Below are 135,483 nucleotides of genomic sequence, written 5' to 3'. Positions count from 1 at the left end.
ACAACGTTAAACAGCTAAATGTGTATTTTGGATGTTTTCTTTCCACTAGTCTGAAAGAAGATAAATTGCCTGAAATTGACCAGTGCATGAAAAACAACGTTTTTGCCTGTGTTGTCTCACCTTGAGATCGTATTAGATGGATAAATGAAGAAGTTGAACATTGCATTGAAAAATTGAAAATATGACTTATGTGAATATGTATCGCCTTTTGTTTTTGTTGAATACAACAGTGGATTTTAAACTATTGCGACTATAGGCGACGTAGCTCAATAACTATTAAAAAACTTTAAATCCATTTTTTTCATCTAACCCCTGGTCAAACAACTCACAAGTGTCCTGGCCCACTTTTTAAATTGTAAATTGGCTAATCCAGTCATTGAGATAGTCTATGCGTTTGGGAAATGTGAGGTATTGCTTCTCAAACTGTTCAGGAGTTAAGATTTGAGAGGATGCCACTTATTCTCAGAGGCAGAGCTGGCAGGCCAGCAGCAACTGTAACAGTGCTCCTGCTGCCATTCATCATGGGAAAATGGCAAACACAGTACACATTAACTGGCATAAAAGTACGTGCTTATTTTCAGCTCGGCGGCTCAGAACTGAGTGTGGAGCTAACATGGCTGCCAACAATAAGACGTGATGACATTGCCCCGTTTGCACGCTGGAGGCCTCCCAGTTAGGTTCTCTTGAACTTCTTCAGTGTGACATGGGAGCCGGGCCTGCAACCACCAGCGGAGTTGAGCAGAGCTGAGCTGCGGAGCTGTGTTAGAGTCCTGCTGAGACCTGCCAGACCCACAGCTTCCCCTGCCAGGGGCCTCGGCTCACACTCGCGCTGAGTTACAACCAATGCTACCGACTCACACATGCTAATCCTGAAACACATACAGATAACTTCAACGTGTACTGTACACGCACACGCACACGCACACGCACACACACACACACGCACACGCACACGCACACGCACACACGCACACGCACACGCACACACACACACACACACACACACACACACACACACACACACACACACACACACACAGCGGAGACACATGCGCAACCTAAAAACCAATACACAGACAGAAAAAAAACGCTGTATAGCATGCGGACAAATGCAAATGTATGCACAACCACATACTCAAACATAATGATTCTCCAGTGAGTGAAGCACCATTGGACCACATGAGGAAGGCCACTGCATGCACAGTTACTGATATAGATACATGCATACGAAACAAACGCAGCAAAGCGAACATGTCCTCGTAGAGGAGCTCCGTCTGTCAGGGTTGGTTGAAGGTCAAGGTCCGGCAGCTGCTGGATCAGCTGGATCGACATCAGTATGTGATGTGTGATATATATATATATATATATATATATATATATATCCAACAGATCCAACAGATCTCAGGAACAACATCTGAAGCCTCAGTCCAGAAGAGTGCAGTCCTAGGAACAGCCAAGATACTGCGCAGAACCCTAAAACTCCCAGGCCTCTGGTAGAGGACCCGAGCTTGAGGATGACACAGATACCACCCCACCAGGGGTGAGAAGGAGATTTTTTTATTATTTTTTTTTATACTGTATATACTGTGTCGAAGTAAAGATGCATCAGGTGTGTATTAGGTTCAAGGTTTTAGGATCACCTACATCCCGTAAATGAGTTGATGATGAAAAATGTATTTATCCTTTATTTATGAAGGGAGAACGTATGATTTATTAACATCTTTTTAAGATTTGATTGTTTGTTTGTGAAATGATGAATGTTTACAAAAGAAAAAGATTTGAGTCTTATTGGTGATGTAATGAAAATACTTGTTTCCTAACTTAAGGCAAAGAAATTCCAGTATGTTTAAGTGCCATTTTAAGGGTTTTAAGCACATTTTGCGGATTATCGGGATAATATCAAAAATTGCAGTTATTTACGCCAGGGTAATCGTGACTAGAAATTGTAATATCGAACCATGCCTAATCCCGTCTCAAGATGACGAGCTGAAGCGGTCGAAGTTTAGAGAGAGGAATCCATCCCACAAGCTCCTGGTTTAGTGCCCATGTTTCAGATTTCATTTCATTTTTTACTGGAAAAAAAAATACTTCCAATAATTGGAAGCCAATAAATTGTATGTTCTTAATGCTTCATTGTTCATCTATGGTGATTTCCATGTTCACATTGTACAGTTACATAATTTCCTATGAGTTCAAGCAAATTCTATGACATCACATCCTTGCAAATTAATTTAATTTTAAAAATGAATTAGAGACGGGGCATTCAGGGTTTTTTTTCTTAGCTCACATAAAGTAGGAGGTAAAAGCTTTCATAAATAACGCCAGTGTTTGTGCCTGACAACCATGTTTATTAAGGAGAATGTATTTTATTGTACATACTATAATACCGCAGGGCACAATGACACGACCGTCATTCATATGGGGAAATGGGCGCATAAATGTACCAACAAATCTCCCCAAAGGCACGGTCATGGTGTCTACGAACATCACAACGTGACTAAACTTTTTTCCCCACGTCTCATCAACTTTCAAAGCCCATGTGTTTCAACAAATTCTTTGTCCCAACATTCACAAGTGGCAACTGTAGTATGGAACTTTATGGTTTAAGTGTGTGTGTTTAAGGCAAGGGGAAGACCATAATTATGGTAAATACATGACATTGTTAGGTTGGTTAAAAAAAACCCTCTTGGTTAAAGGGGAACTCCATAGATTTGTCTGTTTACAGGTGTCTGGAGGTACATATGCATGTGTGGGAAAAGTTGTATAAAGCCTTTAGTGGCTCCAGAGGGAGATGCTTGAAATCTTGACTCAAGTGATGCCACTTCAAATCGGCGGAAGTCGGGGTTATGAGAGTTAACTCGACAAGACAAGTTAGAAAATGAAAAAAAAAAAACATTCTGCGGATGTGGATTTGGGAAGAAGTGATCTTCTGTAGCCCGCTCCTCATCTCTGCTTGAAGCTTGCAGCTTGAGGCTCCATGTGGCCCCACTAGCGTCACACACTTAAATCTCCCAACAAACTGTCAGTGGTTGAACTGCATTGTGGGGAATGTAGGTGCCAGGTTTCCTGTCAAGTCTGGAGGTCCCAGCTTAAATTGAACTTTGCACAGATCAACAAGGCTCTGTGATGTTAAACAGCCAAACATACTGTATGACCATGACTGTAGTCTATCAGGGCCTTTAAACAACAACATCAATAAGAAACTTGAAAATGTTGGAGGCAGGCATCAGACCTTCAATTATTGAATAGTTTATAACTGTGTCTGGACAATATCGAGCACTAACATGGCTGCTGATTAACCGTATTTTTGGCTGGCTGTATCTCATGGCAGTAATGTGTGTATGGGTAGCTATAAGAGCTTGCGTCCACATTAATCTCAGGAATGTAGATGGTGGTCCAGGGTTTAATAGAACAAGTCTTGGGTGTGGACTAAGAGTCCCCCGGAGCAGCGTTAACGTCTTTAAAGTACTAAAAAGCTCTGACCCAGACCCCACGCACCCACTCACAGGGACTCTGACAAACATAGAGGAAAGAAAGACAACAAGGATGTGAACTGAAAGAACTGGCATACTTTTCTTCAGATGAAGATGAGCACAAAATGTACCCGGCCACAGATGTCGACGGGTTCGCTCTCCTCAGCTCCAGCTAACACACACACACACACACACACACACACACACACACACACACACACACACACACACAGAAAGCCAAACACATCCCTGTTGTGTTGCTCGTCATGCAATGAGGAGCACATGACTTAAATAAGGTGTGGTGCGTGACCTCTTATCGGACAAAAGCGTCCCACAGAGAGAGCTGAAGGGGGGGGACTGCGCCCCCCGCCTGTCCTGTCTCTCGGCAGTCATGAGGTCTCCATCCTGTTCGCCACGCTGTGTCTCGTGGTTCAAAGACCATAAAATGTTGGCGGCATGTTGTCAATAATCAGCTGCTTAGCCTGAGGAGAGCGGCATTAATCGGGGGAGGGAAGTGCAAAATACTTCTTTTTGAAGCATGTTTTGCTAGAATGGCCTGTGATGCCTTTTTTCTCCTTGTTGCGTCCTATAAATGTCTCACCTAGAGGGCCTGTTTCATCTCATTTGCTGATCTCTGTTCAGTGTCTTACTGATGAGTTTGTAGGACACTGCTCAAAAGCATTAAGGGGACACTTAAATCACACATCAGATTTTGATGAAGGCATTGTTCAAGTTGAAAATCTTTACTGATTTACATTGTTTAGTTTGTTAAGAACAGAATGACATGACATGGCAGTCAATGGACTCAGTAGTGTTTAGCCCCTGTGTGCCTGTATACACTCCTCACAACATCTGGGCTACTCCTAATGAGTCGGAGGATGGTGTCCTGGGGGATATCCTCCAAGACCAGGATCAGGGCATCAGTGAGCTCCTAGACAGTGTATGGAGGTACTTGGCAACGACAGATGCACTGATACATCACATCCCATAGATGCTCAGTTGGATTTAGGTCAGGGGAACGTGAGGTCCAGTCAATGGCATCAATGCTGTAGTCATCCAGGAACTTCCAACACACTCTGGCCAGATGAGGCCAGGCTAGTCGTACACCAGGAGGAACCCAGGGTCAGGCCCTGGAAGTGCTCCTTGTCCCTCCTCCACAAAGGGGCAGATACCGGTCCTGCTGCTGGGTTAATGCCCTTCTACAGTCTTGTCCAACTTTCCTGGTTTAGGTGCCAGTCTCCTGGAGGAGCTGGACTACCTGTGAACCTGATTGGGCTGCAGGTACCGCCTCATGCTACTAAGCAATACACAGAACTAGAGTCACTATCAGTCAGGAAGGAGAATGAGCTGTGGCCACCAAATTAAAACCATTCCCTTTTTGGGGATCGTCTTCCTTTTGCCTCCATTGCACCTGTTACATTCATTAGCACCAAAGCAGCTGAAACTGGTTGACTAATGGTTCATAAATGACTTTGTGTTGATTGGTGTTACTGTGATGATTAAGTGTTCCCTTCATTTCTTTTAACAGTGCATTTAACTTTCATTACAAGATAACATCTGTTCGTGTAATAAGTCCCATGACTCATCATAGAGGGATTGTTTGTTGTCTGCTCAAGGATTCTAGCCACCAGTTCTGATGTTTTCACAGAAACTTCTGAAATAGTTTGGAAGCTCAACGGGGCTAACATGACCCTGCAATCGACATGGCAGAATTAATATGCCCCCCCCCCCCCCCCAGACAATTCAATATGTCACATCAGAAATATTGAGGGATGAATGGTCAGTTATTAATATTTCACATCATTAACATCGTGTGACGAACATCTGCTCCAGTCGCAAAAAAATCTGTCTGTGCGAATGCGTAAGTTAGTCGTTTAATATGTCTGCCCCGTCATAAGAGCACTACTAGATCTGATTGATTAAATTAATGATTTTTCCTCCGGTGGTCCATTCCATAAATACCGAACGGTCTATTAGTCGTTTTTATGTTTGACATATTCCCAAAACCTCTTGAGCACATCTCTGGAAAACAGAGCATTTTAAACGGTGTGTTTGTGTGATTATTTGTGGAGACACAGTTTTACAGATATGTTGATTAAAAACTTACCGATAAGTCAACAAAAAATCAGAGTGTTTGCTTTTGATTTTGGACAGCCCTCTAAAAATGCTTCTGAAGATGTTAAAATGGCGGATTAATCAAATGGTTCCACACTCAAGGGGGTATCTTTTAGAAAATCAGTGAAACACGCTGCGTGAGGCCAGTGCGAAGGAAAGCAGAGGAGATGAGGGTTATAAAAGGTTACTACTGAACATCCTCTCAGAATGTCCCCTCTTTGATTTGGTTTCATAGCTGAAACAGGCTGGCAAAGTGGAACCAAACGGGTGAAATCAAATTGAGCAGAAATATCTGAGGATGTGTAATTGTGTATGGGTGTGGTTGGCTGTCACATCACAAGGTAGCGTCACTGAGAGACAGCGCCTCCCAGGCAGCTGGCCACGGCCCACTTAGGACACTTTAAATCAGGGTAGTGTTCACGAACACAAGTTTACTGGGTTTGTTCACAGTTGAGACGTGAAAAGGAGCGATTGTCTAGTGCACTGCTGATGGCTGCATGAAAATCAAGCGAAAAAAGGCTTTGAATCGCAGGCCTATATGTGACCGTGGCTAATTGTGGAGTGAACTGAAGGATAAATGGAGGGGATGTAAGGGCATATAGATGGCTGCAAAGATGGCTGTCTCTTTGAGTGACGGCTCCCTTCAGGCAGGAGTTAATGTGACTGTGTGGTGTACACAGTGTGAAAGGAATGAATGGAGTAAAATAGGCTTTGTAAAATGTTTTATTCTCGTATACTTCTTATGTGTAATGTGTTGAATAAAGATTCTGTTCAAAAGTTATTTTATAACTGTTGTTTTTGTGAAGAAAACTACTTATTGTGTTGGTTATATAATTCTGAACAAAATGGAAAATGTCTCAATTGCCCCTTATTGTGATTATTTCTGCTTTTTATACATGCACACGCCAAGCTGTGTACTATTGTTGGAAGTAGCAAACCAGACTTTTTGAGGACTATTTGGATTGATGAGTTTGAGCTCCATGTCACAGAGGAATAAACTACATCAGGTTTGGTTACACAGATAATGCTTAACAGTTGGATCAATTCATCGTACGTTTAGTCATAGTCATAGAACTTCTCGACAATGAGGAAAATAAAAAATACTGCCAGACCATCATTACAATAATTCCCAGAAAAAAAGAGCACCACGTAACAGGAAACAGCAGAGCATGCAGACACAGCCGCCAGCAGCACCTCTGAACTTCACTACATGTTTGTTTTAATTTGATGTCTTTCGTGAAGCTCTTAGGGCAGAAATACACTCATCAACATCTGTAAAATAACTTGGGCCTTGGATTAAGTGCAGCTGACCTTGAGGCATCTTGAGCATCTTCCTGATCACCCTGCCAAACCGAAAGCCACGATAGCGGAGTCAACCGCCCCAGTCGGGATGGAAGCTAAGCTAATCCAGTTAGGACCTAAGGCTACGCCACTACCCAGACTCCTCCTGCCTGATGTCTGGGCGCAGGAAAATAAGGTGGATGAAATGAGGCTAACCGAGCAACGGGAGGTCGGGGACTGTTGTGCACACATATTGACCCTGCTCCATCGTGGCATCCTGGATCAAGCTGCACTTGATGGGCACTCTGTGGAGACTGGAGGAGGTGGATCCTGTGTTTACATCAGTGGTGCTTGGTGCTCACATATAATCAAAGTTGACGGAAAATGTTTTCGTAGTTTAGTTGATTTTATTTATTTTAAAACGGTGGCCAAATTCTCTCCCCAGAGAACTGTTTTGTTTATATTCCTCCTGATGCAAGTTAAAAAACATGCACGACAGGAATACCAATGTATTTCATTGGGCAACCCTTTGTTGTATAATGACAATATATATTATCCTTGAATGTGACCAGCTTCATGTGAGTAAATTCTACTTCTAGTCTCTTTATTTGCTGTGCGTGATAACTGGTCTGAAATGTGTGTGTCCTGCTGCTAATAAATACAGTAAGACAACAAGTATGATTAATTGATTTCCCTGACAGTGCAGTGTTAAGTTTCCCATTTTTACTGTGAACGGTCACAAAAGTATTTTCGTTTCATTCAGAACATCTGCTGTGGTCGAAACCCTGAATTAAACATTGAACAACTCGGGAATTGTTTCCAGTGTAACACACACAGACACAGAGTATAGTATATCTGAGGTAAAACCAGATAGCTTCTACAGTTCCTGCTCAGAGGGGAAAAAAACACGTCATCAGCCTTCAACTGCTGTCTAAAAAAAGTAGTTGGGCCCTCCATTCTTGACACCTAAAGAGACATTCCCTTGATCTCAGTTAAATGATCTAACTCACCTTGTTAAACTTCTCTGAGAATGTGACACACACACACACACACACACACACACACACACACACACACACACACACACACACACACACACACACACACACACACACACACACACACACACACACAGGAGTAATGAGTCAGACATTCCATGCATATAAAATAGTCCTCTCTCTCTCAAATGGTTGATAACGTAGGTCATTGTGTTGGAGTTTCTGTGGTATGTTACATGCTGCCGTTTGCCAGAAAAACACTTTTCTCAGAGTAAAACTTCAACTCAAAGATGTTTTAAAATAGACGAACCCTTAAATGCAGCAGTTTGCAGTGCCTTATCTGGTATGTGTGGATATCAACGTTATTCATGTCTAAAGAATCTGTGGTGAGGGGTTTTTGTGTGAGTCTATTTGTTTTTCTGAGGCACATTTTGGCAAACCACAAAAATTCCTTCAAATCCCCCAACCAAATTATTAACTGCTCTGAACAAAGCAATTTGTAAACTGCATAGAAATGTCACATGAATCCCAGTATGTGTAAAAAAAATACAGCTGATGTACACAAGCAGGATCTCATCGGCCTGACGTGGACAAGCATCGTTTTGATTTAATATCAATCCTTACTCAATTGTTATGAAACTTTATGAAACCACTGTGGGAAATCACCTGCCTATTTACTTAAACATTTTTAAAAGGTAGAAAGTAGTCCAGCATGTCACCGATAGACCTGCACCATGTGACCCATTAATAAAGCCTATGAGCCCAACCCTGTTGCTGCTTCTTAAGGCCTCCCCATAATTCCTATGAGCCTGACCCAGGAGCTGCATCAGGAGGCCCTCTCTTACAGCCTTGCTATCCACACCCTGGAGCTGCTTTGGAGGAACTGCTTACACAGTCCAGTGGGACCAGTCTAGGATTTGCAAACAAGCAGACACGCCTTAACTATGAACAGTCACTGAATAGTCACACGCAGATAAAACAGAAAAAGGCCCAAAGCCAGATGAACTCACACCTACGAACTTTAAATACAGCTCCTCTCTCCTCAGCTCATATGCTGCAACACCTGCTGTCAACAATAGCTAAACGTGGTTATAAGGCTAAAACTTCCACGGTAACTTGTATATTTTTCATGGGTAAATACACACAGCTGTTAGTGTCCAGAGTAGATCAGGAACAATGCTGGCAGCTCCACACCTCCAGCACAAGGGACACATTAAGAGAAATAGTAGGAGGAACTGGCCCACTCACTATACAGGCCAGTCTCTAGAGTGTGTGTGTGTGTGTGTGTGTGTGTGTGTGTGTGTGTGTGTGTGTGTGTGTGTGTGTGTGTGTGTGTGTGTGTGTGTGTGTGTGCGTGTGTGCTTGAGTGTTTAGTGTTAAATGTCTTATAGCTAGTCACAATGAGTACAAGATGCCTAGTCTCAAAATAAAAGTGAAACATGAACTAATGCAGGAGTGGAATAAGATCCATGTGAAGCCAATGAATTGAATGTGCATTTCATTTCATATCCTGCATATGTATCAAGTGCTTGAAAGAAAATGTCACACTCTTCGGTCCAGCTTCAAGTTCATGTTCAGTTTTGAACTTCTCTTAGATTCAGGCCACTTTAGAGCTGCCTGTGTATGCGCGCTTACTAGTGTTTCAACGTGCTAAGTTCGCTTAAAAGCATCAAGCATGATGACTCATGCCTTTGACCATCATATGTTTTCTTGCTTGCATTAGTCAAGTCCCACAGAGGGAGATGAAGTTTCAGATGCAAATAGAGAGAGATGCCACACTCACTCACTGGCATGTTCCATTGCCCGACCTGTTGAACGGGCTCTTTCCCAAAGGGCCTGAAAGCATATTTCACTATGAGCCGGTTCTGTTAAAAGCTGCTTTGTGTGCCAACTTCCCCGAGCTGAAGGGATATACATTTATGTTTTGTAAAAAAAACCCACAAGCGTCGCAAATTTTAGGTATCAAACATGTACAAACCACATGATCAAGTTTGTGCAAATCAGCTCCCACACTGAATCACCACAAAAAGTGAGCAGAGTTTGGAGCCGCAGGAAGCAAATCACCCTATTTTTGCTTTATAAAAGCAAGATGTCGATAATGATGGAGGGGGAAAGGCTGAACTGACAACAAGTCATTGCCAGAGAATGAACTTGAGTTTTGCAAGAGTATGAAATCTCTAATTTCAGCAGCAATCCCTATGGCCTACAGCGACACATGACCCCACTTGGTCAATGCTATGGCTGGCTGTGAACACACACACACACACACACACACACACACACACACACACACACACACACACACACACACACACACACACACACACACACACACACACACACACACACACACACACACACACACGGAGATGTTTGCATGCACACATACACAGGAGAACCCCCACACACTCCCTCGGAAAGCAGTCCGTCTTAGCGATCCCTCTTTTTTTCCCTGATGGCTGTCGCGAGTAGCAGACGGTTTTGCCATCCCTCTCCCAAAATAGCCATCCGTTAGCACAGCCAGGTCAGATGGTTTTGAAACATCCATGGCAAACGGTGCTGGAGGGGACAACAAGTGCATGACCACCTCTTGGAGAGCTCCAGAGAGGCGGTCATGGGTGGGCCTCAAGTGGAGGTTTCTTTCACACTTGGGTGACAATGAGTGCTGAGGAACAACGGAGGGGTGTCTAAGAAAAACTGGTGATGTGTGCGTGGATGCAGGCAACAGGTGGAGGGCGTTTGATTTATAACTTTGTAAGATATGGATAAAGAATTCCATTTTCAGTTTTTTTTAGCTGTAATATTCAATATTCGTATTGTCACACACAGGAGAAACATAGTTCACACTGAGCAATGAAATTCTTATTTTGCAGTTTCCCTTCACACAGTGACCTCAAATAGAAAATACGATGGAAAAGTATAAAAACATATACTAAAAACAAAAAGGTATAAACGTATAAAAATATGAATAAAAGAACAAAATCGATACAGTTCAGCAGCAAGTTTTAGGCCCGGAGTATATAGGGATATAGTGAATATCTGCTATCTGATAACCGTTAGATCTGTACTGACATACAGATACAGTATGTCTAACTAATCATGGCAGGGTAATTTCATATCTGGATAACAATATATATTTTCTGGTAGTCCAATGAATAAATAGCTGCCTTTGTCAAGGTTGAAAGGAGGAATAAAATTTGCTGTTGTGATTTGGACTACAGGGCCTCCGTGTTTTTGTTTCACAAATATAGGGGCAACTCAACCCATTCACACAACATGAGTAATTTATGTCAGTGAACGCTTCAAAAAATACAATTAGCGTGAGAATCAAACGTATGAAGAAAGAAATGAAGGCCTTGAGAGTCAAAATCTGTTAAAGCTCAAGAACGTTTCAACAAACACGGACAAACTGTGGTCTCAAAGAAACAACTACAAATTAATCTGTGTTTTTACTGAGTGATCAGAACCACGACAAACTGGTTTATGAATGTCAATTTCACAAAACGCTGCCGTCAAATTTACAAGCAGTAGTGAGCCATCACATGCACCATCTGGTTTGATGTCGTATCAGAGTTACTTTTAGCCACGCTAGCACACACAATCTGCGGAGGAGTTGGCCAACAGTCAACATGATCTGGAGCCAGGCAAACCAGTACATGGATCTTGCCTTCTGTACGTCTCTTTCACAGGCAGGAATTTTGGATTATTGATTCATCAGAAAAGTGGGCCGAAGCTTGACATAGCAACCGAACATGCAGTCTCCTAATGACTTAACCACATCAACTCTTTTCCTTCTGTTCCATTCACCCTCCCTCCATCTCTCCCTTCAGGCACCAACCGTGGCTTGAACACTGTGAGTCACGTTGGAACAAAAAGCCCCATTCAAAAACACACACATACACATGCACGCACACACACACACAAACTCCTGATCAACTCTAGGAGGCCTGCTGTTTAATAAAACGTCTTCTCTTCTTCAGTAACCTCCCCCAACGGCCATCTCAATGCAGAACCAGATCAGCATGGCCAAAACCCTAAGAGCAAACCAAATCTATTTTGATGTACTATGACTTCCTTCCCCCTTCAAACAAGGCTACAGTTGCCTTTTTTTGTCCCACATGACACATCATCATGGTCACACACTGGCCTTTTACAGACCCATGCTCAAGTCAAGATCTGATTCATTTTTTTGGCTTATTGTCACAATGTTGAGAAATACTCAGCATAAAATAGCATACAATTATTTTTCCCTTTGGCAATATTCAAGCAATCCCAAAATTAATTTGTGTTCTCACGTTTTGTTTCTTCTCTTGTGGTTTATAGTGTGTATTTTCCTCAATTGTTGATTCAAGTCCATGCACGGCCCAAGTATGGAGTCTTGTATGGTAGCTGGAGAGGTGCCAGTTTGCCTCCTAGGCACTGCTGGGTGCCCTTGAGCAAGCCACTGGCCCCTCAAACTGCTCCCCCACATCTCCCAATAACAGGACATCTTCAATACAGAGGCTGAAGTTCAGTGTGTTGTGTGCAATACAATATGTGACAATGCAAGTTGATTATGAGCTGATCTCTGTGTGCAAGCAACTGAAGATAATGAACTGAATAAGAAAAAAAAATGAATGTCAGTGACGGAAAAAACAGCTTACTCACAACCTCTACTTGAGTAAAAGCAGCAAATCTGCACTGTACAAAAAAGTAAATGTCCTGTATAAGACCAAAGCAAACTCATATTATAAATATGCCAGGGAAATACTTTGTCTGAATTAAAAGCATTTGTTATGCAAAATAGCACTTTTCATAGTGTTAAACTATTATTATATTCATTTTATTAAATCAGTGTTTTACTGTTGCTTGTTGAGGTGGAGCGCTCAATAAAAGTGGAGTAAAAAAACAACAATTCTCTGAAAAAAGGAATAGTAATTAAAGCAATAGATCTTCAGGATCTCCACCATGTTGCCTGAACACGTTTATCATGAACGCAGCATGAAGCATGTTTTCTCTAGGCACTGTGCCAGTATTCACACCAGCAGGCTACATCGGAGGAATCTCTCTGCGGGTCACAGAGTTTGAGTCACACACAAGTGCGTGTGCCATGTATAGACTCTGATAATAGGTTCATAAGAGACAGTTCACTGTCAGCTTTCTGGCCTTTTGATCTCATGATTGTCTCTACCTCGACCCTCTCTATGGTTCAAAGCTTGCCTTCATTTTCAAGCAGGAAACCTGGCAGATGGGAGTTGGTGAAAATGTTATTCTTCATCAACAGGTTTTATTAATGTCACTTTTGAATGTGATGGCAATTTTCAACTCAGTTGTTTGAAAGTAAGAGCGTGTTCCCAAGGGAGACAGCCACAATGAAAAAATAATATGACGAGGCACAGAGGCAAGGTGAGAGGCCTCTGCAAGAGTTCATTTAAACTAATTTGCCTAGAAAAGCTTCCTTCTGTGCACGATTGTTCTCTCCGGGCATAGACGTCAAGTTCCCAGGCAAAAAGGGAGCAGATTATTCAGTATATTTGGGTTTGATATTGCAAGGATGAGGGCTGGGGGGCAGGCGTGATCCCTGGTGGAAACTGTCTACCTGTGAGATATTAGACTATTATTCAAACACACAAAACTGCAACAAAAAATATCCATAACTGTCCAAATATACAAAAAAACTGGCCTATAGACATCTACTCTTATGCAGGTAAAATACTACTAATATTCATATGATGCTTCATATGAAAGAGCATTTCAATTAAGTCAAATCTACAAATTTAAGTCAAGCTTCCCCACAGTAGATTTGCATACAAAACAAGACTCAATATGCTGCGGATCAAATGCCAATACGTACATTAATGATATGATGTGTGACTCCAAGTTATTTCAGATACTTCCCTCAGCTCAATGAACTGTGTTGGCACAGCCAAACATATATTTACATTGGCTATGGGCCAATGTACGCACAGCCTTAGAATCATAGGTTATAAAGTTATGGGCATGAATGGCATGTCCTTTTACATCATGATGTTTCTTGCCCGGGGCTAGTCAATTCTAATAAAAATGAAAAATGTAATCGCAGAAGATCTTACTCAGGAAAATAATGGTTTAATACGGTATGTGTGCAGTTTATTGTAAAATTTAAATGTATGTGCCAGGATTGTGTATTCTTGTAAAGCAGTCCAGATATTCAAATTTTTATTTTGCTAGCTGCCCTGGCAGGCTTTACTTAGGCACAGCGGTGCGTTGAGCTAAATGCTAACATAGCAGGCTAATACACAGTGACATGCTGATTTTCGGCAGGTAATGTTTTCAGTATGTCAGTGTGCACGCTGACATACTGAAAACATTACCAACCACAATACAAAGTACAACTGTAGTTGGCAATGTCATTAGATTAGCAGGTATTTGGTCACAAACCAAAGAACAGACCCTTTGACAGCTGACATCATGATTACATCACAGGTTAGTAGGGAGTATTATTAGTCTAGTGCGCTAAAGTTACAGTTGTAAATGTCATCTTGCTGTGCTACCGGATGCCAAAATCAATACTGCATACGTGTAAGATAATAAACTGTGATTTGAAAGTCTTACAAACTATTATATTGGTGAAGCTAACCTAGCCATGTCTATATGCCACCAAGGAACTACCCATAAGACTAACCCATAGACTGTAGTGGACGTAGTCATTGTGATGTCACACATTGGTTTGTGGACAAATTTAAAAAATGCACTTCAGGAACGCACTACTGTTCGGTCTTGTTTTTCTTCTGTAGAAAATGGGCTACATCTGTATTTCCTTGTGCATCCCTGTTAGCATTAATGGCAATAAATTATCCTACAAATCTTTCAGAGATGGAGGGAAAATAATGCTAATCCTTTAGCTGAGCCTTCTGCTAACCTCCTCCTCAGCCTCTAATTATTAGAGAGATGGAGAAAAATGTTGCTTGTAGTCTAAACTATTAAGAGAGATGAAGAGATGCTCTGGTTTATATTCTGTAACCACCTGTTGCTAATCCCACCGTGCTTTTATGCTACATTGGTTATGACACCAACCGCGGGCTAGTGGCAGTTCCTCTGCCCCATTCCTCACTGCTAGGAGACTACTTTGCTGTGAGGAGAGCAGGTGGAAGCTCCGGCAACCAACTCGCTAACTAGTCAGATCTGGAGATAGACAAGCTAGCTAACTAACCAACCGTCCTCTTAGGAGCTCCATCTGCTCTCGTTCCAGGCTAAGTAGCGTGCCAGCAGCATCAGCTTCGGCTAACACCAGAGAGACTGACTGACTGTACATATTGAGAGGACCAAATGTCATAGCAATTTAATAGTTTTTCTGACATTTCACATAAAACCACAAATGTGAACCTCATGAGAAACATGAGTGTCTGTCCAAAAATTCATGGCAATTCATGTGGCAGTTTTTAAGATAATTCAGTTTGAAGAAATGTACACTGCCATAGAAGGGGCCTACAGTTTGCAACGTCAGAGTAGGCCTATTGCTCTATACACAATATAATGGCAGCACAGTATTGTTTGAGTGAAGCTGGCAATCAGAGAAACTGTGTGGTTGACTTTTCATATTTTCCTGGTGAACCCAGACTGATTTTTCAGACTATTGTGTTTGCTTATCTGCAGTTTGAGTTGCATCATTTGGAGTTGTACAATACACATGATGCAACTCTCTCCCTTGGCATGAAAAATGACATATCTACAAGCTACAGTATATTTCATCCTTACATAGCAGGGCTACAGGAAGGCTTTACGTCTTGTGTTAAAAAACAACATTACACATGCCAATTTTCTCAGAATATTTGAGGCACGTTTAATCTTCCATTAACTCTCAACTGGGTCCTGGCCCAGATTTAGAGAGAAAAAGCCCGTAGGGGCCTGTGTAGACCTACAGCACAGTACAGTTCAGTGTGTAACACTGGCAGGAGCCATGATGTACAATTCTAATAAAGAGGATAGCTTAGGAAGCAAGGATGACTCAGTGTCATCACCCAGACTGTACAAAAGGGTGGGGGTTAAAACCTGTCTCCCCCTGCCCACGCTACCTCCCTCCCTCCGGCCAGACAGGGTGAGGAGGAGACCAAGGCTGGTGGACTTCACCAAACCCAGATTCAAACCAAGCCAATATCAACTTAAGTGTGAGTCACAAAGGAATTTCCCTGAGATAGATTTAACCAAAGACACTGAGTTTTTTTGCTTTCAAAATGGACATGAGTGGCATCAAGTGATCTAGGGCATGTGCAGAGAGGCCTACGCGTTTCGGCTTTCCTAAAGACACACCTTTATCGACATTAGCAATCCTGTAAATATGTAAAAATCTGTCACCGCTTGGTTTTATATGATTATGTAGTGCTTTAGACAATCAATTACTCACTAGTCTTAATCCACTGAATGTTTTCACTCAACTTGCATCCCTTCCCAGACATATACGCTTACTTCAGAGCAGCCAAAATGTCTCAACAAACCACCGTGCAGTGTGATTGACAAGAAAACCTGTCTGGAATGGACAAAGAGCAGATAGTGAAATACCAGCAGCTTCGTTTGATTTTTTTCCCCTCTTAGTCTCTCAGCCTTTTTTTTATGCGAATGAGATCAGAATAGTAGTGTGTGCGTGTTGGGGATGTGAAAGTGTGTGTGATTACAGGCTGAAGGGCAATGAGTTGAAGTGGTGTTTGATGCCAGTCTCAGTGGCAGGCTTCAAACAAACTGTCGCTCTGCTTCTGTCTAAGGCATGCACGTACGAGCGCACCACACACATGAACACACGCACACACACACAAACACACACAGTAGGGATTTCTACTAGCAACTATGGTGACTGTATGAAACCTCTCTGAACCGGCTGCGCTCTGTGACACACATGCAGTAACACACATGCAGTAACACATGCGCAGCAGTTGCACTCGCATGCCTGTCAAAACACTAGGGGTGTGAATCTTTGGCTTCACAGCGATTCGATACGATTAATGATACAGTAGTTGGCGATTCGATTCAAGGACAACGATTCGATTCAATTCTGTAAACCACGATTAGATTCAGTAGCTTGTAACCAAAATTCTATATCCATGAAATAAACATGCAATAATGCGAGTGAGACTATCTGTATTCTTCTGAAAGGTGAAAAAATAAACAGACAACAGAATTAATTATATAACATATTTATTCTATAAAAAAGTAGTCCTGCATAATATTTTATGCTGAATCCAAAAATGTAATGTAATGTTATTTTCTAACATTTTTCAATGTCTGGACTTCATGCTGGCATTAAAACATTAATCATAATTAAGAATCACGATTCAAACGATTAAACGCATTTATTTATTTAGCAGATCGATTTAGTTGAATCAATAGGACTGACAATCGATTAATCGATTAATCGAATGAATCGTTACACCTCTAAAACACACACACACACACACACACACACACACACACACACACACACACACACACACACACACACACACACACACACACACACACACACAAAAGAGACCAAATCAGGTCTATTCAAATTTGAGGATAGAGAACAGATGAACAAGCAACCTGTGACTTGCTGGTTTTCATTTGTGATTCTGTAAAGTATCAGACAAAAGACAACCTACAAATAATTAAGTTACTGTAATAAATATTTGATATTATGTCACATTTCCATTATTAAGCTGACATAGTGTCTTAATTACTCAAAATATAAGCAGACTAAAAATGGCAACCATATTTTGAGTTGTGGCGATGAAAAACTTAGTGTTAAGCCCTGCAGTGGGTCATTTCCTTAAACAGATTTATCACCAGTGCCGATGAGCTTGGTGCATGACTGTGTGTGTGTGTGTGCGTCCTTTGTAAGCGAGTGGCCGACTGAGCTCCTGTGATAGTCTCTCTGTGGGTGTCTGCCTGAGAGTCCACAGCAGTCGGCCGTAGGCTCAAGCTATTAAGACCAGTAAAGTGGTTAGATATTTGATCTGAAGGAAGATACTGTGAACAGAGATCAAAGCAGATGCTATTACAGAAAGGAAACTGTGTGGGGCCAATGTAAAAGCCCTGGGGGACCCCTCAACAATGCTAGCTTTAGAACAGTTAATGTAGCTCGGCCAAATATATTAGAGTCAACAGTTAAACCTAATACACACTAAAGTACTGTCAAGATAATCTGCTGTGCTTTTATTGCCATGTTTAACCATCTGTGTGCAGTGTGTTCTAATATTATATTTTTTATTTTTCATCCAAAATTCGAATTCACAAAAACGTATTACGGTGTCCCAAGAGATGTGGCAAAGAGTTGATATTTCTGACCAGAACTATCGGGGGCTTTTGATTATGTTGTATGCATAACATGAGAGGTGGGTGATGAATAAAGGAAGAAAATGATTGATTAAGCAGAGTAGAATCAAAAGATAAACAAAGATAACGGCAGCAAGATCATGAGACAAAGATCTAGTGGGATTTTGTTGTTGTTGAAAAGCTAAGAAATTGAGAAAGATAAGATAATTTAACACAGAGGAATCCAAAAAAAGAGGAGGAAGGAAGTCAAGTAATTCAGTGCTAAACACGTACATAACGCATACCATCACTCCGCTGATGGCTCAATGTCAGACGGCTGCCAGAGATCTTTAAAAATACTTCACTAAGAAAAGCCAATGTTCGAGAGGCCAACATTTAGACAGAAATGCCAAAACTACCATTCTAATGTCCTGGAACAGATTAGCCACAGTGACACACAAAACCAGAATGCAAAAGCCAAGTGGTCAAACAAGAATCAACAAGAACCAGAAGTCATCCACAAAACGGTTTGTGAGTCATTGCGTAAAGTATTTAAAATCCCTCACATGTTAATTCAACTTTTAGTTTAACTTCTGGCAAGGCTTGAATTACAGTCAAGCAATACATTTTTATTAATCATATATCTAAATGTAAAATGTGTGTATAATGGGGGAACACATTGCAAATACAATTGCAAACTGTACTTTGATAATAATAGCTTATATATAAATCAAAGGACATTAATTAATAAATGGAGCTACCAAAGGCCCATTATTTTATTTATCTATTGTTAAGTATTACTGTGCTTCTTTTATGAGTGATTTGATTTAAAACATTAGACTGAGATCATTTTCATTTTAAAAGGAAAGCTAATTTGTGAAACAGATATAAGGAAACTTTGTTTTACAAGTGAAGAAATTAACATTTTAAAATTCTGCTTCACATACTGGATTGTGTAATACGTTTCTGGCTTTTAAATTGTTTCCACATTTAGCCATTAGTCATCTGAATTTATAACGCGACATGACATTAATTTGGAGCCGATTATGTTATTTATTGTATTAAGTTTCTACTAAGTTCTTATACCAGCACCTGGGTTTAAATCTTCAGTATAATTAAATTAACTTTTCAATTAACTTCTGTTAATAACAGATAATACTATGTTGAAAAGTGGGATGGAATCAAACAAATTAACTATTTTATTTGAATTAATATTAAATAACAAGCATTTTGTTGAAGGAGAGTGACACTTTGGTTGGAAGCCGTTTTAACAAAACAATGTTACTAATATGATACACCTGTTTTATAGTCCATCATAAAATGTATAACAGAAGGTAAAGCAAAATGTACTTGAAAACACAGAAATCAATGTGTCCGAAAATTAATTCTATCTAAGTTAAAAATGTAAAAAAGAGTTAGTTCAATCTTATCAGCCAGTTTTTTTCAAGAACTCACAGTCCAACTGTGCTACGATGTTTGCAACTGTGTTTGGCAGCAACATGCTGCCTTCAACCGGCTCCGGGGTGACATCGCAAGCACAATACAAGTTCAGAGATATGAACCCATGTGGTCCACCTTCAACAGATCTCTCTTTTATTGTACTTATTGAACTGGTTACATCTGAAATAGCTTACGGCCTTAAACAAGCCAATGTCTTATAAAGGAATCTTCTGTCAGTTTCATTCCATTTTCATCAGACCGCTTTGGCAGCGGGACCCGAGCCAAGCACATTTCTCTGAGTCATCGGGGGGGGGGGGGAAGAAGAAGAAGTGGGGGAGGAGAAGCAGGAGGTGGCAAGTCTGGAGTTTCCCTCCCGCTCTTTGCAGGCAAAAGCCTACACTGAGCAGCAACAAGCTGAGAAAACCGTGCTCTATTGTTTCAGGCCCGCTGGCAAAGTGAGCCTTCCTGAAACTCGGCAAACAACTATCACACACACATATACACACATGGGGAGACCTGCCAAAACACTGCTCACTGAGAGACCTGCCAAAGTGGAAGAAAGCTGTTGTGTGAGAAGTTTACTTTCGCGGAATCTGTTGTTTTCTTTGCCTGGCAGCCGGACAAAAAAAAATAATTCCAAAAAACAAAATTGACGAGAAGGAGTGGTGTAAGCGATGTTCTCGGAAACATTTCACTGAAAGGAAGATATAACCTATAATAACCAATGTGCCTCTAACTCGGTTATGATCGTATTGCCTCTGTGAAACAGTGATAGAGGGGAGATGGTGCGTTGACAACCTGAAATTATACAATAATCCTCAAAAATACATAGCTCCAAGAAAACAAATGAGACCTTTGTGGTTGTAATATGACTTGTCCCATTAAACTGCATACTTTGTTGCTAAAGTATATCATTTAAGTGCTGCCTGTTAACACTGGCAGCATCCCAGCTTACTACTAGAGGCGGGGCCCAGCAGCAGTAGGTACTACTTGGAAGAGGAAAAAGACAATGTGGTCACATGATCACACAAACCATCGCGGTTTCTAAGAAGTGGGCGAATATCGCTCACCTTCTAGGAATCATTGCATCTTAATTTAGAATAGTTTAACATGAGAGGTTATACCGATTGTAGCAGGATACAACATATTACATACACACCCTGAAAGAAACTGAACCATCTGACAGCTTGGCATCTTTGTACCAGCTGAGAGCGTCTATTTACGTGGATCAAAGTGATGTATAGTAGCGGGTTGTAGACGTACGAGGGAGACTCAGTCATGGCGACAGACTTATTGCCCCGTGTGTCTGGCAATAGGTAGAAGGGGGAAGCAATGACAAATGACTGACATGGCAGGAAGTGGATGAAGCACAATCCTTCATTTGTCTTCTTGGGCTCTGTTCAAACGGTCCGCAGGTTCTCATGTCCCCCTGGACCTGTCAGACAGCTCCGCTGTTTGTTTTCCACTCCAAACGTGGGGACGGGGCGACAGCGGAGTCTATTTTCTCCACCTGGAAGCATGAAATGGAGGGGAGGGGAAACTCAAGACTGGTTTTACCCGCTTCCTGGAAATGGTGAAGCAAGCAGGAGGCCCCGCTGTCAGGGAAAGGGGTAGAGAGGAGACTGTGTGACAAAGAATGGGCAGAGAGCCTGAAACCTCTGGTCAACAGATAAGCAATATGTGTGAATACGTGTGTGGGAGTGTTTAAGTGCCTGTGTGTGTGTGTGTGTGTGTGTGTGTGTGTGTGTGTGTGTGTGTGTGTGTGTGTGTGTGTGTGTGTGTGTGTGTGTGCAGTAACAGAAGAATTAGAATGGTATAGAGCATGTGCTCCAGCCAGAGGATCTGCTGATGCCGACGAAGATCTGTTTACAGTGAGTGCCCCTGATGACCCCCCGGAGGATGCAGGAGTCACTGCCAACATGCACGCACACACACACCCACATCACCCAGGCCACATTTCTCAGCAGACATAGATACAGGGGTGCCTGAGGGCACCTGTTAGAAACATCCGGAAGGCTAGATTCCAGACAAAGCATGCATCCCTATCATGACCCTAGAGACCCAGCCTGGAGGTAGGCGTTAAGGGAGGTGTGATAGAGAAGGAGCGAGAAACGCCGCTCAAATCCAGCAGACGACTGGAGCCCTGCACACAATTTGTGACTGAATTGCATTGCAAGGCTGCACATGAGTAGATAAAACAAGCGAACAAAACTCCTGCAGCAATAGAGGCCAACAAGGAATGTTGAGTGTGGGAGTTTAAAGGCTTGTTCCAAGGCCTGAAGGTAGACAGGCCAGAGAAAGGGAGATTTGTGCGAGGAGAGACGGACAGCAACAAGAGCGCTGGGCTGAAGAACAAGACGGAGGGAGAGTGAAGGGCAAAGGAGGCATGAATAGGGCTGCGCAATAACCGCAATAATGCAATGCTATTGACAAGCCAACCACATGTTCACATTTTTTATTTTTTAAACTCTTTGTAACAGGAGCGGCGCGTATTTACACTGCGCTACAAACGCCTGCAGCGTGACAAGGCGAAATAGTGTGCATGCTCTATCCAAAGTTTAAGAATTCTGTCCAACAACACCTCTGAAGCTCGCCAATAAATAATCTTGTCAAAGTGAAGTTTGCCAGGCAACCAGTGGAGACTCCAGGAAGTCAATGCATGCAGCTAACAGATAGCCTGTAAAACAACGCCATTTTCACACTTGGGCTTTTGTATGAATTAACCAAATGAGATACTGCGTATTAAATGGTGCTGGTAGGCAAACGTTGTGACCTTCGAAAGAGAACTAGGTGTTTATTAGGAAACTTCACAAGTATACGCAGTTCTATGAACAATGCACAACTCAAATTCATGGAAATTGCCCTATGTGTTGCTAAGAAGTGTATCGCAGTATCATGGAAATCTGATTCCCCTCCTCTTATTGACAGGTGGTTTTCTGAGATGAATAGTTGCATCCCCCTGGAAAAAATCACTTATTGTCTTAGAAAACGATATAACGCCTTTTTGAAAATATGGCAGCCATACCTAGACCATATCGGTACATCTGTGTCACCAAGTACTTAGTCGTTTGTATTGACCTTGCACACTGACTCCCCTTTTTTTTTTTTTTTTCTCTCTCAGGGTGGGTGGTGGGGTCACGGAGTAAGGTTATCCTCCATGTTTTGTGTTATGTCTTTATACTGTTGGTATACAGATGTTTGTTTGTATATTGCATTTATATATATAAAACTGGAAAATAAAATATTACAAAAAAAAAAAAGAAAGAACTAGGTTAGTTGTATCCACCTGTTTCCAGGCTGGGTGCTAAGCTAAGCTAACTGGCCGCTGTAGCTTGATGTGTATTGTGTACAGGCGCGTGACATTGGTATTCAACTTCTTCTCTTGGAAGAAATAAAACAACACAAATAAGCGTATGCCCCAAAATGCTGAAGTATTCCTTTAAATCCTCACCTACCACTCACTTTTCCTCTCTGCCCTCCACAGATCAGCACTGCTGTGCTTCTCACTTTTGCACATGACGGTCAGGTTTTAAGCCTGCCTGTTACATTGCAGTGGTTGACACACATGGACGTGCACGCCCGCTGACTCGCCAACCTGCTCGCTGCCGTGGTCGTCTGTCACGGTGATTAAGTGAGATCAATGCTGCGAGGCAACCGTGGCTGCGTTAATGTACAATAATATGGTCTGTACACACAAGGACCTGGCTGAGGTGAATGAAGGTAGAAGAGAAAGTCACAAGTAAACTTAGCATAGGCTCTAAATTATAGACGATGCTTTGATGCTATGTAATGAACGCGGTCAAGGTCCAAGGCGTTTCCATATGGTGGTGTGTAGGCGCACTAAAGTACACAACATGTAGACTGAGTGTAGAAACGGGGAGAATTTAACTGTATCGATGCGTCCATGGAAGTACACTGTACTGTGTATTGAAACGTGTCTGTGAGTATGATGGAGACAGAAAGAAACAGACAGAGAGAGAGAGAGGGGAGAGAGAAAGTGGGACAGACAAGCTCCTAACTTCATCCTCCCCTCGTTCTCGTCTCCCTTTCTGCCACTGAGAGGAAGCGAAGGAGGTCACCCACTCCTACGAGCATTCAATCAACCTGCGCCGGTGACCTTGCTTGTCCTGGATACAGTATGCCCGCTCCCTCTGTCTGCCTGCCTGCTAAGCTGCCATTCCGCCTGCAGCCGGTGCCAAGTTACCCCGCCAGGAGGTGCCACTCCACCAGATGCACCCTTTCTGCCCACCTTGTGCCAAAACTGTCAATAGACGACTGCTCTGCTTTTCGTCAACGCGTCGCGCTGAGAGGTCTTTGACAAGGATCATGATGGAGCGTGCCCAGGTTAATTAGTATGAGGGGGGTCTGCTCCTCCATTACATGTGGCGGTGATGTACTGCTGGAAAGGGATTTCTTCATTATGAGGGGATGGTTTTAAATAGAGTGACCACGTGTATATTAAGCGTCAAGTGAGGACGCCATTCAAGAAATCCCGTAACTTACACATGAATGAGTTACATTGTGTTGTTGATAACCAAAGAGAAAATTACAGAAAACATTTTATACCTAAATAGTTTAAAATGCACATGAAAATGTGTTAAAATTGAGAAGAGAATTGAGAGAGAAGCTGTAACTCCATCCACCTTACAAAACACTTAATTGTTACAGCTCTCTATGGCACAACATTGGTATTCTAATCACTTGTTAAAACATTCAAAACTCCCAAAACTATTCCAAGAGAAAACCAACAAAAGCTCACATTCAACCAGAAAATATTTGGCATTTCTTTGTTTGAAAATCTAAATAAACGATTAACTGATTATCAAAATAATTGCAGATCGTCAGCCCTAAACAAAATCATTACATTGATAAACTCCTCCACATATCATCCTGAGAAGAAGAGTCAAATTTAACAAAACAAAGGTGTTGTGTGCCAAAAGAATGATATGACAGCTTTACTTTGGGAGGAAGTGTCACCGCCAAAACCGGGCAGCATCCCAACACAGCAGAGGGCCAACATTATATTGGAATGATGTCATTGCTAAATGAAAGGTGCAATTTCCCATCACCACTGAATTAAATATCTAATAAAATTATGAATTTATATGAGCTTCATTCCCATACCTCTCCTCCTCCTCCATCGACTTGAATTACAAGACCATTAGCCAATATGATAATAATGGAGACAAACAGCTGAACTCCAGCTTCTGCCAGGGTGCAAATTAAGACACAAAGCTGGCGCAGATATCTATATCAGCTGCGACAGTCACATTCCTTTGTTGTGTGCTGTCAGATGGCCCTTCCCCTATGGAAAGTTAGTTATAACCGTCGATACAGCTGCAAAGATGTCTCCGCTACAGAAATGGAAACACGTGGGCCGAGACAGAAGGAAGGGGCGGTAAAAAGGTTACGCTTTCCTTAATGGATGGCAGGACAAGACCCCTGGACTTGGTCATGTATCAGCCTGCTTAGTTCATACATTGTGTGTGTGTGTGTGTGTGTGTGTGTGTGTGTGTGTGTGTGTGTGTGTGTGTGTGTGTGTGTGTGTGTGTGAGAGAGAGCGTGAAAAAGGGAGTCAGACAGAGACAGGAGAGTGAATGTGATTCCTCTTTAAAAGGCCAGATTCCTGGGTGATGTATGGTGTGCAGAGTGTGAGCGTGTGTGTTTGTGTATTGGAGAAATAGGCGTGGGAGGTGTAAGCTAGCTAGCAACAACTCCTCTTATCGCTCCACAGAGCAATGTGGAGAATGAGAATTCTGGGTTCAGTCCTGCTGATCAAAAGACACACAGAGGCTGACTTAACCGTCTCTTTCATACACACACAGAATTTCAAGCTCAGCAGATAGCATGTAGGCTAATGCTATGAGCGATCACTCTACACTGCATAAAAGGCTGACAGAATTTAGCTAAATATGTGAGTTGGAGAATACCACCTGTTCTAGCTTTAACTAAGTCCGTTGTACTGTGTATTAAAAAGTCAGTTGCATCTCACTGCTGCAGGAATGACTAAAACACGGAAATGTGTTTGCACCTCCGGTTCCCTCGACTCGAAGTCAGTGGGTTTTTGGTTCTATGCCTGAAATTAAGTCTGGTTAACACAAGCTGGAGAGATTTTAACGTTTTGTTCTACGATACAAAATATGTGTTTTACAAGAAGCAGTTCCTCACAATGTCATCCGTCCGCTTCACAGTTATATATACTCACTAATGTGACTGTGGTGTAGTTGGTTTAAAGCCTAATGTTGATGATCACTATTTAGCCAATAAAAATGTCAAAATTCATGAATTAATAATAAGTAAATGAATTTATTGTTTCAGCCCTAAATATATTACTTAGAAGCATAGCTTTATATCATGCCTGGTTTCTGAACATTCATATGCACAACGAGACACTGCAGGCCCAGGTTGCCTGATGAGTTATGTATTATACAAAGCACAGAGCTGGCAATTTGTAACTCCGACTGCAGCACTTTTCACTAAATGGTCTCATCTGTAATTCAGATGCAGGTCTCATCATGATGACTGTGCGGGAGACCCAGGAAGTCTGATAGTACATGGACTGCCTCTGTGGGTGTGCATGCGTATGAGAAGGTTTGAGTAAGACCGAGCGTGTTTTTATGCATATTAAGTCCCTAAAGAGTCACTGTTCTGCGCCCATACTAACAGTACGTCTGCGTGTTAATTCAATAAAAAGGGAACAGCAGCGGAATTAAACTATTTCTTTCACTCACTCCGCTTTCCCACCTACCCATCTGCTTCATCCTCCCTTCATCATCTCCCTCTCCAATGCATCTATTAGTGTTCATTCCTTCCCTGCCTCTCGCCCTCTTACTGTACGCACTCCCTCCCTATTCCTGTCCTTTTTTTCTCCATTTATCTCTCCTTTTATCCATCACAGCGTCCCTCCCCCTTTCTCTCACCCTCCCTCCCTCCCCGTTCTCCGTTCTTGTATGCGAGTGGTGGGTCTGCGGGGTCCTTGTTATCCAGCACCTATCCAGACATCCCTCAGCTGGGGAGCCAGACAGCCAGACAGAATGACAAAAGACGACCAGAGAGGAGGAGAGACTGACAGCTCGGTAGCTACTGCAGCAAGACTGACGGGCAGAAGGAAAGGCACACACAATAAAAAAGGCATCTGGATGAGAGAATACCAGAGAGGCAGCATCGAGGCGCCCAGGAGAGTAGTTTGACAAGAAGACAGAGAGGCTGTCAGTTAGAGGCAACTGAACAGGTAGGAAGACGGATATAGGCAGGCAAGTAGAAGGCAGACAGGTAGGCAGAGCAGCCCGACAAGCAGGTCGTCACAGGCCGGGTAGCAGCCAGCCGAGCTACGAGCTCAGCATCTCAACAGGCCAGAGGGTCATTAGCTGCATGGCTGATAAACACTGCCTCTGCCTGGGCCTGGCAAGGTACTGCAGGTTTTATATTATTCCCACATGGAGACGAATAACCCTTTAACGCGTGTTCAGCCAAGCATCCAATAGACGCCATCTCCACCTCAAACCACGAAGTAAGGCTTCAGACGAGGATATTGGAGGAATATCATAGAAAACATGTTAACTCAACTAGCTGAAATGTTGAGGCAATTGATCAATTAGTTGATCGACAGAATCTACAACAATTTTGATGATCTAATTGCTCTTTAGGTATTCTGGTTCCAGCTTCTTAGATGGGAGTTTTTGCTGGTTTTCTTTGAGCAAAATTAAAATCTTTTGGTTTTAGACTGTTATTTATCTCAATGTCAATTAGGTCAATAAACCACAATGCCCCCGCAACTGTGATGTACGGCATGATAATTGCCGTGAGATGCTTTTTGAAACCATCAAAATCTGACTCAGTCCACCAGTATGAGAGCATGTTAAGGGAATTGGTGGGCATTTTACATGTTGAAAGACTGAGATACGAGCTGTCAATCTTCAGAAGTTTCTCACAATGTGGAATCTGACAGCACACGAAGGACCAATAGGATCTCTTCTTGGACTTTCTCACCCTTGTAGCCATAGTTGAGCTGTGAAAATAGCAAAAAGTCAATGGGTCTTTTTTTGACCGATTGTGTTTTGTTCATTTATCATCATCATCATCATCATCATTATTATTATCATCATCTCATCATAATCATCAATATATACACAATTAAGCAATATACACATATTTCCTCCCTTATATTTCTTTTTTATGGGGGTGGGGACTTAGGGACAGGTTTTTTAATGTAATTACTTTTTAAACTAATTCATTAATTATTATTACTAACTTTTCTAAACTTAAAAAAAGTTATATTGTATTTTATAAATGCATTGTTTCTAAAAAAAAAAAAGGACTATGAACTGACGATTGAAGAGGAACTGCAGTCAATTTCAAATGTAAATATTACCCCTATGTTGCAAAGTACAATGACATGACAAGACTGATATTATTGAAATACCTGCTAAATGAAGTTTCACCATGCCTTGACTCACACCAATTGCTTATCAACCAAGAAGAGGGGTGGATGATGCACTGCTGACAATGACCGACAGCATATTGGGACATCTGGAAAGGCCTAGTACCTTTCATCGTCATTGATTTCACCATAGAGCCCCACCTGTTGGTAAACTGGCAGAGCTAGGGGTTAACCTAAAAGCTCATTCTAATCTCATCTCCACCTACAGGCCCATAAACACCAGAGCCCCTCAGGGGTGTGTTTTGTCTCCTTTACTCTACACACACTATATTAATGAGTGCTGAGCTGGAACATCCACACACACTTTCTTTAAATATGCAGATGATACTGCCATTGTGGGGTATTTGAAACCGGATAGCTCAGCACGAACCAGCTCTGAGGAAGAGGTGAGTAACTTCACCAAATGGTGTAAAGACAACTTCCTGGCTGTTAATGCAAATAAAACAAAAGAAATGATAATAGATTTTAGACATCATAAAAGTGAAATCCCCAACAGCACTATTAACGCCCAACCAACTGAGAGGGTTAGCAGCTACAAATACATAGGCATCGAATTTGATGAAAAACTCAAATTCGACATATGTACTATGTCTGAGGTAAAAAAAATTACAACAGCGGCTGTTTTTCTTATGTAAGCTAAACTACTTTCAGGTGGACTGTATCATTTTAGAGTTATTTTACAAAAACAGTCCTCCAGAGTGGTCCTTAAGACCAAAATAAATTGCAGTGTTTGGTTAAAACAGCGAGCAAAATTATTGGATGCAGTCAAATGTCAGTCACTCAATTATGTTCAGATCTTATTGTCAACAAGGTTGAGCAGATACTTAGGGACCCTACCCACCCCTTATATGAGAGGTTCAAACGTAGCAATTGTGGCAACAGTAGGCTGCTGCAAAGACCGATCAGGACTAAATGGTTTAGTGTGTCATTTTGTCCTCTCTGCCATTAGACGTTTTAATGAATGACGCAGGACAAGATAATGAATTGTATTGTCCATTCTTGTGATACTGTGTTTTTCTTTTATTGTTTTTTATTGTGTATCTATTTATTCATTAGTGTGTGTGTGTGTGTGTGTGTGTGTGTGTCCTAAATGGACTCCACTTTGACCAAACAAATTGCCCAACTTTGGGATAAATAAAGTATACTTTGACTTTGACAAAGTCTAAATGAGAGCAAAACTAATCTGAGGCTGTATGAGCCAAACCTATTTCTTTGTAAAAAGAGACTCACTAAAATGATCCTGCCATGTTTTTTTAATGTGATGTTAAACATTTAAGGATGTACAATCTTCTTTATCACTTTATTGGAGACAGTTGCACGTACCCACAAACATTGACCATAGCTAAAATATGTTGCTATAATTCAAGTCAGAAGGAAGTTGTTAAAGCACATGTATCTCCTCAACTGTACCCTAATCAAAACCATCACATTGCAACAAGAATGTCATACAATAGCATTAAAGTGACATTCAGGAAGTGAATTTACTAGATCCAGGCTTGTAGCATGGTGCAGTGCTCCAGTTTCACCATATGGTGAAGATTTCACTCCAGGCAAACGCCCTCTGATTCCAATCACTCTGACTCAGCAAAATCTGTTACCCTTCCTCTGTTCAACAGATGTGGCAACAGTTTCTTACAGAACAATCCACCCAAAACACTAAACATGCTAAAAATGCATCGTGGTTCTAAAAGACAAGACACCGATAAACTGGATCAGGGTGATTTAGTGTGCAAGCTAGCCTACTTGGAAATCATTGCAGCACCTTTTTTGGGGGGTTTCATCATGAAGTTAAGAAACAGTGTGCTTGGTCATTAGGCTGCTGTAGCATTTACAATCACTGCCGACAGCTATTTCCACAGGCTGTGTGCAATCTTTTTTTCTGGATGGTCTGTCACCCAGATCCCTTCACACTGGCTGTCGTCCTACTGGGCCGAGTCACAATGACAGGAAACCACGAACCTTCTTCTTTGGGAGCGACTAAAAAGAATCTCAGGGAAATCAATGTGTTTACAGCCTAAAAACAAACCATGAACTATCCACCATTTCCAGAAACTTTATAGAGAATTTGAAGTGCTAAGGAGTCATTACATTTTAATGCTGCCAAATTTCTGTGATAAAATAGCATTGGCATGGATAGTCGTACTGAGGCAAATTTTTCCAATGGTCCTTGTAGTTTCCATCTTTTACCAATTTTCAATCATGGACTGCAGATAACTGTTCCAATTTACCAGAATCCCCAAACAGCCAATGTATTTATGTTTTGTACTGGTTAGCTCTGGCTGTGGCTAGCTAACCACAGGCATCTTTCTGTACTTGCCAACATACTGTAACAAGATCAATAAAAGAAAGCACAGGAAATGACTGGACACACAGAAGACAGATGAAAAAGACTGGAGGTGAGTCACAGAGGAGAAACAGAGCTGCCCGTCTGAACTGGCTGTGCAATTTATCATGTACTGCAGGAGGTCATTTAGAGGAGGACGTGGGACAGCATCCTATTGATACAACACATATGACTTGCTGTTTGTATGGAAGAATGTGAGGATCTTTTTCAATGGTCACTTTCATTTGTGTGGAATTTTTTTTTTAATAATTAGCAGAGTTGTGGACAGAAAAAAGAAAAAACCTGTTTTGACCACTGACATCTTTTAGTGTCAGTGGTCAACATTTAGTACGTACACACACACACACACGTATACACACACACACACACACACACACACACACACACACACACACACAACCACCAGGAGGACAATGGATATGAGATTGACTCATAATAAACTACAGAGTGCACAGGTGTGGCTCAATTATGTGTTTTTATTAGTATTCATTTCCATGTGGAAGCACAGGAAGGATTAGCAATTTAGGACAGCAGGTTTAGAATTACGGTGACAAATGTCTATTCCCTCCAGCAATCCGTTTGCTTTGGTGAACTGCCGGAGGTTAAACTGACCACAATCCGCCTTCCCCTCTCCTCCTGGGTCTCTTCCTGTGCCAGCCTAACAAACCATTATGTTGCCAGATCAATCAAGACGCTGAATGCTAAATGACCGGCCACACTGGAACCAGATGAAATAAGCGGTGGTGATTCACATCCGTGAAATGTGGCGCTCAAAAGGCCTGGAGCTGAATTCCCAAAGTCCTCTCAGCTGTGGAAAATGTAACTTATAATTAAAGTCTCTTTGCCTATCAATACAATAAAACATTGTGGGTGGTCAGTGTACAACCAATACTATGATAATGTACTGAATTTCACTTAAAATAGGAACTAAAAGCAACGAGCTGAACATGACCAACAATAACTGCAGTGTGGAAGTAGAGCAAGCAGTCTGCGTATTTGTCCAAACGCAGGATGTGGAGAAAGGGTTCCATTGAGACATATGGGGGCATGAATCCCTCACCAGGATTACAACAGGCAGTTTCTTAACAACATAAATCTGATACCACCCCCACAAAATTATAATGCAAGACTGTTACATCCACTGCAGTTATCAAGGGGAAATCCACTCTAAAGACAACAGACTTTTTTTCTTTTTTAAGATGCTGGTTTAGTCAAGATTTGGGACTATGAATCAGCCTCTCATAAAACTAACTATGTGAGTATGCGAGCTGCTCCATATATAATTAATAACAGATGGGTTTTGTAAACAGATTCCTCGTGTTAAGGGGAAGTTTAAATGAGGCATATTTTAGTGAAAAGTATTTACTGTTAATAAAACTATTCACATGGATGTGAAAACAGTAACAGTGTAACTCTTGACCTTAAAGAAGCAGCAACAAAAATACATATTTTCCCTCTTGTCTGCACCGCTTATATCCCTAAAATAGTATCATATGGCACTCTGCTTGTGGTGCTCAAAGCGCCACAAAAATGTGAATAGCAATCTATAAAATTTATTTTTGGGGCACTTTAAGCACCACAAGCCAAGTACCATCTAGTCCCATTATATTCAAAGGAAGACATCTTCATGGCTCATATCTCAAAAACTAGGCAACTCACACCAAAACTATCGAGATTGATAATGGCACTACAGAAAAGAGGAGAGATATCTATTTTTGATTTTGAGGTTAACCGCCCTTTTAAACCCATGATGACATGACAAATTCAAATTCAATTATGGGTTTTCTGTTTGAGGGTTTTTTTTGGGGGGGGGGGGGGGGGGGGCGTCTTCATGCTCACAAATATTTATTAAACTGACGAAGATCAAACGAGTACCATATGTGAATACAGCTTTGGAGTGGATTTTCACTTTAAGGGAAGCCAAGTTTGCAAAGAATGATCATCAGAAGGGTAAATTAACAATGACATTGAGTGTGGGTCAGCCTCCTGGAAACTAATGCTTCAAAGAGACAAAAACAGAAAGATTTAAAATTCACATTCTGACAATCATTCATCCATCCATTTAGTAAACTACGTATCCTGTTCATGGACAGACGGGCTGAGAGCTATCATGCATGCACTGATGGAAAGGCAGGGTTCACCCTCATCACCCTTCATTTTGCACGTCATGATTCTCTTTATTTCTTACACTGTCTGAATCTCCTGTGAACAACTCAATGGGACTCAAAACAGACTGCTCAGTGACCATTCGATCCCCATCAAATGTCATCATGTCGTCATGACATCATCTTCCGCTATCATCACCATCACCACTCCTGCCGTCCCATTTGCCCCTCACATCAACAATGAACTTCACATAGATGGCTGAGGAACTTCAAAAGCTACTTCATCTCTTTGATCTGAAAGAAAAATCAAGGGGGGGGAAAAAACAACCCAAAGCTCGACTTGGAATTGAACTACAAAGTCTCATCAGAGCAAACGACTAGAGATTCACTAGAGATTATGACCTCAATCTATTATTAAAATGGAGTCTGTGGACATGAATGATTCAGTAGTATTAGATGGCATTAATCAGCTTAGTAACAGCCTGCAACACCATCTTTAGCAGCATTCTCAATGAAACAGCAGGAGGAAATGGGGTTTGAACAGTGTGCAAGTAAGTGCTTGTGTCTCCCAAGTCCTTGGGAATGAACCCAATGAACTCCCAAAGGTGTGTGGAATAACAGAGTCAAATCTGAAACTAACTCCCCCATCTAGTGGCCAAAAGCTGTCATCGCATCTAAAATCTTCACAGAATGAAACCAGTATGACTTAAAGCTTGACAACATCAGGTGTCAAAAGTACAGAAATGCTATACTCAAGTAGAAGTACAGATAATTGTGTTCAAAAAGACTGATTCAACCTCTTTACTCAAGTAAAAGTAAGTAAAAGTACATGATCTGAAATGTACTCAAAGTATAAAGTAAAAAGTATCCCTATGAATGACATTCCTACTGGCTGGCTTTTTTTTTTGCAAGGCTAACTCATTCTCAAGTCATTTATAAGAAAAGAAATTATCGGCAATTCCCCTCAAATGCAATAAAACTTAAGTAAAAAGCCTCTTTTGAAAGTACAGATATTTGTTTTAAAATTAAGGGGGTAAAAGTAAAAGGTTGTCAGAAATTTGAATACTATACTACTTATAATAAGTAAAGTACAGATGAAAATTCTACTTTAGTTCCGTAACAATGTATTTGTACTTTGTTACTTCCCACCTCTGGACAACATGGCTTTAGTTGATGTAGTAGTACTGTTCCTGAAAAGCCTGACAACACAGGTGAACCTCATTTTGACTGGAGCGATGACTCGTGAAGATAAACACGCATGGTTTGACCACAAGGTAGAAGAAAATTTGATTTATTGTGGTGAACATGAACATGAAAATCTGACAAGACAGATATCGATTTGTTGTTGTTACATAATCAAACCATAATTTCTTGTTTAGGTGGGCTTTGCCCAAATTCAAATTGTTAACACATGTACTTGCGAACGTAACATTTCTAAACAATGGAATTTGGAACTGGAGCAACTTATTTTGAAAACCGCTTTCACGCATTTTAAAAAAACAAAAAACTATGCTCATACTATACTCAGTTCTTGGACTACTAGCAACATTATGAAGATATGAAATGAGTGAACAGTAAATGCATGGCCTTTTTCAGTAACAACAATCACTAGAGCGATACAACAGCAAAGTATTGAAGTTTATCTAAAATCATTCCTTAAGATCACAGAAGCTTAACAAATTAATGTTGGAATATAAATCTAAAATAGAAAGTAAAATCTACAATAAAAAATACAACTCAAACGCAACTTCGGCTCCCACCTGACAATCTTTGACCTAAAGGAGCATTACTAATGTTTTTTTCAAGCTTTGCATAGATGCTAACTCAGAATACATTTCTTAAATTTAATGTTTTAGATGAGGAAAGTAAGACAGATGCTGACTAAACAAATATTTTACGCTCCTATCCAGGCTCCCCAAATCTGAACGATGCCAAGCAGGGGTGAAGTAGATTAACAGCAGAATTTCTCCCTTACTTTTGGCATGTGAACATTGACTTCTACAAATCCTGGAACATAACCGCATACGTCTGGCTTACTCGTCGGCATCTGCAAACTGGTCTGGCTCAGTGGGATTGTTGTGGCAGTGCCATCGGACGGGGCGTCGGTGGTGCACGGCTGGGTGGTAATTGGCTGTCACTGGCAGGACAACTGTGTGCGTTGGCTTAAGTGTCAAATCACGCAAAGCAAAATCGATCACATCATGTGGACCTGGAGGAGGAACAGAATACCAGCACAACATTTGCACTTGACCTGACTTCAGCCTGAGCAGAAATAGCTTGTTAAGAAATGCTGAAATTGGCAATATCCATTTTTAGTTTCCCTCATTAGACTGCAGTTGTAACAACACTAATGTAATTTAACTTAATGCAAAATGTTAATTCATATTATTAAAAAATGAATACACTGATGCTGGTTGGGATCGCCTGCCACAAAAGCTTGATTGCATTAAGATGGCCCCTCTTTATTTGTGAATCATCTTTCATGCTTTTCACTTGTAGAAAGTCCTCTCTTACAAATAGATGTTTTTTTGTATGATGGGTTTGTTTTGGACATGGAGAATGAAATGCTGTACAATGGCTCAACCAGACCGACAACTTAAAAGGGCAATACATATGAATAAATAAGAATAGAAGAAATAACCAGGCATTGAGTAAAAGAAAATGGTAGCTTAGCATCTAAATGTGTGCAGATGATTTAAATAAGAACAGGTTCCTGTTTCCTCAATACAGACTATACCAAGCTGAAATATTAACAGGTGCGACACCAAGAAAATTTTATTAAAATAAAGTATTTATTTGCTTGTCCTACCGCTTTGAGGCAATAACATAAAACGTCTTTTTTCCCTCCTTGTTGACCCTAAATCCTTTTTTTACAGGCCTCTACCAAATGGTTGAGCTAACTGTTAAGGGTTAATGTTAAATACACTACGTAGAAATAAGATAATTAAGCAAAGCTATTCTTAAAGTGTCACAATAGAAACAGAAGGTTAGCACTAAATCACAGAATATCAGCTGAACATACTATGGACTCCATTCTCACCACCGAGTAGAGGCCCCAAAGGAAATCAGCCTAAATATTAAAACCATCGCTGTGGTTCAATTATGATCTATGGTCATTTATGTTCTTCTGGACTGGAATACAAATGTATTTATTTATTTTAAAGTTATTTGGGGGTGGAAATGGCAACAACAGTATTCTTCCCGGGCACGCAACACTGGAAACATCGACTTAACCAAAGTTTTAATCATTGAATTCTTCTTTTGTGGCCAAAACTATTTCAAATTATACTTGTTTTGCCTCAGTTAAAACAATCACTATTGGAGGAAAGAAGCAAAACATCAATAGAACTGGTTATGCCAAACTTTCGAGTCACCTTTTAGATATAATAGTATAGTATTACTAGTATATGTATTACAGGTATTGTGTGACCTCAGCAAATAGTATGGATACAGTGCTATGAAAGGAGAAACTGTCATATTTAAATGTTTGTCTTTACCGTAGGGTTGGACGCCGTTACAGATCTTTTCCGAGTCAGTCAGTGTGACCTCTTGGATCTCCTTTTCCCAGTCTTCCTGCTCTTTTGGTGGAGGCGTCAGCTGGAAGACTTCAGCTGTTCTGGAAAGGTTGGCGGCACGATAAGTGTCACACAAACAAGGAGGCTACCAGCAGCTAAAGCTCACTAATTCACATCAGATATATCTAGTTCACTTGATCCATACAATAACTGAAATGTATAAACAATAATTAGTGGTTTAACCCCCCGTTTCCTCCTTATGTTAAACAGACTAATATGAGAGTATGGTAGTATCAATCTTCAACTATAACTCTCAGACAGAAAGGTTCAAAGAGTATTTCCAAAAAAATTCTAACTATTTCTTTAACATTGCATAACTTAATTGCAAACTTTAAAAAATAAATAAATAAAGAAAAAGGTACAGTTCACAGCAAAATCAACATATACATATTTCTCCTCTTACCTGTAGTGCTATTTATCAATCTAGATTGTTTTGGAGATACAGGCTGGAGAGATGTCTGCCTTCGTTCCAATATAATGGCACTATAATATAGTGCCATTATATTGTCACATATGACACTCGGCTTGTGGTGCTCAAGATAATCCACAGACCTTGTTGAGAGCAGTTTCATGGAGGATGAAACATTGCTATTGAGTTTTTCCAAATCCCTCTAAATTGGACAAAAGTCAGACATCTCTACAGCCGATATAAGTAGGCAACACACACTTAAACAATCTAAATTGATAAATAGAGCTACAAGAAAGAGGGAAAATATGTATTTTTGATTTTGGGATGATCTGTCCCTTTAAGACCGTAGTAATCCACTAAAAGGTACAGTGAAGTTGCATTTTTCAAATCCTGTCTACACATTTTTTTAAGTCACCTGTCTGCCTGTACTGATGCATCTCTATTTTAACCAATGCAACAATTGTCTACACTAGCTTATGCTCAAGACATAAACAGAAGAATCGACTGACAGGTTTGAACTATGCACAATTTGATTTATTCAAAAAGGTCGGTGGCGCACCTCTTCTTACGTCCGAATTTCCTCCTTCCTCTCCAGTTCTTTGCCGTTGCTGACAGGCTGAGCTGTGGTGCCTTTTGTTCAGAATTACACAGGGAATCAACCGTGTCGAGACTGACGGGTCCCTTCACTGAGCTACCAACGACATCGCCTGGCCTGCGGACCCTGCCAGATGCTGAGTTAACAGTGACAGTTGAAACAGTGCTTCCATATTTCCCGAGTGTCCTTTGGGGCTCTGCTTTTATACTCTTGCCTTTGTAGCAATGGTTAACATGACCATTAAGCATGCGTGGCGGTTTGGTAACATACACCGTGCCAGCTGGCGTGCTCTCAGTGGCAGCAGCTGGGCAGCCATCGGGAGCAACGGCTCCATTAACCAAAGCTGTGCCTGGGACCTGATCACTGGCTTTCCAGGTGTTGTGACGCCTTCCTCCTCTTTTACCCACATAGCTCACACCGTTGTGAGGCATCACGTCCCCTGTAACATACAGTGGAAAGGTTTGATGTAAGTGCAAAGAATGAAAGAAAACACCATGATAACAATACAAAATCGACCCTAATGCCTTTGGTGATCACCTAATCCAGTCTGCTTAGTACTAAAAGATAGTAGACGTACATTTAACATTCACCCCGGGACATTTCTAAACATTGAAAAATGTACTAGTGTGTAATTTGTATTTCTTTACACATACTTACTTAGCTCTATTTATAAAATATAATCTGGTACACGTGTTTACTTTTAATGGTTTAATGTTTAATGGTTTATTGTGAAGATGAGGTTACTTTAATCTCCCAAAGTCAACATTGTCTAAAAAATATATAGATTTGCTTTCGTGGTGCCTTAATGCGCGTTAACTGTTTGGTGCGATCTAAAGTTAGTGCCCCCTTTAAAAGCAATTTAATGCTACTTGCAAGATGTTACACACCACCGTTTTAACTGCGTGGTCTAAACCATAACACATTTGAGCGGTAAAAAAAAAAAAAAAAAAGACACATAGCTACTTTGGTTGCCGGTTGACTGCTAGCTAACCCACCTGCTAACACACCGCTCATTGGCTAACGCTAACTTAGCGTTGTGATTGACCGCTAATGTCGTTTCGGCGGTTCCCCTCGTGTATTTACCACGGGGGGGGGGGAAGCAACAAACCAGTTAACGAAACACACGTAAGGGGTCCTTCCGATAAGGCTGTTGATGGGAAAGCAACCCCATAATTTAACTCTTAAGTGCTAAATGAAGCTACCGTCACCTTACCTGTACTGTAGCCTGAGGCACACGTCGCCGGAGCAGCAGCGCTCAGTGTGGACGAACAAAAAGGAAACAAACGTTACGCCGCTAGATGGCGCCACAAAACAACGTCCTATTTGTAGACTTCGGTTTTTTTTTTGCATGCAGTCGAGAATGGAACATGTATATGACGTTTGTAATGTGTTCCTTGGCAGAGGCCGACGCCTGCAGTTATGTAGCTAGTTAGCCATAGACTGTTAGATTATTCAGGACGTCAATGATCGAACAGCGACCCCTCGCGGTTCTGCTTCCGTTTCCCTTTACGTCATTGCGTCACCTGCGACGTAGAGAGCAGTCTGCAAACACGGGTGGGCGATACTGCAACATTTTTTTCGATACAATAATAGGCCATAATTGACGATTCCAATATTTGTATGATTTTCATGACCAATTATTTGTCAGAGGTTAACAATCATTTGTAAGCTGAATGGAAGAATGTCTATCTGCCATCTGCGAGACCCAGGTTTATTCCCCAACTGAAGCATATCAAAACTGGCTCCATAAACTATGTTCACCACAACAGAACGTCATTTTCACACACCGTTCTAATATTTAATGAAATGGGTAAGACTGAAACTGATCCTATAAATATAATTAATTTAAAAAAACAAGACATAGTATCGATATTTGGGGATGGATTTGGGGAGAAGGTCCTTTCCTGTTTCATCATTGCCCCCTCATGCACAAAGCAAAGGTTCATAATGAGGTGGTTTTGTGAATCTGGTGCTGAGGATAGACTGACCTGTACAGGGAACTGGAAAGCTCACAAAGCCTTCCCAGTACAGTGTAGGCTGTCACAGCATTATGTGGTACATACTTTGACATGTTAACAAATATAGAAACCAAGAAAATGTCTGTCATTGATAAGATTGGGTTATTTGATGTCAGCTCAAATGTTTTCAGCAAACCCCAGTGGCAGCCTAAGACAGCAGCACTGACAGCACAGAACAAGCAATTTCTTCTTTTATGTATTATGTGAATGGAAATAAGGAGACATAAACATCATTGAAAATAAGAAATTCCATGAGACAGCATCACTACCAAAGCCATTTTTATTGCTGTTTATAGTGACTACATCGCAACGGATAGCCCTAATAGTTAAAAATTTAAGAGCTACATAAAATGGGTTTGTGACTAATTGTACAACTTAATGTACTGTTTATTTTAATTTTTTTAATCTAGAATGGCGCAAGCAGCTATAGAGTAAAAAGATTTGTGAAGCAAAACAAGACACAAATATCCAGGTATTGGTAAATAAGTTAATATTGCTCATAATGCTCACCATTTAGTTTAAGTTAGGAAGACAGTTTACAACCATATAAAAGCCATTTGAAAGCAGACTGAAAAGCAATGGACTCACCAGGACCAACAAAAAAATAAAATTAAAAAACAAATGGAGAAAGGAAACAAAACACCCCCCACTGCATTAAATAACCTGCCAACCATACAAAGCATTGCGCTGTAGCTACCGCTTTTCTAACAGGACGCCTAAAAGCAATCACCAGTTTGTTATTGATAAAACTGTATAAAATCGTTTTCATAGTATCAATCTGAAAAAAGATTGGTGAGTGGCACATGAATACAAATTATCACTGTATAATTACAACATTTACAATCAAGAAAATATGTCAGACGTAGACATACAATGTACCGTCGAAAACTATGTATATCTATCGCAACGTCGTCTTGAAAAATGTCCTCAAAAGGCACAGACAGAAGAAAAGGTGAACCATGCAAAAGGAAAACATTTTTCTTTTTTTGTGCAAGGAAGCAAAACTCAAGTTTAGAATAATTACATAACACAGCAGATTGTAATTGTTTCCCTTCCCCTAACAATGCCCTCTGTATTACAGTATTGAATACTGTACATGTGAGTTACAGCGTTATCTTAACTCATTACAGAGATCCAAAAAAGCCTGTTTGGCCTCAAAGAAAGTGAATCATCCAGTTGTACATTCATGATATTTACAGTATCATAGACTTTCAGAGGGCTTTGAGATGGCTGATCCAGTTTTTTATACCAATGAGTGAGTTTCCTGTGCTGCTCACGTACAATATCAAGAGTTTCACTGAGAGATTATTCAGTAAACCACGTAACGATGGCAACCGGTCACCACACACCCTGTACATTCACATCCTGACATTTCTGTGCAACATCATCGTCTATTGCTAGCAACAAAGTCAATGCATCGTTAGCAAATAGCCACCATGGAAGTTACGCTTCAAAGACACTCCTTGGCTGCAGCTTCTGCTCCATAAAGTGACACTCTACTACTCTGAACCGACTAAGGGCCACTTCTCAGTGAAAAAAAGATTCACTATTGGACTGATTGACACTGCAATGCTGTTGCAAGGCTACTGGAAGACAATGTTCTCAAGAAGAAACCAAAGCAAATTAACCTTCAATTAACCTTCACCGACTTCACCAAAACGCTCCTCTGCTTGGATACATGGTCCATCATCTGACACCGCAAATCTCTAGGGGAAGAGATTTGTTTACTTCAAATCTTCCGCTTTTCTCTATCCCCTCTTAAAACGTGCCTATCCAAATAAGTCACCAACATGCATTTTCTTCAGAGAACAGCTTTGTGAGGGGAAAAGACAGGCGGTTTACAGATCAGGCGACACTCCACTGGTCTGCCCTAATGCCTCTGAGGTTTGGGGTTTACAGTCTGCTTGCTAAGTTGTTCGTCTGTCTCACTGTATTTTCCTAAAAGATCACACCAAACTGTCTTTCTGTGGATAAACACAGCTAACGTTACACCAGGATGCAGCCAAACCCACGTCAGGTTTGTGACATTGTTCCAGTTTTCATGCCAAGGTACATGTGTCCAGTGCACTAGCGTATGGGCGACTTTGTCCATCCTCAAAGTATGTTGCAGCGCGGGATATTCCTGGGAATATCAGTCGTATTAAATCAAAGCTGCGACAGTAACAGCAGTTCACAGCATAGAATAAAAACAGAGGAGATCACATTGAAGAGTCACAGCAGTATGACCTGCAGCCGGGGAGAAACCCCTGGTTGAGAACAATCTCCGATTCTAGAAGTTCTTTTCCCAGCACGACCAGCAGGTGGCGATGTGTGTTAATGTATAAGTTCCAGTTTCTACCGCGGCCTCCAGTTCTCTCTGCTTTCCTGTACACATTCCCGACTCGGGTTGCAGGTTCTGATCAAACAACTGGAGCGATCCTCATTCTCCCGAGATGGGGAACGATTCTCACTCCAGTTGAGTCGCTGCTAGTCGCCCTTGATCTCCAGGATGGAGGGGTTGTGGTCCAGGATGGACAGGATGATTTTGTCCATGTACTGTCGCAGACGGATGTTGATTTCTTCCTGCTCCTTCAGGGCTTCCATCAACTGGGGAGAGAGATGTAAGTCAAACAAATGTTTATGTTGCTAGAATTACCGTCTATTTTACTTTTTTCCATACAAAAGAATCAACCACATTCACTCATAGATCAAAGCCCATCAATGCCAATTCCAGCTACAGATTTCATACTGCTCAGTATTTCCAGTTGAAGCACATGTACTGTATTTCCATGACATGGGTCAGTGTCAGGTATGTGTGAGAAATGACCTCAACATCAAGAAAAATACATTCAAATCTACAATAACGTAAGAAGTAGAACAGTGTCAATGCTGTGATATGTGCTTTAGGCTTTAACTACTACGTACGTAAAGCACTGGTCATCACATCAAATCCATTTTGTAACATTTAACAGTCAACAATGACAATGCAGTCTGCTGGAGAATAATATACGTGTGAGGAGGATCTTTTCCTGAGTTCACCTGGTCTCTGGAGGCATTTTCTATCTCAGCGGCGAGGGACTGGGCCTTGGTCTGTGTGGCAAACAGGGTCTTGGCTTCATATAGACTGAGGCTGAGGATCTGGCCGTTAAGCTCGTCGTTCTGCTCTCTCAGCTTCTGGTTCTCCTAGAAACACAGGGATGGATGAGTGGAGAGTGAGATACGTATCTGGACCACACAAGTGTAATCAGCGGTGACGGTAAAGCTTTTAAAAAACATGTAAAAACAACCGCTACTCAAGCCTCACTCAACCCATACGACAAAACACTGCACTTCATGTAGCTCATCCAGCAGCAAACACAGCGATCTATTTTGGCAACACCTACAGGACGTAACAAGGGTTATGCGTGTTACAGAACAAACTGCTCCCCTGCTTGTTTTTTCTGGTGTGTTATGAAAGCTCCATGATTAAGTTGCCTTTGAACGCCAACTAGAAGTCAGTTTGCTTTTCCCTCGTTGTGTGTCTATCCATTAGCGAGGAAATTGCAGCACTGACCCCCAGTCCAGCTTGGGCAAGTTCACTCTACTCCATTGTGATTAGTGGTTAATCAGGAGGTCACAGAAGCAATTTTACCATCAGACCAGGACGGAGCCGAGCACCAGACAACACCAGGTGCTGGAATTCGGGGGGGAGAAAGTCCTGGGACACAAATCGCTGGACACACACACACATACAGACATTTACAGAAGTGCACAGGGAAGCATAAGATAGTGAGCTAATCCTCATGGACGTCACAGGGCAGTGTCTCTCAAATAAAATCATTTGTCCACAGAATGTGTCTGACCAAAGGCATTCAAATTGAATTCTTCTAAATCTAAAGAGGGAGAAAGAGACACAATGACCAAAGCATCTGCAGATTGAAGCTGGAATCAAACCAGTATTCCTAAATGTTCCCCTTCTCGCTCGCCCGTACTTAGTGTGACAAGTTTGGTTTGAGTTGCCTTTTCTTGTTGACTAAGGAACTTTGGTGCATCATGTCTCTGATATATCATCACATGTACTGAAGGTGTGTCAGACAGAGGCCTCTATACAACTTCAAGGAAAGTTAACATCTACTTGGAAAACACTCATCTGCTCCCTACTCCCCTAATGTTTCCTTTGCACCAGGTCTGTATGCTTCCCAGCACTGGAAACAGTAACATGATATTTAAGTCTGGCAGGTTGATACCTAGAGGCAAATGTCCCCGTATCTGGGAGTAGAGAAACGAAAGAAGAGAGAACATGTACTCTGTAGCAGGTACTGCACTGCAATGAAGCTGGGTTAAGCTCCATTAACCAAACTCATCAGTTCAACATGTTGAGGCGATTTAAGGGAATGAGAGGGGCCGAGGTGATCGCTTTTGACCGTTTCAAGTCCATCACCACACCGTTAATGTGTGGTAATAAATTCTGCCAAAACCCACTCTGTTTCTATGTGATCCACTTAGCAGCCACGGAAATATCAAATAAGTTATCGTGTATAATGGAAATGCTTCTCCTTCCTGTAAGAGCAAGGTTACAGGAAGCAAAGTGCATTGAGTCTGCATGGATAAATATAACTCAAGTAGCCCATCTGAATCACTGTGCAGATACACTGAACAGAGTTAGAGGGCTTTACATTTGTGTAGAAATAATGCAGGGATGAGATGATTGTGTTCATCGAGATGACTTCAACAGAGACTGAAAGTAAGTAGCCTGATTTTCAGTAATGTTAAATGGTGAAAAACACTTTATAAAAGCTCACGATAAATAAAATGAACTTGTACCCTGTGACAAATGTATCAAATTGAGACACATTTTGGATATCAAGGATAGGAAAACAATTAATAAGTTTGACTTAAATCAATGCAAACAAATAGTCAGCCAAGAGACGTCCACTGTTTTATTCAATCTGTGACACATAACATCTTTGCACATCTAGTCCTCTCAGGTGCATCAAAACCAGCTGTACAGGAGGAGCCATTTTGCTTCCCCATTCTCTTAAAATCAACGTGAATGCATTTTATGATCATCTTAAAGCCCACTCAGCGGCTACAACACTCGGTGAGCTGACTGGGTAAAACAAAGAGAGTCTTTCATCGGTACCTGCTTGAGCCTCTTGACCTCGTGCTCCAGCTCCACCTCCCTGGTCCTGCTGTTGAAGTCTGCCAGCCCGGAGGAAGAGCTGCGACCGCGGCCAGTCCTCTCTGCATCCAGCTTGAAGAGCTGCAAATGCTCCAGCTCTCGACGCAGGTCCTCGATGACCTGCACACGGAGAAATGAACAACGTTATATAAGGCCAGTGCAGGATTCTGTGGGTGTGGGTGTATGAGGCGGCACAATGGCAGTGAGAGAGAGAAGAATGAAAGAGAGGAAGCAGAACAAACAATCCACTCTGTGTGTCTGATTGCATGAAGAAGTAGTCCCTCCCACCTCCTGCATGGCTTCCTTTTCTTTCTGGAACTGCTGCCTGTTCTGTCTCAGCTTGTCCATCATCTTCCTGTAGAGGTCCATTTCATCCTTCAGGCGCAGACTGGTGTCCTCCAGCTTGTCTGTCATCCTTTGCTTCTCCTGAGGACGGACAGACATGCACACACAGTTACAGTTGGAAGTTTGTTTCCTGCTGATGTTATATCAAATCAGCCAAGCACATACACACACTTATGAGATGGGTGTTCCTGTTGACAGTACAGTTTACCCAGACGCCCAGGACCAAAACAGAGCAAAATAATGAAGTCCAGACGGACGGAAGGTTCACCACCACGCACTTGTAGTCACAAGTGATGATTGAGAGGGATTATTGTAGTATGAGTCTATACATCGTTTTCTGAGGAAAATCTTTTAAGCCTTTAAAGGAAAACACCACCGCATTTCCATACTGAACTATGTTCTGCTCTGATGTTAGACGAGGTGATACATACCTCCCTCTCCTCTGTGCGTGCACTAAATGGCTCTTGAGCGCACTCCGCGCAGCGCTAATTTGCTAGCATGTAGCTTGTCCTTAGGATCCAAAGGGGGGTGAAGTTAGAAGCGACCAAGCACTTCCACGTTGTCCCTATTTAAATACGGTTACGTGAGTATTTACAGGACCCAAGTTTGGTTACACAAAATTAAACATGCCAATTTTTATAAGCGGATAACAAGGATAACTATATAGTATGGCGGAATAACAACTGGAAGCACTTCGACGTCGGCGCAGTAATATCATCACTCAAAACATGACGGGACTATATACCTTCTGCTTGTTTTCACAACCCTGTACGATGCACGTTATAACCATGATGTTTGATTGTTCACAAACTATCTTACTACAACCTGATGCTTCCTCAACTGTGCACAAACTACTACAGCTGGTGCAGGCGACGGCGTGCAGGTCACGTAGGTTCTATTGACGGAAGTAAGAGGGGGAGCGGAGTGATGATATTACTGCGCCGACGTCGAAGTGCTTCCAGTTGTTATTCCGCCATACTATATAGTTATCGTTGTTATCCGCTTAGAAAAATTAGCATGTTTCATTTTGTGTAACCAAACTTGGGTCGTGTAACTACTCACGTAACCGTATTTAAATAGGGACAACGTGGAAGTGCTTGGTCGCTTCTAACTTCACCCCCCTTTGGATCCTAAGGACAAGCTACATGCTAGCAAATTAGCGCTGCGCCGAGTGCGCTCAAGAGCCATTTAGTGCACGCACAGAGGAGAGGGAGGTATGTATCACCTCGTCTAACATCAGAGCAGAACATATTTCAGTATGGAAATGCGGTGGTGTTTTCCTTTAAGTTGAATATTTCCTGTGAAACCTTTGGTCCTAATCTTATTTTGTCGGCGCAGCTATCTGCTTTTTGTGTTTCTCACATAGGCACTGTCATCGTCATAGAAATAGAATACGAGCAGAACAGACATCCCCATTCAAAGCTACGTGGCAGGATGGTCAGAGCGGCGGCCATTTCCACGTGTACTGATGCCATTGCGTCCGTCGTAGCAGACTAACTTCGTATAAACTGACTTGAGGCAAATTGCACACTCACTGCTGTGAGGTTATCAATAAAATGCAATAGAGTAAAAGCATCTGAATACTTAATCTACACACGTTTTCAGCAGATGAGTGACACCTTAGTTAGGCTTGTTTCCTGTAATAAGTGTAGCACCAAAGCATGGTGGGATTAGCTAGCTAGCTAGCGGTCAGCGGGCTAGTCAGTCATTTTATTTTATACTCGTCAAATGACCACATAAAATTGATCAATGTCTGTTCTACCTTCTATTCTGTTTCTATGGGTGTGGTTCACCGTTGGAACACCTCATATCCTAGATAAAATAACAGTAACTCATTATCTCTGTCTGTGTGCACACATTATTCAACTATTAGGAAACAGTACTGTGAGGACTGTGTTGGCCTGGATTGGTCCAGATAAGAGACATCAGCTGGATGTGTTAAGAGTACGCCACCAGTTTAGCATGCACTCCTAAACAAATAGGCAGACTCACAATGGATAGCTAAAAAACAAGGATCACTAGAACGAGAGATATTGGACCTCATGCAAGAACATGTTTCTATTATTATCTTATGAACTATTATCTTGTGAACATGATGATAGTTCATAAGATAATAATAGAGACATGTTATTATCATCTTGTGAACTATTATCTTGTGAACATGATGAATGCCACCTGTGGGTACATGAGAACTGGAACTTAACCACCCAATAACACCATATAAGGCTACTATGCATCCTGCCCTGCATGTGATATATTTAAGTCCAGCCTTTAGGGATCTATACAGGAAAATCGATCATTTTTAATGGCGTCAGCACCAGAATTAAGGGACCTGTTAAAGCCAAGGAATGGGGGAAAATAACGATTGCTGTTAATGCCATGTCACATGAGGGTCATTCTGTCATTGAAATAAATAAGAAATGGTTCCAAATAACACTCCTCCACAGCGAGCTTCCAAGTTATGAAATATCCAATCCATTAGTGAGAAAATAAGGCTTCGCTAACAGCAGGTTAATTGGTCTCCTATGACAGGTCTGGATTACTCGTAAATTGTGTTCGTGTATAAGAGAAAATTATTTTAATTAAAATAAAATTGCTGAATGCGGCATGTTTTCTAAAATCAACCATACAAGCCACTGAAGGAAGAATCTGTTCATATGAGTGGCTCTCGAATGAGGCCCTAGGTCTCTTATTCGACACATTGCCAAAACCCTGATGCCTGCATTACCCATGATGCAACCTTACTGCCGACAGCTTGGTTGGAGATTTGAGCATGTTATGCTAGTAGGGGCTAATATAGCCTCAAGCCAATAATCACAATCAGAGAGGAGGAGCAGCTAGGTCTGGTAAGCTCTTTCTAATTCACTCATCTCTGGAGCCACAAAGGGCTTTATATGACTTTTTGTCACATATGCAGGATACTCTCCAAGATCTGTAAAGACTTTGAAGTATAAAATCGGCGGAGCTCCCCTTTCAATGTGAAAATAAGGACAGAATAAAGAAAATGCAAACAAGACAAAAGAAAGAAAAAGTACAAAGGTAAACAATCAATATGGCTTACCTCATCCAGTTTCTCAGTCTGTGACTTGAGCCGACACATGCTCAGACCCATCTCACTGTTCTCTTCCTCCGCCTGCTTGACTCTACAAACACAACATCCTGAACATCAGTCTACTTTTATATATAAGCTGTGTGGGTCCCTTAGTCCACAGTACATGCTGTAGCGACAGGTGACTAACCCCATGTGGGATCGGTGCGCTCTATACAGTCTTACATTCTGCATTTTCATCCAGGGGGATTAAGGGCCCCTGGATAATGTCCAGGTGTTCAAATTGAAAAAGCCTACTCTAAACTCAGCATCAGATCACACACTTGAATTAATTCACACATGTGCATATGACTACTTGTGTGTTTCTCACCGGTTGGTCAGCAGCTCTATCTGTGTGTTCTTGTCCCTCTCCATTTTGCTGTAGGACTCTCGGTGTCGCCTCAACCCATCCTGCAGATGTTGTTCTGCTCGCGTCTCCTGGTCTTTCAGCTGCTCCTCGAGCTCATTAACCCTGTGTACTAGATGAGTGTTCTCCTGCTTCAGCTTGGACTTGAGATCACTGCTCAGCAGAATCTCATTCTCGAGTTCGGCCACCTTCTTCTCCAGAGAACTCACCTGATAGAAACAGAGATGGTTTGTTTAATCCTGCATTTGTGCCATAGACATGATTCTATTTGCCAATTTATTAGATAATGTATGCTGAAAAATGCTGGCCAGTATGAAAAGCTATCAACAAAACAAAAAATATCACATTGGCACTAAACAACAACTCATTCCAGACTCCCAAAAGACCATTCAAGGCTTGAGAAGGATAACCCTATTCCTTGAATTTGCAGACGTAAGAGGAACCCTGACAGGGTTCATCCTGTGATTAGCATTCTCAATTTACGCTGTGCATCCACCAGGAACAACTCTTTACTCTGTGATTTTAGTGCCAAGAGTGTAAAAAGTGCTGACAGTGAGACATATTTTAAGTGTAATTTCACCCCCAGGTCTGAACCTAAGTCCACCCACTGCGTCAATTTGAAAAAAATGTAAAAGAGTGGGCAAGGAGCTGAGAGATGAAACCACGCCAGCTTCCGTATGACAAGAGCCTTGAAGCAGCATCACCAAATATGACACTGACAGAAGTTTGGAAAATAGTTTAATTTCCAGTCCACAGAAAGGAGAGAACAGACAGTGCTGTTTGTGATCGTAATGCTACACAGTGTTTACGGACAAAGTAAAAGCTATAGAGGCTGTGGACAGAGGTGTGGAGATGGGTCTGATTAGAGGATGTTTATTATTTCATGACGTAGATTATTCCCAAAGAGTCATCTCTATCTCTGTATTTGCCTTGCACGATTAGGGCTGATTTAAATCAAAAGATGGCATTTTGGGCCATTTTCGATCATAACATATTGATTTTTATGAATTTGTAAAGAAATGTCCATATCAACCTGCATTGATGTGTTTCATTACAGTACAGTCATATTATTTCATTCATAGCTTAAGAAAACATTTAAATGTAAAGTTAGCCTTTAATCTTTTATGAGCTTTCAGTAGTCACACAGAAACAGGAAGAGTTACTTCCCACAAGAGCTGAGATTAAGGGTCTGCTGACACAGATCAACGTGTGTACAAACACAACTGCACACATCCAAAGAAGGACAAGAACACAATCACACCTTGTCATTGATGTCGATGTCACAGGAGTCGATGCTGTCTCGGAAAAGGTCCTCCGTGCTGCCGTTGCTGCTGCTCAAGTTGCTGTTGTGAAGCAGCTGCCTGCTCAAAAACACAGAGAAACACGAACTTGAGGATTCTGGCCAGAATAAAAGATAAACCAGGTGAGGACCATACATGAGTGTACACACACACACACACACACACACACACACACACACACACACACACACACACACACACACACACACACACACACACACACACACACACACACACACACACACACACACACACTTCTGATAAAAATAATTTGAGAGCAGCAAGGTTTCTGATCCATTACTGACATTAGCAATATTGTGAACATATGAATGCAAACTAGAAGTACAACCTCCAGACCTTATGTTTTGGATTTGGATTTGTCCATCCAAAATGTCATCATGTTATCCTATTTTGGATTGGAGATTGTCATAGTTAGCATGTCAGTCATTATTCTAAAGGCCCAAAACCGTGTTTACTGAGGTCACAGTGACCTTTGACCATCATAATGTAATCAGATGGACGTTTGTGCCAAATTTGAAGAAATTCCTTCAAAGTGTTTCTGAGATAACGCCGACTGGACAACCCGAAAAAGTAACACCTCTGGCCACGGCTGGCGCATTACACTGTGGCATAAAAAGAGGAAACAGAAAGGAGAAAGAATAGAAGAACGGTGAAGAGAGCAATAAAGTGGTAGAAGTAATCAAACCAGACAGAGAGTAAAGTAGAAGGAAGAGAGCCAAATCTCATATTGAATACATAGATCAGGTCTGACAGGCCGTTTTCACCCTGTCGCTATAACTCAGTTGCTGTGGGGCAAAAGAGGACAAAAGCCTGGATAGAAAACATTTCACCGAGTACAGACCAACAGGCCATGAAGAGGGACACGCAGAAAAGCGGATGTCCAAAATGTCGTTTTCCCCCCCACAAAAAATACAAGATTTAACAGCATGTCTGGTTTAAGATCAGATTAATTCCATCCAGATCTGAATTTTTTTTTCCTGAATAACCAGTTACTAATTAACTGGCTGTTGGAACACAATGGTCGGGCAGCGGAGTGATAACTGATCTTCCAGTGTGTGTGACTGTGTCAACAAACAGAGCAAACACATGCAGCACAGGCTGTAAAACACATGAGCACGGAGAGGACAAGTGAGTGACCTTCTCTGAAGACACACACACACACACACACACACACACACACACACACACACACACACACACACACACACACACACACACACACACACACACACACACACACACACACACACACACACACACACACACACACACACACACACAGGTGAGTGACTTACCTTCCAAAAGCAGTGCTGGAGATTTTCCTGTTGGGGCTACAAAAGGGAAAAACAAAAAAATAACGATTATGGTGAGTTGCCAGGGATATGTTTAGACTCACAACTCATAAATGCAGTGGAAGTTTAACTGCTGGCAATTAAGGTTTAGGCTATTCAGCGTGACAGACATGCATGCAGGAAAGAGAGAGAGAGAGAGAGAGAGAGAGAGAGAGAGAGAGAGACGCTGAAGGACATGTCAATGATAACACAATTCCACTGCTGGTTCAGTGAGCGGGGTTTCTGTCTGCTCAGCAACTGTCTCAGGGGGACAAACGTCCAAAGACTCATTCAGATTGATGCGTCTGTCTGGGCTGGGTTTCATATCGGATTAACAAAAATGAACATGCTGTAGGGCCACAACCAAAACACACATGATCACTGTTAAGGCTTAAAGAATACAACCTAAAACGCAGACAACTCCCGGACCAGACAACGCAGGGATAACGAACTGTCAATCACAAGGTAGCCCCGCCCTAAAGCAGACCCTTCTTTATGGTCTGTTTGACTCTGAATGCACCATAATGTACTAAGTGAAAATCATGCTGGATTGAAGAAGACTTGAGAGACTGATACCATAAACTTGTGGTTACAATGTTTACTGTGATAATAAATCAAGTGAGAAGTAGGGTCATTTTCTATACAATCAGACTTCCTTTTGCAACCAGAGGAGTCGCCCCCTGCTGGCTATGAGAAAGAATGTAAGTTTAAGGCACTTCCGCTTTGGCAAAAACAGAAATGATCACTGCTGCATGTCAAACCACTTTGTTAAGTATTATGAATATGAGGCTCGTAGTCAATAATGTCATATACTACAAAAAGTGCAAGATCATAGAACATCTCCTTGAATTAATTATTTCTGCTTCAATGGTATAACATTCTCTAAGTGCCGCAAGCTCTGAAGAAGCCCAAGAGAAATGTATCCTTTTCAAAAATTCGACTTTTTTCATATCACCAAGAAATATCTGCCGAGGGTGTCTGAGAGGCTCATCTTCCAGGAGAATCATCCAGGCAAAGTTTAACAGAGTGAATCACCTGTGGGACTAAATGATTCCCCTGCAGCTAATACTTCACTCCACCTAATGCCACCTTTGAAGAAGTTTAACAAGCTACGTTCAAGAGGAGAATTACTGCTTGCAGAATGTATCTTTAATCTCTGGACTTTAATCGGCACAAAATGCACTCATTTATTATTGAACATTTTGGTGTGAAAGTGCATGTGATTTTCATTACGTGTGCTCTCATGTACAAAATGTCGATTAAGTTTGTGGTTTCACATTTTTATGGTCACGCTACAAAATGTTAACCTTGACTTCCACCCATAGGTTATTATATTACATTATAATATAAGTTCAACCAAAACGTTTTTTTTAAACCCACATCAGAGGACAATCCTTGCTGTCTTATTTAGTGTGATCTGCAGTCTTCTCATATCTCTCTGAGCTGCACTGTCGTCACACTCTTTAAAAAATATCTGTAATATGAGCCGACCATCAAAGATTGTCTTATTTAACTTATCACTTTAATTTAAAACACTGCCATATTCTTAAATACCACAAGCCCAAATTCTACCTGTGTTGTAGTAAGTTCTTTTCATATTTCTTTTGTTTCATTTCGATTTTAAGTTACTGATTTATTTTTTATTTATTTATTGATGAACATTCATAAAACCGAGTTTGTGACTCTGCTGCTACAGTGATGGTTGTTTTTTCTATAAATATAAATGTGCATCTGAATTGGCACACTGAGGGGAGATCATTTGTGTGGGATGCCACATTTAAAGCATATGTGAAGAAGAGGCACCATAAACATAGATTGCTTTCTACCGTTTAAACAGGATTTCATCCAATTGACAGCATTCATACTATAATCATGTCTTATAATTCAAGCTATAATCAATTCATGGTATGTCTCCTCATCTAGACAGATAGATAGATACTTTATTGAGCCAAGGACATTTTTTTAAATATTATACCCCCGTTTTAAATTAACCAAACCACACTCACACATTTCACCAGTTTATTCCCCATGCTTCAGATGATTTAATGTTAATTGTGTATTAAGGAGCTTGACCCGCACAAGTGATCCTTTAAATATTGTATGCTGCTCAGTGGACAAATCCTTCCTCTGTCCATTCTGAATCCACTTAGTCTTTCTCAAAACTCAACCCTTGTTTGGACTGATCTGTTGCCTTTCATCAACTTTAGAAACACATCTTTCTTTATCAAAATCCATTCCCTCCAGGTCCCGTTCAGTCTGTATCCACTTCCTATGAGCTCACTCCATTCAAAGTGATTTCTCTAATTATTTTCTTGTTCATTCTCTCTTAACTATTGCTCCCCCGCTCTCTAACTCTTTCTCTCTGCTGCTGTCTTCGGAATTATTCATAAGGGGGAAGCATAGGTCTAATTAGGAGAGATATGTTGGATTATCGAGGCGTTTCTCTCTGGGGAGAAATCCTGCAGAGTCTGCAGTGATAACCTCACCGTACCCACAATATTCATAAACACTATGATGGATGCTATTTGCACCCAGGTGTCAGAAGCCGACAATACAATTTGCATCTGGGTGGAATAACCAACTATGTGTCTATTTACACCATGTGTATACAGTCTGGTCTCAACAACCAGGTGTCCACCCATTACATCGTTGTACAACAACCTTGTGTCGGCATAGCCAGGTAGCTGCTCTGTATTAATGGTCACCATGGATTATGTTTCCAATAATAGATTACCTATTGCAATGATTGATGAGATAAACACGGGAGTGACAGCCTTACATAACAAGAGGGCCGGATGGAGGCTGTTTTTAATGAGGGGTTGCAGTAAGGACTCGTGCTAATGTAGTGTTTAATTTCCTAAGCTATTTCCCAACAAGTACAGGTAAGATCGCTCTCTGGCACTTTTTAATGCCACTATTTCGTCATATAGACTGATCTTATTTATTGCTTATTTTAATGAGTTTGCCTAGCCGACTGTACACGTAATGAATCATCGTCAGGGAGAATTAGACTTCTTGTGCGTTTTAGCCCACACAGTCTTTAAATAGCTATTCATAATTTTGGGTGGCATCTTTCCGCTCCTCTCCATTTCTTCTCTATACTCCACACCTAAATACTCATTTCTGTTAATCAATTCTTCCGTTCTGAAGAAGCCTTTAGCATGAGAGGGGAAACGTCTCCAAGAACCTAAAGTCCAGTCGCTTTCAACAAATCTTTCAAATATTACCGCAGTTGTGTTTAAAACCGCCCAGCTAATCAAGGCTAATTTGCCAAAGAAATAGGTCGCCCTACCTATTTTCACTTTTTATTGTCTTTCTGCTACAGTAGATTTCATGTGGAGTTATATCAGGCTTACTTCAAATAAAAGTGTCGTGAAGCAAAGAGTAGCAGGGAATACATGCATACAACTGGCATTTGGTGGCTGTAGATCTTTTGTGAGAGTTGTCGTGTGCTTGTGTTCGTCCTACCTGTTAGACTTGAGGTTTTTGAGGCGAACCTCCAGGTCATTCAGCAGGTTGACCTTTTTGCTGCACTGAGAACAGTAGACATCCATCAGCTCGCCGGTGTAATGCTGACGCACCTTACGAGGAGTCTGGCCCGCGCTGTCAACACACACAGAGACATAAGCAGTTTTTATCTGGACAAGTACACTGAGGAGGAATCATTCTAATTACATGCGCCTGTGTGGACACACGACCCTTTGAGACACACAAAACCTTCTCACCACAACACAAGAAAACTGGTCTGGCTATTCACTACATGTGTACCGGCAATACAAACTGAAACAGAGACGGAGAGAGAAAGATGTGAAAGATCGAGAAGGTGAAAGAGAAAATGTGTTGAGATGATCAATATTGATCAGTAATAGCAAGTTGGTTGGTTGGATGAATATCTGAATCCAGAAATATAACTTTCAGCCTCCACTTAGTGTATGGTGTTACAGTATGTTGGGAAGATGCTGACGCTAACGCTTTCAAGAGAGCACTTAGGTCACGAACAGAAACCAATATTTGACCATTTGTGGCAGTTTTAATTCTACATATTTACACATGAATATGTTAAGTGGGCACTTATATTGATATTGAGTTGTTTTAAATTAAATTAAATTAAAGAACAGCAGATACAGAACTACTTTTATTGGTTATATGTAGCCAAACCAATAAATTACTGAAAAATCAAAATAGTTGTGCTGCGTAGTTATTTTGATAGAAAATGCATTTTCTATGGCAGATGGGGTTTTCTGGTCTGGAAACACTGATTTTCCTGCAGTGTATCTAATTACACACTAACTGTTGTTCAGCCTCAAAACCTCTAAATATTTGGTTTAGGAGGTGCTACACCAACATTAGCAAGTGAATCTTTAACCCACTCTGTACTGTAGTTATTCAAACTTTTTTCCTCCGTCGTGTTGTTCCAGACTTCTTGTAAATCCGGGGCCCCATTTTGAATTTAAATCTGCATGCCAACTCCATTCGGTGAGATTTGTCTGCTTGGTATGCGTGGAAGGAGCATGGAGCAGTATTGCCACTCTATCAGCCGGGAGACTTAATCCCATTAAACACAGGCCTTTTGATGAATATTAATGCGGCCTTAAGGGCAATAACTCCTAAGATACACTTCTACAGTCACAACTCAGAATAATATGAGTCAGGTTATGATTCTGCAGAGTGGAACCTCAGAGTGGGAGCTACAGAAACAGGGTCGATATCTTTAGCATTACCAGCAAAGCAGCACACACACTGTATGATTGTACCTGCACTTAGTAGCACAGTTGGTGCTGGGCCAGCGAACCTTTGCTGCTGGGCCCACAAGAAATGTCATGACTCATCAAGAAGGTGGGATAATAATTATGCAAAGGCTAATTAAGGCTGTTTTCACAGTACCGATCGTCTGTACTTTTCTCATGTCACTCCCTGTCACACCCAAAACAACAGCATAATGATTTTGAAACCAGTGATGTCATCAGAACAAATGGTAATCATCTGTCATGATGCACTTGGTTATATAAGAGGTTTCGTTTACATAGCTGACTTTCTGTTGCAACAAGCTAACTTGGGTAAAAAGACGACGTGAGCATGAGAGTGAACTTGAGTTTCTTCTTGAGATGTTGGGCAGAGACCTAACGTGTGTGTTTTAAAATCAATGCTTGACTTTTATTGCAGTCAAGACAGCAAAAGTAGACACCACCAACATGTTGACCAACAACATTGTCATGTTAAATAGCACTATGTAAACTCTTGTTTGCAGACCATTAACAATTTACAGTATTTCCTAACAAGGTGGCCTTTTTTTTAATTCATGAATTCATGAATTCTTATTATATTTAGGTTCAGTACTGATCCCATAGTGCTTTTATTCCAGTACATTAATAATGTCCTTAACGTTTTCTCACCTAGAGGGAACAGATGAGCCGAGGTCGGAGTACCCGTTGGTACGAGTCTCGTCGTCCAGGCAGGGGCTGCTGGGAATGTACTCTGGTTCCTCTCCTTCTCCGTAGTCTTCAAACTGCTCCTCATTCAGAGAAGCCGAGGAACGAGTCGACAGGTCAGAGGTCACTGAGACGCTGGTCTGACCACACCTGAGCAAAAACAGGGGGGATTTGATACTTGGTTACATTCATTATCTTTATTCCGGGTTGTGAATTAAAAGTGTTTCAGATTCAGTTCTGACCAAAGTTGAAGATGATGCGATTAAATCTGTTTTTTAGAGTATGGAGCCTGTACTCTAAATAAGGTGGGCATCAATTGCACACTAAATTCAAAATGGCCGACATCATGTTGGGTTTTGGGTATAGCTCCGAGAGGCTTTTTTTATACTTCCCCACATGTTACATCTACCCAACTCATCCCCCTAGCACGTGACCCCTAATAGAATAGAAACAGTGATTTTGCCCCATGAAAGAAGGTCTCGACTGTATGCAGATGTGGCCTGAAGTAAGATTCAGAGACAGCAAGAAAGAAAGAAAAGCAAAAGAAAAATGGAACAAAGCTTACTTCTCCTCAGGGAAAAAGAGACCCCCAAGTGCGTCTTCCTTGTCTCCAGGTCTGATTGGCCCGTCGGAGGTGTCTGACCCTTGGGTGCTTTCCACTGCACTGTCTCTGTCGGATTCCCTCTCCCTGGCCTCGTCTGCCACCCCCTCCTCAGGCTCCTCCACCTCTCCCGGGAACAGCTGGCACTCAGGCACGAGGTCAGGATAGGCCCGTGTGCTCATGATGACCGGACAAAGCCGCTCCTTCTCGCCACCCTGGAGAATGATGGGAAGAAAAGAGAAGTTACACCGTGGTTATAGTGCAAACATGAACTGCTAGCAGCTAATGTAGCATGATTTGTTGTGCTGCAGAACTATTAAACCACTGACTATGTTCATATCCCTCCAAAATACATCCAGACAATGGAAGTCCTTAAGAAGAATTAAAATGGCACGACTTGTTTTGAGAGAGCTGTTCACAAATCAGGATTGCTGCGAGTATTAACACTTGTGCATTCTGGGTGTTAGGTTGGTCTCCCCATTTAGTAAATTCCTTCACTGTGGGAATGGTATTAAGATGATATAGGGGGGGTCTGGTGGGCTAGAAAAGCTGAAAAGGCAACGGGTCAAAGGTCACAGGTCACGCTCCATCTAGTTCCACTCTTGGACGGCTCTTATCTCATCGAACGCTGCAGAGAACAAGGATTTATCTCAGCATGACTGAGCTCTGCAGCATGAAGGAGGAGGAGGGCAGGTGAAGAGCTAATCAGAGAGCAGGGGGAGCAACATGTTGGGGGGTGAGGAACGCAAAGGTGGAGAGGGAGGGAAGTAGTCGGTGCAGATGGAGGTGGGGGGAGGAGAATAAGTGTAGCAGAGAAGAATTAAACAAGTGAGGAGAAGAAAAGGAGAACATGAGGTACAAAGCCAAGAGGGAATGAAAAGGAATTAGAAGTAGAGTGTGAAGGCGAGAGTCGACGAGATATTAGAGGCAGAGAGATAACAGCATTCAGGTGGGTATAAGACAACATAACAGACTAATAAAGGTTTCAGACTGCTCTCTGTCTCTCTTACACAAACAACCCTGAATTTACATCCTGTAAGCTTCGCTGATGTCGATGTCTCGCTTTAACAGCCAATTATCAATCGTCGGATTTGGAATGTGAGGAAGGGCTCAAATCAAAAGTTATACAAAATAACATAATCTACGTCAATTATCAAATATCCAAACATGATTTTTATTTGATCCTTACCCTTAAAAAAACAAAAGCAAGCATATTTGTATTTGTGTAGCTTTCCATGGTCTGGGTGGAAATGAATAGGGGGATGGGAGCTTTAATAGAGGCAATATAGGCAATATAGTATACAGGTCAAAATTGCATTACATATTGTTTGAATTTTCTGTAACAACAGGAAATTGTTTTTATAATGGGAGGAGGTCATGAGGAGTAACAAGTGAATTAAGTAATTAATTAACTTTAAAAAGTGATGCGGTGCATCCAGATCCAGATGAAAATATCGCTGGTTTGAACTTCCTGAAGAAAATAAAGACACATTCTCTATTGGCCATTTTGCATGCACTTTTGAGATGGTCTGTAAATTATAAATATGAATAAAAATCAATCCTGTTCACATCCGTTTAGAGGTGATGACCTTTTCATATCAGAATAATGTATTCATATGTTCCTATCCAAAACCCAACTAACCACACACACAACCCTACATGCCTGTACAACCAAATTAACGGGAACCCACTGAACTCATAAACCGACTCAGTGTGCTGTTACAAAGAGCCAGCGTGGGGTCTGGGCTGAGTCACTGAGAATAAAACCAAGGATAAAGATCTCTTTAGCATTCCTTAGACCAGTCTCCTTATTTCCCTGCAGCAGAGGAGGAAACAGTGAGAGGCCCTCTCTGTACTCCACCACAAACTAACAGCAGGGAAGTGTGACACCTGTTGCGCTCGTTCTGAGGAGGTTTTCTTCATAAGTAGTGTTCGCTGGCATAATACAAACAAAGACTTATATACACAAATACAAAAATACAGAGCTAAGAGTCTCAATGTGGGTTGAAAAGGTAAGAATCTCTGCTTATGCAACATGTTTACATGAACACTACAATATCGCTTCATTGGAAGAATAACATACCGGTATTCTTCTACTGGATGAATTCATTATATCATAGAAATAGAATAGGAGTAGAACAAACATTGAACTGGTGTAACTGTTTTAACAGATATATCCATGGTCAGTTGACTAGTACAAAAGAAAATGGCAATTTTATTTGTTAGCGACGCTACACTGGTAGCGTCGCTAAGTAAGCTCGTCTGGTGACCGCAATGTGCTTTCCTACACTGTGACACACGTGACTTGTTCAATTTTACGCTTCGTAACATTACTCCTCCACTGCCCATTTGAGTCGTGACTGCAAAACCTCACTTTTGTGAGTCTGCGACTTGCCGTAAGTCGGTTTAGTTTATACGGATTCAGGCCGCTACAACAGTGGCAATGGCAACGGTACAGTAAAAATTGCTGCCTCTCTGACCGTCCTTGGACACTGATTTGAATGGAAATGTCCGCTCTACTCTCCTTGCTGACAGCTGCTTTTCAGGCTCTGCCTGTCACTCTGGTGAGAATAGTAAAACTGTGATGATGGAGGGAGGAGCTGCCTGTTTACAGTGTACCTGCCTGGGGGCTGTAACTGCCACAACACAGAGTGTTAGGAGTTGCTCGATTGCCCTGAAGAACAAACATAGCTCGCCTAAAGAACAGCATCCAACCTGCCAGTGGCTTTGAACAGCCGAGGCATGCTTTGAGCTGCGGCGGCTCTGCCAGAAGCCAGATACGCCTTCGCATCACTCTTTGGTCGAAAGAGGAAGTGTATTACCATTAAATGTTTGCTTGGGACATATCAGCTCTGTTATTGATGATTTATCAGCATGGTCCTTCAGCTGAATTAATTTACGATGGTCGGAGACCTTTTAGTGTTTGGTGCCTAATGTATTATATCAACATCCATTTTATATTATTAGAAAATACAGTCCAACCAGGCTTGATACAGGTAAATGCTTTACAGTCAAAATGCATACCAAATATCTAGATGATGACTTCTAATGGGTCCAAATGCACAACAAAACTGTATTAACTGAAAGAGAATAGAGATAGAGGGAGAGAAACAACTGATGTAATAAGGATGCAGCTTTATAGCATTATTCATTATGTGGCTGGCGACAGGAACCATTATGTTTTTGGGTTGGTCTCTCTGTCTGCCCTCTTCTTGCACGTCATCTCAGGAACGCCAGGAGGGAAATTACATCAGACGTCCACTTGGACTAAAGAATGAACTGATTAGAATTTCGTGGTCAAATGTCAAAGGTCACGTTGACCTCATAAAACCTGCTTTTAGACCTTACTCAAGAATTCATATGCACATTACGTTGGTGGAGACATACAACCATGAGTCGATACTTCTAGTTTTTCATAGCTATTAATAAAATAGGAAAAAGACTTCTGATCTCTCTGTAAGTCTGTAGCTGCAGGGTCTGACCTAGTTAAAATATCGTCATCCTATCTTTCCTTGGTTCCTTCCCACTCTCCCAGGTGAGGCTAATGCCAGAGAGGAAGAAGAGGGAGAGTGAAGCACACAAAAGACAAGTCTCCCTTTTCTGAGATGAGAAATCCAGTTCGAGTGAACAGACCGTTGCTGGTGTTTGTGGTCCATTTGAGCCATCATTTTTATGAAAACAGTGTGAATGTGTATACAGTGTGTGACTAAGTATATGTGCACAACGACTACTAGCTACCAGTGCTACCCCCTTAGCAGAGCGCTGTACAGGTGCCGTGTTCAAAGGTGAGCTTCATCTACACATCCTAAGTGAAATATTCACTGTCTCACTTCTCGGGGAAAATGCAGGTCAAACAACAGGTACAGTTGCTGTGCAACAGTTGTGCAGCCTGTTAGGCATGTATGTGAAGGGAGAGGATCTAACACTGAGGGGCTCTCAGGGAAAGATCTATTATTTACATCCACTGCAGCTGCATTAGAAATGAAAGGAGAGAGGGGAAAGAAAATAAATAATAAAGCGAGAAAAAGAGATACTACATGTCAAGTAGAGGATTATTGAATAAGGACAGATTGTAGAGCAGAGAAAACACCAGACTAACAACTAAAACAATGCTACAGTGCAAAACACACACCTCGACTTCAGCAACTGGGGAATAATTTGACCTCCTTGGCAGCGATATTAGTTTTCAGCAGTCGATAAATGGGAGATTATGTAATCTGAATGACGACTACCAATCACATCACAGAGTGCTGGAGCTCAAAACGCTGAGTAATGTATTTGTCACACGACAGTTGTTGAGCAACATTGTGGAAGATTACAGTATTAGAACATTTTGAGATGCAAATTATTTTATTACATTGCAATTGTTGCTACAATAGTGGTTGCTAGGGAGGCCAACATGCAGCATGTACATGTTCGACAAAGAGCAAAACAGGTGAGTGCATTCAGAGAGAACACTGAAAGGTTGATCTCAAAGTCCTCTTCTTCACTTGCTATCTTGTTTCCTCTGACGTGACCTGCAGTCAAATCATGACATAATCCAAATACATGATGCAAATTCCTCCTGGCTGTATATGTAACACAGAGGAACTATAGGAAAGGCTATTCTGAGGAAGTCATTTGAAATTATTCGTAGGAAACTGAATATAAACGTGTTGCTCTGCAGGGCATGGGCCAACTGTTGTTAAATTTGGAAGACTAAAGCATAAAAAAATATGTTCTCACACACACACACACACACACACACAGTGACACAAACTAGTTACTCACTGAAAGGCCAATTATATTGAGGTTACTCAAAGTCATCAAACGCTTTATCAGGTTGGACACCAGCAACATTGTTGGAGCCGTCATTAAAAAAGATGGACTCTCCATCCGTTTCTCCTCACAACCCTTTAGTTTGTGCCACGGGTCAATACCAGTTTAGTGCTGAACATATCATTAATCTGCACTCCTGGCACAGTGGAGAATTATGTGGATGACGATGCATTTCATGGCCCCATTGATCGAAGTGTGAGGGAGAAGACGGAGCTGAAGGGGTGCAACTTCAGTATCTTGTTTTATCAGCTGAAACGGCTGCTAGGAGAGTGGGATTCCCACATGTGTCTAATTCAGTTTCAATCATAAACATGACTTGTTTTTTACTTAAAAAAATAAATATATACATAAATATATATAAAATATACCATTAATATCAATAGAAGACAAATGAATCAAGAGGATTCTTGTTACAAGTTGACCTGCATCAGATCAATTAAAATGTTTTGCGACAAAAGTTTAAAGGAACAGTTCACCCAAAAAATTTGGATTTTGGGGTGAACTGTCCCTTTTACAGAGATACAACAGTCGTATGAGGCTTCAAGTGAGCTATGATCTCTATTGAGGACCAACCTCTGAAAATATTTCAGGCACATTTTTTGGTTTTGTCACATGAGCAAAACTAGATTAAAGGAATTATACAGCTTATAGGGTTTTAAAAAGGTGTTGTTCCTGTTGCCTATTTGTTGCATAACTAGTTGGACAGTAACCATCTTGTTACTGTACAATCGAGCAAAACAAGTGTTGTGCAAAAGACAAAGGAGGGCCAAAGTGAGATGGAGTGCTACACCAGAACGGGGAGGGGTTGGAGGAGCAGGCGTGCAGACTGACTGGATCGATCCACACTGATGAAGCTTTGATTTAGTGTGAGTCAGCAGCAAAGGGAATGGAGGATGAGCAGAAGAGTGACGGTCAAATTCAAAAAGGGGGGAGTGGAGAGGATGGATCGGGGGGAGAGGACAGAGAGAGAGAGAGGGAGAGAGAGAGAGAGAACAGCAGTATCTCTGCTTGTGTTCGTCAGAACGAGCTCCAGAGATGAGAGGCGTTTCTCTGCAGAGGCTTTATCGCTCTCTCTTTGTTCATTTCAGCCTCTCTTACTGTCTGTCTCCTGTTGTTCTGAGCCCTGAGCTGCTCGAGCGCCGCCACCAAAGAAATATTTTAATGCTTCTGCTTTGATACTCAGCATTTGGTCTCTTTTTACCGCTGGGGGCTTCTGTCATTCTGAGCCTCAGATCCCACCAGCAGGTAACGGGAACCTCTGGGACAGCAGAGCATAAGAGGCTTTACAGAACTTTAAAAGGAGATTCTCATCCACAAATGTGCAAAAAAAAAACAAACAAAAAAAACGCTGAAACGATTAGTCAATTACTTGATGAGTCAATTACTTGGGTTGTTTTTGACATTTTTGTAGACAAATCATAGTATATTAGAAGTGACATCATTGGTTTATGGAATGCTGTTTTGAAGCCTCAAATTCTGCACTTTGCCTGTCGCCATCTTGTTTTTTTGCCCATGGACATATTGTTTTTTGGATGTTGAGGGTGGAGCTACAACTGAACACTGAATAAGACATTTTTAGGCAACTAAAATGGTTGCAATGACCTTTCACGAACTGAAAACACTGAGAAAGGGTTATAAGATGGAGACAATTCCCAGACCAGACTGCGTGGGAGCGACCTGTCAATCATAGACATGCCCCTTAAGCATACCCTTATTATCTGATTTGACTCTGACCATCATTTATTAAATGAAAATCATGCTGTATCAAAGAAGACTTGAAATGAGCGATTGAGACCATCAACCACAATGTTTACTGAGGTAATAAAGTGGGATTTGGGCTAATTTTCTCATAGACTTCTATACAATTAGACTTCTTTTTGCAAGTGGTGGAGTTGCCCCCTGGTGGCAATTAGAAATAATGAAATGTTAGGCAACTATAGCTTTGGCTTCACTTTTCAGACCCTCAGGTTGCCACCTGGGACAAACCAGCAATTCATGGAGAAAACAATCAACATGACTCTTTAGCTATAGTTCAAATTCACACACATTGACTCTTCAGCTGTTGAGTACGGATATTAATCACAACTATTTTGATTGCTTCTATTCCACAGAATACCATGTCAGGGGAGCTCGGTTTGTTCATGCTTCTGCCTGTGTGTCGGTATGATTCAGCTCCTATGGAGAGCAATACTCTTTCTCCACACGCACACACTTACACATTACTCAAAGGGGAAGTAATGACTCGTATTTCGCTACCATTTTGTTCAGTCAACACTGTGTGAGACTTTTAGAAAATTAGATACACACACGAACACACACACACACACACACAACTGAGATACTGTATAAAAACACCTGAGACTCTCCATCTCCCTCTTCTTCCTCCCTGCTTATTCATCTCTAAGTCAAAACTGGAAGCAAAACATCACCACCGGGGCTATCAGAGCAGCCTGACTCACACAACTTGCACATGAGTAAGAGCGTCACACACATACATTTGTTTCCACCTGAGTCTAAACAGGTAGCTGCTTGGATTACCAGGAATGTTGCGCTGGACAAAGGACAATGTAGGGAGAGGCCGGGAGCAGAACAGTGGAGACTGTGTGGAGGTGTTCTCCATGAAAAACAGTTAGGAACCAGTAAGAAAGCCCAACAGGCCAAACAGTGAGTGCCTGTGCTTTCTGTGTCTGCTACATGAAAAGAAAATGTCCTGAACAAAGTAGTGAGTTGAGTTTAGCTCACCCCGGCAATAATTAAAAAATGAGAGTAAAGGGTTTGAACCAGGTCGTGGTGACAGTTGAGCTTAGCGGTTAATTAGAGTGCTGTCAGCCAAGATCCTGACAAGTGTTTGAATCCTGACGTTGGTCTGCGTGTGTGGGCGTGTACCTGTATATACAGTAGGCCCGTTAAACAAGGAGAACTTGAAATACATCCCTTGTTTACAAGCTATTTAACTGTTCTGCTGCATCGTTTGTGCGTGAACCAATGAGTGAACAGCATATGTAATTATGAAGGGAAAAAAATCCCCGAGATCATGACGAGACAATTAGCTCCATGACTTCAAGAAGCTGCACGCAAAGCAATCTTTGTTTCTGCCGACTGCTGCTGGGGTGCAGCCGTCAGTGAAGGCTCAACATGTCCAAGTTTGTACGTCGGTGGTGCAACATGGACATGACGTATAATCGATAGGTTGTTCCACTCATTATCACTCAGGGCTCAACTCACATTGCATCCCGCAACACTCGATTCAATGGGAGTCATCAGGGCGACTACGTGCACTTCTCATATACATGTTGATTGTATGCTGCTATGATGATGGAAATAAAATATATTCAAATTCATTATTTCATGTTATAATTATAGTAATAAAGCTTTAAAATGCAGATTCTAAAATATTCTATGCACTACTTTCTCCGATGCGAGTTGCATGATTGTTGTATTCTCTGCCAGCCTCCCCCAACGTTACCGTCCCGTTCGAGTACACCAACATGACGTCTACCGTCTGCCTGAGTCCATGTGCAGCATTTACCCTGTGCACACGTGTTCCCAACCCTTGAGAGAGAGAAACTAGAAAGTAACAGGGAAGCTAAATGTTTGTTATGAAATCCCACATGTAGGCCAAACAGAATCTCTGACATATTCAAATGTAATTAAGAGAAGCCGTCACTCCAAGCAGGCAGGTGTTTGTCGGTTTATTAGTGCATTTGCTCTCTTGTGTGCCAGCCACCTGTTCTTAACTCTGGAGTGTTTCAGAGCTGCCGACAGGAAGTTTGAACAAGACGCGAGGAAGTCGGCGTTGACCCACAGAAGTCAAACCAAAGTCATGAGTGTGCTTTGTTGTTGTAGCTACAATGGACAGCGTGATACAGCCCGATGAGGCGTGAGCTAAGCAGGACTGTCGGTGAGAAGACAAGTTTGTCTAAAACTCCCAACAATATAAAACAGATAAAAGCAGCAAATCGGGTTTTCTTCGAATTATCATCATCACAAGTATTTTTTTCTGTTAAGTTCATCTTCAGGGACAAGCACAACTACCTGACTACTTAGCTGCACAAGCACCGGTCCCTGTCCAAGTCCGTCCTCCCACAGCCAAAGTGTGTTGTGTCTAGCGTTTTGAATGTCATCAAACTCATGTCCAGGGAAAAGAAAAGAAAGTCTTTCTTTAACAAAGTGCTTTGTCCTTCTCTCAAGCGGCCGTTTGTCAGCCCTCTCACTGCCGCCCGTTGAATGGGGGATTCAGTCGTTGGTGGCGGTCCCTCAGCAGGTGGTCAGTGGTTTCTTTCTTCTCTCTCTACATCAATGTATTAGAAAGTATGAGGGATTGACTGTTTTAACTCCTGCAGATTAGCCTCCATTCCCCCCGTACAGGTCCGTCCTGCATGTTAATCTAGTTATTCTAGTCCCGGTGTACACTGAGCAGTGTCAAAGACACGCGGCTGAATGTCAATCTTGTTTAAGGAAACCATACCAAACAATCATAAAAAGCTATACTTGTGTAACCATAAGCCAAATGACTTTAGTGGGAATGAAAACTGTTTTTTTTTTTGCCCGGGACAATCAACAGAGGAATGACTGCTTGGCTGAAGAAGAGTTAATCTCGTTATGTAATGTCCAGTCACCGGCCAGGAGCATTCAAAACGAGTCTGACGTCACGTGTTGCTATTCAAATCCTCACAATAAAAATAAACCTCACCTTGCCTTTCTATTTTTGGAATAATGAAAAGATATTACAAGGTACAAAAAGTATCAGTATTTTTAAGCAATGACATCGTCACGAAGACAATCTTTTTTCTTTTAACCTAACCGTAAAATAATTTACGTCTCTGGTAAATTACTTTTTAAATATAATAATACAAATCAATCCCATGTCTGTAGAAATCCTACATGTCAGTGTAGTTGGTTCAAACACAATGTGATGGTATAAACTTCCCCCTTTTCACTGAACTACGGCCTGAACCAACGGACTGGAAGACCTAGAATCACACTCAGAGAGCATCATGATGTAAGACAATAAAAATAACCGAATATTAATACTGAAAATGTTAAATACGCAATATCAACAAACAACAAACCTGCTGTCCTCACATTTACGCTATCTTTTCCTGTCTGTCTGTACCTGCACACTTCTATTGATCACATTCACTCTCTGGCATCGCGCCTCCTCACAGCCACCCTGGTTTCCAATTAATCCCATTACCATTAGACATGTGTTGAACCGAAACAGAGCCACCGTGACTGAAGCGGGAGAAAGAAAATGAAAGGAGACACACTGGAGAGCAGACAGAGCCGGCAGGAGAGACAAGACAGTGATGGCACCGACAGCTGAGCAAGACAGACGGGGAAGCTGTGAGGCAGGGTCAACTGCAACACACACACACACACACACACACACACACAAACTGGGGGACAATGGACTCTGCACTGCCGCTCAACTGCCCCCCTCCTTTCAACTTGCCAGTCTCTAACTCACCTCCTGAACGTATGAACTATCTCTGCTTCCTTCATTTTTTGCCATTCTTGCAGCACTCAATTGGGTCTCTTCTCTGTTTTGTTCTCATTCTGTCAAGTGATATTTCATCAGCCCCGTTTTCCAGCGGGTTGGATGCAGTGTGGTTGCTTACCCCGTTTACTAGTGAGGGGAGTCCATGGTCAGTGATCCCCCTCTTTCCACCTTCAAAGCCCTCATCCACTGAAGTCATCCACTGTCCACCACGGGGCTAAGTCCGTTGTCTCGGCTCTCTCACACGCGCGCGCACACACACACACACACACACACACACGCACACACACACACAGGTGTTCCCTTCAAAGGCGAGAGGAGGAAGCGTCGGGATAGTCCAAAGGGTGAGTCCGTGTTAGTGGTATAGTCCAAAGAGAGGCAGAGGAGCGGAGCAGGATGTATCGTTCACTTTAAAACACTGCACCGGCTGCCTGGCTTCTCCTACACCGACGGAGACTGGCTCTCACACACACGCACACACACACACACACACACACACACACACAAACACAGGCACAGACTTTGTAGCTCACACACACTCACACACTTTCTCGCTAACGCCGGCTGACTCGCATTCACACAGTGAGAGCTCAGATCAGGCAACAGTTGTTGAATTCACAGCCCCTCCTCCCCTCCCTCCCCCTTGCGGGCGGTTGCTTGGCAACTGGCTTCTGTGGGCGGGGCCTGTGAGAGTCCTCACATTGCTGCACACCCTGCTCCCCGGCTGCCGCCTACTCAGGCTATATTTGCATATGAAGCCCGGCCCCCGCCTCAGTGTCTGACTCTGCTGGGGAAGAGGCCGGAGTCTGTGTGGGCCGTGCAGAGGGGGAGGGAGGTGATTGTTGTCACTTAGACTGAAACAGTTTGTCTTCAATGATGCAGCGGATTCCACAAGATGGGTCAAAAAGAAAAAGACGTACGGGTTAGTCACAAAGGGAAGGAGAAACAAGGGGGGAGGAAGCTTTAGATAGAACAGAGGCGACGGAGAAGCAGCTGGAGGCATTGGTTTGTTCACTTCTCTCAGCGAAACTGTTAGATGACTTCAGAAGATCACGCCTAGCTGCAATTTGTCCCAGAATAAGGCATCAACCAAGCACCAGTCATGTCAGTTGTCATATCAGTCAATTGATCAATTAGAAAAGGAATCGGCAACAAGTTTTGTCATTTTTACGCAAAAATGGCCAAAATAATCTGGATCAAGCTTCTCCAATTTCTCAGTCTTCCATGTTATTTGGCGTCTGTATAAAAAACTTGGGTGTTGAGAAGATGATGTTATTCTGATTATACCATTCTCTGACAATTTATGAACGATTTCCTGATTATTAATGACTCACAATCGAAATAATGTTTAGCATTATAATTACCACAATCTAATCTCATTCATCACATAAACTGTATTTCCCTCTAATATAAACTCACTACGATCCAGTGACTTCTCAATCCCAAACAACAGGACATATTGGTTGTTGGGTCAAACTCTGGTTAATCCAATGAAAGAGACTTAGAATTAAGTTGTAGGATCTACAAATCCTCAAATATCTCAGGAAATCCTTTCAAAAATGCATGCCAGGCGATATAGATGCACACGCTGTTTGTCTTGGTTCCTGAGAATTTGTCGTTCTACAATGCGATGTATTGATGTGATTGTTGAGAAATGATGTGGCAAGACTATCATTGTAATTAGATGAATGGAAACTCCTTTGAAACAGCGCAGACGTTTAGGGAAATATGAGAGTGAACTCCATAATGTTCACCACTGTTTCTTGTTCAACTATTATCTCAGCTCTGCAGGGCATTTCAATCGTTCTTTCAGCTGCTTCTCAAAGCTTTACTCCTGGCTTGTATCATTTTTAGCTCCTATTCTAGTTGGATGCTGACCAGACCGTCTTGTCTTGATACAGAGAACTTCCAATTAGAGCTCCAAAAATGGGGTTCTCACATGCCTTACTGCCACAACTACTGTTTGCATGTAAAATTCAACTTGTTTTACAAAGTACACAGATTGCATACTGAGCAGTCAGATAACACCGTCAGCGTGTTTTCATGGCCAGCATATCTGCGTCCCGGGGAAGCCATACATTTCCAACAAGATGACCTGGTTTTAATTGTGCTGCACAAAGCAATACAGGCGCAGGACAAAGTCTTGTTTCTACAAACAGAGTACCACCTGCACTTTTATATCTCACATGCTCTACTTACACTGCTTATGTTTGGTCGAGAACTGGCTGATTTATTAAGCTGATTTCAATAAATATACTGTACATGCATGTTTATTAACCTCTTAAGGAGACACAAATTGTCTTTGAAATAAGAGTTGATGCAATTTGCATGAAAACTACCTAACTACTAACTAACTCGGTGATCTGAGAAGTAGCTACATAGCAGAAAATGTAGCTAGGCTATGCCATGGACCACATTGTAAGTCTAAATCTATAATATTTTCGATTTTTTTATTTCACTTTGTTGCATGTGTTTGTGTTTATACCTTTGAACCCATCACCAACACGATTGTATTTCACTGTGAATGATTTCTCAGATATATTATACTATATTTCTGGTATTATGATCCGTGTCATCTGAGAACACCCCTGCCTCCCATATTGCTGTTGTCCTACTTATATCTGAAGGACCTGCTCCCCGTGCTGTCCAGACATAAATCACACACTCTACTGCCTCACAACAAATCCCCTCTGGTCTCTCTGCCATCTGAAATAAATATGATCGCTTTTTCTTCTGCTGTATGCTATTGTTGTAGATTTAGTTGCACTCTATGGCTATTTTATAGATTTATATAAATATGTTTTTCAATCATATTAAGCTTTATTGTTGTTATAATGATGATGAAATTCCACATTTCCTGGTTATGTGGAAAACTGTTTCCAAGCTTCTGTTTGTATGCGTGTTAACTCGGGTTTCACTGCTCCATGTCTTCTTCCAGCCAAAAGTTTATCCTGCTAAAATAACAAGGAAATGTCAGTGAACTTATGACCTTCTTGCCATCTCGTTCTCTCTTCCGCCGCTTGACATATTTGCAGTGTTTGGGCGTTTCATCACCGGTACTCCGGTACTCTGCATGCTGGCCAATCTCTGTTTCTCATACACTGTGTCTGGGAGCCACAGATGCTTTAGGCCAGATGTGAGAACGCTGATGGAGTGATGAGAAGAAGACGGAGAGGTGGTGAGAGAGACGAAGAGGAGGAAAGAGATATGATCCCAACTGAGGGAGCCAAATAAAACCGGATTATCTGGAAAAGGAATGCACCCCTCCTTCTCTCTTTCTCCTTCACTCCTGAAAGATGTTGGCAGTGGCTCAGCCAATGGCCTGTGGGTATTTGTTTATGTGCAATTTGTTAGAGGGCTGGCCCCTTTCCCCCTTTTCAAAGAAGCCATTTACGATTCTATTCATGTCTACCTGCCTCATTCAGAAAGCAACAATTATGTGTGTGACCGAGGGCCTGTTTTTTTACTACGTGTGTTCACAAAGTGTTAACACAGTTATGTTAATGCTATTCAGAGTGGAGAAGACATTAGAACTACTTTTTTGTAATGGCGTATAGAGAGGAGTGAAGGGAGGTGTACTATTAAAGTGATGAAGGTTGATAGAAATCTGCATCATTCCCATAGCCAAATACACACATACAGTAGTAATGATAATACAAAAAAAAACAAACCTAATAAATGTGCATGTTGCAGCTGAAACAGCTCTGCGGGGATTCTCAACCAGCTGCTGGGGTTCGCAATGCAGCAAGACGAATGATAGAGAGGAAGAGGGTGGGGGGGGAGATAGATGGAGTGGGAAAGGCAGAGGCCCCATAGAGAGAGAGGGAGAGGAAAGCAGAAGAAGCTTATAAGAAATAAACGAGGCAGGGATACTACCAACCAACCCCTATTTGGGCCAAGTGCCAAAAACACTGCCGCTACTTCTTGCCTATTCAAATGCATGCCCAGATTCACGTATGCACACAGGAGCACTTCAACTTGTATACTTAGATTTGTCTTCAGAGCATTAATTCTCTTTTAAATGATGTAGAATTTATGACATTATTGATAACTACACATAATCTGATTGCTCTTCATATGCCATCATTATCCTCCATCATTACAGAGGGTCGAGGTTTGGAGGAGCATATTTAGATTTGGGCATCAGCTGCAGGGCCGAAGATTTGGCAACATGCAAGCAACACTTTGTTAAATTCACTATGATGACAATGTAGGTGGTGAATGCAGGGGGTCAGATAGAGTGCGAGCAAGCGAGTAAGTCAGTGAGCAAGCGAGAAATTGAAAAAGAAAAATTTTGCAGGATCATTCCTGCTTCTGGTTTGAGTTCGCCGGGATTGACTGAAAAAAAGTGAGACTATGAATAACTGAGTGTCAGTACACGTGAGTGAAAAATGTAGAAGATGAAATTTGGAAGAGGAAAGGAGGACACATGAAGAGGAGGAGGAAATATAAAAGTCAAGTGAAATGAATGACAAAGCAGTGAAATACATCTCGGCATTGCGGAACCAGAGAGAGCGTGATGTGCAACACACTGGCGTTGACGCTAGTGTGACATACAGGGCTATACATATGCATCAGATTGATCAACCATTTTACAGCCAACGTCATGATTATGATGGAAAACATAGGAAAGCCCGGAGGCAAACACAAATCAGCTCAGAGAAGTGGGCTAAAGGGACACATTGAAAATATCATCTTGCTGTGTTGTGTGATTCGAGGCTCTATAACAGCAAAATTGGTGAAGCATAAAGAGAGAGAGAGAGAAAATGTTGCTATATCCTTCTGTTGTCACAGCAGACTCTAATATTGGGGAAATGGACGGATGCTCGCTATTGAGCCTGTAACCAGTGTAGCATGAAAGCATGGTGGAATTAGCAAGCTATCGAGCTAGCTTGCTCATCTCACCTTGCTTTCATGAAACACTGATTACATGATATAATCCAAACGCTGCTACGGCGAGCTCCGTGGCGGTGCTCACACTCTGGACTCGGCATGTCGCAGCTTGCCGTAGTGTCGCTCTTAAGCCCAAGTTATGCTTCCGCGTTGACACAACGCAAGGGGGCTTACGGACCCCTTACGTCCTTGCGGACCCCCCTTACGTCCAACGCAAGGGCCTGACGTGCACCTCTCAAAAATCCTAGACGTGCGTCGAGGCGACGCAACACCAACGCAACACCAACGCAGCGGCATTGGCTGTGATTGGTCCACTAACTACATCCGCTGGAGACCGCTTTTCCGGTTTCCACTCATAAACACCGCCATTTAAACTTTTAATACTTTTATTGTTTGCACCTTGTCGCTTTTGCACAAAGAAATAAAACACTGAAAAATTGTGGATGTTTAAAGCCGGAAGGTAAACAAATAGGCTATACGAGGCTAACGACGATATACGTCAAGAGTCTCGGTCGGTTGGTCAGTCTTTACAAAAACCATAGCGCCCTCTACTGGTGTGGCATTGAATTGCATTTCGACACGTAAACCCAACGCAGAAACATCACGGTCTCCAAGCAACTGCGTGGCCATTGCGTGGCCATTGCGTGATCACTACGCGGAAGCATAACCTAGCCTTTAGAGCTGCCTCGTCCTCAGAGGGAATTAAAAAGCAGGTATTAAAGGAAAAAAATTAGTAGTATTGAATGCGTTTCAATTCAGAATCAACGCGTCATCTGATTGGCTCTTCTGATCAGCCTTCAGAGAGGCCACCGATCAAACCACTTAGAACGAATATCAGCTTATTGGGAACAAATATCAGCTGATCGGTGGCTGCACCTGCACCAACATGATCGATATGTGGCAATAAACTTCAGCAAAGCCTACAGAAAATAGATTTTCTTGCACAAAACCTTTCAATACAACATATTAAGACTGGATGGATACAGGCAAAACTCATTGAGTGCCAGAGTAAAAAGAAAGTGCTTATTGTATGTCACAGCAATTTATAAAGCAAAATGAACCAAAACCGACATCCCTACTATAAACTATTAGCCTTTTAAGGGAACAAAAGATGGCACCATCCAGCTCCATCTTTTTAAGTTCAGCTGCCTGTTACACAATAGAAATGACCTCCGGCACAGAGCAGCGTCTGTATTCATGCCGGTATTGAAAATGATACTGTCTTGATTTCGAAATACCCTGGTATACTGTAATACTGTAGTACCGCCCAACATTCCAACATGCTTTAACACTACAATGGCTTAGTGAAATAGAGTCGAACAATGATCTTGTGGCCAGCAGCAGTGCTGGGTCTGGGGTCCCTCTGCCTCACTCCTCACCACTAGGAGACTCCTTCAAAGGGAGGACAGCACGCATGACTTGCACACTGGCGTTTGAGAACGAGGTGTAAACCAGTGGCGGCTGGTGAGAAAAATGTTTTGGGGGGGGGGGGGGGGGGGGGGGGGCACACTGGAGGGCGGGGGGCTACTTGAACATACATTTTGCTCTCCTTGCCTTCTGGCAAACACATTTTACAATGACTCTCTGATTGAAGTCTGCCATCTCGCATACAAGTCTCTTTTCCATGGACAGCATGGCCAATGCATTCAACCTCTCCTGGGTCATGGTGTTTCTGAGAAAAGTTTTTACTCTTTTCAAGGTCGAGAAGCACCTCTCAGCTTCCGCTGTGGTCATGGGTGTGGTGATGATGATCCTTAAAAGAGTGATAGTTTCTGAAAAGACCTCTTCTAGGTTGTTCTCCATGAACAGATGGAATAGGTCTACAGCCCCAAAGCAGGCTCTGAACTCTTCCTTGCTGTAGATGAGACCAAGTTCTGTCTTCAGCTTGCTTCCATTGACCTGTGATGTTCCACAAACCTGTCCCCCTGCAACAAGGTGACACAGACAAGGTGGTCTGTGAAGGAGAAGCGCTCCCTGGTGTGTCCCAGAATGGTATTGCAGACCTAGAGAGAGAAAAGTACAAAAATATGTAGAGAAAAAATAAATATGGAATTCAAGTAATTTTACTGCCACTGTCACCTTCTGTTAGTGCTGCATGATTTTGGAAAAAATCTCTTATTGCTATTATTTTGACTAATACTGCAACTGTGATATGAATAGAAATATTAGAAGGACTAATATTGTTTGCATACTTTTCATAAAAAAAGTAAACTAAAAGAAATGTGTGGTGATTTGTACCAAAGCCTAGAATAGCTGGAACATCTCTGCAACATGACAATGATATATTTAGAATTGTATTTCAGAACACATTTCTCTTTTAACAGATATTACAACCTCCGATAAAACATGGGCTATGACAGATTTCTATAACATAAACTCACCTCTTCTGCAATCTTTTGACGATCCTCTGAACTGAGTACCCGACGCCTCTTTGCTGGCAGAGAACCACTGCTTTGCTCACCCATGGAATGGAGAGAATCTCTGTGAAAGGACAAGGAGAATTCATAATAATAATTTAAAAGGGGGAAGAGAGATAACGATGAAAAAAGTAAATAATGATCATATTACTAACAGGAATACTTATTACCTGATCTTCTGTATGTCCTGTTGGAACTGCTGGATGCTCCCTTTGATATGGACTGAGTTTATGTTCTTCTTCTGGAGCTTGGCATAGAGGAGGTCCACATGTGGCATAATGTGGTGAAACAGTTCCAGAAAGAACTTGAAGTCCTGATGTTCCAGCGGCATGGCCAAGGCTCCGGCCTCTCTGATGGAAATGGGGTCAAAGTCACCCGAGTCTCGGATGTTCTCAAAACAGAGAATGAGATCCTCCCTGTGCTCAAACACAGTGTTGATGGGCTCGGCTGTGAAAATTCCATCTGATGTTGCTGGACGTCGGCAGTCTACAGGCCACCATTTTATCAAGAACACATGTACGCTTCGGTGATCTTGAAAAAAAGCTGGCAAATCCACCAAGGTCAGAAAAAAACATTCTCACCTTGGAAATGTGAGAGGTGGCCTGTTGCATGATCAGGTTGAGCTGATGTGCGTAGCAGTGGATTTAGTGGGCATTTGGGTACACATCTTTTATCTTCCTCTGAACACCTGCAGTGGCACCCCTCATCACACTGGCTCCATCATACGCCTGGCAGATGAGCTTACTTTTCTGTTCCTCAGGAACAATGGCAGCAAGACGCTCTCTTAATGCAGTAGCAATGGACTCGGCTGTAGCTGACTGCAGAGGAATGAACTCAAAAAATCTTTCCTGCACGCTGTGTTTGTCATCAATGTAGCGTAGCACAAGCACAAGTTGGGACTGCGTGGCAATATCTGTTGTCTCATCTGCCTGGATTGATAATGAAAACACTGTTTTGAGCTTCTCTGATTATTGGTTCCCTTGCTACAGACAGCATACAGTCCAGGAGCTCATTCTGAATGGTTTTTGAAGTCCCCTTAAAAACAGCCAACTCTAGCCCTCATGTAACTGTTCAGCAATGCTAACTCTCCCAAAAAACCTGAGCTTCAAGCTGTTGTCAAGATGACTACGGCTACTTTCGTGCCATTTGCATTTTTCCGACAGGTGTTTCAGGTCTCTGACGCCTGTTGTTGTCCACAAAACTTCAGTGCCAACACTTTGAAAGAGCAAGCAGCGGAAGCAATAAAAAGCATTGCTAACATCACATCCAGCTAGCCAACTGTGTTTAGCGTAAAACAAGCGGGAGAAGCCCTGAGTGTAACTCCGTCCACGGTCACCCGCCTGCTGCTGGATTTTTAAGTCCGGTTGGTCCGGTCCAAGCTCCTTTATCCTTTTTTTTTCCTCAAGCGAGCGCCTAGTGAAAGGATTCTGTTGTAGGAAAATTACCGAATTTTCTTTCGCCGCCGTTGTTTCTCCTGAAGCTGCCATTGTCTCCTCCAAAAGTAAAAATATGTCTGACTCCGCCGATTGCATCAGTGACCGCCGCGCCTGTGTGCGCACCTACGCGGCCAAGGGTGTGACGTTGATTGACAGGTGTCGTGAATCAATCAGATTGGAGGAAGAATAACATTAAAAGGTGCTGATTCGCCAGGGACGCAGAGAGCTGCGCCCGGAGGAGAATCTTTAAGTGACCAATTATAGACCAACATGCTAGCCAAAAGATACAGAACATACATAGACACTCATTTGGCCAGCGTCCCTCGCGCTTATATATTTACACAAAAAACAAAACAAATAAAACCAATATGGAATGGGAATCCTGAAAAATCATCAGCCAGACACATTTTATGAGTGAACATAAGTCATAATTCTTTTTTTATTAGGTAATTTATGTTTACTGTGTCGATACATTTTCCTGCAATTTTGATGGGGGCAGCGCCCTAGCGCCCCCTATTAACAAGCCGCCACTATCAAAGACGCAAGCCGAGAAGCTTGCCAGTGAATCAGTCTAGATCTCTAGTATGTTAAATATCAGAACACGTTGGGGAAGCTGCCAGGGAACTACAGCCTACATATTTGAAGAGTAGTACAGTATTTCATGGCCTATATGTAATATTATCTCCTGTAGATCTAGTATCATGTATTGTCTTGAATGTATGAACAATAGTCGACAACAAGCAGCTTTCACAGAATTGTAGCTAAATTGAAATATAAGTTGAAATGTATCCAGTAACACAGAGCATATTTTTAAGGAACATGCAGGTCAAATATGTAAAGAATGAGACGCTTCCTACAGCGGGACATGGCTATCTCTTGGTGACTATAATGCTGTAATATGAGTGAAACCAGGCTAGTAGGTTAGTGTTGCCTGCAGGGAAAACTCACACCCAGTTGTGGAGGTATTGATTACGGTTTGCATGGTGCCAAAACATCTGTTAATTCAAGGACACAATGCCTTCTGTTCTGTTATTAATGGCAGAGAGGTATATCCAGTGTACACTATGATTTAGACTCCAACCAGAGAGCATGGTATACACTCTAGGATGGTTTGCAAACTCACACACAGGTAATGTGAGAGTATACTGTATGCAGCGACGATGCATATCACAGTGCAATTGATCGCTCCGCTGCAGTGGAAACACAGGTTTGCAACCCTGTTTGCCTGTAAACAGACATGTTAAAAGGCCAGTTCACCCCCAAAATCAAAAATACACATTTTTCCTAATATCTGTAGTGCTATTTAACAATCTCGATTGTTCACCTACATCACCTTCATGAAAAAAGGCCTATGGATTATCTTGAGTAACCAGGTTAGATCGCTGAGTTATACAAATGTATTTTTTTTACACTTTGAGCAGCACAAGTTGAGTGCCATAGTTCCCTGATATTTCAGAGAAGGCAGATTTCTCTACATCTAACATCTCCAAGACTAGGCAACTCACACCAAAGCAATCTAGATTGATACATAGTATTACAAGCAGAGAAGGACAAATAAGTATTTTTGATGTGGGAGTGAACTAGAGGTGGAAGTTATTAAAAGGTAAAGCAAGTATAGCAGTATGAATTTGCCCCATGGTTTAACTTTTGACTATGATACTGACTGGTAGCGCCTAAAGATGCACCCATTGATCAGCTGCCGATTAAATCAGGCTGGTTTTCAGCTGATCACCATGATGATTGGTGGCGATCGGTTTCACAGTTTTTTGTAGGAGCTGTTTCACAGCAATATAAAATACATTTCAGAGAGGGAATTATGAACTGTTTAACTTCTTAACATAAGCTCTAGGCAGCCTATAATACTGTAATTAATGCCAAGATGTATTTTAATCAAAGAAAGTATCTAAATGAGAATACAATAACTTATTTCCATTTTATTTGAATTGCCTGTTTTCCAAAAATAAAGTAAAAAGATAACAATATTTTTTGATAATTTATGTGGACTATGGTTGGTTGACATTGGCTGGCATTATGTCATGCATTTGCCATTAGAATGCTCTAACCCTTCAGAAGCATTGATTTTAGGAAAAATTAATACGCCTTGAAATATATTGTTTCTTTTTAGTTTTGACTTAGAACCAGCTGTTGGGTAACAACTATTGAACTTTAAGATAAGACCTTTGGTTGCATACCACAGGTATAGATAATACATGGATGGATGGATGTCTCCATTATGTGCAAACTAATTTTGAGTCAGTTGTAGTCAGTAAATATGACTCACAGTTTCATCCATAAAGGCCTATATGACCCAATGCAATGCTGTAGTATGCTGATGCTGCTAAAAAGAGGCGTTAGTGCAGAAAAAGAGACGTAACCAACACACAGAAGCTTCTGTCAGTATGCTGAGCAGGCCTGGCTAGTGTCTGACTGACAACAGATCAAAGCCTGTTGATCAATACGCTGCCTGGCCATGCATCTATCAGATCACTACCATTCCACTGGGATAGCAAGTGACAGAGGGATCAATGAGGAAGTGAGGAAGACAAAGTCTGATTAGAACCTGAGACAGGAAGGAGAGAGAGGGTGAGAGCTTGTTCCTGGGTGTTTGGTCTTTGGGGTGGACGAGCTTTTGCCTCCGCGTGTTGCTGGCTTTGAAGTGCACAGGGATGTGGAGTTTGTTGAATATCCTCCTGAGTTGCTCAGAGATGCCCGCAATATATGGGATGACAATGTTTTGTTTTTTGTTGTTTTCTTCTCTGTCCATGTTGTGTCTCTTTGTTCTGTTGATGAAAGCCCAGTTAGGGTGTGTTTTTGCTCTTTCTCCTTTCCCTCTGTACTTGTGGGTACATTTTGGGCCCGATGCTGGAGGGTTCTGATGACTCAAAACTTGTATTCCAGTGGGTGGTGTCTGTCAAAAAGCATGGTATTGATCAGTGTGTGTGAGTTTCCTGTGCATTTTGGTTTTTGTCATCTGGAATGTGCACAGCCCAATTCAAAAAGGCCAGACTATTTCCTCTGACATCCTCCCGGGTGAACTTGATGTTGTTTCTTTAACCTCCTGTGGTTTTGTTCTGAATCATGTGTCGTCCACATATCTGAACCAGCGGCTCGGAGCAGATCCACTTAATTGATGATCTCTGATCGCTACCTCTCCCACATAGAGGCTCGCCACTATAGGAGACAGTGGTGAGCCCATTCATGCTTCTGCCGGTAGAAACCTTCATTGTACTGAAAGTAGGTGTTTGTAAGGCAGACGGGGGGCAGGGAACATATGTGGTTGGCAGTGAGGTTGGTCCTGTAGCAGTCGTTTCCTCCGAGATGGGAATACATGTGAAAAGGGAAGTGACATCATAAGCGACCAAGGTTTCATCTGGGTCCAGTTTTATGTTTTAAACCTTGTTGGCAAAACCACATTCCTGAAGTGGTGTGAAATGTTTCCAACCAGAGGGGCCACAACACTCCCAAGGCTTTTCTATAAAACGCTCAACCATTATTACAAAGCGCTGGTGTATTTGCAGGTCAAAGAACACGAAGAAGGAGTGCTATAGAGTTTCTGCCGGATTTTCAGGGTTTATAAAGGTTTTTGCTTCATCTATAAAAAGGTCACAGGGATGTGGTTTAAAGACACCTTGGTGTTCATACAGGAAGTCATGGTAAATACTTACACCAAGATGACTTAGTGTCAGTATTTACGCTCGCAGTTCTCGTTTGTGTGAAAAAAGGATCTGAGCCAGCTGCAAGGTTATTGTGCGTCACCCTGTTATGACACAGATGAGGATGCCATTTCTTGAAACACCTGTTGAAAGAGTTTGTGCCAGTGTGAAACTTCCTTTACGGCTGCACTGTAACCCTGAGGCGGAGGCAACATTTATGTGTGAAATTGCCTTGTAAACTTGCTACATGCGCGTTACATAGTCTACCTCCTATCATTGATAGTGGTGTAACAAAATATCAAAGTGCAAACATTTGCAAAACAAAAGTGTGACGAGCCTCACATTTATTCTCTCTCTAAATTCAAAACAATGCAGACCATTTAAAGTTTGCTGCCCTTGAGGTCATTTCCAGTCAGTTGGTGAATCAACTCCCCAGTGTGGTGCAATGCCATGACTCCCACTATGAGTGGGAGGGTGTTGTTTATGAAAGAGGGGAGAAAGAAGGAGAGAAAGGGGGAGAAGGAGGAGGCAGTGATCCAGAACTGACCTCTTGTGACAGCTCTTCTATTCAGTCCACACATCACAGGACAATCAGCGACCTAATTAAACAAACAGAGAGAGAACGGGGGAGGAAATGAGAGAAAAAGAAGAGAGAAACAGAGAGGAAAGATGAGGGGACGAAAGAGAAAGCGATGCCGGAGGGAGAAAAAAAAAATGTGTGGACTGATCGAAAGCTAGTGAGAAAAACAAAGACGAAGTGGCAAAGAGCGGGAGGGAATGAGAGGCTCTTAAGAGCTTACGGAGAAAATCAATGATTAAATCAGGCAAGGCCCAAATAAAACATGAGCAGCAATAGAAAGAAAGTAAAGTAAGAAAGTGGGATGGTAACAGAGCTTGTGGGGAGGGTTTTTACACACCAGCCTTCAGTAACATAAGAAATGCTGGCTCAGATTTAAAGGCAGAGAGAGAGAGAGAGTGAGGTTGGGGGGCAACAGTGCTGTTCTAAGCAATTCAGTTTATCCGCTTTGAAAAGAGGAAGACAGGGTCAGGACACTAATTATGGATAACAAGACAGACAGGCGGACAGACAGGCGGACAGCGGAGCTTCGCCCAGGCCTCCAGCACTGGTGAAGGGAGATAACGGTGGAGAGACATGGACAGAGAGTGGCAGCATATTAGTCAGTACATACAGATCGAGTATGCAGTATGCATGTGATTTTGAACAAAGTCTTCAACTGGCGAATAACAGGAATAAATCCATGTATGCCTGTGTGTGTGTGTGTGTGTGTGTGGGTGTAAAAGCTCATGTTTCTCCACCCAGATGCTCCTGGCAGGAGGTGACCTCTGTCCACTAACAGACGGTCTGGACCTGTGGCAACATGCAAACTCACACAGGGAGGACGACAGACTCGAAGCTCAAAGTCAGAATCAAAGTCACGTAAACTTGCAGAATAACTATTCTACAGAGGTAGGCATGACTCCCGTATGGTATTATCTCCACCTTAAAGAGGAGAAGCAGAAATAACTAACATGAAAAGATGCCAGCCTTGCTCATCACAACCATTGCAGCCCTCTTCCAAATGCTAATCATCCCACGGCACTGCCTCGAGCTTGAGACGTGACGTAATGTAATACTCTCAAATCAGCAGTATGAATATTGATGACGTAATGTAGAAGAAACCACCCTGGGCCACACACACACTACAGCAACATGGTGGGATCGACTGAGGTGATCAAATGCAGATGAAAAGCACAATTTATCAGAAGGTTTATCGATGATGAGAGTGAAACGAGCACATACATGCATTAACATTAAACTGGGGAATTGGACAGCATGACAGAAACCAATGAGGGCCAGTTGTGTATAAGACGTACGGGCATCGCTGAGATCATGGGAGAAGGCGATTTGTATGTTAACGTGTGATGGAGAGGGAAAGGGAGAGAGAGAGGGAGGGTCTCAGCGACGTTTCTGGTCATTAGCAGTCCTCCCCTATAGCCGGATAGTTACAGGATAATCACGTCTGCTTGGCGGCGGTGTGTCCTTGAATGTCATTGGTGGGACACTGCAGGTCCTTGTCTCTATTCCAGACTGTGCGTATGTGTGTTTGTATGTGTATGAAAGCCTTTCAAAAACTTTAATTACAAAACTAAGCTGCACACACTAGGGCCAAAAACTGTGAGGCTGCAATGCTCATAGTCTTCCAAATTAAAAAAATGTAATTCCCTTCCTTCCTGATCAGCCTATTGTTGTACACATTTTTAATCCTCTGACAATCTGACATTTTACTGAGACAATAAAAACAGCAACGAGTGCCATAATTCTGCATTAAATAAGGAAGAAGAAATAAGGAAGAGACATAACAATGGCTGCAGCTACATGCACCTTGTCCCATTTTTACCAGGATGCCTCGCTGTATTTCCTTATTGATCGTTCTCTGCATGAACAGAGTTAGGAGGATTTTGCAAACCCACAGTATTGGGTTGACTGGCCGCTTTTCTCAAGCGGATTTAGAGACTCGTGCAGCACTGTGATAGATGGGTGAACTATTGAGCATATTTTCCACACAGCTGCATTGCAGTTACTGTTTTTTCTTCTTCATGTGATCACACATTTTTCCCAATTCTGGAAATACAGTTGGAGTCTATCAACTTGAAGGGCGTGGTGGCTTCGAGTGACAGTTGGGTGCCTCATCTACTAAATTAAGTCACTGAACTCGCGGCCATGTTTGTGCCTTTTGGAGAATTTTCATTCAATTATCGGAGAAATAACAAGGCTTGCCGTGCAGCTAATTGTACGTGGGTCATCCTGCTGGCCGATGTAGACGTGTTGGATGATAGGGTGCTGCTGATGACCTCTGGGCATGCATCAGTTTTTACTGGGATATCAGGAACTGTAATATCTGTTAAACCTGGCTATCATTCAACACTGACTACAGAAAATGATCCAAACAACGTTGTCAGTTATGTAGCGATAGCAACGTGCTTTCAGACACTGAGATCAAATTTGACTCAATCAGCGGCTGGCTGGTTAGCGAGCGACTTTGCTAATTCCACCATGCTTTCATGCTAAGCACTGCCCACAAATTACATCATCATGTTTACTAAGCGAAAAGGGGTGTGTAACATGGAATTTATTATGAAACAGTAGTAGTACACTAGTTAATATGAAATAGTGTTCATTCCGTTTGTTTGATGAGAGGAAATGAACAGAATCAAACACAGCTATATCTGTATCCATGATGTATAAATGGCTGGTTTCAAGATGATGCGGATATGGCAGTAAAAATGGTCAGGAGAGGGTAATTTATGTACTAGTCAACCAAATGTTGATGACTAACATAATTACAATGCAACATTTAACTGCATTGCAGATCATCAGTAAACGATGCTTTCACAGGATCTTCCAACACACTTGTGTTGATCTGGAGACAGGCAGCCACACAGCAGACCCCACACACTTGACCACATCGTCCTGACCACATCACTGGTTCCTGTTTCCATCTGAACAGAGAGCTGATTTACAAGTGAGGCCTGATGAGTGTCACCTGCACTAATGGGCCCTGTCACTCACAATCACAGGCCAAATGGCTCACCCATTAATAAATCAGATAAAAGGTGCTGCTTAGTTTATCTGTCCCTGTTGTTTGTCCGCTCCATCTCTGTCTACCTCTTATCTTTAATTTATGTCTCTGTTCTGTTTCCCTTCCGTCTCTCTTCAGACTTTCCCTCTTTGTCTGCATTCCTACTGAAGCTCTTATTTCTGTCCAAACTCTCATTCTTTCACATCCATCAGTCAGTCAATGTTTTACTTGTTTTTCCCCCCCTTTCCATTCTTCTTTGTACTGTCATCACACACACTTCACACAATTGCTTTGTATGTAATCAAACCAATTGATTTTTGCTTTAGGCCATATATTAGATGTATTTTATGAATGTCCTACTGGTCTCAGTGTGTCTTCTTCTGTGTCGCTTCCGTCCAACACTATATTGTGTCCTGAACCTCGCTGAGATGCACAAGACTAAGGGTTGAATGTTTGTACTTTTGTGCCAATTTGTATTATGCCACGAATAATTGGGGCAATGTGTTAAAATGAGAGGGAGGGAGTGTTCAAAGCCAGCTTACTTTCTCGTCTCCGCACTTGAGGTCCTCTGATTAATCGGATTAATCTTTGCTGATGGGAATCTTTGAAAGCTTTTCTCCTCTGCTGAGAGATGGTGGTTCCAGGTTGACAACAAGGCTTCTTTAACCATCTGTCTTCCTTGGTCAGAATGCGAACATCGGTGTCCTCAAAGGAGTGTCCCCTGTCCTTAAGAGGCAGATGGACTCCTGAGATTGGATGGGTCCAGGAGTCACTTGCCACTCATGGTGTTAACAACCCTACAAGAGATTAAATACTGTAACTCCCCACTAGTCAGTTGGGATCAGGATGAGAGGAGAAACCAGTTGCCTATGATAAAGCTTTCAAAGATGACCACGACCTGGATGACTGATCCAATGCGTTATTCTGGCGATAGGGTAAGAAAAGGTGGGCTAAAACGTTGCGTCCAGGTAAAGCATGACAATTCATATCTGACCCATTATCATTTGAGTTCCCCCAAAAAAGCTATTGCTTTAAAAATCCAACTCGAACTCTACTCAACACATTTGGCCAATCACGACGAGAAGCCATTGTGACTGTCAGATTGTCAGTAAAGAGAAACGTGCAGATACAACCCCCCTGATCTAATGCCGGAAACTTGTGGGGGGAGGGAGGTTTCCAAATATATACGACTATTCAAAAGCAGTTCTGACGCTGCATACTGGCCCTTTAAGAATAGGGGACCGTTTCATGGATTGGTCTTGTTTAGGATTTGAATGCCGAATAAAGATTTATGTGGCTGCCTAGTAAAATTCCTACTAATGTCTACATGGTTTACCAGTATCGGTATGGCCATCAGCAATGCAGGTGCTTATACCAGATTGTCTAATTGCTATCGAAGAGGAGAGATTGAATCATCACATTAGTGACATTAGCCTCCCTCTCATCTCTGTGATGTCCACATATGCATTTAGAGAGGAAAGATGTCACACCATCTTGAACTTAAATTTCAAAAAGACATTTACCGCGTAGGCTGAGAAAAGGTCTGGGTCATTACTAGACATCACAGGAAAAAAGCCCACACTGTCCTCTGATCACAAGAAAAATGGTAAATCCAAAGGACAGCTTGTCGTAATGTGCCGTCACATCGCATCATGCCAGATGGTTCACAGTGTGGCATCATATATCGTAAGGTTTCCATGGCTGTCAGCGGGGCTATCAATCAACTGAGTTGGCTTTTAATGTGGCGAGTAAGTTTACTGTGTTGGTTTCCAGATTGTCCAAACATCACATGCCTGCAGGCATTCACACATGCCGCTCCACACGTGTGCCAAAAACATGAAACACACAGAAATACACAGACCTGAAATGATTCGTCAACCTACAAATCACACAGGCTTTGATACCATATGCAACAGAACAGAAATCTGACAGAAAGTGAATTTCACTATAGTGCAGTTCTAAGATTCTTAGATATTAATGATTTAATGTAGTACGTATTTAAAAAAGGTGCAACAAGATCAACAGTCCAATTAATTTAGCTAAGGACACTTTGGAACAGTAGCATAAGACAAGTTCATACGTTTGCAATCCCTGGCCTGATTTTTAATCAGGTTAGTGTAACTAGGACAGAGCAGACCTGCCTTCATGTTTTTTTACCACATATATTGTCAAAGATGTGCAAATAGCTAAATGTTCCCATCACCAAAATAGTAATGTTAGCAGCTCTTCTTCCATAAAAATATGTCTACTAATAGTTTAGCAAAGAGGTGTAAGCAGCAAAAATAATGCTAATGTAACTTTTATTGTGAAGAATTTATGATAAAATTAAATTATTTTATCAACCGTTTTAAAGCTGCTCATTTGACCACAAAATATATCCAAAAGGGTTCGGGTGAAATTGTAAGACGAAAGCATGCACAACATAATTTAATAAATCAACATCATACTGTATTGAAGAAGAAACTCATCTTTACAAATATTACAGAGGGAATAATTGAAGTGGGAAGTTGAGTCATTTTCTTATAGACTACTTTCTGCAACCAGGGGAGTCGCCCCCTGCTGGCTATTACACAGGATGCACGTTTAAGCTACTTATGCATTGGCTTCACTTGTCAGACCTGGAGGTTTCTGCCTGATGGGAAGATTTTGACCATTTTGAACAAATGACTGATGGTGTTCTTTTGTTGAGGAGAGTCTTCGGTAAAGAAGAGTTAAAGTAGAAAACACAAATAGTTGTGATGTGACATCAAGTGATCCTACAGACGGTGAATCAACATTTAGCCCTGGAGGATGCAGCTGTTCAGTGTGGTTTCCAGCACACTCGTATTAATTCTGCATGAAACAACACTGTGATATGAGTCGTTTGCATCATTCCCTTGCTGACAGAGAAGGAAACGGTACCTAATGCATACTGCATGAGTAAAACACGACTACATTAAACAAACTGATGTTGACCTTCAGACAAACTTCCGCTAACTCAGAGTTAAACAGTAAAAAAAGAGCCACAGACGAGCAACACGCAGCTCAGAGGAAGTCTTGCTGATAGTCATCATGAGGAAGTGTTCGTGATGCAGAAAGTGACGGGGGATGTTGCCTCTGCTTCAAGGTCTGCAGTGCAGCTCGGCTGACTGATTTTCCCATCATCCTCTTGCACAAATAATGTGCAAACATGCCCCTTGTACTCTCTCTCTGTTTCTTGCCGGTTCCCTTTTTCATCCATTTTGTTTTTCTTTGTTGGTTGTTTCAACTTTCTCCATTATTTCTCTCTCCTGACTCCCCTCTCCCTGCCTGACTTTCCTCTCATCACATTTCTTTAATCAGACCATGAAATGACTGCGGAGACTAGCGGAGCAATATCCTCCTCAATGTTCATCTGAAGTGCTAATGTGAGAGAGAAGACGGGGATGGAAGATGGAAAAATCAAAAGGAAGGGAGAGCAAGATGTACACAAGCAAGGCAGGTAGAGAGAGGATCTGAAGCGATGAATGAAATAGAACAAAGTAAAAGAATAGGGGTGCTGCAGTAGTGACGGAAAATAAATGTATTCTAAACAAGAGCATACATGAATCAGACAATGATGCTTTCTCAATGATAACCCTTTAGTCACTGAGAGCACAGAGATCAAACGAAACAAGCAGGAGATGAAGAAAACAAACAGAGAAAGAGCCGACAAGCTTTGACAGGAAAGTAGATTAGAGGCGAAGCTCAGATGATTCTTCTAACCTGCTAGAAACCCTGAAGAGAAAATATTATCATCTCTCCACGCGACGACAAATGAGGTGTAAATTATTGATTCATTTTCTGCAGCCGCTCAGCAAATCTGGGCCACCGTTCAGTTTTTCACATATTTTTAAAATCAGGTTCTTGGAGCTTCCCTGCTGGTTAAGGACTTGTGTACGTAGGCTGAGCACTTATACTAATAATTACCTCTCACTGACTGTCGGGATGTTCGGCTAAAAGGTTGAAGACATTGTTTCAAAAACGTTGTACTTTGTTGTGCATTCATCAACATCTGAATCCTTTGCATATCTCGAGAACCGTTCATCTGATCTATTTCACACTTGGTGGGTGTTTTGCTGGGGACCCAAGAGAGTGTAGGGTGGAATTTATGTGCAATTTGGATGCAAGTTCAAAATGAATAAACTTTGAATAAACAAACAAGCGCTCTGTGCAGCAGCGGGGGGGCAGAGCTTAGCAGCTCTGTGGAGTTGAGCATGTTGTCCGCAGTGGCCCTTTATAGGCCGCGACTTACTGACTGCAGTTCACTTTTGCTACTGGATGCTGGATATAATGTGACAGGTGAACTTATACACTTTCCTGGAGTCAGCGAGTGATGAGTAGATCCCTACAACGCTGCAAGCAGCACTTCCGTGGTCAATCGGCGTGTTCTGTTTGGCCACACCCCAAATGTGCAGTGCATTAAGACCTTTACACATGAGTGATGTTTTTTTTCTGTGTGATTAATTTGCACTTTAAACAGGTTGCTTACTTAAAGGTGCACTCAATAATATTATATATTTGAAATGAACAACAGGTCAAATAACAGTTGTAAAGGACTTGTGGTTGGTGACAAACCCACAGATAAATATCAGCCCTCCCTTTCTATTAAGCATTTTAGGGTCTTTTAGCTCAATGTTTTGGTTTTTACTGTTACTGCTTGAATCAACCACATTTCGAGGAGTGGGCAGCAGCTGTTTTTCAGCAAAAAAAGTTATAATAATCGTAATAATAAAACCACTGGACGCTTCCTGCCAAGCACCAAAACAGACTGATGTGTTTTTCAGTTGTCCGACTCAAGCATGTCTCACAGAACAAATACGCTCCTATGTAAAGGTGACTGGTGTCACCACAGGCTTCGTAGCGGCATAGCGCTTACACATTCTCTACAGACACAGATGGAGTAGTGAAGCTGCTGCTGCTCTGCTAACGCGTTTCTGGTGCGGACGCTTCCCGTATAGACATGGCGTCAGCAACTAGCTGCTCACCATAGAGCAGGACTTAACAGCTAAAGGTAGAGCCCGACCGATAAAGGATTTTGAAGGCCGATACCGATACAAATGTTTGTTGATTTAAAAATCCGATATATCGGCCGATATTTTTTATTTTTTTATTTCAGAAACGCGTCACAAAACATTAACAGATTTCCCTAACATTAGTTATTTGTAGTTATTTACGAGTCTTCACTAAAATAATATAATGCAGTTTAAAAATAAACTTGTTTATTTTATTGTCACAACGGAACAGAGGAACATCAAAAAAATAAAGTTCTGATACATAAAATGTATAGAAATACAAACTTAAGATATAAAACTTAAAGTCCTTTGAACAAAAACACAATAACAACAACCAAACACAATGTTACCTTTATTAAAAGACTCGGTAAGCTTCATAAATATAACTTTGAACAAGACTGGAGACAAATTCTGTTAAGTTCTATTCGGGTGTTTCGTCCGTATTTATTTTATTTATAAAATATTAATTTATCGGCCGTTATTAATGCCGATACCGATACTAACCGATAGTTTGGAAAATGCCTAATATCGGCCGATAATATCGGCTCGCCGATATATCGGTCGGGCTCTAGCTAAAGGGAGCGATATTTCCCAGAGGAGTTGCTGGAGACCAAAAACAGAGTTCAAGCTAATGTTGCTCCCATCATCTAGATGTAGAAACTGCTTGTTAACATGACTACGGTGATAATACGTAGTGTGTTTACAGCTTGTTGCAAAGTCCCTGCATGGTGCTGCTTCTAATAAAACTAAATATACAATGAGTTCTTCACTGTCACTCATATGCGAATCCCAAAATGTTCTGAGGGATTCCCACGGAGGAGTATTTGTCTGTGCACATTGGAGGGAAGGCAATGTATCCAAAGGCAGCTGATTTCCATGTCATTCAGGATGTTTGAATGATTTAAACTCAAGTTATATGAATATTATTCACTTTCTGTCTTCGGCCCCAGTCCATTAAATATATAATTTACAGTCTCCTCCCCTTCTTTCTCCTATTGATCCTACTATCACTGTCTTTGTTCCTCAGGAGATGAGCATCTACATCATACACACACACACACACACACACACACACACACACACACACACACACACACACACACACACACACACACACACACACACACACACACACACACACACACACACACACACACACACACACACACACACACACACACACACTTAATCTGTTTGTTTAATTAATTTCATCACCTGCCTTGGACATGCAGAATCTTTCTCTTGAAGTTACTCATATTATACGTGTGTGTGTGTGTGTGTGTGTGTGTGATTACAAACAGCAGGAGAGAAGTTATTTAATCCTCCCCTACGTCTGCTGCAATAATGAAGCACTTCTCACCTTTCCTCCCTCTCTTCTTTCACCCCTTCTCTCACTCTCTTTCTCACACACACACACACACACACACACACACACACACACACACACACACACACACACACACACACACACACACACACACACACACACACACACACACACACACACACACACACACACACACACACACACACACACACACACACACACACACACACACACACACACACACACACACACACCATTGCAGAGCTACACCCTGGGGAGTGCTGGGATTCCTCCCCTCCTTGCTATGGCAACACAACTTTACTCCTGGACATTTTTCCCCCAACTGGACACCCGCCGTTTAAATAGTTGAGCTTCCGTGGATCATAAATCTAATTATAACAAAAATATGTAATGCATTTCCATCCAACAAAAGAGAGATGAGTCTTCTTTAAAGTGAAAATGAGACGAACGAGCTCCAGTAGAATGAGGCGATGTTATTCAAGTGGTTGCTATCAGTGAGGAGGTTAAATAGCAGTTTCACCTTATCTCTACCCACCACCAAAACTCTTTCCTACAGGAAAATGAGCTCTGCGTAGACCAAGAGGAACTGAGGAAGTACCTGCAGATTACCCTCTGTTTGTTTGTGACTGGAGCTTTAAATGCAGTGGTCGCTATGCAGCAGTTCAGAGCTTAGAGGGTATTTCACCCAAGAGAACATCTGATAAGACATAAAACAAGTGAAAAAGAACAAGTCCTTTACGTAGAACACAATATCTCAGTATAACAGCAGAGCTCTTTACAGACTCCCTGTACATGACTATCGATGCTGCTCAGTGCTCAGCACGAGACTCCATGGTATAACAGATCAATTATGTATAGAGGCCGGCCAAGTTGCTCTCATATCAACAGCTGTAAGAACTATCATCACTTCAAACAGCAACATGTTCACCGACATAAAATGCATTGAAGTGTCCATGTGCTCTATATAACAGATTTACCTAGCTATCCTATAAAAAATGAATAAAAATGCCATATTATCATATTGTCACTTTTTATATAGAACTTGTGTGTGTGTGTGTGTGTGGGGGGGGGGGGTTATTTATCATTATGCATATATATTTACTACATTCCCTTATCCCTTATTTTAATTTGCAATATTTAAATTCTCATTTTGCTTTTCCTTGCATGATCCTCTTTTCGTGAGTGACAGCACATTTGTCTGTCCACAGCTAATCTCACATTCTGCTGCAACAAACTGCTTAATATTTGGGTGGCCAGTTATGGCTGCATGCTCAAGGACACGCCCCAAGGACTCACACTTTCTCCAGACACCTTTCATCACCTGTTTTAAACTGCCATTGACCGCCTGCCGTTTCCTCACTCTCTGCTCTTAACCGCCCTACAGCCTGCAGGGGTCGTAAACGAAAGCCAAACTGAGTCCATTACCGAACCTCGGCAGCTGCAGACACAATGGAGGGAAAACACTTTTGCACTCTTATTTTTCTGGACAGCGTGCTCAGCTAGCAGCTAACGGACCGACACACAGCTGACTGCATTGCTGCCGCTCAGCCGCTGCTTTCTGTGGCCAGAGACACAATTATTCCGTTATTCCGTATTCCGCTTCAAGTCGCAATTCACATAATATAGCAGTGCTACTTTACTGAGGCACCTTTGTATTTTTTTATATATATTTAATTAGCATTGTTGGTGGGAGCATGAGACTTATGATTTTAAATGCCAATGACTGCTAATCTGTAATTGATGTGCATTTCATGAACTGTAACATATAACTGGAAATATATGAATAAAATCCTCTATCACAATATGAATGTCTTTATTCATCCGAGTGAGTCTTTACTCTGCACAAGTACAGTATACATGCATATTTCCAATCTGGAAAAAGACGATTTCTTGTTTCCAATGAATCACAAAGACATTTCCAGGGTTAAAACTTAAAAACACAATACACTCATCTTCAAAGAGACAACTAAACCCACGACTGCAGCACCTACCTGTCACTGCATGGAGAAAATGATAAACAGCGAAAAGTAATCCTGGAATATAAAAAGGTAGGACTGCTATCTGAATTTATTTCAATAACCAGGTTTTAAAGGTAACTGCGTAACTGACACAGCATTTCCAAAAAAGAGAAGTGCTTTGTGTTTCCTATGAAAGAGGCAGTGGGTTGTGAACGTATTGCATTTCATCCTGTGTGAATATTTTAAGAGCACTTCTCCATTGGTACAATGCAATGTTTTACTGTTCCAATTGCGGCGAAAAGCCAAGGTAAAAGGCAAAGCTAGAGTAATGCAGTTCTCAATTATGAAGTGGAGCTGACATTTATTTGACTTTGTTGATATGCTAAGTACCAATGCGTCCCATAGAGGGAGTGGTATTGAACAACGTATCACCTAGAGACCTCAGTGAATCTATGATAATCATCATAGTCCAACTGAGATGTCTGGGCCTACAGTATATCTCACTCTAAACAGATAAATAAAAAAATGTATTTAATTCTTGTGAAACCATCACAGTAGACATTTAGGAAATTAGACTACAGGCATTTAGCAAACCGTTTTAAACCAAGGGTCCTTAAAAGACAAAATAATATATTTAGAAGAATAATCCACAATATTATAGACATGTACCTAATCTGAGATTTCATCTGGGATCTTGTACTGTTAACATACAGCCAAGTATTTTAAATGCTGTCTATCTTCTACTGTACAGCAGCAGTTGAACACTGCCACCAAGTGGACGGAATAGTGAACTACTGGCATTGTAAAAAAGCTCTTACAAGGCACTGGTTACACCCCGATTCTCCATTGCTCTTGTATGCAAGATTTATTTCTTCTAAAATGTACAAATTTACTTAATTTAGAAAATAATCTGTGGACAGAATACACAAAACTGCCCTGTGCTGATGTATGTTTAGCAATTCAAAACTACTGTCTCAAAATAAAATAATGTGAAGTGCAAGATGCTCCCACTGACTTCCCTGCATCATTGTTGTAACTGCTGTTGTTCTGACTCTGACCAGACAGCCAGATATGTATTCTTGTATTCTTTCTAATAGCCAGCAGGGGGCGACTCCTCTGGTTGCAAAGTGAAGTCTCAAGGTGCGTGTCCACAGGGGCGATTTTAAACGCGAGTGGACGCGCCGCTTCCCAGTATTGCACGCTTGGTGGGCTGCCACTAGAGGATGGTTGACAGGCGCTCTCCTTTAAACAACACATTTTTGCGAGCGTTCGCGAGCGTTCCCGAGGCGGCGAGTCGAGCCCGGCGCCTCTGATTAGCATAAAGTAGATTCAACTTTAGGCAAATGAGGAGCGGCCAACTCGCGCGCCGTCTCTCGACATTCACCGCGACGCTACCAGAATGCATTGCACAGCTTTTCACATAGACAATGGATGGGACGCGGGAAAACACCGCTGCCTGTGGACACACACCTTATAGAAGTCTATGCAAATATTATCTTACTTCTCACTTGATGTACTATCTCAGGAAACATTCTAAACATTAATTTATGATCCCAATAATCTCTAGTTTCAAGTTTTTTTCAATACAGCATGAGGTTTATGATGTAAATTATGGTCCTATTTAGAATAAAATAAACAATAAAGTAGGGTATGCTTTAGGACGTGGCTACCTCTTGATTGACTGGTTGCTATCACCGTGTTGTTCGCTCTGGGAGTTTCTGGTAAAACTTTAAACCTTTCACAGTGTGTTTTCAGTTCAGGAAAGTTAATAGTAACATTTTGGTCACCTACAAAGCGTTTGGTTGTCCTTAGCTCCACCCTCTCATGCCACTTCTGGTTGCAAAATAACAAGATGGTCCACAAACTCAACATGGATATTCCATTTTTATAAAATGGTACAAACTGCCCACGAGACAAAGTGTAACTAGTCTTACTCACCTCGTGTGCCGCACATTGATCTAGATGTACATTAGCTGGGACACGCATACATGCACACGCTGTGCACTTTAACACTTACCCAATAGCATCTCCTCGCTGTCTTACGTGGCCCTGTGATGAACCGTGCCCCACTTTTCTTTTTAAGGCTTCCAACATAACCTGCAAAAAAAGAAGCATGCGTGACTCATCTCAGTCTGTTTGAGATTCTGCAATGCAGCGATTTCCTATCCAAGCTGCTAGGACTAAAGACTAAATACACAATATTATTGTTGTGAGAAGATTATAACCAATTATCATCATAATTATAATTCATTATAATCTGCTTATAGCAATGTATAATTATAATTATAAGCAGTCATATATTATGAGTATACTGGTAATGCATTATAGAAAAGGGGAGTCAAAGAAAGTGAAAACCTTCCCTTAAAAGTGAACTTTTTTCTTTGGCCACTTGAGGGCAGAGGAAACACATGGACTTATGTATCACCTTTTAAGGTGATATCATGTTTGCAATAGTTGCTCACATACACATCCAGCAGTTACAGAACATCATCATCAGTCATTTGGAGTTATGTATTTTTCCACCGACAAATACGTCCAATATTCTCTCTTTTTTTTAAATCAGGTGATAATCCTCACAAGGTTCCTCACTACACGCGACCACAATGTCACATCGTATTTTGATGCTATGCTATAAGAAAAACACCATTTATAGCCACTTTAAACGTACGTCCAGGCATGAGTACACGTGATGCGGTGATGAGGAACACACTTAATTGGAGTTTCTTGACGATCGACAGCACTTTGGTGTCTAATGAATGTAACATTCTGTGTAGCAAACACATTTGGAAAAGGATCATATACTGACATTCATAGTTAAATGAAAACCATATTATTAATGTCAGGTCAACTCCATACCACGCAACGATGGAGAACTAAAAACCCAGTTTGTTCCCCGCTAACTTGCAGGAGCCCGGCTCTGTCCCCTCCTGTGTCCTGTTTGGCCTCGGCCCACTTTAGTGGGTAAGCTGACCTGGTTTCACAGAGACTCTCAGTCTGGGCAGAATACAAAGAGAACAGCGTTGGCAAAATGATACTTTATTCTACATGGTTGAGCATTATTAGGGCTTCATTAGAAGCACAAAATATATAGTATGCATTCATAGACAAGATAATCAGCTAAATGATTAAAGTATTATAAATCAGTCTCTTAAATCAGCTTGTGTTTGCTATCAGTCAGTATGCCTGCAGGTAGCTGAGTATACAAATGAATAGTGGATTATTAGGGGTCGCCTCTACATTGTATAACTCTGTATAAAATGTGGAGGTTTGGTTCAGATTACATAGCATCTCAACATGCATAAAGCAATCAAACAGGAACATGTATTTAAACAACAATAAAGAGAGATGCCAACGCTGCTTAGTAGCGTAGCCAGAGTACATTTTGATTATAGTAGCACTTAAAGTTAATAGAGAGAGAAATGGAACCTCTGCTAAATCATTCCCAAAGCTACTGTAAAAGGGAGCGAGACACAGTGTGTTCTCTAAACAAACACAACATGTACAGCCCTCAAAACTATTCATTCTCACACAGAGACAATGAAATCCCTGAGGTGTCACGCGTTCGAACCTTTCACGGTGAGGACACCACGGCAGAAGTCTTTGAAGTCGATCCTTCCATGAGAGTCGGGATCCAGATATTTGGCTAACTTCTTCACCTGTGGAAAGGAGAAAACACAACCCACAACCCATTATTTCGTTGCATGAGAAGGTTTTCTTTTTTAGAAACACCACTGCAGGAAAATTACAGGTTTGATAAATAATGATGGCTGCGTTTCATTTCGGTGTGCCACTTGCTTTGAAAAACTGAGCCATCTTTTGCACCATTTGCTATTCCAACTCAAAATGTGGTCTACTATCAGTCCTGAAACCTGCTTATAGTATATTGGTGTCAGGAGGTTATTGAAAATTACCCATGATTACCAGCCACTTTATCATGTATTTGCATGTGTGTTAATGTGGGCCTCTGCCTCCCACTTCTGCATTAAACTAGTTATTTCTAGGGAGGTGATAATTGAGCTACGAACCAGTTACAAGTGCATGACTCGTCTTCACACTCATCACTAAAAGGTTCTTTACAGAGATGAACAGTGCTGCAGAAGGATTCACATCACCAGTATTATATCTGATAGCTTGATAGTCTTACTATTCTCTCGTGCAGCATTCATCTATCTATCCATCTATCTATGTATCTGTCTATCTATCCATCCATCTATCCATCTGTCTATCTATCTATCCATCTATCCATCTATCCATCTTTCAGTACCACGATCAAGACCATCTAAACAGAGATCAACTCATGACCAAGACCCCAGTGTTACGATACATGAGCAAAACTTTGAGAGTCCCTCACTGCATAACATATGTCATAATTCAAAATAAGCATGAAGATCCACAGTCCCATAAAAACACCCTCAAATAAACAAATGAAGATTTCTCTTCATTCACCTGTTATATTGCCTTATATATAGTATATGTGTGTATGTATACGTGCAAGTTAGAGATGTCCCCATAGTTGTGGTATTGAATTAAGATCCAGAGTCCAGTCCATAATCTTGAAAACAAGACTATGTTTACAGCCTCCCTGGAATCTGAAATATCTATTATGCAACATAGCATCATTCCATTCATTGATCATAGAGCCTCCGGATTATTCAGTGTTTGGTAGATTTTGCCATTAAAGCAACAGCATTTATCATCTTGGTAATGCATGTCAGTCTGAGTTATCACATTCAAAGGGTTGATATTTGATGGTGGCTCAGAAATGTCCAAAATGGACAGGAATCAATCTGTGGACACCCATTGAACTATGATGATTTATTCAGTGAACTCGCTTTAGTTTTGTTTACACTTAATAGATCATTTAGCCTCTGTTGAGTTTCGTCGACCTTTTGCACCAGCAATAAATTATGACACGACGCTTGTGTTTCATATGCATAGTGTCAGTATTGGCAGTTCATTAGTTTATATTTTTAGTGTGCACATTAATTTATCTTCTGTACAGTCACGTTTCAGTTTACCTTCAGATAAGTTTGCTTTTAGTCGCTTAGTTGGAGCCGATCCTAGCTGATATTGGGTGAAGGCAGAGTACACCCTGGACAGGTTGTTTCATTATTGGTTAAATAAAACCTTTCTGTAATAAAAAAAAGAAGAAAACTCCTCATGCCTTCCAGCTGAAATTATGAGATTATAATAAACATAATTTACATAAACATTCGGTCAGTAACTGTATACTTCATGTTGACCGATGGACAAAGAGACCTGCTGACGAACCAACAGACAAAATGACAACCTTAGATCCCACACTGAGGCAAAACTGCCTCCAACAAAATGAATTCCATATAAATAACTTTAAAATCAAGGCTGAGGTCATTGGGATGGTTTACCAAACGAATCTAGCACACCTCATGTGCAATATCACACATTTGTATGACCAAAGTACATGCACACCTGACTCTCAATCCTCCCACATCCGCATCACTGAAGAGCGCTGCTGCCTTTAAGCGCCCTGCACGACGCCTGAATAATGCATTATTCTCTTTGCAAGCTACCCACAGCCATTTCAAATTTAACAGCACTAATTTTAGCAAAGCTTTGTGACTGAAAAGGAAACAACTTCAGGGTTTTTCCAGGTTAAAAACTAGAATTACTGCCTTGCAGTGGTATGCCACCACCAACCAGCCAGGCTGCAGTTTGCATCCGTATCCGCCCAAAAGTCCTTATTCATGATTTTATCCCGACAAAAGACACTTTTGTGCAATTGTCAGTTTCCATATCAATTCTTGAGGTATGGTCAAAAACTTTGTGAGGTCACAATGACCTTTGACCCCCAAATTCAAATCAGTTCAACATTGAGTTAAAGTGCACATTTGTACCAAATTTGAGGAACATTTGAAAATGGACAGACATGCCTGCGTATGGATGGACTGACAACCCGAAAACAGAATGAAACAATAAAAACGAAGTAGACCTTGATGCCTCAACTTTGTGACGTAGAGATGGTGCGAAATATCACAAAATACACACTGGAAAACCGTTCTATGGAATTACTTTTTTAAAGCATTGCCTATTATAGGTAAAATATTACACTGGCTATCACAGTGATCACATTAAACCATTGTAACCATCACCTTGGCAACTGGGTCACATGTAAAATACTGCTGATTTAAACATTTTAGAGGTGTTTAAATTTAGGTCACTCGAGGACAAGATCAAGGTAATCTATTTGTATGAAACACAATTTTGTACAAGTCAGATTGTCCTGCTCAAGACGGTTGTCAGCCTGGATTATTGTTTCTGACCTGCAGCATTTAAGGACAAAGTGAAGGGGAAAGAAAGAGGTCAGAGGAGGAAACTGTAAGATTACGTGAGCGTGTGCACATTTGCATGTGATTGCCAACTGGCAGAGCATCACCTACTGCATAAAATAGTAGGTCAGGTTGTCAAGGAACAGCAGGTGGGATTTGCCCATATAGGACAATGACATGAGCAGAAGGCTGCTTAATACGGTGCATCAATCAAAAAGTACGGGGTAGGTTTAATGTAGATGTGTGAGTTTTTCTGTATACACTCTTATCTGGGTTGCACTGTTTTGCATTTCATTGTATAGCTTGTAAGAACACGTTAAAACGTGCATCCACTTCATCCTGTGAATCCGATTCCCAAGTTGGTAGAAAGCTTCCCCCAGGAGCTAATCAGTGCCTCTGCAATGTTCCTGCTGATGAGCAACACAACACAAGTCAACACCGGGGAGCCAATCAACCACACTGTTCATTACTCTGACACACAGTGAGACTCGAGGGACGTCCACTGTGACACATGCGCCAATGAAGAACATCTAAAATAGAACCAATAATATTCATCTCAAACTGAGCTCTTTGAGTCAAATAAGTTGCAGAAGAGGACACTTTGTTTTATTTTGTCAAAGAGATGAACCCGGGTTATTGGAAAAAGTGAAGTGAAAGAACGTTTTACTTTTGAAGATTTTTTAAATCTTACATTGCCCAATAATGATAGAACGATTGCTGTATATCTTTCTAAGCTTCATTATCATTCTGAATGTTACTATAGATGTTTAAGCAAGTATATATATATATATCAGTTGTGTTTTTTTAGATTAACACAAAATACACTTTTGATATACACAATATGTATTATTAAATAATTGTTTCCAAGATATGAACTAAGCAGGACATTTTACAGCTGACAAAAATGTGTCAATGATCTCTGGTAGACAAACTATGAAACAGTGTTACATTATAACTGAACTGTACAACTGAACGCTGAATGAGATAATTTAGGGGAGCAACATGTTGCAATTAATTTCCAGGAACTGAAAACACTGTGAAAGGGTTAAAAAAAAAGTTCCAGACAATACCTAGACTGGACAACAATGTGGCAGCAACCTGTCAATCACAAGGTAGCCCCGCCATGAAGCAAGTCCTGCTCTATGCCGGTCTATTTGACTCTAAATGGACCATAATTTACGAAAAGAACATCATGCTGTATTGAAGCAGACTTGAAACTAGAGCTTGAGACCATAAACTCAACGTGAATAGGGACATTTTCTCAGACTTCTATACAATCAGACTTCCTTTTGCAACCAGAGGAGTCGCCTCCTGGTGACAATTAGATGTAAGTTTAAGGCACTTTAGCCTTGGCTTCACTTTTCCGACACAGGTGTTTCTGCTGGCTGCTGAGTGAAAGCCCTCTGCTGAGCCAGTTTCACCACACTGAAAACCTCATTAGAAACCTTCCTCAGGAGCTCCAGCTATGCTCTTCCCAATTAGCCTCTCCGTGTGTCAAAAAATTAAAGTGGAAACTCGTGTACACTTCTTCATCACAAAGTAATGTCAAAGCCTGGAATTATATATTTTCAAGGGGCAAGATACAGTCGCCTATGACGTTTCAGAAAGTAATGAGAGCGTGTGGCTTTGTAATTGATGAATTCTGACGTGTAGCACTTTAATGTCGGATGGTAGGCTATAGTTTACTACAGACCAAGCGAATATAACAAATGACTGCAGGTCCAAGTCCTCACCTGTTCTGCGTGTCCATACTGAGAACCCAACTCCACAAAGTGTTGAGGACGAATAAACCCGTCCGAGTCCTCGTCAAACACGTCAAACACCTCTTTGAGTTTCCTCACAAATGTCAGCAGACGCTCCGGCTCGGGGACCAAGTCTTCCTCCATCTCTCTGCCGCTTTATGCTTCTTCTCTTCGGCTGTTTCATCCCGACGTCACCCACAAAAACACCACGTTGTTTGGGAACCGCTCGAGCTGTGTGTGCGCGTGACGCACGAGAGGAGGCTGCTGCTGTTGCGCGCGCGAGGAGTGTGATAGGCTACTGATGGACAGGAGGGGACACGTCCCAACCCGGAAGCAAATGGAAGCACCGCGGTGTCCCCCACAGCCAGGAGAGTATAGAAGTCCACTCATCTCCCACCTCCTCCCGCTCAGTTTGTCATCACTTTTTCAGCTTCACTTAAGTGTTTGTAAGAGCAAATTGCCATAGCAACCAATGGTGCTAGTGATATATGTGATAAATAAGAACTATATCTTGTCGTGAAAATGAAATCACAAAAAAATGTCAGTGTGAAAATTCTTCACCCACAGGCCAAGTTACAAACAGACTAGAGGACAGCTCTGTTTTAAACAGGGAGACTTTGAGTGAAATGCTAATGTCAGGGTAGGGATGCCCTTTTTTAAGTTTGCATGAGCCAAAAAAAATTGGACAAATAATTGTTGTTGGCACTAGAGGAAAGGTCAGGGGATCACCAGTACAAATAATCCTTAGTGTATCAATTTCATCAATATGTGCACCACACTTTATGGCAATAGAGTGCTGCAGGGATGATGGATATTTGTAGGCCCCAAAGTTGGCATCGCCCTGTTCCCTTCCACAAGAAGCCAATTGGAGAAAATAAGCTCTGTGACAAATACAAGTTTATGATACTTCCCTTTTGTTCAGAAAGATAATCTTCACAAATGAACACCACTTTTCTCATTTGTTTTTAATCGCCAGAGGTAAAAAGCTAACGCAAGGCTGTAATTGAACTACATCACGGTTGCATGAGCACAAATATACACGAGGCTGCGAAGCCGGACTAGTCAGTGTGATGGTTTTTTGTAGTCTCTCCTGTTAGCAACATTGGTCAAGACTTCAAATTTCATGAGAGGAGTATTTACAGATGTATTTTATTTTGTAGAACAAATGCTGAAAATCTCATAAGCTTGCATTAACCACAGACCTTGTTTTTAATTGATAGGTGCAAGTAGAGGTTGAGATATTTCACAGGATAAATAAAACATTTGACCTGTTGGTGTCACTAGAGGGAAAGATGAGGGAGTCACCTGTCTTTAGCAATCATCATCTGAGCACAGAGGATATCTGTACTTCATGGCATCATCAGCTGCATGTGACTGGGTTGCTCTGGTTCACATGAATACACATGCTGGTGGAATCCTTTTGCTATTCATACATATGTGGCTTTTCAACACAATTCAATTTTACCTTTAGTTTTAAACCCAGGATGGAAGGTGAATGCTTTTAATAAGTCAGTGGAACAGAAATCAGCAGTTCCTCAATCACAGAAATGCAATAAACAGATGTACAAATCACTGATTTATGAGGAAGCGCAGTGCTACTATCTGGGGGGGGGGGGGGGGGGGGGACAGCAAAATCCCTCCGTATTTTGTGTTGTACTGTATGCTGAGTGTAGGAATTATGATGCTGAAATATGAACAACAATAAGCAGCATCATGTTTCTGGTGTTAAAGCTGAGGATTGTCCCCTGGTGGCCCCTGGTTTTTATGCTGATGCTGATGATGTATGCATTATTCAGTTCACAGTAGCCAGAGTTGCATTTGAAACACGTTTTCGTGTCATATCATGACTACTTGGACTTGTATTAGCCTGCGTGATGGAAATAAAGTGATCTCTTGGTTAAAATGAGAGTTTTTTTTTTTTTTTTTGGTAATTTAGACATTGATTCAGCTGTGGACATTTCTAAAGAACAATTGCTTATGTGGTTACATTACTCATCTTCTTCCTCAAAAATGCAAAACCAGCAGCACGTCATATGTGATGTGTGTGACTGCATCTGCTTCCCTGTACTCTTTCGTTGGGTGTCAAACAAAACTTGGATTCTGGAGGGATTTTTTGGGTTAATTTAGACATTTATTCAGCTGTGGAAATTTCTAAAGACGAATTGCTTACTGTGGTTACATAACTCATCTTCTTCCTCAAAAATGTAAAACCAGCAGCTCGTCTTCTGTATGTGATGTGTGAGACTACGTCTGCTTCCTTGTACTCGTTCGTTGGGTGTGACAGTCACACAAAACTTAGGGAGTAGCAAATGTCCCCTCAATAAGCATGAACTCATGAAGTGTTTTTAAAGGTTTTAAAAGGTTGTTGCACCTGATCACTCTTCATAAGACGCTCTTAAAGAAAAAGGACACTTATGCACTCATGATTCGATTTACTGCTCCCATATAACTGGCTTCACTGACAATAAAATACTGGTCGATGCAATCCTCCTTTTGATGAATTGATTATAAAATATCACCCTTCCTTTTGCCGGGTGCTAGTGGAAGGTATTATAAATGTTCCCAGACTAATGTGATTTAAATCTGTACTCTTATCCTCTTTTGGAATATTTACCACCCCGAGATGAATCAGATTTGTAATGAGCTCTTTAATTCTCCTCTTGGCTTGAGTTTTAGTCTCTCTGTTATCCAAACTAAACTGTTTCTGCTTCACAGAGATTGAGATTCAAGTTTGGAGTTGTTGATACAGTTTATAAACATCTTGTTCCTTCTATCAGTGACCTAATTCTTGGTCTCTATTGTCCAATTTCCCTTTTCTTCCATCATCTTGCAGACGTGGCTGCCTCAAATGTCCCCCCACACTAAGTCTACTTCTTTCTGCATGATAAAGAATTTGATTTGATCAACTAAGAAATAATAAACAATGTCATATTTCAGGATCATGGTGCTCTTTCATGCTTAAATCATCTTACAGGCTCCATTGAACATCTCTGTCTGCTTGACTCGGCAGCATGTCCTAATAGTACAAACCAAATGTATGTGATTAAGAACGCAGTGACAGAGTGGATCCTCTTCACAGACTCTTTCTAATGGCCATCAGGGGCGACTCCTCTGGTTGCAAAAACAAGTTCAATTGGATAGAAGTCTTATAAATCGATTATAAATGATCACCCTTCATTTAGTGGAAGGTCCCATTATGTTCCAAGACTAATGTGATTTACATCCACTACTTATATACAATCCTTGGTACATTATTATTATTATTATTATTATTATTATTATTATTATTATTATTATTATTATTATTATTATTATTATTATTATCATTATTATCATCATCATCAAGCAGACCTATCCTTCCTACTGACACAGGGTGACCTGCGGGGGAATTCTGAATGTGCTGACACAGAAATATTTTTAGGTTGCTTACTAAGACACGGGCCTACTATTTATTCTCATCATGCTTCATGCAGTGGACTCCAAAAAAGGAAGTGTGTTTATGGTTCAACTTCCCCCGATCGTTCTGTCTTCAAGAGGATGTGATACGTAATAAGAAAACAGAAAGAGAGAGAGAGAGAGAGAGAGAGAGAGAGAGAGAGAGAGACAGCAGACTGTGATTGTAGGTGTTTTCTTACACTATTCAGTCTTCTCCTTGTGTCAAAGATGCAGGTTGTTAGTGGCGGACAGTCACTTTGGATATACACTCTTCTATTTACTTCTCTACAATTTTGGAGTAAGTATCACACAATAAGTGTTTCTTTGTACGTTATTCCCATCGTCTCATCGTTTCTTTTGTTTTGTCTCAACAACAATATATTTCCACTTGAAATATCGGTTCACTGATTATTGGGGGTTAAAGAAGAAGTAACCGATGGTTGAACTGCCATCAAATATATCATCATTAACACAGTAAATCTTCTAAATGTTGACGTTAGCGGTAAGATCTCTATTGCGATGTTCATTTGTAATGTTCTCATCAGCTGCAATCACCAGTTCGGTGCAATCACAGCGCTGCCGGCTTCACTGTTGCTCTACCTCAACGTTGCAATTTGACTGATTCTTGCTGTCATACTTTTCTCTCTCCTGTGTAGGAGGACTTTCAGCTTCCGCATCTCTCACTCTTCCGGCGCCTAAAATTGACATTTATTCAAGGTCAAAGGGCACAGTGGTTCTGGTCTGCCAAGCCCCAGAGGGTCAACAGGGGGTTCAGTTTATGTTGTACCAGAGCAGAGATAAGGTACTTCTTTTTTTGAGGATGTATGTAGGCCTACGTTGTGTCTTGTACTTCTGCGGTTTTAATCTTCTCTGTGTTTCTATTCGTACATTAAGGTTGACTCTCAGGAGCTGCAGTCCGGTGCTGAGGAGGTTCGGTTCACTGTGAGGGTAGAGGAAGGGGATTCAGGCCAACTCTTCTGCTGTCTGTACAAAGACCAGGGTGGTATTTACAGTGCCTTCAGTCCCTATCTGCGGCTCAACCCCCCAAATGGTGCGTCTTTTTTTTTTTTTTTTTAATCCAGCAAAATGGACAAAAAACATGTTCTCTCCTTTACTTGTATTTCAGCCTGGATAATGGTAGATGTATGTGATCTAGGCTGCTCCACATGTCATTTAAGTGGAACAACAGAGTTTGTAGATTAAATCTGGCACCCGCAACAGATTCTACATGTGGTAAAAAATAACAAACACTCCCATCCGCTCCTCTACGACCCAGAAAACACACTGCTGCATGCAGGTGCTCTCTTATTGTCCTCCGCTCTGTGGGTGTGTGGAGTGGTAGTCACATCCTGCACTTCATATGGAAACCACACACCTACACACACACACACACACACACACACACACACACATCAAACACAATGTGCACTGGCTTACTGTGTTGACGGTTACAGAGGGAAGTTTGGCTAGCAACTGTGGCAAACCACGGTTGATGCATTATGGCAGGGTTTACATGACTTTTGTATAACCTATGTTGAAATGACGAGGCCACAAAAGTATGAAGATGATTGTTTCATCTCTCTCTCTGTACTTTTCCAGACTCCCCCACTCGCCCCACTCGCCCCATGCCCTCGTTCCCTCCTCCGGTCTTGTCTGTTGATACCACTACTGGTCTGGTAAAACCTGGGGACATGCTGTCCTTTCACTGCTCGGTCCCTGTTCCGACCCAGTCAGAGTCCCCTTCGAGCTACAGCAACAAACCAGTGACCTTCCTATTGCTGAGGGCCGCTGAGGGAACAGGGGCTACAACTCGTATCCTACAGCCTCCAGCCAGTCAGGTATCGAACCCCGAACCCCAGCCAGGAGTCTTCAGTGTGGGGCCAGTGAGGGGAGGAGAGGAGGGCGAGTACACCTGTCTTTACCAGATCACCCAAAAAAACGGAATGGTTAATTCAACCGTCAGCAACATGGTTCAGATCAGGATTACAGGTGAAGATGTCCCACGTGACTTTTTGCTCTCACGGTTCTCAAGTCCCATTCAAACTTTTTATAAAAATGTTTCAGTTATTTTATTATTCCCAGGTGGGATTTTTTTTTCAGGAGGTGAATGATGAATTGAATGGCAACACAAGTCCAGTAGTGCTCAAACAATTTGGAAAATGTGGGCTCCAATGAATGAATCCATAAATTGCTATGTTGTTAAAGTGTCAGGGACGACAAAACCCCTGAAATTGTCAGTTAACTTTCACATAAGGCAAATAAACCCAGCAAGTATTCACATTTGGGAAGCTGGAACTAGTGAATAATAACTTCAATGTTGAATTGACTATCAAAATTGTTGCAGATGAATTGTCTGTCCAGTGACTGATCAATCTATTGACTGATCATTTCACTTGGAGTTAGAAAACCCTATTGATGTAGTCTAAAAAAAAACATATTTGTAATAAGATATATGTCATCACCATTCACTCTAATGCTTCCTCTGATTTTGTCTGGTTTCAGACGCGTTGCCAGTTCCCATCCTTGTCCTGCAGCAGCAGACGGACGTGTGGCATCTCCTCTGCACAGGTTCTGCTGCTTACCCCGGCGCTTTGTTCTCCCTCTACCTGGCTGATAATGAACTTGCTGTTGCCACTCACCGCTCCACCTTGATCGACCATCAAACCACCTTCCCAGTGCCTGTCCAGGACACTCAGGTGGCGTTGTACCAGTGTCAGTACGAGGTCCTCCTGGGCGAGAAATGGAGCATATCAGAGCGCAGCCTCCCATTGGCTGTTACCAGAGGTGCACTAACATGGCTGAACTGTATGTATGTGGTTTTATTAGACCATAACTTGACATATAATGTGACTGTTTGATTCTTTTCTTTCAGGAATACCTGCTCCACAATCAACAGGTAGAACGATGAAAACATGTCTTTATTTCTCCTACCTCCGCTCCAGTAACCGTGAATGTACATATTTCTACATCTCACACTAATGCCAGAGTCCTGTCTGCAGATGTGGGTGTGGACTGGCCTCTCATACTGGGTTCCTTCTCCGCTGTGGTGCTGTTCCTCTGTTCGGTGGTTCTCGTGGTTGTGGTGGCACGCAGGAAAGGTATTCTGCACATGAATCTCTGCTTTCTCACATGACACATTTACGCTGTTGAGATTGTCTTCTATTGTGAAACCTGTTATTTCCTCTTTCTTCTCTTTTCACTCTAAAATGAAGTAAAAGCAGCAGCTGAGGAAAAGAAGAAAAGGTATTGTTTGTTCAGTGTTCATTAGTCCTACAGTGCAGTGGATGATCACTGTGTTTGCCTATCATTTGTCTTCTAAAAGATATCATAAATGCCACGTGAACAACATTTAATTAAATAAACAAAAAACTCTCACCCTTCCATGCTCAAATATCATACACTCTTTGAAATAGATAGGATTCGGGGGTTATCAAGCTTTCATATAACTTGGTACATCAAATGCATTATTCCATTCCACAATTGGTGATGAGGTATAAAAGGTTGCTGTGTGGGACTGTTTCAGACAAGAAGCACGGTTCTGGACTCAGGTTCATTCTAAGGACCATGTTGTTGGTAAGTTTATGATCGTATTTATGACTAGTTCCCTTTCATTTCTATGAGGTCATTTTATTAGTTCTGCAGTATATTGCATGAAAGTGAAGAGATATATTGACGCAACCACTGCTTGACAATGTGTTGTTTTTCTTCTTTCTTTTGCAGACCTTACACTCAGACGTACAAGCTTCCCCTCTCAGGTAATTACTAATCAATACATGAATCGCTAATAGAAATTATTGAAAGATTTAGCAACTAGGACTAAGCAATAGCTTCCTTTGACCTTCGTCCTTTCTATTACAAAACTGGGTTCAAGGAGACCTGCTGGCTTTTTGTGAGTCAGCAAATCCCATAAAAAGACCAAAACTGTGTTTGTCGGTCTCTCAATGCTTTCGGATTTTTTCAATTTGTAAACCTCAGCCTCAAGGCCATTGGTTCCTACTGAAAATATTAACCTAAAACTACTGGACACAGTTATTGGCAAACTATTCTCATATAGGGGCAATTTCTGAGACAATTATCAGCAGTGGATTAATACCCGTTTGGTGTTGTAACTATTTACAGCAGCAGCAGGACGTTGTTAGGATACACAGTACTTGTTATTAGGATCAATTCAATGGTGAATTTGGTCTTTTCATGGGGTTTGTAGAAAAAAACTGAATAGGAAGAGACTTATCCTTTCAAGCATGTTCAACTTTGCAATAGTAACAGTATTGATTTTGAGAGAAAAAACAGGCAAATCATGTGCATGATTTTTCCCTTCTTCTTTCTTTTGGTATTTCTGGTATTTCAGTGGCCTCTCCAGTATGTTTCTCCCGTAGATTCACTGTGACAACCAACTGTAAACTTCCTTGATCCCTTTGCTGTAAACAAAAACACATATGTGCAGGCCCACACACACACATAGACACACACACACACACACAGACACACACACACACACACACACACACTGTCAACCCTATTCTATAGGTCCGTCTCTCATTAGTTGTAATCGTATTCATTAATTAGCTCGATGAAGGGCTGTCATTAGACTAAAGTTTCTCTCGGCTCTCTCCTCTCTGTGCACTGTAACTAAGCAGTCATTTTAGTGGACAGCACAGTGTCACCGCCAGCTGATCAAAAGACTAATCTGCTATCATGAAACAGCTGGACTGAATATTTAACTGATTACTTGTGTCTCAGTCTTAGCAGTGATCTGGACTGTCTTACATTCTTCTTAACAAGAAGTTATTTCATCAAGGACCCCAGCTTTTTTGAGGGGTTTATTTTCATGAGTTATGTCTTGTTTTATTACATGCTTCGCATTTGTCAGTAAACAAAGAGCAATTGTTATTGTATCTTTAATGAAGTGTGCAACAAATAAAGACGTGATTAGACTTCATCGATACAAAGTTATTTTTAATGTAGTAATGTATTAATAGCCAATTGAGTGAGGAATAGGAGACTATCCTATGGTGTGAGAAAACATGATGAAGTAGCCTCTGGAGTGCGGTTCCAGTGAAGAACACATGACAAAGTCCCCTCTGGGATGTCCTTTCAGTGGAGAAAACATGATTAAGTACACTCTGGGGTGGCCTTCCAGTGGAGAAAATATGATAAAGTGCCATCTGGGGTGTCCTTCCAGTGGAGAAAACATGATGAAAAGCCCTCTGGAGTACAGTTCCAGTGAAGAAAACATGATGAAAAGCCCTCTTGAGGGCAGTTCCAGCAGAGAAAACATGATGAAAAGCCCTCTGGAGTATTTCAGTTTAGTAATTTGGTATTTTTGGGGCATCGTATTCCTTCATTTAATAGCCAATTGAGTAAGGAAAAGGAGAGTAGAGAAAACATGATGTGCCCTCTGGAGTGCAGTTCCAGTGGAGAAAACATGATAAAGTGCCCTCTGTGGTGTCTTTCCAGTGGAGAAAGCATGATAAACTGCCCCCAGGATGTCCTTCCATTGGAGAAAACATATGATTAAGCACACTCTGGGGTGTCCTTCCAGTGGGGAAAACATGATGAAAAGCCACCTGGAGTACAGTTGCATTGGAGAAAACATGGTAAAGTTCTCTCTGGGGTGTCCTTTCAGGTTAGAAAAAGGATAAGGTGCCCTCTGGGGTGTCCCAATGGTAGTGAAGGAAACCAGATGCAGTGCACTAATGGATGCCCTTAAATGGAGAAAATGTGATCCAGTGCCATATAGGCTGACATGCTCAAAAAATGTTGCGTTGGTTTCCCACCACATGCAGCTGTACCTTTTTATTTATTTATTTTGTTCCGCCTCTGCCCCTCAGACAGCCTGAGTCCGCCCCTGCTGGAAACCAAAAATATAGACTCCATCATGTTCTGGGAGTGTCAAAAAAAGGATGAAGAATTGCCATTGATGAAAGTGATATATGTGAAATTCCCAAGATAATGTGTTGTGCTGTAATTAGATAGACAGACACAGGAAAAATACATTATGCTGAGATGTTTAACAGCATGTACATGTATGTTTGTGTATGTTTTTACATGTAGGAATGGGCCAGTCTGGACACAACAGAGACAGCATCCAGATCTCCTTTATGGAACGCACACTCAACATTTACGACCCCGATCCATCCCATCCATTAGAAATGTTTGTTTCCCCCCCACCCCCTCCGCATTTATACTTTATTTGAGTTTATCAATGTAGCATCAGTCGGAGTTACACAGCAGAAAAGGAAACACCATTTCCTCAGTTGCCATTTCATGTTACAGTAAAATTGTACCATTTGACAGGATATGATGTTTGTTTGATCTTACATGTAACCCAGGCTGTGAATCTACATACAGCTTTTATTATGTTTACCTTCCAGGTTTACTCTTGAATTTAGAAAAAGCAGATGACCAAACAATAACGCAAGGTGCTTTTAGAGCTTTCAATTATACTACAGGATCTTCATATGCAGTTTGACCAGACGTGCTAGAACTCAGAAACCTCTACCACATGGAGTGTTGTATCAATCTGTATAATCTACCTGGTTTAACTAAGATTACAATTTATTTTGTTGTGCTATTTGCAGACTTTCAATACATTCCAGCACCATCAATATTATGTACACTTTCGAATGTAGAGATTTGAATTGTTTTTGCAGCTATAGAAATGGTTATAAAAATGATAATAAAGTTTATTTATACATACTGTTTCAAAGTACTTTACATGTCAAGGATATACTAAGAAAAAGGAGGTATGGACCCAAATGCAGATTAAAGGAAAAAGGTTTATTTAAATAAGAAGTTAACAAAAAACAAAGTCCAAACTCACAAAGGCTAAAAACACTATACTAAAAAAAGGGAACAAGATAATCAAACAGAAAAACAGAACTTACAAACAGGACTCCAAAATCACTGGGAGACACACTGGGCAGGCAGGACAGGTGGTGGGTATCCGTAGATACAACAGACGACCGAGCACAGACAGAAACACACAGACTACAGCAGGGCTGATTAGGACGACAGACAGGTGTGGAAACACAAGGGCAGGCTGAGGTGATTGTAGAGAACGAGAGGCAAGGCTGAGACACAGCTGGGAGACAGAAAAAAGGAGGGAAACAAGACAAGAAGTAAAACACAACACAGAAGGACTACAAAATAAAACAGGAAACCAACACCACAAGAGACAGGACACAAATCCAACATTGTATCATTACAAGGAAAACAGGAAATAAAGATGCAAAGTCATGTTCACATACAAGTAACAGACAACCAACATATATACACAGAAATACACATATGCAAACTAATTACCATAATTTAAATGCGAAAAGAAAACATTGTATTTTCAGAAGTGGTTTGAAGGGACATAATGATTTTACAAATTACACAGGAGTTGAGGTTCCCTAACTACATAAGCTTGGTCCTTTTCCGTCTGTAGGGGTTCCTGCCTGAGGAGCTCAGACCGCATGCAGGGCAGTCATCCACAAATATCTCCCAAATTGAATATGTGCTGGCACACCTGCGAACAGTGTGTAGTGACTGTGAAGGAACTACCAACACTCAATGAAATTGTCCCAATGTAGTTTTGCTAAATGCTCTGCAGAGGGCACTGTTTAAATATAATTTGAATGTCAAAAACACACTTGCTGCCCAGCGCAACATAAAGAGTTTCATTCATCAAGTTGATCCTCTTTATAGTGAGAAAACAGGTCCTGAGTTCATTGGAGCTGTGTGATCCATGAAGCTGAGCAATCCCTGTGTACGCACAGTGAGGCAACAGCCGCTGATGTTAGGTTTAGGTGTTTTCTCCACATTGTAAGGGAATGTGCTGAGACTTCAATACTGTGTGAAAGTAAGAAAGTATAAAGACTCAGGAGGGCGAGACGCTTCGCACCTGTTTGTGTGGTTTTTATGGTGGACAATATCTCAGCAAAGAAGGATTCATTTAAGGATGCCAAAGTCTGCTTGACTTGTCATGTCTGAGTCACGGTTTACTCTTCCTGTAGGGTCACACGCAAGACATTCAGCTCCGGATAATAGCGTTCGGCTGATTTGTTTGAATAAGAGGCAGAATAACGATAAGAGGCTTGAGCAATGTGGTGAATTTCAAGTGGCACCTTAATTTGCTACCACAGCGAACAGGCGTGTGGCAGCCTCACCCTGTGTGTGCGTATGACACACCAAACTATGAGTCAGGTCCAAATTAAACGGCATCGGTAATCTCGAGACTCCTGATGATTTTCCCTTTTGATGCACCCCATGCCGTGTCTCCGTGTATTAGCTGTGCATGCGGTGACTGAACATGGCGGTGTGAGCTGAAATCTGAGCACTGTGGGACTCTTGGCAGTTGATTTGTATTCATAATTTAACACAATGTGAAAAAGAATTCACAAAGAAAAACGTTCTGTTGCCACGTCCATTTTTCTCACCACTTCAGCCACAAAAGCTCAAGATTCCCTCTCTCTGTCATTTGTTGTAAAAGTAATTAGTTAATGTCAAGGGCAAAACTGATCTATTGAGAGTAATATTTTTTACAGCTTGACTACTGACTGCCAAGCAAACTACATATGGAAAAATATGTATAAAGTTGTCATATTTTGTTTTCAGGCAGAATCCTCTGTTTATTCCTAATTAAATGCACCAGTAATGTTTGACCAACGATTACATTATGTGTCCCAATTACCCAGGTGAAATTAATTAATGCATAACATTTGTTAGGCGTGATCAAAGAACATCCATCCATCCATTTTCTACCGCTTATCCTGTATTTTAGGGTCACGGGGGGCTGGAGCCGATCCCAGCTGTCATTGGGCGAAGGCAGGGTACACTCTGGACAGGACGCCAGTCTATCACAGGGCCGACATGTAGAGACAGACAACCATTCATGCTCACATTCACACCTATGGGCAATTTAGAGTCACCAATTAACCTATCCCTGATCAAAGAACATGACATTTGCAATTTATTCCAACTTTATGGGTGACTCTATATATATAAATATCGGCAGTGATGGATATTGAAATTACCTACATTTAAAGAAGTAATTTTCTTTATTATGGAGTTCAAGGAAGTTTTAAGGAATTACTTTTACATTTAGCTTTTTATTAAAAAACTCACTTTTTCAGGTCTTGTGCTTATACATTTGAGAGTGCCAACCCACAAACCGAAATAAGACAACCCAGTTTCAACCCAGTCAGTTTGTTGAGGGCTGCCTATAAAGCCCCATGTTTGAGTATAGAGAAACAGACCACTGATTCGGTTTATCCGTGCCTGAAACGCTGACAGAATTCTAGTTAGTATGTCTAAGTATTATTTCGGCAGCGTATGCCTCCCGGGGGTACAGTCAATAACATAAATGGTGACGGAATGTTAGCTGCTAGCAAGCTAATGTTAGCATAGGAAGTTACAAAAGTTAGCCCCTTTGAATCATAATACTGCACAGCTTTCTGAACCACTATAACTCATGTTGCATACTTTTGAAATGAAGTGTAACTGACAGAAATATAGTTAGCCTAAAGGTTGAGTTTGGAAGTGCATCTATACCACACAGCAACTTTTTGGCATTTTTCTGTTGTTTGGCAGGAGACGATAGTGACAAGGAGGCACCTTCAAGCAACACGAAGTCAGTCAAGAGCAAACAGTTTGTCCCTCCTGAGTGGGCGGGACTTAAATACTTGTGAAAACTACCTTTGCAAAGGTGCCCCATATTTCACCTGCAATCCAATCAGAGAAGATCAGGCTTTTACAGGAGGGAGATTTAAAGAGACAGGTGTGTTTTAGACAGGGTGACTACAGGAATATTCAGACAGATAATATGAGAAAATAATAATAAATAATATTTTTTCACAATAAAGCACGTCATGTTCTAATAGAAACCTCAAATACAAGTATGAACCTTATAATGAATTTCCAGATAAAGCCTAGAAACAAACTGATTTGGATACTGAATCTTCCACCACTGTGGGCACACACAGGCACAAAACTCACATTACAAATAAAAATAAAACTGACTCACACACACACACACACACACACACACACACACACACACACACACACACATCCCCCTTCACTTCCTATCACACTTTTGTCCTCATGACAAAGAAGCTTACAAGAGCAGCGGCTGATCCTTGAAACAACGACTTTTCTCACACAATGCTGCCTCGGTGACTTTGTGCGAGCCGAACTTTGGAAGGCGGTGATAATGAAATATGGAGATCAGTCTGTAGCTGAGAAGGTGATAGACAGGTGTGTAGGTTTATTTTTGGGTCACAGCATCTGAAATGCAGCAAGATTATATCAGAGAGAGAGAGAGAGAGAGAGAGAGAGAGAGAGAGAGAGAGAGAGAGAGAGAGAGAGAGAGAGAGAGAGAGAGAAAGAAAGAAGGAGAGAGAGAGAGTTGGGAGGGACAGTTTGACCAGCATGTTTGATTGTCTAAGTAAATAAAAAATAATCTTCGACTGTCTGACATCATTCCTTGGTAACAAAACAGGAACTAAGAAAACAGTTTGCTGTTTTTAATTTTTAAATATGTTGACAGTCTGTATATTACTTCGATGCCGAGGAGACCTGGCAATGTGGCAATCACAGGGCAGATGGAGGAATGAAGGTTATCAATAATTTTGAGCATTTACATTGCTGCAGCATAATAATAATAATAATAATAATCATAATAATAATAATAATAATAATAATAATAATAATAATAATAATGTACTGGCAATGTCACTGGGCTGCGTCCAGTCAGAATGAGGTGATGAATTATTCACAGGAGATTAGAAGGTCACTAAAGCGTGCTCTTCTGAACTCACCTACACACACACACAAAACACACACACACACACACACACACACACACACACACACACCATGGTATTTATGCTGCTTAATTCAAAGCCTCCCATCTTTTTCCAAAGCTGTATCCATGGTGATTCATTTTCTCTTTGACCACCGGCGGTGTGAGGGACCCAAATAAAGGCAGAACATAAAGCAGATAATTGTTCATAGGATCAGTGACATTTACGTGGCCAACGTGTCAGTGCTCCTGGGTCAAGCCCTAAGAGAAACTGCCCTGACATGACTCCATTGTGGACTTAAGCCAAACCTTAAAGGGACAGTATCAGTTCTTTCTTTCAGCTCTTTGTGTTTAATAATAATGTAAAGCGTCCTTGGGTTCCTTGAAAGGCACTATATAAGTTCCATTTATCATTATTATTAATGTGTAGAACCTGCAGATTGCAACCAACTAAATACTCCTACGGACACTGGTACAAACTATGGTGTCCTTCAGCCTACTTAAAAAGCAGGCTGCAACACCAAGGTCTGACAAGTGAAGCCAAAGTGCAAGTGCCTAAAACCTGCATTCTCAATACTGGCCAGCAGGGGATGACTCCTCAAAAAGAGGCTGTCCAGTTGCATGGAATCTGTAAGAAAATTACCCTACTTCTCACTTTTTTATTTTCTAACATTGTAACATGAGTTTATAGTCTTCAACCTCTATTTTCACGTCTTCTTGATAATGCCCATTTAGCAAATTCTGGTTACATTTAGAGAAAATTCATGATAAAGCAGGGTGTGGCTTAGGGTGTGGCTACCTTGTGATTGACAGGTTGCTACTTAGTAGCTAATTGCATTGGTAGCGTGTTTGCTACCACGCTACCAATGCAATTAGCTACTAAGATGAGTTTCACACTTAGCTGTAAAGTTTATTTTGAATTATGAAAGGGTTGTTGCTCGGTTGCTTGTATTCATCAGATCCACTCATGGAAAAGTTGGCGATGACCAAATTATTAAACTTAAGGCTTTAAAACCGTAGTTCACAAATCAATGGGTGAGGTCATGATGACTACGTCCACTTCTGATACAGTCTGTGGTAAAAACGCCAAATGCTCTCTGCCAGTGGTTGGTTTGTCCGTTCTGGGCTACTGTAGAAACACGGTGGTGTTACATGGCGGACTCTGTGAAGAGGATGTAAATGTTAAGTTCTCATTCTGAGTGAACAAAAACACAAAGATTCTTAGTTTCAGGGGATTATTCATACATGAAAACATTGTTATGAATACCATATTATTTTGGATAATAAATTCGCCCTTTAATCAGTTTGAGGGTGCTGTGCTGCATGAGTTAGCAGAACACCGTTTTATTATGTCTGCCTCAGTTAGATACAAAAATAAAATAAATAAAGGAAATAATGAAAGTTTCATTCTAAAATACTTACTGCATAATTTGAAAAAAGAATTACGTGTTTATTATGTAGCATCATTCAGCTCTGAAATCCTTTGGGAAGGTGTTTTATTGCACTATAATCCAGCTTTCACATGTGATGCATGAAAAATAACAAAAGAAGGAGCCATGGATTACCACTGATGCAATAACTCAGATCACTGTCCTATATACACTGAGTTACCACTGCAAGGAACACCGCAGTGAAGTCATCAAACACAATAACACTGACATGAATTATCTTTGTGAAGCAGCTCATGTTTTAGTAAGCAGTTCGTGACTGGACTCCATCATGCTGGGAGAAATGTCTAAGCTTCTGTCCCTTCATATATGTAAAAGATGTGTCGTTATAATGCAGTCAAATACAACCCCACCTCTAACTATGAAGCTGAATCAACAACTCTCTCACACAGTGTCAATAAAAACTGAACAGACACACAAAGGTAGGATTTATTGCATGACTTTGCATGTGTTTGTACAGTATAATAAACAATAGAACTCAGACATTATTAAAGGCATACAATTGGTGATGACACATTGTTTTTCTAGATGGACACTCTTCCACTTGTGCTATTTTTACATTCATATATTCATCGACAAATAACGACTCATTATTTATTTATTTTTTAAAACAATGAACTTCATTAAAGTTTGGAAATCCCATTCTTACTTCACTTACATTTTTCATTTTTCCAGCGCAGTGTTAATGTATTTATTTTGTTCCCTTTTTAAATGTATTAGTCTCAAAGTTTTCCAGGGTCAGAAGCACGCCGAGTGCTTAACCACTAATAGGTGGCACCTCCGCCTCCTCTTTCTCTACTCCTCAACCAAGGACTCTTCAGGGTTTTCAGTCCACCACCAATCGTTTTCCTTGCTCCCAATCCTCTTGACCGCCTTTGTAGCATCAATCCCTGACCTCTTCCTCCTGCTCTCTCCTTCAGTCTGCTCCCACTTTCCTTTTTCTTTTCATCTCACAGTCTTTCAGCCCTCCACTTAAAAAAACCACAGGTCTCGGTTAACCTTACTTCCCTCCTCGGGTTTCGCTCCATCAGCGTCTCCTCAGTCGTCTTCTATGTTGTGTCCGTTGACCAGGCTCAACTCCCAACGTTGCACCAGAGGGCTCTTCTGTCGGGGGGTGCGGGGACTCCGGAGGACCTGGGTGAAATATGGGAATAAAGCAGAGCAGGTGTAAGTTGTGATTGCCAGGTAAACAAGTTGCGATGTGAAAACGGAGGTTGAAAAAGAAAGAGAATTAAGGAGTATTAACATCAGATGTGTGAGAATGGGAGATCAGACCAATAAGCCAGCAGGGCAGAAAAAAACGGAGCAAAAACATGGAAAATAAAGAGACGGATGAATTTATTCCCTTTGGAGGACATCTATTTGGATGAGCTTCATTAGCTCTGTAAATCAGAAGGAGGTTAGTACGACTGATCCAAGATCATGTTCAGTATGACTCAGTCAATAACTGGGGCCAATTTCTCCTGGAGTCCTCCTTTTATTCCTGAACTCTATCAGGAACCAGGTCTGTGCAGAAAGCAGATAACCAACCAGCATGAAGCCATGAGAGGAAAGGGAGCAAAACTGGCTAATGCCAGCGTCAAATCGGATCGTGCAGCAAAAACCTAGTGTATCAATGCCAAACTGAATAAAAGAGCTAACGCTATCAGAGATACCGCAGTTTCAAAGAGATGCAAGACCCACAAGGCAGGTGATGAAAAACAGGGGGACTATCAATTGACTTTCCTTTTTTGCCACCACTGACTGCGCACGCACACACACACACACACACTCAAACACACACACACACACACACACACACACACACACACACACACACACACACACACACCTCTCCCTCCCTCTCTGTCTCAGAGCTGTTTGCCTCCTTCCCTTATCTATGAAGATAAGCTCCTTACTGTGTGTTCAGTATGTTATCAGATGTTTGTGGCCCATATTTGGTGCAAAAGAGATGCTGACATCCTTTCTTCATTGGACCCATTTCAATCCAGCGCAGTTTTAAACATGCGTTCATATTCATGCTGCTGAGAGACAAACTGATACCCCAGAACGACACTGTGAACTCTCGTTTAAAGAAGCTTTATCTCTGTGGAACCTGATACCCTTTTGACTGGGTTTGACTCAGGAGGGTGATTTGCCTATATTTTCATGTCCTATACAAAGTGTAGGGTTGGTGTGTTATAGAGTAACATGTCACTATGTCAGCAGGTCTGGTGTTTTTCCACATGGTCATATGGAAACATAAAGGACACTGTAATGTCTAAACTTGGCTGCAGTAGGATGACTCACCTCTGGCTGGTTAATCGTCTCCACTTCAGCCTGGGCCGGGGGCCACACACCCAACTTACCAACTGACTGGCGTGCTGCAAGAGAGGGAGAAACATTTTTAAAAGTGGGTGACGCGCAAGAGTTTGCCTTCAGGTAGCAACGAGGGAACGTTGATGCTGTGATTGTGTTTGTGATTGTGTGTCCACACTGTGAGCCATCAAGCCTCCTTGAAACAATTTAAGAGTCAACATGATTCAGTTAATTCTGAGTTAAACCAGAGAAGAGAATCGCGGGGGGATTATGATGCATTCACATGGAATCAGCCAAACACCTTCTGGACGTCACAGGGAAAACAATCTACGACTGCCCCCGAAATCGATGCACTACATACGCAATACGCGAACTGTCGTTCAAGCCTCTTTTGTGTGAAAACAGTAGCATGCCTCTTTTCAGACACACCGAACTGTAATTACCTTGTCACTTCCTGAGAGCCTCCTTGGCGTTTGGAGACATGTAACCATGGTAACCCTTACCAAACTCATGTGGCAAAATGATGACTGGTGAGCTGATCTAATCCAGAAAAGTGGGATCTTACATGTCGATCAAAACAGGATTGTTAACAGACGTTACAGATTTGTCCCCCGTAGCTAACGTGGGGAATGTAGTGTCCAGTGTTTGCATACTTTAATATTGGTTTCATACTAACGTTTAAGACATACTTCAAAAAAATCTCACCTACTGTGTACTAAATAGCATATAAAGCATGAATAGCATGAAATTTGAATGCAGCCAAACAGCTGGTTGGCAAAACTAAACATATACAGTACATTTGATGTAATTAATGCATGCAGCGTTCTCTTAATATTCGATTGTGATTTCAAAATATATCCATTACTTTTAGCTATTCCAACTGTTTCTACAAATCTTTTCACTATTTGAATCATGTAGATGGCTTTCACACACACACTCAATGGCAACATGCAGTTGCATTGTCAATTACGTTTTGTTTCGTATTTCCACCCACGTTTAATGCTTGTCTTTTAAGCATCATAAATATGTTTCTAAAATTGTCACATAGACGGGGAGCACAAACAAACATAGGACTTTCACCAAGGAGAGTGCTGTTTGTGTCCCGTGTGAAAACAGAAGTCAGCGTTGACTTATTTTAATATACACCTGTAACTAAAATAAGGTAAGGCTTTTCTTATTTAAAGCTAAAACATAATTTTACTAAATTTATAAGCCAGTAATTTTGTTGCGTTTTTACGTTAAGCACATGTTTTAAACTGTGATTGTAATCCAGGGGAAAATACATTTCCCTCATAAAGTAGTGAATGCAGTTTAGTTGTATGGAAGTGCAATGTTGTAGGCTGGGCTAATTGTGTAAATATGTATTCATGAGAAACAATCTTCATACGCACACCCTGACAGCAGAAGTATCCCCTGGTTGGGAATCACTACAGTGAACACCATGGCAGCAAAGCAGAATCACACAGTGATTCATGTTAATAACTTGTCCTCTCAGCACGCCACATCGGCAGCATTATATGTCACATTTGCGCTTGTTGTCACAACTCTCTATATCACCTCAAGAACAAAAACCAATAACGTTAAATACACTTTTTCAATGCTTCAACTCTTCCAACGCGTTTCTTTCTTGCTGACACAATAAAGTGGCAAGACATGACTCAGGACTTTTGTTCACCTCAGCTTTTGCAATTAATATGACGGACTAGATGCTTTATTTATTGTGAAGTTACAAAATTGTATTTTCTTGTCAGCCAGATGGTCTCCAGCGCAAAATTATTGCTCATAACAGCTAACACTGATTTCGAAAGCTGTTTTGAGGTTTTTCACTGACCATGAGAAAAATGAAATGATGTGCTTGCAGGACTGTTTCATGGGGGTTTTCATCATCTCACCACAGTTATAACAAATTACACACACACACACACACACACACACACACACACGCACACACACACACACACACACACACACACACACACACACACACACACACACACACACTTCTAGCTTTAGACCAACATGCAGCACTGCACCTTACCTGCTGTGGGTCTAGTTCCCCCTCTGGATGAGGAGCCGGGTACGTCGGGAACTGTCAGTCCATTCAGGGAAGAAGACAACGTGGGACACTTCCCTCCTGTGCTGACCGGCCTCCCTCCTCCGACCCCCCCTCCTTTTGAACCCTCTGGGCCCCCATACAGACTAACCCTCTGCTTGTGAAGCTCCCTTTCCCTTTCTTGAGCCTCCCGGATGTCCTGCTCCACCTTAACTAAATTTGCTGAGGGGCGCAGCTTGAAGAAAGGGTTCTCCTTGGGTGCCCCCTCCTCGTTGTCCTGCTCTCTCGCTTTAATCCCACCATGTCCTCCTGTCCTGGATGTTGACATGTTTGGACTCCGGAAGTCGACTACAGCGAAAGGCTTTGCCTCTGGTTTGGCGTGGCAGAGCCTCTGCGCTGGAGCACTCAGATTGTTTTCTAGGATGATGACCTGACAGGCTGTCCCTTCAGAGAAGCCTGGTCCTCTGGGAGTACAGCAAGGGGAACCGCCTCCTACGTTCAGGCTCTGTGTGGGGATCCTCCCAGCGTGTGAGCCTCCTATGGTGGATGCCTGGGAAGAGAAGTCCCCCTGGTTTTCCAGGGTTGAAAGGTCACTGGCAGAGGACCAGGAACTAGCCTTACTCCTGGCTGGCAGAGTCAAAGTTAAATCGCTGGGTTTCTGAAAGGCCTCAAAAAGCTGCTTCCTCTCTTTGACTTCACGTACCGTGCCTTTGTCATAAAAACCTGGAACTTTCCCAAGCTTGACCAGATCCTGCTCCCTCTGGGCCTCCTCGTTGATCTCATGCTGCATCTTTTTGCCTGCAAACTGCCTGTCTTGTCCTTGACTACTCTCAGCCTTAGCAGTTATTGACTGGCAGAGAACAGTTTTCCTTAAAGGGATCTCCACATACTCTGGAGACGTGGGTGGATTCGGAAGCCCTCTGGATCGTCTCAGGCTGTGTTCCCGCTCTACAGCCCGTCGGATCTCCCTCTCAATGGGAGTCTCTTTGTGTACAGCTGGCGTGCCCGTGGAGATGGTGGCGTTGCCCTCCAAAGTGCTGCATGGTGAGAAGTCCGCTGAGACTCCACTGTCACTCTGGCTGTCGTCACACGAGTCACTCTCCATCCTGGTGTGTTTAGAAGACAGAAAGCTGTATTTTTCAGTTTGAACCTCTTGTGTTTGGACACTTGTTGAATATTTTACCGGTCCTCTACCGTATTGCTGTCCAAATGCCCTGTTCCTTTCGAGTCCACTCTCTTTCTGCCCTCCCTCTCCACCTGTTTGCTTGCTTTCTCCCTCAGTCCCGTCCCCCGCCCTGCTGTGCCTTTCTCTCACAGCTGCAACACAACCAGAGCCTTGAGCAGCCACCCCGCCCTGATTGGACAGCTCCATGGCAACGGTCGACAAAGGTGAAGCGCTCTGGTCGAGCACCTGTTGTGTAGCTTCCTGGTTTGCTCCCCTGGGGGCAGGTTGACTTTGGCTCGGCGACAACAGCTCCTCCTGCTGTTTTGCTGAGAGAACTGCAGGCAGGGTTGACGTCGAGTCTTGTTCGGTGGAAACTGAAATATTGGCAGAATGTGAGGCTTGGAAAGTCTTTCCTCTGATATCTAGCGGAGTCCATTGCTGCTGACAAGACATAACATCGATGCTCACTTCTTCTTCTGCCTCGCTTTCATCAGCAAAAGGAGGAGAACACACAGTGTATACATCATCTGAGCCGTTTCTGTCGAAGGGAGAATGATGGGCATTTGAATATAATCCAGCAGCTCCAGCCCCTGACATATTATTTTCAGCTTCACTGTTGTTAAAAGCATCCGGTAAAAAGTTCAGCTGTGTGCAATTCTCCTCTGTTGTCATATGATCTCCTGTCATCTCCTCAGACGACCAATCTACCTCTCTATTTGCAGGCTCAGAGAGAAGAGGTGGCCATTCCTGGCTATCAGGGTCTTCTGTTGGGTCTGTCATGACCTCAGCATCACTGAACCACTCAGCCACCTCCCCCTCTAGGCTGGAAACGCTCTCCTTCTCAAAGCGTTCCTCCGTTGGTGAAGCGCTGATGGGGGAAGAAGGTGGGAAACCATCCTCAGATGCTTCAACTGACTCTTTAGATTCCTTTATAGCCTGCGATGCTTCTGATAGCTGGGCAGCTTCTTCTAACCCTATCACCATCCCCTGTGCCTCTCTGGAGGAGAACAGACTAATTCTTGCTGATTCCTGGTTTCCTGATTTGGTTGCGTCAGGTGTGTCTGATCTTGAGAGTACTTGGTCCTCTTGCCCTGTTCTGTCTCCAGCTCCAGGCTCCGGGACATCGATGTCCTCCTCAGGTTCTGCCCTGGGAGCCTGTCTGTCTTGCAGAATGGAGTTGCTGCTTATGGTTGCACCCGCTTCACCTTGCACCCAGAACTCACTGACCCACCCGTCTAGTGAGTGGACAGGACCCCGTTCCTGAGAGGCCACGGGTTTTGTTGCCATGGTGAAGTCTGCTGGTGTCAAACCCTTTGAAGCAGACAGGCTGTTCGGACTCCAGCCAGTCGGTCTGAGTGAAAGGAGCAACAAAAGAGTGATTATTGCAGTTCATCAAAAAACATGGCCACCCATTATATGTTTTGCATCATTTTAACGCAGATGATATGACTCGCTGTAGTATGAATCATCGCATTGTATTTGCTGTGACATTTCCTGTGGAATAGTTTTGAAATGCCAAGTGCTTTGTTTTCATTTCTGCTTTCAAACCTCAGTCAACATGTGTTCTAATACCAATAAGAAACTCACATTTTAATAGAAATGTTAAACATACATATACATATATAAATAAAGCATTAGTCTCAAGCCTGTGGTATGACCTTTTGTTGTTGATTTTTTCTGCTTTTAATAGCAGATACTGTTCCAGTTATTGTATGACAGACAGGCTGTTTGTGCTTTGTGCTTGGCCGGGGGTTGTAAGGTGGTAGCTACTATTCTTCTCCACTGTGCGATGTATAAAGTGTTCTGCTGAACACACCTTTCTTTAATCTGCTTACAGGCTGAGGAACGGCTCAGTACCACACACACACAGTCTGAAATAACAATAGGATTGTCCGCAGGGTATACCGACTAAAGCAGAGGCCAGCTCTGCTCTTCTTCTTTAACACACACACACACACACACACACACACACACACACACACACACACACTCCTCTATCATCTTCTTTTCAGCCTGCATCCTGACAAACACATTTCTCATCCATGTTGATTCTTGCCAAGTAACTCTGGCTGGACTCCAACACTGACTGATCATTAGGGTGAATGTAGATCACAGAAGGAGGACTCGTCTCTGATCATCAGTTGGGACGGATGGACAGATACAATAGATAGACAGTTAGATAGATGGGCACAGTGCAGCTCTGCCTTCATGTAGAGAGAAAAGTACTGAAAGCACAACACGACAGGACTAATGGGGAACACTGTAGTCACAATGGTGGCAGAACATGTGGGCACCACAAGCAGAACAAAGTGGTCTAATGTGGGTAAAGCAGGATGAGAGCAGGGGGGGAGCAGTGATTCATGAGAGACTCTGTTTGGGGAACCTTCCATCGGCTTCATATATATTGGTAAAATTGTGTCATTTCACCATTCATTTCTAATGTGCGAACTAGAACCACATAGTTTGTTTCAGCTTGATCTCATAGGATAGAACAAAAAGATCCACCTGGAACCCTCTCAGTGCGATCTACCAGAATCGATAAGACAGCATAAAAGGTGACACCTAGAACCATATCTGAGAGGTTCCACCCAGAACCCCCTTTTGAGAGGTTCTAGAGAGTACCTTTGTATGGTGTAATGGTTCCACCCAAAAGAGTGCTCAACAAGAACCCACCCAGGGGGTTCTACCCAGAACTCTTCTACCTTCCAAGGGTATAATCTAGAACCTTTATGGGCCGAGGCTGATGTGGTGCAGCGTAACCCCCAACAATCCTGGTTCACAGTCACAGTTTTGGCTTGGCTTGTGGTCCCTCCCTTGAAGATCCCTTTCTTACAAAAATATATATATATATATATTTTTTTTTTTTTTTTGTTTAAAAAAATCTATATTTTTAATGGGACAAGAACCCATTGAACCCTTGAAAACCCCTTTCTTCTAAAAAGGGCTTTCCACAAGGAAGTGGTTCTGTGCAGAACCCTTCAGGAAGACCAGATGGAACCCTTCTGTTTTAAGAGTGTACATCTTCATCAAAGAGCTTATTAGAGTGGACTCAGAATGTGGCCTTGACTTCATTCAGTGCCCATTATGTACCCTGGCTGCTGTCGGACTGGGTTTGTGCTCATGGGAGGTGAGTGGGAGGCGAGATGGGATAGTTGGCAAAGTTTTCACTCACGGCCTCTGCTTTGTGCATACTGCACCTGTACTGATTCCAGACATAACTGGAGAACACTATCAGGTATTGTGTCCCAGTGAGAAAGAGATTTTTACAATGTAAACCTATTGCAAATCTCCATGTATTCTCGGACACATGCTGATTCTGTGGAACATCCTGCTGAAGACGAACAAGAATACATCAATTAATACAATGATGCTACAGCAGTGGAACAATCGTGGCGTCGTAACGTAATCTGACAATTTTGGTTGTGAACTCGCATTCCCTAATGACCCTAATCGTCCATATGTACATTTCTTTCAACAAGCTAATGGCATTATAAATGTAATATGACACACTGTTCGGTTATATTAGATGCTCAGAGAAACAGACAGAAGTTAACCAAAGGTTCTCCAGCTCTCTGATTTGGGTAATGGAGGTTGCATGAGATTGCAGATTAAAAGTCCATTACATAACAGAGTTATGTTTTGCTCATTATCTAAGGGACTCACTTTATCAAAAGAACAGCAAAATCACGATCATCATTAAAAATACATCTGCGACGGGCCTTACAAATAAACTTGCCCTCCTTTTGGGGGTCAGCAGTGTCCTGAGGTACTTTTAGATCTGAGGCAATTTGACAAAAATGCAAATGAACTCAAATAAAGGCAGCCTACTTCATCCCTAATTAGAATGAGTTATGCTGCTATGTAATGGTTGCTGACATCCTTCTTCACATGTTGAGGTCACTTTCTTTGATAGGCTTTAGTCATTGTGACAAACAGTAACACCAGTCAAAGCTGGTCTCTGCAGGCTAATAATCTGTTACACGCTTGTTTCCGATTGCCATAATCACTCACCTGATTGGTCTACAGTGGACAGAATTTCAAGTTGAACAAAAGCAGTGACAGAATACTTGAATGTAGAGCTGCACATACCTGCTAACAAAAAGCTTTGAGGATGCCCTCCATATGGCAGACACTCAGACACTCTTGTTTGAGGTCACTGATGTTGAATCAAAAGGAATCCCTCACAGCTCCACAGCCTCGCCGCCTGCATCTCCTCCTTTGTGCACCCTAACACCCTCGGTGCAGCGGTTGTGCACGCCCACGCAAACGTTCACCAACGCGCACACGACACCGAGCATGTGTGCAAGCAGAAGCGCATGTGCTCGAGGCTTACCCTATTGTTGTGGATCTGAAAATGTATAGTACTAATCCCATTAGTGAGCAACACACTTTGATTATTACACCACGCAAGTAAATGAGGAATGTACCAGCGGGATAAAGGGGGGCGATTATATCACTGCATGCTTCAATTTTGTCCTCTTATATCTGGGGGGAAGCAAACTTAGATTTTTTTTTTTTTTTTATGGTCTACATGATTTTCTTTGGTACAAATAACAGGTGTGAGTTCAGTGAACTGTGTCAAGGTGTAATTTACAGCACTCTGTTGAATACATCTATTTATTAAAAAGAAAATAGTTCAATCAATTCATTGTTGGTCATGTAGCCTAAAATCACAATGCACAATTTTGCCCCAAACGTCGTACAACACTATCCTTTAACCCTTGAATGCAAACGTTGATTCCAAAAAGAACAATTTATAAGCATGTGGGTCTCCAAAAATAATTACTCAATGATCAAACTGCCTGCTGCAATTCATCAGGGATGTATGTGTGCTCAAATACAATACAGGAACAGAACAGAAATGGACATTCACACAGAATAAATCCCATCGTCTCTTGATGATGAGAAATATGCATTCTGGTCATTAACCTATTGAGTCAAGATATGTAGATGAATATGAGCAATGTGAAAATACTAAAGTAGTAATATCATGTGTCAAAGTTCCTCGTGGCTTTTGTTACACCGATTCCTCCTCAATCTGAGCTGCTGCTGCTGCTGCTGCTGCTGCTGTTGTTGGTTGGGTCTCAGGTTGTTCTGTACAAAGCTCCTTGGTAGGATCCATGACGACAGGTGGAGGCAGGTTATAACACCGCAGCTGAGCCCTGAACTCCTCCAGCTCCTTCTGCTCCACCTCCCTCCTCCTGCTCAGCAGGTACATGTCTAGAGATACCCTCCTCGTGGACTTGACGTCCCAGCGCATCACCACACAGTCTGGACAGGAGGTGTAGCGGAAAGACGCGCTGAGGTCGAAGCAATTCCCCACATCGAATGTAAAGGCGGTGCCCTCCACTGAGATGTTGTAGGGCAGACGCTGGCATCGATCGCCAAAGCGGTTGATTTGGGTGTAGGAATAGTTGGAAGTTTCACTGGAGTTGGAGAAGAACATAGTGATGCTGTCTCTAAGTCTCAGGGCCTCCATAGACGGCTGGTGGCTGAGACTGCCTGCAACTAAAGCCCATTCACCCTTGAAATGAGAAGCATCCAGCTGATCCAAAGGGTGGACCAGTTTTTCACAGACCATAGGAGCCGAACGGCTCGCAGATATCCAGCAGAGGAGAAGGACGGCAAACACAGCCAACATGGTGGAAAAACACTGATTCTGTGTTGATTGTATTCAGCTTATAGTCGGTGGCGTCGGTTGTTATCTGTCTCCAAGAGCTGGAGTGGGACACTTTATAGTTCAACCATAAGAATGTCCAGTCTTGCAACACAGTACAGGTTCATGATCCCTTGTGTAAATGTGAATTTCATGATGGTGCAACAGAAGAAAGTTTGTTTACTTGATGTAATCTTTGTACTTCACTTCAATGTTTGTGTTGATTATTTATTTAGATATTTTCTGGGAACCAAACAGTGTTTGCATTGGAATGAGGTCACCAGTCTACAACCTTGTCTTTGTTTGCAATAATTATATAGAGATAACATACAACAATGCTCAGAGTAGCTATGCATAATCAAGTTCATAACCAACATAAGAGCCATTTTCTAATTTGTTGAATCTAGAGATGAACAAAAACGACTATATGTATGTCACTTCACGCAATGAACTAATTCTGCTAATAACATTCAAGGATTGTATGTTCTTCCTTGTGGAGAAGAAATTATGGGATGAGCTGAGATAAAGACTTTGGAAAGGGATTTGTTAAAGATATGTGGAAATTATTATTAAATAAACAGAGCATTAACAAACCTTATTGATTGGATCTATTTGCTCGGTTAGTACGGTTCAGGGTCAGGCTCCACTTCCAGCGTTTGGGGTGAGAAAGCAAATGAACCAGACACAGGCTTTTATAATAGCAGATAAGTGAATTTAGCATGATTTCCAACGCCAAACTAATAAATCCATCTGCTGATCGTGAAATCTGAAATCAAGCATTTTAAAAGTAGTTTGCGTGTCGTCTTGGGGGCAGACCTAACAAACTATGACTTCAGACTTTTTATAAATCATCATCATGCTATTTCTGCATCCTTTTGATCTGTTTATTGCAATTTAGTCACCACAAAATGGTTTATTTGGGGTTCATACCACTGTAGTTAACCAGTGTGATACAAACTGCACTGTAAACTTCATTATTGTGCAATGAAAGACAGTTTGATTGCTTAGGGAGACATCAATGTTTGCATTGGACCAAATCTGTGTATAAATAAGCACTCTCCACTTGCCTAGGTTAGAGAGATACAACGAGAGCAATAGCATATCTTATCTGGGTCAGGCCTTGATTAATGGGCAAATTATTGTCTTACTGTTATTAGTCGTATTATAATAAACTGACTAGTTTACAGAGAATTGCCAAAAAATGCAAGGGTGACATCTTCAAAGTGACATCTTCAAATTGCTTGTTTTGTCTTATCAACAGTCCAAACATATTCAGTGTATTTGAATGCAAGCAATCGATGAATCTAAAGAATTGAACTAAAATATTCTGTCAGCATTATTCAAGGGCTTTCTGATCTTCCCCCAAAGAGAAGAAATGTTGGGATGACTTTGGAGATGAATGGATTTACATGTACATTTTTATTTCAGTTTTTGTTTAGTTTTTCTGGTCAATTATTCACAATATAACAATCCAGGCTTGAAGCTTATTGTGCCTAACCTTAGTTCCTCCCCAAACTCAGACAGATGTCCTTGATTGAGTTTTTTTAATGACAATTCTATTTATTTAATTAATTGTTTTTATTTAAAAGTTATAATTGTTAAAAGAATTCGTCCGTAAACGAATAAATTCACCCAAGGAGGAGATCAGAGACAGAAGTAAAGTCGACGTCTGACTTTAATCAAGAGGAGCAGTTACAGTGCAACAACGTGTGAGGATGCTACAGAGAAAGTGCTTAAATCACTGTTGTGACTTGAGTCTTTTAAAGGCACAGGAGATAACGCGTCACTGACAGTTAACCTTCATGTAGAACAAGACATCATGACTACCAGGCCTCTGATAACATTTAGGTCAGCCATGGGGATACTAAAGTAATAAACAGTTCAACACATAAAGCTGTAACCTGAACAAAGAAAACTTTAAGACATGAGGTTATACAAAATTCTTATAACAATAATTATTAAAGTGTATGCCTACAGGTACTATATATTATGTCTAACCTTTTAACCTTTAATTTATTTGAAAATGTGGAATTTCTGTGTCTATTATTTGATCATTTTAGCACTTATTTTTGAAGAGCCATGTTTTACATTTGTTCGTTTACCTGTACGTCCCTGCCTCTTATGCATATATGTTCATTTATGCATTCTATCTGTAAAAGTGGTTTACACCACTGTCTTACTGAGGTTACATATATAGTTTGGAGCAGAGCCCTTGGGGAGTCGGAGTACTTCCATTCCCCTTCATTGACCGTGGATTTTAACATTTAATTCTTATTATATCATTTTTTAAATCTGTGATTTTAAGAACTCCTAGTGGTTTTTTAAAAAATTAGGAGCAGTAAGGTCGCCTCACTACCACAACAAACAGAGACATAACGTGAGGAATGATTGATAAATAGAGACGGAAGAGCTGTACAGGAATGTGCAAAAGATTTTTAAAAAAGTACAAGATTGTTAAGAGTAATAAAGTTATAAAGTGGTGGGTTTGAGTGCAGGTGTGCAAATGTCAGTGTCAGTGGGGGTGGGGGACAAGGAATTTGTTGAGGATCCCAACTGCGGAAGGGAAGAAACGGTCATGTGGCGGGAGGTTTTGGTCAGAAAGGTGATAACTCTCAGACACAAACACAAAGTCAAATCAAAAAGAAGGAGCCTGGTGCAAACACAACAAAACACACTCAAAGAGCATGCATTGAATAGGTAGTGTTGCCCAGAATTATAGGCAAAACAGCAATCAGCACCGCTTAACAAACAATTAAATAATTCCTGAGATTGAAAACAAAAACAGAAAACAATAAGAAAACATTTGATAAACAGTTACCTCAGGTCACAGCGGTTTATAATCAGAAGGGGCTCATGGGGAGAGAGAGCTGGCAGTTGAAAGCCTGGCCAACTACATTAAAACGGTGTTCACAAGAACAAATCTACTAAAAATCGACAGACAAAACCAAGCAGCTCACTCTTCACATTGTGCAACTGACCTGTGGGGTTTTAGGGGAATATCTATATAGAGTAGCCTGAATAGAAATAGAACTCCAGAAATTACACCTGGTGTCTCAGGGAGTAATGAGGTTCACTTAAGGTGGGCTGGCTCTTAAGGTGGACCAGCTCACCCTACCACAGCCATAAAAATATCACAATATCACAAAACAGATTGTCAGTCCTTTCTCCATGTTGGTCAAAATAAAGTATTACGAGGAAAAACACATACACATATATTTATAAAGTGCACGTTTAATGTATAAACAGCATCACAAACCAGAGCGTCGTTGTTGGTCATATACTTTGTATCTTCCAATTCTAATATGTTTTATGTTTTTTTTGTTGTTGTAAGAATAGAAGCGTTGATTTCATAATATGTAAAACCCTCTGGAGAGAGCTTTGTCAAGTTTAAAAATGACTCGCTTGAACAATGTCATCTTGATTTGGAGACTAAAATTGTGGAAAACTGCGCAAAAGACACCATTCTATGAGAAATCTTTTGCAAGCCCTCCAACTTTATGGAAATGCAATAATATATTTTTGAAGTGCCCCTTTAGTGACTTGGTGTCAAACACAATACAACACAAGTAAGGAATCAAAACTACATCCATTCAGTAATTATTTTAATTGATACATTGCAATTTTACAGCTGGAAATTGATTTAATTCTGAAATGAAAACCACCCAAGGCTGACAAGAGAGGTTTGTCCTTCTTTTGTCATGAATGGTTTGTGCAACTGCTCAGCCACTAACTGAGCCTTGTTCTGAAATTTGGAAATGGATTTTAAAATGTTGTCGTTGTGAGGTGCGGAAAAAATATCCGTCTCACTTGACAAAAGCACTGACTGAACGCACTGTTAAATGATTTTAATAAGCTTTCAGTCCTCAGTCTGAGCAGCTGCTGAATCAGCAACACTCTGCTCTGGACACATTTCCTTGTTAGGATCCATCACGGCAGGTGGAAGCATGTTCAGACACTCTATCTGAGCCCTGATGGCCTCCATCTCCGTTCGTTCCAGGCCCCTCCTCCTGCTGAACACGTACAAACGCACGGCTTCCTTTGACTCGTTGTCGAAACGCATCGCCAAACAGTCTGGGCAGGACGTGTGGAGGAAGGTCACAGTGAGGTTCACCCGATCCCGCGGGTCAAAGGTGAGAACGCTGCCTTCCAGTGAGATGTTGTATGTGTGATAGAGGCACGTCCCCCCCGCGTCAACGCTGGGTGTGTAGAAAATGTTGGAGGTCGCCTGAACATTGGAGAAGTTAATGCTGGAGCTGTTTCTACGTTTGAAGAACTCCAAATTGGTCGGATTGTTTAGACCGCCCACAACTAAAGCCCATCTCCCCTCCAAATGACGAGGGTCCAGCTGATCCAAAGGCCGGACTAGGTCCTCACAGGCCAGAGGAGCTGAATGGCTCACAGGCATCAAGCAGAGCAGAGCGACTGCACTCACAGCAAACATGTCTCTGTAGGTTGAAATCATATTACCGCACGTCTGGACTCAGATGCACTGAAGTGTGTAATTGAAAAGGATGCCACCAAAGAGGTTCGGTTTTATAGTTGAGCTCCACTTTCACAACGCTGGAAACACCAGAGGGCAGAGTCCCTTATGGATTCTGTGATTGAGAAATAAAAGAAATGTTTCAAGTACTGTGACTCTTATATTTGCACTGGAGCTCTACTTGTTTTTATGTGTCACTTTGTTATACGTTCACTTATAGTCACAGAGTATAAAGAAAATGCAGCCTTTTTGTGATGAAAAAGTAAGCCCTCCAGATATGAGCATACACCATGCATTTATATAATAGTTATCTTGCAGTGAGGAGCGGAGACAAGTAGGAGAACAGAGGGTTTCTTTCGTCACAGTGACAGGAATGTGAGACAAGCACGACTGCAAGTAGTAGAAGTAGAAATTATCTGAGTTCAATTACTGCAGTTTTAAATTGGTAGAGGACTTATCGCCCAGAGAAGACCAAATGAACTATATTTGCTTGACAGTGTTAGCCTGGTTAATGGACAAAACACTGGTAAGGAAGGCAAACACCCAAATGCCCATAAAACCTTTGACAATATAAGAGAGGGTTGAAGATAAGCATCTCATCAGGGTTTTCCGCACCAGATGTCGACTAAATTGCCGGAAAGTAAAACATTTCAGCAATCATTTTTTCACAATTAATATTTTGAGTATAATATTGCACAATATACAAAATAGAAACATAACAAATTATAATCGGCCTACTGGTTCATACCTCTCACTGTGATCATATAACAGAGAAGCCAGCGTCAACAAAAGCTATAGCTTTATATATATAACTACATTAGCCCAGAAGTTTATCAGGGCCACAATCCACTGTTTGGTTATTACAGATATTGTTAAACATTGCTAAAATATTGAGTCCCAAAAGTTACATGAAATAATTATCCATCAACAGTGTTCACTGTCTTTTCCAGTGTTCAATTCTCTTGCTCAAAAGGTAGATTTTTAAAAATGCATTTGCGTTTGGATTATGGAAAGAATATACAATTGAATTCACAGTTGAACCTTTGGTATGGACAATTTTGCAGAAATGTAAGTTTTGAACTGTATATCTTTGCTTGTGAGCAAGTCGTTGTAATGGAGAATAAGGTTTGTCTGAATGTTCAATGTTCTGAGTCACTGATCAAAGTAATCTGTTTTCCAAAAAAATCAGGGGGTCGGCAAACGTTCTGACATGAAGTGCCATATAAACATTAAGGTTAATAATAACTTTACACCCCACCAAGACTAAGTCCTCACTGCAGTTTATTTATTTACAGACACAGGAAAGCTATTTAACTTAATTTCAAGCAGAAATGTACCAAACACTTGTTGGATTAATTTATAGAATTTTAAGTAGGCCAAGTTCCCATCTGTGGTTTCGTCAATGCTGCTATCAATCTTTCAAGCACATCCATCCATCCATCCATCCATTGTCTACCGCTTATCCTGTATTCAGGGTCGCGGGAGGGCTGGAGCCGATCCCAGCTATCATTGGGCGAAGGGAAGGGTTTCAAGCACATAATTTAGAATGAATGCATTCTAATTTTACATTGTGCCTCGAGGCAAAGATACAAAAGTGAAAATCAAACATGAATATAATGATTCTGTGATGATATGTCATGAGCCACAGTCTCTTAAGTCTCTGTTTTCTCCGCCGGCTAGGTGGCGATCTGTTCTGGACAAGGAGCTTTAGTAGGATCCATCATTTACAAGTGGAGGCATGTTCACACACACCACCCGAGCTCCGAACTCCTCCACGGCTTCCTGCTCCACCTCCCTCCTCCTGCTGAACAGGTACAGACGCAGGAGTTTCCTTGACCCGTCATTGAAGCGCATCACCCAGCAGTCCGGGCAGGACGTCTGGAGGAAAGTCACAGTGAGGTTAAACTCCTTTAGGGTGAAGTTGTGATGTTGGAGTGCAGGTATAGACTGCTGTCACCTAAACAGAAGATGCCGAGGACAGTTTGGAGGTGTCGCTTGCATTGGCAACGTTGATGTCTCTACGTTTGCTTTTCTCCACATGTGCCGGATCATTCAGACTCCCAGCAACCAGAGCCCATCTTCACTCCAAATGATGAGGGTCCAGTTGATCCAAAGGCCCGACCGAGTCCTTGCAGGCCAGTGGAAATGAATGGATCAGAGACATCAAGCAGAGGAGAGTGATGACATAGACAGCAAACATGTCTTTGTGATATGAAACACTGTCTGTTGTCTATTATATTGTCTGCAGGCAACACTGTCTAGCTGTAATTAGGCTGGTTTTAGTTGTTCGAGAGACCTTCAGTTTCACAATACTGAAAATGCCAAAGAGCAGAGTCCCCCTTTTCATGGGTTTGTTGTGGTTGTGAAATGAAAGGAATATTTCTGTTTCTGTTGTTGTGACTACTAAACATGAACGCCGGTTGACTCTTCATTTAGTGAACCTGTTTGTTGGTCTGCGGTCAGGTACGAACTGTTAATCAAATGCAAATGTTCTGTACTGACATTTTCAGAGAAAGACAAAAATAAATCCCATTTCAACTGCACAAACAATGGTCTGGAAGTTGTGGAAAAATGTCAACTGGCCCAGGAAATCTTCAGTCTTTTCCAATCTGGAGTTCATTTTCAATGTACATTTTCAAAACGGTTTTCTATTTAGCATCTTTAAGTTTTGTTCCTTGTTCTTTCTCCCGTGCATTTCCCATACCCTTTATTCTATCAGAACCAGGCGGCAACCTCAGTTTCTGAACAGTGAAGCCAAAAAGTGCCTCAAACTTGCATTCTCTCTCCTGGCCATCGGGGGGGCGAAAATAATTCTGAATGCATGGTCTATGAGAAAATGACCCTACTTCTCACTTGATTTATTATCTCAGTAAACATTCAGTCAATAAAACAATGGCTGACTTCACAATGACTACGTCAACTTCTTATATACATTCTATAGGATTAAAACAATGCCTTCGTCCCTGATGGACATGCGATGCTACTTTACTTTGTCAGCCGTATACACCTTGGTAAACCTCTCCTCATCACACAATAAATAGCAATAAAGATATGGAAGTTAGAACGTCTTTAGCGTCCAAAATATAACAATCCCCCAGCGAAACTGGAGTATTTGAGCTGTTTGCAGTACCAAGAGTGATTTCAACCAAATCCTTCACATTTGATTGGATGGCTTAAAAGTGGGCAGGCTTATAATGAAGACTCCATAGTGGCAGATTGATTGATGGATGGATGTAATTTTATTATTGATTACCATCTTACGTAAGCACACATCATATTTTGTTGTACAGGGATAATACATATATTGTTAAATAGGTAAACAGTATGACCGGGGATGTGATCTAAAAGATTTAAAGAGCGATTAAAAACCATTGTGTGTCCTATCTCCCTGAACAGATCTGAGGGAAAAGTCCTAAGGGTCAGTTCTTCTGTTCTTTTATTAATACCACATGGTTATTAATGATGGCTATGAACTTTGTTTGCAGGTAATTAAAATGTGTGTTTCCTCAAAGGCAACTTAGGATCACTTCTTATTGCAGCATATGCAGTTTTTCTGGTCATTCAATGTGACTATATTCAGCCTTTTGATGTTGTTCTTTCCTGTGATCATGTAAAGCATCCCCATGTCACATTAGCCCTAAACACAGTGAGCTACAGCTGCATGACTCATTCAAGTAACTATAACAGTTGTATTTTGCTGTTGCACAGGGAATTGCCACCGCACCACTACTCCTCAGCCAGAATATGTTTAGTAAATGTTTTCACACCTTTTTTGCTGTTTTGTGGCTCCCCTTATACCATAGCGCACTATCAGTGATGAAAAATGTTTCATCATGAACAATAATTTATAAGCAAAAAAATGTTTTCCCATTCTTCACGTCATCTATGCATCGGTCTGACCTGAGGTGCTCTATGTGTAAAATACATGCCATAAACGTTAATTTACTTGTTTTGTTTAGCTGAATATATCTTCCATCCATTCTCCTCGCATCCTGTGTTTTGCTTATTGTTAAAAAAAAATAGGACTTGAGCAACTTGTTGCCTTATTCTCTCTGTTTTACTCTTTATCATCATTTTGTGTCCCACAACTTTCTCTCATAGTCTATATTCTTACAATTGTTTCTCAAATATCTAATATTTAATGAGTATGTTCCTTTCCTCAATAAAAATCTGGAACAAAACATTTAAAAAATATATATAAACTGTAAATTATTCAGATGAATTTAATAATTACAATGATTGAAGCTCCAAAGCTTCACTATAAATGATATCAGGGGTGATTTCTACTTTGAGATTCAACATATTTAACTCTTCTCTGCGAGTTCTTTGAGCTCTCGGAGTCTGTGGTCAGAGGAGGACTTCAAATTCCTGAAGGCCATCAGAGACCACAGCACATTATCCAACATTCTTCCACAGCCATGCAGATCCTCATTAAGTCTACGAGAGACGCCGCACTCTCTCCTCCAATCATTTACTGACTCAGCAAGCCAAAGGTAAGCCCTAAACCCGCTAACAAGGCTGCATGGTCATCATAAGCAAAAACCACATTTATTTAGAACTTCCCATATGAAGTCATGATAATGAGATTTAGGATTGTGGATTAATGAAGTCCGGGGCCATCGTGTGCAGCCTTGGAGATTGTGATCCTGGTGTAACAGTTGTGCTGTGTATATATATAACTCTATATAAATAAATCCCTTTTTATTTGGTGGTGATTTAAATGCATGAAACTGAATTATAGATCACATTTTACAGTACCTAAAAAACTGACCCCAAAAAACCCTGCAAAAAGCTGATCCAGAGAATCTGTTTTATGACCCTTCCAACATTTTATA

At 41.6% G+C, this 135,483-nt stretch overlaps 5 protein-coding genes and 1 long non-coding RNA gene across 10 annotated transcripts; 1 reads left to right on the top strand and 5 right to left on the bottom strand.

Annotated features, from left to right (window-relative positions):
• Positions 1-34,329: 34,329 nt before the first annotated feature.
• On the bottom strand, positions 34,330-37,187 carry LOC311010717. The gene is made up of 3 exons (XR_014596825.1): positions 36,985-37,187; positions 35,939-36,057; positions 34,330-34,650 (listed from the first exon to the last, which is right to left on the bottom strand). It is a non-coding gene; the product is annotated as an uncharacterized lncRNA (long non-coding RNA).
• Positions 37,188-38,740: 1,553 nt separating this feature from the next.
• On the bottom strand, positions 38,741-91,421 carry rab11fip4b (RAB11 family interacting protein 4 (class II) b). 4 transcript variants are annotated; one of them, XM_084006324.1, is made up of 13 exons: positions 91,311-91,421; positions 56,626-56,876; positions 56,025-56,210; positions 54,100-54,234; positions 50,596-50,631; positions 49,240-49,339; positions 47,943-48,187; positions 47,585-47,666; positions 44,467-44,604; positions 44,140-44,298; positions 42,649-42,729; positions 42,057-42,200; positions 38,741-41,624 (listed from the first exon to the last, which is right to left on the bottom strand). In XM_084006324.1, exons 2-13 carry the CDS (start codon positions 56,841-56,843, stop codon positions 41,505-41,507), a joined length of 1,644 nt encoding a protein of 547 aa, XP_083862450.1. In that variant the 5' UTR covers positions 56,844-56,876; positions 91,311-91,421; the 3' UTR covers positions 38,741-41,504. The 4 variants fall into 4 exon arrangements, with proteins under 4 accessions (XP_083862450.1, XP_083862447.1, XP_083862448.1 ...); XM_084006321.1 differs by lacking the exon at positions 91,311-91,421 and adding an exon at positions 67,101-67,555; XM_084006322.1 differs by lacking the exon at positions 91,311-91,421 and adding an exon at positions 66,950-67,064.
• LOC311010887 (uncharacterized protein) lies at positions 73,753-75,894 on the bottom strand (the record flags this gene model as incomplete). Its single annotated transcript, XM_084005530.1, has 3 exons — positions 74,460-75,894; positions 74,254-74,353; positions 73,753-73,875 (listed from the first exon to the last, which is right to left on the bottom strand). The coding sequence occupies exons 1-3, from the start codon at positions 74,618-74,620 to the stop codon at positions 73,753-73,755; spliced, it is 384 nt and encodes a 127-aa protein (XP_083861656.1). The 5' UTR covers positions 74,621-75,894.
• LOC311010886 (rab11 family-interacting protein 4A-like) lies at positions 74,934-99,477 on the bottom strand (the record flags this gene model as incomplete). Its single annotated transcript, XM_084005529.1, has 4 exons — positions 99,316-99,477; positions 94,846-94,933; positions 93,295-93,374; positions 74,934-75,218 (listed from the first exon to the last, which is right to left on the bottom strand). Exons 1-4 carry the CDS (start codon positions 99,466-99,468, stop codon positions 74,934-74,936), a joined length of 606 nt encoding a protein of 201 aa, XP_083861655.1. The 5' UTR covers positions 99,469-99,477.
• Positions 99,478-102,931: 3,454 nt separating this feature from the next.
• Positions 102,932-109,456, top strand: LOC311010583 (uncharacterized protein). Of its 2 annotated transcripts, XM_084005132.1 has the most exons (11): positions 102,932-103,057; positions 103,416-103,561; positions 103,654-103,810; positions 104,359-104,748; positions 105,262-105,543; positions 105,632-105,655; positions 105,759-105,857; positions 105,972-106,002; positions 106,283-106,332; positions 106,480-106,514; positions 108,814-109,456. In XM_084005132.1, the coding sequence occupies exons 1-11, from the start codon at positions 102,988-102,990 to the stop codon at positions 108,907-108,909; spliced, it is 1,380 nt and encodes a 459-aa protein (XP_083861258.1). In that variant the 5' UTR covers positions 102,932-102,987; the 3' UTR covers positions 108,910-109,456. The 2 variants fall into 2 exon arrangements, with proteins under 2 accessions (XP_083861258.1, XP_083861259.1); XM_084005133.1 differs by lacking the exon at positions 104,359-104,748.
• A 5,947-nt stretch (positions 109,457-115,403) lies between these two features.
• Positions 115,404-129,047, bottom strand: misp3 (MISP family member 3). The gene is made up of 4 exons (XM_084005904.1): positions 128,987-129,047; positions 119,333-121,863; positions 117,286-117,359; positions 115,404-116,130 (listed from the first exon to the last, which is right to left on the bottom strand). Exons 2-4 carry the CDS (start codon positions 121,797-121,799, stop codon positions 116,035-116,037), a joined length of 2,637 nt encoding a protein of 878 aa, XP_083862030.1. The 5' UTR covers positions 121,800-121,863; positions 128,987-129,047; the 3' UTR covers positions 115,404-116,034.
• Positions 129,048-135,483: the final 6,436 nt, after the last annotated feature.

This window comes from Eutrigla gurnardus (assembly GCF_963514095.1).
Source record: "Eutrigla gurnardus genome assembly, chromosome: 3".
NCBI lineage: Eukaryota > Metazoa > Chordata > Actinopteri > Perciformes > Triglidae > Eutrigla > Eutrigla gurnardus.
The sequence above is the reverse complement of the archived record's forward strand: the minus strand, read 5'-3'. Positions and strand labels throughout refer to the sequence as shown.

Bases quoted from the DNA above. Each gene is read 5' to 3' on its own strand.
- misp3 (XM_084005904.1), bottom strand. From the start codon at position 121,799: ATGGCAACAAAACCCGTGGCCTCTCAGGAACGGGGTCCTGTCCACTCA. The intron at 117,360-119,332 runs GTAAGGTGCAGT...CCTCTCTTGCAG, and splicing joins GGGAACTAGACCCACAGCAG to CACGCCAGTCAGTTGGTAAG. The intron at 116,131-117,285 runs GTGAGTCATCCT...TATTTCACCCAG, and splicing joins AGACGATTAACCAGCCAGAG to GTCCTCCGGAGTCCCCGCAC.
- LOC311010583 (XM_084005132.1), top strand. From the start codon at position 102,988: ATGCAGGTTGTTAGTGGCGGACAGTCACTTTGGATATACACTCTTCTA. The intron at 105,656-105,758 runs GTAGAACGATGA...TCCTGTCTGCAG, and splicing joins ACCTGCTCCACAATCAACAG to ATGTGGGTGTGGACTGGCCT. The intron at 106,515-108,813 runs GTAATTACTAAT...TTTTACATGTAG, and splicing joins GTACAAGCTTCCCCTCTCAG to GAATGGGCCAGTCTGGACAC.
- rab11fip4b (XM_084006321.1), bottom strand. From the start codon at position 67,178: ATGACTTCAGTGGATGAGGGCTTTGAAGGTGGAAAGAGGGGGATCACT. The intron at 56,877-67,100 runs GTAAGCAACCAC...ATCATTCTCCAG, and splicing joins TCCCCTCACTAGTAAACGGG to GGTGGCGAGAAGGAGCGGCT. The intron at 54,235-56,024 runs GTGAGAAAACGT...GTGTGTTGACAG, and splicing joins GGCTCATCTGTTCCCTCTAG to CGCGGGCCAGACTCCTCGTA.